The following is a 144,179-nucleotide window of genomic DNA, read 5'->3' on the forward strand; positions in this document are numbered from 1 at the left end:
CCTCAACAAGAAGCTGCAGAGGTATTGCACCAAGTCAAGAGACCCTCAGGCAGTAGCTGTAGATGCCCTAGTGACACCGTGGGTGTTCCAGTCGGTCTATGTATTTCCCCCTCTTCCTCTCATACCCAAGGTGTTGAGAATGGTAGGTGGGAGAGGAATGAGAACAATCCTCATTGTTCCAGATTGGCCATGAAGGACCTGGTATCTGGATCTGCAGGAAATGCTCACAGAAGATCCGTGGCCTCTTCCTCTAAGACAGGACCGGTTCCAACAGGGGCCATGTCTATTCCAAGACTTAACGCGGCTGCGTTGGACGGCATGGCGGTTGAACGCCGGATCCTAGCGGATAAGGGTATTCCGGATGAGGTCATTCCTACGCTAATAAAGGCTAGGAAGGACATGACATCTAAACATTATCACCGTATATGGCAAAAATATGTTTCTTGGTGTGAGGCCAGGAATGCTCCTACGGAAGAATTCCATCTGGGCCGTTTCCTTCACTTCCTGCAAACTGGAGTGAATTTCGGCCTAAAATTAGGATCTATTAAGGTGCAGATTTCGGCCTTATCCATTTTCTTTCAAAAGGAATTGACCTCTCTCCCTGAAGTACAAACTTTTGTGAAGGGAGTACTGCATATTCAGCCTCCTTTTGTACTTCCGGTGACGCCTTGGGACCTTAACGTGGTGTTAAGTTTCATTAAGTCACACTTAATTAATTAATTAATTAATTAAGAACCACTTAAAACGGTGGAGTTGAAAAATCTCACTTGGAAGGTGGTCATGTTAAAAGCCTTGGCTTCGGCTAGGCGAGTGTCGGAATTAGCGGCTTTATCACATAAAAGCCCCTATCTGGTTTTCCATATGGATAGAGCGGAATTGTGGACCCGTCCTCAATTCCTGCCAAAAGTGGTTTCATCCTTTCATATGAACTATTGGGGTGCCTGTGGTTACGCGTGACTTGGAGGATCCCGAGTCCCTTGATGTGGTCAAGGCTTTGAAAATTTACGTGGCCAGATCAGCTACAGTCAGAAAAAATAAGAATTTACTCACCGGTAATTCTATTTCTCGTAGTCCGTAGTGGATGCTGGGTACTCCGTAAGGACCATGGGGTATAGACGGGCTCCGCAGGAGACTGGGCACTCTTAAAAGAAAGATTAGGTACTATATCTGGTGTGCACTGGCTCCTCCCTCTATGCCCCTCCTCCAGACCTCAGTTAGGGAAACTGTGCCCGGAAGAGTTGACATTACTAGGAAAGGATTTGGAATCCAGGGTAAGACTCATACCAGCCACACCAATCACACCGTACAACTCGTGATAACTATACCCAGTTAACAGTATGAACAATAACTGAGCCTCTCTCAACAGATGGCTCATACAATAACCCTTTAGTTAAGCAATAACTATATACATGTATTGCAGAGAGTCCGCACTTGGGACGGGCTCCCAGCATCCACTACGGACTACGAGAAATAGAATTACCGGTGAGTAAATTCTTATTTTCTCTGACGTCCTAGTGGATGCTGGGTACTCCGTAAGGACCATGGAGATTATACCAAAGCTCCCAAACGGGCGGGAGAGTGCGGATGACTCTGCAGCACCGAATGAGCAAACTCAAGGTCCTCCTCAGCCAGGGTATCAAACTTGTAGAATTTTGCAAAAGTGTTTGAACCCGACCAAGTAGCAGCTCGGCAAAGTTGTAAAGCCGAGACCCCTCGGGCAGCCGCCCAAGAAGAGCCCACCTTCCTCGTGGAATGGGCTTTTACTAATTTAGGATGCGGCAGTCCAGCCACAGAATGTGCAAGCTGAATGGTGCTACAGATCCAGCGAGCAATAGTCTGCTTTGAAGCAGGAGCACTCAGCTTGTTGGGTGCATACAGGATAAATAGCGAGTCAGTTTTTCTGACTCAAGCTGTCCTGGAAACATAAAGTTTCAGGGCCCGGACTACGTCCAGCAACTTGGAATCCTCAAAGTCCCTAGTAGCCGCAGGCACCACAATAGGTTGGTTCAAATGAAACGATGATACCACCTTAGGGAGAAATTGGGGACGAGTCCTCCATTCTGCCCTTTCCATATGGAAGATCAGATATGGGCTTTTACCGGACAAAGCCTCCAATTCTGACACACGCCTAGTCCAAGCTAAGGCCAAAAGCATGACCACTTTCCACATGAAATATTTTAGCTCTACGGTCTTAAGTGGCTCAAACCAGTGGGATTTTAGGAATCCAACACAAGTTAAGATCCCAAGGTGCCACTGGAGGCACAAAAGGGGCTGAATATGCAGCACCCCTGTAACAACGTCCGAACTTCAGGCAGTGAAGCCAGTTCTTTTTGAGAGAAAAAGGGATAGGGCCGAAATCTTGGCCTTTATGGATCCTAATTTTAGGCCCATAGTCACTCCTGACTGTAGGTAGTGCAGGAATCGACCCCCCTGGAATTCCTCTGTAGGGCCTTCCCGGCCACACACCAAGCAACCTATTTTCGCCATATACAGTGAAAAAGTCTTGCTGTCACGTCTTTCCTAGCCTTTATCAGCGTAGGAATAACTGCATCCGGAATGCCCTTTTCCGCTAGGATCCGGCGTTCAACCGCCATGCCGTCCAACGCAGCGGCGGTAAGTCCTGGATCAGACAGGGTCCCTGTTGCAACATGTCCTGACTGAGAGGCAGAGGCCATGGGTCCTCTGAGAGCATTTCTTGCAGTTCCGGGTACCGAGTCCTTCTTGGCCAATCCGGAGCAAAGAAAAAATTGTTCACACTCCTCCGTTTATTACAATTCTCAGCCCTTGGGTCTGAGAGGAAGAGGAGGGAATATATAGACCGACTGGAACACCCACGGTGTTACTAGTGCGACCACAGCTATCGCCTGAGAGTCCCTTGACCCAGCGTAAAACCTATTTTATCTTTTTATTGAGGTGGGACGCCATGTAGTCCACCTGAGGCAGTTTCCATCAATTTCCAAAACTGCGTGAAGACTTCCTGATGAAGTCACCACTTTCCCGGGTGGAGGTCGTGTTCACTCCCGGAATGAACACTGCTGACAGTGCGCTTACTTGATTCTCCGCCCAGCTAAGAATTCTGGTGGCTTCTACCCTCGCCACCCTGCTCCTTGTGCCGCCCTGGCGGTTTACATGAGCCCCTGCGGTCTGACTGGATCAGAACCGGTTGGTCGCGAAGCAGGAACTCCGCTTGACTTAGGGCGTTGTATATGGCCCTTAGTTCCAGGATATGGATGTGAAGGCAAGTCTGTTGGCTTGACCACAAACCTTGGAATTTTCTTCCCTGTGTAACTGCCCCCCACCCTCGGAGGCTTGCATCCGTGGTCACCAGGACCCAGTCCTGAATGCCGAATCTGCGGCCCTCGAGAAGGTGAGCACTCCGCAGCCACCACAGGAGAGACACCCTGGCCCTGGGGGATAGGGTGATTAACCGATGCATCTGAAGATGTGATCCGGACCACTTGTCCAGTAAGTTCCATTGTCCTTGCATGGAACCAGCCGAAGGGGATGGCCTCATATGATGCCATCATCCTTCCTAGGACTGGAGTGCAGTGATGCACTGACACCTGTTTTGGTTTTCAATGGATTCCTGACCAGTGTCATGAGCTCCTGAGCTCTCTCTATCGGGAGATAAACCCTCTTCTGGTCTGTGTCTAGGATCATGCCTAGGCGAGGCAGATGAGCTGTAGGAACCAACTGCGACTTCGGAATATATAGAATCCAGTCGTGTTGCCGTTTCACTTCCACAGAAGGTGATACGCTGTCCAGCAACTGCTCTCTTGATCTCGCTTTTATGAGGAGATCATCCAAGTATGTGATAATAGTGACACCTTGCTTCCGCAGGAGCACCATCATATCCGCCATTACCTTGGTGAAATTGGTAATGACAATCCCGTACCGCAATTCTGAGGTACGCCTGATGAGGTGGATAAATGGGAACACGAAGGTATGCATCCCTTATGTCCCGATTCATTTCAGGCTTGCAATGACCGCTCTTAGCGATTCCATTTTGAACCTGAACCTTTTCAGGTATATGTTCAGGGATTTTAATACAATATGGGTCTAACCGAACCGTCTGGTTTCGGGATTATAACATGGTCGAATAATAACACCCTCTTGTTGATGGAGGGGACCCTTGACCACCACCTGTTGAAGATACAATTTATGAATTGCAGTTAACACTGGCTCCCTCTCTTGGGGGGAAGCCCGCCGGGTCCTCGGTGAGGGGGCATCTTCTCACAGTCCAGCCTGTATCCCTGCGATACAATTTCTATTGCCCAGGGATCTAACAGGGAGTGAACCCACTTGTGGCTGAACTTACAAAGGCGTGTCCCCACCGGGCCTAGCTCCGCCTGTGGAGCCCCAGCGACATGCGGTGGATTTTTGTAGAGGCCGGGGAGGACTTCTGTTGCTGGGGACTAGCTGTGTTGTACAGCTTCTTTCCTCTGCCCCCGGCTCTGACAAGAAAGGACGCACCTCAGACTTTCTTGTTTCTTTATTCGAAAAGCTGCATTTAATAATGTCGTGCTTTCCTAGGCTGTGTAGGAATATAAGGCAAAATATCAGAATTACCAGCCATAGCTGTGGAGACCAGGCCCGAGAACCTTTCTCCACACAATCCTCAGCCTTCCATATGCCTCTTAAGTCGGCATCATCTGTCCAATGTATATTCTACAGGACACGTCATACAGAAATCGACATAGCTTTTGTCTCTAGGACCCAGTATACTCATGTCCCTTTGGGCATGCTTTATAATTATATATCTATCACTTAAGACAGCATATTAAAATATTTATATGCATACTAGGGTCTCAATCTCTGCTGATAAGGTACCTGTCCACGCTGCCACAGCGCTATAAACCCATGCCGACACAATCGCCGGTCTGGGTAGTATACTAGAATGTGCACACTATCTGCAGGATCCCTGAGAATAGCTAGTGCAAACAGAACACCCAAGGGGAAGATTCTCAACACATCCTGGCCCTAGTGGGGAAAGGATACAGCCTGAGAATTCTCTTGTGGGAAGCTGCCGTCTCTTGTCTGGAGATTCCCGCTCTTTTTCCTCATGAGAGGAGGGAAATTTACCTCAGCATTCTTCCCCTTAACATGTGTACTCTCGTGTCAGGGACAGATGAGTCATCAGTGATATGCAAATCATCTTTTATTCCAATAATCATATATTGAATATCTTTTAGCCCTCTTGGCTGTAACTTTGCATTATCGTAGTCGACACTGGAGTTAAACTCCGTGTCGATACTTTGTTATTTTGGATAGTGAGCATAGAGAGACTCTGAAGGACTCTGTGACATTGGGACAGACTAGGGTAGATTTCCTTTCTGTTCCCTAACCTTTTGTGCAATAATTTTACCTCAGCACTTACACATATCCAAACAGGTGTCGGCGTTGTCGACGGAGACACCCTCCCACACACATATCCGCTCTATCACCTCCTTAGAGGAGCCTTTTATCTCAGACATGTCGACACACGCGTACCGACACACCACACACACAGGGGATGCTCTATTTGAAGACAGTTCCCCCACCAGGCCCTTTGGAGAGACAGAGAGTATGCCAGCACACACCACAGCGCTATATAATACAGGGATGTACACTATACTGAGTGATTTTTCCCCTATAGCAGCTTATATACACAGTTTTGCGCCTAAATTTATGTGCCCCCCCTCTCTTTTTTACCCTTTGTGTACCAAGATACTGCAGGGGAGAGCCTGGGGAACTTCCTTCCAGCTGAGCTGTGAAGAGAAAATGGCGCCGGTGTGCTGAGGAAGAAGGCCCGGCCCCCTCAGTGGCGGGCTTCTGTCCTTTTATGTACTTTAATGGCGGGGGTTAATGCACATACACAGTTTATCAGACTGTATTATGTGCTTTTCGCCAAGTAAGGTAATCTAATTGCTGCCCAGGGCGCCCCCCCCCCAGCGCCCTGCACCCATCAGTGACCGGAGTGTGTGGTGTGCTAAGGGAGCAATGGCGCACAGCTGCAGTGCTGTGCGCTACTTTAATGAAGACCGGAGTCTTCAGCCGCCGATTTTCAACTTCTCTTCGTTCTTCTGGCTCTGCAAGGGGGACGGCGGCGCGGCTCCGGGACCGGACGACCGAGGACTGGGCCTGTGTTCGATCCCTCTGGAGCTAATGGTGTCCAGTAGCCTTTGAAGCCCAAGCTAGCTGCAAGCAGGTAGGTTCGCTTCTCTCCCCTCAGTCCCACGTAGCAGTGAGTCTGTTGCCAGCAGATCTCACTGAAAATAAAAAAATATTTTCTAGGAAGCTCAGGAGAGCCCCTAGGGTGCATCCAGCTCTGGCCGGGCACAGATACTAACTGAGGTCTGGAGGAGGGGCATAGAGGGAGGAGCCAGTGCACACCAGATATAGTAACTAATCTTTCTTTTAAGAGTGCCCAGTCTCCTGCGGAGCCCGTCTATACCCCATGGTCCTTACGGAGTACCCAGCATCCACTAGGACGTCAGAGAAATAGAAGCACTGTTCGTCATGTATGCAACCAACAAGATTGGTGCCCCTGCTTCAAAGTAGACTATTGCTCGCTAGATCTGTAACACGATTCAGCAGGCGCATTCTACGGCGGGATTGCCGTTACCTAAATCGGTCAAGGCCCATTCCACTAGGATGGTGGGCTCTTCTTGGGCGGCTGCCAGAGGGGTCTCGGTGCTTCAGCTGTGCCGAGCTACTACTTGGTCGGGTTCAAACTCCTTTGCAAAGTTCTATAAGTTTGATACCCTGGCTGAGGAGGACCTCCTGTTTGCTCAATCGGTGCTGCAGAGTCATCCGCACTCTCCCGCCCGTTTGGGAGCTTTGGTATAATCCCCATGGTCCTTACGGAGTCCCCAGCATCCTCTAGGACGTAAGAGAAAATAAGATTTTAAACCTACCCGTAAATCTTTTTCTCGTAGTCCGTAGAGGATGCTGGGCGCCCGTCCCAAGTGCGGACTACTTCTGCAAGACTTGTATATAGTTATTGCTTAAATAAGGGTTATGTTATAGTCTCATCGGTCTTGGACTGATGCTATGTCGTTTTCATACTGTTAACTGGTTAGTATATCACAAGTTATACGGTGTGATTGGTGTGGGCTGGTATGAATCTTGCCCTTGGATTAACAAAAATCCTTTCCTCGTACTGTCCATCTCCTCTGGGCACAGTACCTCTAACTGAGGTCTGGAGGAGGGGCATAGAGGGAGGAGCCAGTGCACACCCAGATCTAAAGTCTTTCTTAAAGTGCCCATGTCTCCTGCGGAGCCCGTCTATCCCCATGGTCCTTACGGAGTCCCCGGCATCCTCTACGGACTACGAGAAAAAGATTTACCGGTAGGCCCCCACAGGTATAGTAATATAGGAATAGCACGCTGAGTGAAATACCCTGCAATAAGGCAGCCACACAGCAGCTATATGCACACACACATATAGTCACACACGTACCATGCAGAAATTATGTACCATAAACTGCACTGGACTAGCAATACAAAGTAATACTCAGTATGGCTATATGTGATAACTATAGATATAACAAACACAGTAAGCACTGGATGTATATCACAGGGTGTTTGTACCACACAACCCTGACAGTATGCACTCTTTCTGAACTAGCACAGTCCCAGTGACAGGTAGAATACTCAAGTGTCCTGTAGGAAGCACAGCACTGGCAGTCAGGTGGTTCCACAGAGGAGGATTTGCCCCAGCAAACAGCTCAGCTCAATCTGTAATGGCCACTGATCAGGAGTGAGGGAGAGATATGCAGCTCCAGGGCGGGAACATTGTAGAAATGGCGCCCTGGGGCGAGGGACCTCAAGTCCGGCCTGCATCCTCCTGCTGGCATCCCCACCGGGCGTGCGGCCAGTAAAGAATGCGGGGGGGTAATGGTACAACGTCCCCCCTGACCTGTGCCCATATAGAATCACCCTGGCAGCTAGTGGAACATCAGCCCAGTAATCTGCGTCCACGCAAGCGTGCGCTCGGCCCGCCTCATACAGCCGCGCGGGATCGCGGCGCAAAGTGCAGCACAGAAGCTCCTTACATCCCCCTTGTCAGCGGCCCCGTGATCCGGGAGACGGCGGAGTGTGACTCACGTGAGAACAGAGGAAGAAGCCGGTGCCTCCGCTGTAGTGACCCGGCAACCGCAGCGCAGGAGTATACAGCGCCGCTGGGGGTGATGGAGCTGCAGCAGAGACGACGACGATCAGTCACAGCCTGCTGCAGCCCTTTGTAAAGTCCTCTTCTGTTTCTTTAAAGTTTAAGCTAAGAATAGGCTGCTTTAGGCACCAACTACAAACTGAGCTCACTGGCATGGAGGCGGGGTTATAGAGGAGGCGGCGCTGTGCAACTTGGGAATAGTCTAAAGCTTTGAGCCTGTTGGTGCCTCGGATCAAGATCCTACTCTACACCCTGATGTTATTCCTTGTGGAGCCCTGTGTACCCCGCAGCAGAAATACCATTTATTATAGATAAAACCTGGGCATTCTGGGGCATTTACCCTGTTCTCTCCTCATCAAATTGTCTAAAGGGATCCATATTTTACTAATCAAATTGGCTGCTGCCGCAAAAAAAAAAAAAAACTATACTCTCCCAATGGATTTCTGGTGACCCTGTTTCTATTTCATTACTACACCCCAGAATCTCACATCTGTTTCACTTAGATTGGATCAACACCACATTACAAAAAGATAATGGAGAAGCATTTTCATATATGGCTCCCATATGTTCATACTCTATCCCCATTGATTAAAGAAGCTTTATGGAAATGTCCTCGACTCCGGTGCTCCTTTTTGAATTGCTTCTGGTCAGGGATATAGTCTTCCCTATTTAAGGCGGTGTTTTATTTAACCTATGTATTTTTCCTTAATGTACTACTGTTATCTTTACCTCTTCTTTTGACTGATGTAAGGTACAGATGGAACATTTTATTCTATCCTTGTCTTTGTACTGTATGCATATTCTGTTTGTTACTGATTCCTCCGGTCAATGAAAACTTTTTGAAAAAGAATCAGACCCAAAGTGACCATCTTGATCAGGACTTGGAAAATCATTCTAGATGGTTGTTTGGAAATGACTTTCTTCCAAACATGACTCTCCACGGGGCCACTCACTTCCACTCCATAGGACAGCTAGGAGGGGAAGCCCTCTCTGTGTGCTCATTGGTCAGGAATACTAGCTGGAACCTGGAACTTAGGTTGGTAGAACACATCTCATCCGGGGGGTGTCTGGACTTCCAGGTGTCTGGTTCCCCAGTCATAGTATCTTCTCTCCAGCCAGGAGCCCAGTGGTCTCTGATATCTGCAGGGACAGGGCGGCGCAGCAGAACATGTGGGTACTTGCTTGGGAGAAGATGAGGAGCAGTAGAGGAGTATTCTCCACTCACACAGTTCCCTGGTACTGGCAGCTACCAGACTGGCCGGACAGCTAAATACTGCTCTAACTGGCAGCCTCTACTAGTATGAAAGACCCATGTTCCCACAGCCATTCCCTTACCCCTGGTGCACTGCCCCATCTACTCACCACGCCAGGTATTGCCAAGCAAATCATTTATGGGTGCCATAGGTTGTGTGTGTAAGTCTCTGGAATGAAGTCCACCTGAACCCTAAACTCCCTCAGCGCTCATTAGAACCTTCCCAGAACTTGGATTTAGGATCACAACCCCAGAACATTGTACAAGACCAGTTTGAGATTCCTCTCCTTTTACAGAATGTCCCATATAAAGAAAAACCCATCACACCGGTATCAGGGGAACCCGTCTGCCCTCCCAGGATCATGCCCACCAAAACAATAAATAGAGACGGGACAAAGATGAAAGTGACTTTATTCACTTGAATAGGTGATTGCAATCATTACTGTGACGTCGAGGCAGAATATTCCCGTTTAGCACTAGTTGCTACAAATGGTTTATGTGCTTTGAATCTCAGTTGAGTGTTTTGTTGTTGTATTTCTTTAATTTGTTTCAATAAAAAAGTTATTTCTTCCTTCAAAGTTATCTGTTTAATAAAACATACCTATTTGGGTAGAAATACGTTTTGTAATTCCTCCATAAAGGAAAAGAAAATTAAATATAAATCAAGTTACAGCCGTTTGTTTTGCAAGTTAACCCTTTCACTACTAGAAATAGTTCTTGTAACATTGGTGGCAAAAGTGGGATAATACAGATATTAAGAGCTGAAGAGGATGGAAAGGGGGAAATTACAATTATAGGGTACTATCTGACAACCCACCAGTCATAATTACTGTATCCCTAAACTACATTTTACTGCAGTCTTACTCTAGTTCTCTCACTGAATCTCTACTGTTTGAGAAGCCAACTTGATGGCACGTCATTACACAAACGTTCCGTCATGTCACGATATGGGTCATGTGACCATCTGAACCCGCTATTTCTATCAGGTGTCCATTACGGGAGGACTAGTGTGACAAACTGGACACAGGGTATGCAGTGACACTGGGGTTATAGAACATACTATTGCATGTAATGATCTTCGAGCACATAAAACAGATCAGGTTTAATCTCAGATTGTCAGTGGCGTCATTAACATGAAGAGGATAACGTCTGGATATCGCAACGTTCCTGCAAGTTGTGATGCTTTCCGTAGAGACACAGATTTAGTGCTCGCAATGCAAGCAGGAGTCTAGCCGATCATTCTATCAACTTCCACCAGTTTTAGAAGGGGCTTCCGCATAAAGGACGCAATTTCTAACCCAGGCTTAGGGATCCAGCTGAAAAGCCACAAACTGCCCTTTAAGGGTCTCAATTAATTGCCGGGAGGGGGTAATTAGGGAAGTTGCCCTATAAATTTTAGGCTTGTGGCATTATTGCAGCCAGTCCTCGTGTATGTACATGAAAGGATCATAAGATGCAGGAATTCCTCCTGTAAATGAAAGCAGTACAAAGCAATTCTATTTCTCTTCAGCCGTCTATATGAGACACGTGGCCACAATATCTATCACCGGCAGCAGTAGTGTGACGAGGTCAGCAGCCAAAGGGTTAAAAGGTCGCACTGCGATACAGCGAGGGCTCTGCGCGGCCAAGATTTATGTACCACAGATTACAGCGTTAGCAGTGTAACTATGGAAGGTATATGTCCAAATAAACATCTGTCCCAAGTTGAAACAAACAAAAAATATATATATATATCAGTTTCCCAAAGAAAGGACACAAGTCCAGTCCAAAAAAAGAGCTTGAAAAGTGCAGTCAAGGTAAGCATTCCTGTGAGTTGTCCTTGGCTCTCCCCGTAGTGCAGTATTCTGGGCTCAGACCCTGACGGCTTCTTCTGCCCATTGTAATGCGCTTGGCCTTTATAGTTTGGCTCCTGATACAAGTCTGTTACTCAAGTTTAGCAGGTAAATGAGAATACATGGAAGGATGTGAAGTATCTGTGTTTCTAAGACACGAGCAAAGTCTGTGGCACAAATAAATAAATAGACGTTTCCTTGGCAGGGTGCGGGAATAGCAGCAGGATCCGAACACAATCTTGATGGGAGAAGATACCACGCCGGCTTATTGCTTGGGATGGATCCAGATCACAGTCTGCGCAGTCTGGTGCGAGGGGGGGTGGGGGGGTCAGAATCAATAATCTACACTACTGGTAAGAGAGCTGCAATAATACTTCTTGGAGGAACCAGGGATTTGGGGATTTACATTCAACATGAAACGGGTCACGTGTGACATTTTATTGCATGTTACGTGTCTACAGGGAGATGGCCGATGATAAGCTATCGGGCAAGAATCTGCTTTCAAATACAGCAACCTATAATTTGTTATTATTCACAGCTGATTGGTTTATAGGGGACGAGGACAATGTGTATTATAGAAGCCTGGTTAGTCACCACAGATGGAACAAGCACTGGCTGAGGAACCTCTCCACTAACCATAGTTGGTTCTTAGGATGTGTAGTGACCATTTCTAATTGCTGTTCTGTTGGCAGCAATTTACCCACTTTAATTTAGGTTCATTAGGAATGAAAGTTCAGGGGCAGAATTAAATAGGGGTCACAATGCTGGTGAAATAATGGTGTACAGTCTAATGAGGCACCAAAATGGTTATAAAACCAGGCAGAAGGGGTGCGACACAGCACCAGCTAAATTGCCGAAATTAAAAACTTAGATTTTTCCCTTGCTCCACAAGCGTTGGGGTACAGTGTTATTTGTCTTATCGTACTAACACGCCCATTATTTCCCCAGAATCCAGGTGGGGAGACTGCTCTGTACCTTACATGGTTAGCAGATACAGGGCACATGGACCAGTCTGCGTTAAATCAGAATGAAAGGGAGTCACCCCCCCCCTCCCCTGCTATTATGGACCGAAGATATAATAGTTTCCTAATTAAAGGATATTAGATTACGATACAGGTTTCACCTTCATCTGAAAGAACGTGTAAATAGCAGGTAGTAAGCAGTGGATATAGTCACATATGACTAATTTATTGCAGTGTACATGCTCTCCCAAAACTTTACTAGTTTTGTCTTTTTAGTTCCCTTCCTTTTCAGCCAAGTCATTATATCATCAGGCAGAGCCACTGCCCAAAGCTTCTCGCTGGATAAGTCTGATGCAAGGGGCAGAAGTACAGTTGTGTCGTATCCCAATAAAATTACATACACAACTTTTCTTGATGATATAAACACATTGCTGTAATGCACAGAAGGAAGTCAAGAAGACAAAAAAAAAGTATTTTGAAAAAGTTGCAGGCAGGCACAAAAGCCAATGGATTAAAGTGAACTCAAGGTGGAACACTCCTTGTGTCTTGTTCAGCCTAAGACAGCCTGGGAGAGGAGTCCACCAACTACATTGATGGTTTTAGCATTTAGACCTTTGGTGATCGTTCCAGCAAAAAAGACTAATACATAACTGAGTTGGGTGTACCCTACAGTGACATACCAACAAAGGATAGAGGCCAGAATGGACGTGCTTTGTGCTTTAATGTATTGATCACAGCGAGTAATCTTTTGATGGATGGGAGAGAAATTAACACATTTGACTTAATGTGGCAAATGCAGAAAAGCACGAGAACCCGGCTGGACGCTGCACGCACCCGATCAGGGAACTGCTATAAGGTCACCAGCCTCCGACCTATAAAAATGGCCTCGGGAACATACAACATGATTACATTAAAATAATGCAATAATTTACACAGCAAATAAAAATTGCTGCATTAACGAAAATAAAAATATATATTTATATATATACTCTAACCTACACTGGGTTCATTTTGTAAACCAGACAGATGAAGGGGAGAGGAGACGACTTTGCCCGCCAAGACCAAATTCAGGACGCAGTGACCTGAATCGGTTTCCGCGGAACACGGAGGAAGGTTCAGTCTGATCACATTTTCAGAGGTCACTTTGGAGGGACAGGAAGTTGGTTTCTTTTGTCTTTTTTTTTTTTGTACATTTTTTCTTGTTTTTGTTTTTTTAATTTAAAGAGTCACTAGAAAAGTCTCAACAAGTAATTCAAAGTCCGTCGTGTCTCTGGGGAGAGACGGAGTACAACAGTCCACAGTCTCACGGAGTCCGAGGGAAGAGAGACACAAAAAACGTAAAAAAGTAACACAACGAAAACTGAAGGCAGCCATTTAGACCATTGCGGCGGCTGGACCACCATGCCACGGATTAAGGTGGTCAGAATTAAAGTTGCTTAAATAAAGTCTTCGCGGAATCCACGGAAGGCTTTAGGTGAAGAACGGTTAAGCTCATCGGCGCCGTTTTTCTCTCGGTTTCCAAATCTTTGCCAATTATTTCCTCCCAGGGTTGCCCGTTTAGCTTAACACGGTCTTCCTCAGGAATTTCTGGTTCAATGGAAGCCAGGCAGCAGTATGAGGATGGGCGATTCTCCCCTCTTACGTATCATGTACAAGTCCTGGCACGAGGCTCCGGGTCCAGGACGTCGCCTGTCGGTACGGTCAATGTGTGCAATTGGTCTCGTCTTTTTCCTTTTGTCATTGGAGTCTCTTATCTGCGTCCTTGTAAAAGTACATTATTTGAGTCAGAGGTGAAATGGAGATATGTGAAAGCAATCCGGTGGGTACCACCATACGGTAAGGGTATTTGCAGAGGCTCAGTCCCTCTCTTGTAATGACCGCGTGGAGTGCCGGTTCCGCCAACAGCTCCGTACGTCAAAGAGGAAACCAGAAGAGGGTGCACAGTGGGAAGGATGGAAAAAATGAAAAAGATTTCAAAAAGTAAATTAAGGAAGTTTAAATAGCAGAAGGCTAGAAACTACTCCTACTGGACACAAACTGAAAAGGAAGCACCGCGAGAAATGGAGAGAGAGAGAGAGAGAGAGAGAGAGAGAGAGAGAGAGAGAGAGAGAGAGAGAGAGAGAGAGAGAGAGGAGGTCAGAAGAGCAAATAAAGACAGAGAAGAGAGAGAAAGAAACTGCGCACACAGCAAAACAGATGAACGAAGGTTAGGTAGGAGGACCAGGAGATCTAGCTCTGAGGCATGCTAAGCCCGCGGCCGCTGGAGTTAGAGCTGGAATCTCTCCATGGGGGCTTCTCGCTGCTGGAAGATATACTGTTGCTGCGTCAGGTCCACCTGTGGGGCGATGCTGCTATCTTCATCATCGGTGCCGAAGTAGTGCTCGAGAAGGTCAAACGCCTTCTGATAGATCTCCTGGTTCTCATGACTCTGAAGGAACTCGATTTTGTTTAGACCTAGACGTGAAAAAGACAAACAGATAAAGTCACCCGGGTTCTGGGAAGGTTCTCATTTTTTGGAGAAACGCTTAGCCTCACGTCTTACCATAGGCTTCCTCGATGAGAGCACAGTACGGATTTATGCCTGTACCGTTGCGTTTCGCCTCCTGCTCACCCAGCCTCAGGATATTCTCTAAGCCATTCAGAGCCACCTGCACGATCTTGGAGTCCATAACGGTGAGAAGGTCACAGAGAGGCTTGATGCAGCCCAGATCCACCAGGTACCTGGAATACAGAGAGGAGCAACCAACGGCCGGGTGAGGACACAGACCTGCACAAAACCGGAATATTCAACTTTGGAACATCCATCTGATTGCTGGGACTCCTGTCATACAGCACGCCTCCCTGTCTATTGGCTGTAATCCAGGGCTTGGGGGCTATGGGCGCTGCAACAAGGCCCTGCTCTCCAGTTAATCCACCAATATCGTTTTCCAAACTCTGTCTTCCATGCACCCTAACTGTCCAGGTTTTGAGGAAATCTATGGCTGAATTAAATGGACTGTGGTAATAATGGAAATGAATAATACCAGGACTGTAAAGGGTGCTTTGAGGACAGAGTTTGGGAACCTCTGAGTTAGACATTGATATGATAACTAATGAGACTTTGTATGCACCCCTAGTGTTTGAAAGAGGTGTATATCCCTTGAAGTGAAATGGATGAAACAGTAGATTTGTATGTATCAAACACCGCTCCAGGCGATAAGCTGGTGACCCGCAGCCATTAGCCCGGAGATAAACCGGTGACCCGCAGCCACTAGCCCGCATTGCAGAATGATGATTGCCCGTGTTATGTGTCAGTCCAGCTTCCACCAAGAGCCAATACACCTAGTGCTGCATTTCCTCCATTATCCTGTGATTACATTTATTATGCAAAGGAAAGAAAAACCATTATACAGAGACGCTGTGAAATGATCTAACGCCTCTCCGCAGCTGTGACTACTAATGCAATTATAACCTAATCCACGTGATGAAAGCACACCTGCACCCATAGTGAGACTCGTTACTAAGGTGCAGGCAATGAATACATTAATGGATTGTCAGACGACCTGGTGTGACCTCTACACTGGGGGCTGAGAGGAACCCTCTATCATTATCACCTAACAGACTCTTGTGCCTTTGTCAGGGCTCAGCAATGAGGGCATCTTCTTAATACAGATTGGAAAACCCTACTGTGCACTGCTGAGCCCAAATAAGGGCTGAACTGTCTGTAGGTGGAAATTATGTTATGTTCCCATTAGGTATAGATCTACCTACTTCTCTCAGAGTGGCTCTTAGCGCCCCCTAGCTGTCAGTAAAGGCTAGAACTGTCCTGAAACGGAGAACAAACTGTAGGCAGCTGCAAACCAATACAAACCCATAGCCGAATGTGTTCCCCCCGCTAGGTGACCGAAACCTTTACCCGATACACGTGTGCGTTACAAGCTGCCGTTTATTACACAAATCATTACTGAGGAATATGCAGCGCACAGAAACCGCGGACTGAGCGCGGACACATACTTGATCTGCTCAGCGGAGCCCCCGGATGTGGCGTTGGTGATGGCCCACGCTGCCTCCTTCCTGGTCCTGAACTCGGCCGTCTGCAAGATGCTGATGAGAGCTGGGAAGATCTCTGCGTCGATCACGGTCTGTGGAATCAATGAACAATACATCACCCGTAGGAAGGGCGAGCAGAGGATGCACGGGTCCCCAACGGTCGCCCGCTTTAAGCTTTAGTGATTGTTACACTAGAAATAACAAGGATATGAGGAGTCTACGGCTTAGTATAAATGCGGTGGCTGGCATGCAGCGTAATCATGTTACTGGCGTCTGGGGTGGAAATGACCACAGACTATGAATTTCCATCACAGTGTAATCCACCTGGACATATATGTAGCTCTAATAGTAACTGCTACATGTTAGTACTTTCATGGATGATGAAGATGTTATGAGCCAGCTGTATAGGTCTGTGGGGCTGATTCAGACCTGATCGGTGCTGTGCGTTTTCGCACAGCAGCGATTAGGTCTGAACTGCGCATGCACGGGTGCCACAGTGCGCCGGCGCATGCCACACAGCCGACGGTTGTCGTAGCCCTGCAATCACCTCTGCCTGATTGACAGGCAGAGGCGGTCGCTGGGTGGGAGGACTGGTGGCGATTGGCGGCCGTTTAGGGGGCGCGGGACGCGGCAGCTGCGTAACGTCACATGCAGCCGCTGCAACCCTCACAAGCGATAAGTAGCTACCTGCCTGGGCGCTGGAGCTGCGTTGGCTGGGAGCTGCTCTTCAAGTAAAAAAGCATTGCCGCTGTACGATGCTTTTGTAGTTGTGCGACGGGGCAGGGACTGACATGCGGGTCGGACTAGCCCTGTGCTGGGCGTCCCCCCGCATGTCTGTGTGACTGATCGTAGCTGTGCTACATTTAGCACATCCACGATCAGGTCTGAATTAGCCCCTTTGTGTGATCCCTACACGTGACTTCCTGAGCCCACTACACACTGCCCAGGAGAGTGTTGTTACCAGGATGGGAGGGCCGTCAAGCCTGCAGGGGCTGCATCAGAGAATGTCCCCTTCCCAGTCCTAAGCAGCCAGGATCACATGAGGCGGTCACAATGGGAGCGAGCGACGGAGGGCACCATATTGGACAAGGAGTTACAGTAGTTACCTGGATCTGGGCCCTGTTGCCAGCGGTGATGTTGGATATCGTCCAGCATGCCTCCTTCTTAATGGACTCCTTGGGGCTGCTCAGTAAGTGCAGTAAACTCTGCAGCGCTGAGCAGTTCAGAATGACCTGTGGGTTGGGGAGAGAGGTCTCTTAATACGAATCACAAGCTCCTCGTACGACAATGCACTCTCTCAGTCAATGCCATCAGCCTGCTACAACCACATCAAAACGTGCTACTGGAAACAGATAGAGAAACTAGATGCTGTTCAGATGTTTCACCACAAGAGGGCAGATTACTGCCAGTACTCAGCCTTGGGCTATTGTATGTATTGGTAATCTGAGGAAGTGTTGGGGACAGGGCTTGTTCTGCACATCAATCACCTGTGTCTGAACATCATCTCCGGTCACGATGTTGCCCACGGCTCGCAGAGCGGGTGACACCACTTTGTAGTCGGTGTGCCTGTGGACAGAGAAGCCAGCGCCGTCAGGAGGAGCCCGGGTTAGGTGGAAGCAGTCGCCGCTGTCTATCTATAACCCATATGTTTCATGCACCCAAAGAGCCGACACCGGGATCAATGCACAGTACAAACCACACACACGCCTTACTCCTTTATCTCTGACCTCATACACCCCGATTACACTATACGCGCTCTTACATCAGGAGCTCCACCAATCGCCTGCACACTCCGGCATCGATCACCGCCTGGATTTTATCATTTGGCCCATCAGATAGGTAGGAGAGGGCCCAGCAAGCATCAGCCAGGACATCGGTGTCACTAACGAACAGCAGCCAGGACAAGACGTTCAGACACGGGGAGACCTGCGGCACAGAGCACAGGAAGGTCAGGTACTGCGAGTGTCATGGGCAGAGGTCACACTAAGGTCAGGTACTGCGAGTGTCATGGGCAGAGGTCACACTAAGGTCAGGTACTGCGAGTGTCATGTGCAGAAGTCACACTAAGGTCAGGTAGTGCGAGTGTCATGTGCAGAGGTCACACTAAGGTCAGGTACTGCGAGTGTCATGGGCAGAGGTCACACTAAGGTCAGGTACTGCGAGTGTCATGGGCAGAGGTCACACTAAGGTCAGGTACTGCGAGTGTCATGTGCAGAAGTCACACTAAGGTCAGGTACTGCGAGTGTCATGTGCAGAGGTCACACTAAGGTCAGGTAGTGCGAGTGTCATGGGCAGAGGTCACACTAAGGTCAGGTACTGCGAGTGTCATGGGCAGAGGTCACACTAAGGTCAGGTACTGCGAGTGTCATGGGCAGAGGTCACACTAAGGTCAGGTACTGTGAGTGTCATGGGCAGAGGTCACACTAAGGTCAGGTACTGCGAGTGTCATGGGCAGAGGTCACACTAAGGTCAGGTACTGTGAGTGTCATGGGCAGAGGTCACACTGGGGCAGGTTCTGTGAGTGTCATGGGCAGAGGTGACACTGGGGCAGGTTCTGTGAGTGTCATGGGCAGAGGTCACACTGGGGCAGGTTCTGTGTCGGAAGTGGTCAACCAAGGAATTATCACAATAAGGATATTATGGAAAGGGAATGGTTCAGGCCTTCACATGCACAGGGGGCTGAGGATGCACAGGGGGCTGGAGGATGCACATGGGGCTGGAGGATGCACAGGGGCTGGAGGATGCACAGGGGGCTGGAGGATGCACAGGGGGCTGGAGGATGCACAGGGGGCTGGAGGATGCACATGGGGCTGGAGGATGCACATGGGGCTGGAGGATGCACAGGGGGCTGGAGGATGCACAGGGGCTGGAGGATGCACAGGGGCTGGAGGATGCACAGGGGGCTGAGGATGCACAGGGGGCTGAGGATGCACAGGGGCTGGAGGATGCACAGGGGCAGTACAGATAGAGATGTCACCGCTGTGAGACATTAGTATATCTAGCATATAAAGCTCCAGGAGCCTAAAGAACCAGAAATATAACGATAAATAATTCAGTAAACGATATGGGAAACTGGCAATCACAGCGGTGATGACAGGTGATACCCCTGTATACACACATACACTCACAGCAGTACTACCCCTGTATATACTGTATACACACACATACACTCACAGCGGTGATAATAGGTGTGATACCCCTGTATATACTGTATACACACTCACAGCGGTGATGACAAGTGTGATACCCCTGTATATACTGTACACACACATACACTCACAGCCGTGATAATAGGTGTGATACCCCTGTATATACTGTATACACACTCACAGCGGTGATGACAAGTGTGATACCCCTGTATATACTGTATACACACACATACACTCACAGCGGTGATAATAGGTGTGATACCCCTGTATATACTGTATACACACTCACAGCGGTGATGACAAGTGTGATACCCCTGTATATACTGTATACACACACATACACTCACAGCGGTGATGCTAGGTGTGATACCCCTGTATATACTGTACACACACACATACACTCACAGCGGTGATAATAGGTGTGATACCCCTGTATATACTGTATACACACTCACAGCGGTGATGACAAGTGTGATACCCCTGTATATACTGTATATACACACATACTCTCACAGCGGTGATGTTAAGTGTGATACCCCTGTATATACTATATACACATACACTCAGCAGTGATGATAGGTGCGATACCCCTGTATATACTGTACACACACATACACTCACAGCGGTGATGACAAGTGTGATACCCCTGTATATACTGTATATACACACATACTCTCACAGCGGTGATGTTAAGTGTGATACCCCTGTATATACTATATACACATACACTCAGCAGTGATGATAGGTGCGATACCCCTGTATATACTGTACACACACATACACTCACAGCTGTGATGACAAGTGTGACACCCCTGTATATACTGTATACACACATACACTCACAGCGGTGATGCTAGGTGTGATACCCCTGTATATACTGTATACACACACAGCGGTGATACCCCTGTATATACACACATACACTCACAGCGGTGATGACAGGTGTGATACCCCTGTATATACTGTATACACACACACTCACAGCGGTGATGACAGGTGTGATAGCCCTGTATATACTATATACACATACGCTCACAGCGGTGATAATAGGTGCGATACCCCTGTATATATTGTATACAAACACACTCACCTTAGCAAACTCTGGGGGAGGATTCTTTCCTCGGCACAGATTAGACAAGGCCCAGACCGCGTTCCGAGTCATCGTAAGACGGTTCTGTTTTGAGAGTAACCTGCAAATTAAAAAACACCCAAATCACTGCTGTATAATGTCACTTACATGTAACATATTCTATACACACGCAACCACTGGTAGCATGTCAGGATGAGACTGTAACAGGAAGGGAGTAAAGGGGATTAAGGGGCAACAGTTCTGTCTGGAACACAATGATGCTCTGTACTACAATACGTCCTACAGGGCGCAGGCTGAGGTGAAGGCTGGATGCAGTCGGAGACCACCGAGGGCTGATGATCCATGCGACCAGTTACTGCAAGGTTCATCCTGTGTCTGAGAACGCGGGCGTCCGTGAGGATCGTTGGAAGACATCTTTATAAACATCCAGTCGCACTTCAATAACGCCTGACTGGACATTTATAGGAGAGGCCACAGGAAAAGGCATACAACACATTAACGCCTGGAATACAGCCGCACTGGCGAAAGCTCTTCCTGCGGACATTGCGGTACCAGGGATTCTATTAACATGCACTCCTATAACACCAGTATACTGTGGCGCCCTCATACACTAGACTGGGGATCAGGCCTAGAACCTGCGATATAATGGAAGATCAGGGACACTAGGCATACAATACTCACTGTAAGAGAGGAGGCAGGATGTTACAGTCTAGCACATAGTCCCTGCACACGGTGCTGTCTCCAGCTATGTTCCCCAGGGCCCAGACTGCCTGTTAGAGGAACACACCAAATACAGAGTCATCTCCATGTAGCGCCAGGCAGTGCGCCATTATATATGGTGCCCGGTGTAGCAGAGCTATCAGGGGAGGCGACAGTGTAGTAGTGTAGGGATATAGTATAGCAGGTTCAAGTGGTGATGCAGCAACGTATCCACTGGTGTATTAGAAAAGGCATGGGAGCAGCAGAGAGGGTGCAGTGTAATGGGGAGGTGCAGGAGCAGCAGAGAGGGTGCAGTGTAATGGGGAGGTGCAGGAGCAGCAGAGAGGGCGCAGTGTAATGGGAGGTGAGGGAGCAGCAGAGAGGGTGCAGTGTAATGGGGAGGTGCAGGAGCAGCAGGGAGGGCGCAGTGTAATGGGGAGGTGCGGATGCAGCAGAGAGGGCGCAGTGTAATGGGGAGGTGCAGATGCAGCAGAGAGGGCGCAGTGTAATGGGGAGGTGAGGGAGCAGTGTAATGGGGAGGTGTGGGAGCAGCAGAGAGTGTGCAGTGTAATGGGGAGATGCGGATGCAGCTGAGAGGGCGCAGTGTAAAGGGGAGGTGCGGATGCAGCAGAGAGGGCGCAGTGTAATGGGAAGGTGCGGGAACAGCAGGGAGGGCGCAGTGTAATGGGGAGGTGTGGGAGCAGCAGAGAGGGTGCAGTGTAATGGGGAGGTGCGGAGGCAGCAGAGAGTGTGCAGTGTAATGGGGAGGTGCGGATGCAGCAGAGAGGGTGCAGTGTAATGGGGAGGTGCGGATGCAGCGGAGAGGGTGCAGTGTAATGGGGAGGTGCGGATGCAGTAGAGAGAGCACATAGTGTAATGGGGAGGTGTGGGAGCAGCAGAGAGGGCGCAGTGTAATGGGGAGGTGCGGGCGCTGCAGAGAGGGCGCAGTGTAATGGGGAGGTGCGGGAGCAGCAGAGAGGGTGCAGTGTAATGGGGAGGTGTGGGAGCAGCAGAGAGGGCGCAGTGTAATGGGGAGGTGTGGGAGCAGCAGAGAGGGCGCAGTGTAATGGGGAGGTGTGGGAGCAGCAGAGAGGGCGCAGTGTAATGGGGTGCGGATGCAGCAGAGAGGGTGCAGTGTAATGGGGAGGTGCGGATGCAGTAGAGAGGGCGCAGTGTAATGGGGAGGTGCGGATGCAGCAGAGAGGGCGAGTGTATTGGGGAGGTGTGGGAGCAGCAGAGAGGGTGCAGTGTAATGGGGAGGTGCGGATGCAGCAGAGAGGGCGCAGTGTAATGGGGAGGTGCGGATGCAGCAGAGAGGGCGCAGTGTAATGGGGAGGTGCAGATGCAGCAGAGAGGGCGCAGTGTAATGGGGAGGTGAGGGAGCAGTGTAATGGGGAGGTGTGGGAGCAGCAGTGAGGGTGTGGGAGCAGCAGAGAGGGTGCAGTGTAATGGGGAGATGCGGATGCAGCTGAGAGGGCGCAGTGTAATGGGGAGGTGCGGATGCAGCAGAGAGGGCGCAGTGTAATGGGAAGGTGCGGGAACAGCAGGGAGGGTGCAGTGTAATGGGGAGGTGTGGGAGCAGCAGAGAGGGTGCAGTGTAATGGGGAGGTGCGGAGGCAGCAGAGAGTGCAGTGTAATGGGGAGGTGCGGATGCAGCAGAGAGGGTGCAGTGTAATGGGGAGGTGCGGATGCAGCGGAGAGGGTGCAGTGTAATGGGGAGGTGCGGATGCAGTAGAGAGAGCACATAGTGTAATGGGGAGGTGTGGGAGCAGCAGAGAGGGTGCAGTGTAATGGGGAGGTGCGGAGGCAGCAGAGAGTGTGCAGTGTAATGGGGAGGTGCGGATGCAGCAGAGAGGGTGCAGTGTAATGGGGAGGTGCGGATGCAGCGGAGAGGGTGCAGTGTAATGGGGAGGTGCGGATGCAGTAGAGAGAGCACATAGTGTAATGGGGAGGTGTGGGAGCAGCAGAGAGGGCGCAGTGTAATGGGGAGGTGCGGGCGCTGCAGAGAGGGTGCAGTGTAATGGGGAGGTGCAGATGCAGCAGAGAGGGCGCAGTGTAATGGGGAGGTGAGGGAGCAGTGTAATGGGGAGGTGTGGGAGCAGCAGAGAGGGTGCAGTGTAATGGGGAGGTGCGGATGCAGCAGAGAGGGCGCAGTGTAATGGGGAGGTGCGGATGCAGCAGAGAGGGCGCAGTGTAATGGGGAGGTGCAGATGCAGCAGAGAGGGCGCAGTGTAATGGGGAGGTGAGGGAGCAGTGTAATGGGGAGGTGTGGGAGCAGCAGAGAGGGTGCAGTGTAATGGGGAGATGCGGATGCAGCTGAGAGGGCGCAGTGTAATGGGGAGGTGCAGATGCAGCAGAGAGGGCGCAGTGTAATGGGGAGGTGAGGGAGCAGTGTAATGGGGAGGTGTGGGAGCAGCAGAGAGGGTGCAGTGTAATGGGGAGGTGCGGATGCAGCAGAGAGGGCGCAGTGTAATGGGGAGGTGCGGATGCAGCAGAGAGGGCGCAGTGTAATGGGGAGGTGCAGATGCAGCAGAGAGGGCGCAGTGTAATGGGGAGGTGAGGGAGCAGTGTAATGGGGAGGTGTGGGAGCAGCAGAGAGGGTGCAGTGTAATGGGGAGGTGCGGAGGCAGCAGAGAGTGCAGTGTAATGGGGAGGTGCGGATGCAGCAGAGAGGGTGCAGTGTAATGGGGAGGTGCGGATGCAGCGGAGAGGGTGCAGTGTAATGGGGAGGTGCGGATGCAGTAGAGAGAGCACATAGTGTAATGGGGAGGTGTGGGAGCAGCAGAGAGGGTGCAGTGTAATGGGGAGGTGCGGAGGCAGCAAAGAGTGTGCAGTGTAATGGGGAGGTGCGGATGCAGCAGAGAGGGTGCAGTGTAATGGGGAGGTGCGGATGCAGCGGAGAGGGTGCAGTGTAATGGGGAGGTGCGGATGCAGTAGAGAGAGCACATAGTGTAATGGGGAGGTGTGGGAGCAGCAGAGAGGGCGCAGTGTAATGGGGAGGTGCGGGCGCTGCAGAGAGGGTGCAGTGTAATGGGGAGGTGCAGATGCAGCAGAGAGGGCGCAGTGTAATGGGGAGGTGAGGGAGCAGTGTAATGGGGAGGTGTGGGAGCAGCAGAGAGGGTGCAGTGTAATGGGGAGGTGCGGATGCAGCAGAGAGGGCGCAGTGTAATGGGGAGGTGCGGATGCAGCAGAGAGGGCGCAGTGTAATGGGGAGGTGCAGATGCAGCAGAGAGGGCGCAGTGTAATGGGGAGGTGAGGGAGCAGTGTAATGGGGAGGTGTGGGAGCAGCAGAGAGGGCGCAGTGTAATGGGGAGGTGTGGGAGCAGCAGAGAGGGCGCAGTGTAATGGGGTGCGGATGCAGCAGAGAGGGTGCAGTGTAATGGGGAGGTGCGGATGCAGTAGAGAGGGCGCAGTGTAATGGGGAGGTGCGGATGCAGCAGAGAGGGCGAGTGTATTGGGGAGGTGTGGGAGCAGCAGAGAGGGTGCAGTGTAATGGGGAAGTGCGGATGCAGCAGAGAGGGCGCAGTGTAATGGGGAGGTGCGGATGCAGCAGAGAGGGCGCAGTGTAATGGGGAGGTGCAGATGCAGCAGAGAGGGCGTAGTGTAATGGGGAGGTGAGGGAGCAGTGTAATGGGGAGGTGTGGGAGCAGCAGAGAGGGTGCAGTGTAATGGGGAGATGCGGATGCAGCTGAGAGGGCGCAGTGTAATGGGGAGGTGCGGATGCAGCAGAGAGGGCGCAGTGTAATGGGAAGGTGCGGGAACAGCAGGGAGGGTGCAGTGTAATGGGGAGGTGTGGGAGCAGCAGAGAGGGTGCAGTGTAATGGGGAGGTGCGGAGGCAGCAGAGAGTGCAGTGTAATGGGGAGGTGCGGATGCAGCAGAGAGGGTGCAGTGTAATGGGGAGGTGCGGATGCAGCGGAGAGGGTGCAGTGTAATGGGGAGGTGCGGATGCAGTAGAGAGAGCACATAGTGTAATGGGGAGGTGTGGGAGCAGCAGAGAGGGCGCAGTGTAATGGGGAGGTGTGGGAGCAGCAGAGAGGGCGCAGTTTAATGGGGAGGTGTGGGAGCAGCAGAGAGAGTGCAGTGTAATGGGGAGGTGTGGGAGCAGCAGAGAGGGTGCAGTGTAATGGGGAGGTGCGGGAGCAGCAGAGAGTGTGCAGTGTAATGGGGAGGTGCGGGAGCAGCAGAGAGGGTGCAGTGTAATGGGGAGGTGCGGGAGCAGCAGAGAGGGTGCAGTGTAATGGGGAGGTGCGGATGCAGCAGAGAGGGCGCCGTGTAATGGGGAGGTGTGGGAGCAGCAGAGAGGGTGCAGTGTAATGGGGAGGTGCGGATGCAGTAGAGACAGCACATAGTGTAATGGGGAGGTGTGGGAGCAGCAGAGGGTGTGCAGTGTAATGGGGAGGTGCGGAAGCAGCAGAGAGGGCGCAGTGTAATGGGGAGGTACAGAGCAGTAGTGAAGTGACGGGGGGAACAGAGCAGTACTGAGGTGACGGGGGGGAACAGAGCAGTAGTGAGGTGACGGGGGGGAACAGAGCAGTAGTGAGGTGACGGGGGGGAACAGAGCAGTAGTGAGGTGACGGGGGGGAACAGAGCAGTAGTGAGGTGACGGGGGGGAACAGAGCAGTAGTGAGGTGACGGGGGGGAACAGAGCAGTAGTGAGGTGACGGGGGGGAACAGAGCAGTAGTGAGGTGACGGGGGGGAACAGAGCAGTAGTGAGGTGACGGGGGGGAACAGAGCAGTAGTGAGGTGACGGGGGGAACAGAGCAGTAGTGAGGTGACGGGGGGGTACAGAGCAGTACCGAGGTGACGGGGGGAACAGAGCAGTACCGAGGTGACGGGGGGAACAGAGCAGTAGTGAGGTGACGGGGGGAACAGAGCAGTAGTGAGGTGACGGGGGGAGCGGAGCAGAGCATTAGTGAGGCGGCGGGGGGGAGCAGAAAAGTAGAGAGGTGCCATGGTGGTGCAGAGCAGTATGTAGGTGCCATGGTGGCGCAGAGCAGTAGTGAAGTGACCGGGGGTGGGAGGGGGTATGTTTGTGAATAGCAGTATTGAGGCATCGGGGTGGCGCAGAGCAGTAGTGAAGTGACCGGGGGCGGGAGGGAGTATGTGTGTGGATAGCAGTAGTGAGGCGACGGGGGGAGCAGAGCAGTAGTGAGGCAGCGGGGGGAGCCATGGTGATGCTGAGCAGTAGGGAGGTGGCATGGTGGCGCAGAGCAGTAGGGAGGTGCCATGGTGGCGCAGAGCAGTAGTGAAGCGACCAGGGACGGGAGGGGGTATGTGTGTGGATAGGAGTATTGAGGCATTGGGGTGGCGCAGAGCAGTAGTGAAGTGACCGGGGGCGGGAGGGGGTATGTGTGTGGATAGCAGTATTGAGGCATCGGGGGTGGCGCAGAGCAGTAGTGAAGTGACCGGGGGCGGGAGGGGGTATGTGTGTGGATAGCAGTATTGAGGCATCGGGGTGGCGCAGAGCAGTAGTGAAGTGACCGGGGGCGGGAGGGGGTATGTGTGTGGATAGCAGTATTGAGGCATCGGGGTGGCGCAGAGCAGTAGTGAAGTGACCGGGGGCGGGAGGGGGTATGTGTGTGGACAGCAGTATTGAGGCATCGGGGTGGAGCAGAGCAGTAGTGAAGTGACCGGGGGTGGGAGGGGGAATGTGTGTGGACAGCAGTATTGAGGCATCGGGGTGGAGCAGAGCAGTAGTGAAGTGACCGGGGGTGGGAGGGGGTATGTGTGTGGACAGCAGTATTGAGGCATCGGGGTGGAGCAGAGCAGTAGTGAAGTGACCGGGGGCGGGAGGGGGTGTGTGTGTGGATAGCAGTATTGAGGCATCGGGGTGGCGCAGAGCAGTAGTGAAGTGACCGGGGGCGGGAGGGGGTATGTGTGTGGATAGCAGTATTGAGGCATCGGGGTGGCGCAGAGCAGTAGTGAAGTGACCGGGGGCGGGAGGGGGTATGTGTGTGGATAGCAGTATTGAGGCATCGGGGTGGCGCAGAGCAGTAGTGAAGTGACCGGGGGCGGGAGGGGGTATGTGTGTGGACAGCAGTATTGAGGCATCGGGGTGGAGCAGAGCAGTAGTGAAGTGACCGGGGGTGGGAGGGGGAATGTGTGTGGACAGCAGTATTGAGGCATCGGGGTGGAGCAGAGCAGTAGTGAAGTGACCGGGGGCGGGAGGGGGTATGTGTGTGGACAGCAGTATTGAGGCATCGGGGTGGAGCAGAGCAGTAGTGAAGTGACCGGGGGCGGGAGGGGGTGTGTGTGTGGACAGCAGTATTGAGGCATCGGGGTGGAGCAGAGCAGTAGTGAAGTGACCGGGGGCGGGAGGGGGTATGTGTGTGGACAGCAGTATTGAGGCATCGGGGTGGAGCAGAGCAGTAGTGAAGTGACCGGGGGCGGGAGGGGGTGTGTGTGTGGATAGCAGTATTGAGGCATCGGGGTGGAGCAGAGCAGTAGTGAAGTGACCGGGGGCGGGAGGGGGGATGTGTGTGGATAGCAGTATTGAGGCATCGGGGTGGAGCAGAGCAGTAGTGAAGTGACCGGGGGTGGGAGGGGGAATGTGTGTGGACAGCAGTATTGAGGCATCGGGGTGGAGCAGAGCAGTAGTGAAGTGACCGGGGGTGGGAGGGGGTATGTGTGTGGACAGCAGTATTGAGGCATCGGGGTGGAGCAGAGCAGTAGTGAAGTGACCGGGGGCGGGAGGGGGTGTGTGTGTGGATAGCAGTATTGAGGCATCGGGGTGGCGCAGAGCAGTAGTGAAGTGACCGGGGGCGGGAGGGGGTATGTGTGTGGACAGCAGTATTGAGGCATCGGGGTGGCGCAGAGCAGTAGTGAAGTGACCGGGGGCGGGAGGGGGTATGTGTGTGGATAGCAGTATTGAGGCATCGGGGTGGCGCAGAGCAGTAGTGAAGTGACCGGGGGCGGGAGGGGGTATGTGTGTGGACAGCAGTATTGAGGCATCGGGGTGGAGCAGAGCAGTAGTGAAGTGACCGGGGGTGGGAGGGGGAATGTGTGTGGACAGCAGTATTGAGGCATCGGGGTGGAGCAGAGCAGTAGTGAAGTGACCGGGGGTGGGAGGGGGTATGTGTGTGGACAGCAGTGTTGAGGCATCGGGGTGGAGCAGAGCAGTAGTGAAGTGACCGGGGGCGGGAGGGGGGGTGTTTGTGGACAGCAGTATTGAGGCATCGGGGTGGAGCAGAGCAGTAGTGAAGTGACCGGGGGCGGGAGGGGGTATGTGTGTGGACAGCAGTATTGAGGCATCGGGGTGGAGCAGAGCAGTAGTGAAGTGACCGGGGGCGGGAGGGGGTGTGTGTGTGGACAGCAGTATTGAGGCATCGGGGTGGAGCAGAGCAGTAGTGAAGTGACCGGGGGCGGGAGGGGGTATGTGTGTGGACAGCAGTATTGAGGCATCGGGGTGGAGCAGAGCAGTAGTGAAGTGACCGGGGGCGGGAGGGGGGGTGTGTGTGGATAGCAGTATTGAGGCATCGGGGTGGAGCAGAGCAGTAGTGAAGTGACCGGGGGCGGGAGGGGGAATGTGTGTGGACAGCAGTATTGAGGTCATCGGGGTGGAGCAGAGCAGTAGTGAAGTGACCGGGGGCGGGAGGGGGAATGTGTGTGGATAGCAGTATTGAGGCATCGGGGTGGAGCAGAGCAGTAGTGAAGTGACCGGGGGCGGGAGGGGGTGTGTGTGTGGACAGCAGTATTGAGGCATCGGGGTGGAGCAGAGCAGTAATGAAGTGACCGGGGGCGGGAGGGGGTATGTGTGTGGACAGCAGTATTGAGGCATCGGGGTGGAGCAGAGCAGTAGTGAAGTGACCGGGGGCGGGAGGGGGGGTGTGTGTGGATAGCAGTATTGAGGCATCGGGGTGGAGCAGAGCAGTAGTGAAGTGACCGGGGGCGGGAGGGGGGGTGTGTGTGGATAGCAGTATTGAGGCATCGGGGTGGAGCAGAGCAGTAGTGAAGTGACCGGGGGCGGGAGGGGGTATGTGTGTGGACAGCAGTATTGAGGCATCGGGGTGGAGCAGAGCAGTAGTGAAGTGACCGGGGGCGGGAGGGGGTGTGTGTGTGGATAGCAGTATTGAGGCATCGGGGTGGAGCAGAGCAGTAGTGAAGTGACCGGGGGCGGGAGGGGGAATGTGTGTGGACAGCAGTATTGAGGTCATCGGGGTGGAGCAGAGCAGTAGTGAAGTGACCGGGGGCGGGAGGGGGAATGTGTGTGGATAGCAGTATTGAGGCATCGGGGTGGAGCAGAGCAGTAGTGAAGTGACCGGGGGCGGGAGGGGGAGGGGGTGTGTGTGTGGACAGCAGTATTGAGGCATCGGGGTGGAGCAGAGCAGTAGTTTAGTGACCGGGGGCGGGAGGGGGTGTGTGTGTGGATAGCAGTATTGAGGCATCGGGGTGGAGCAGAGCAGTAGTGAAGTGACCGGGGGCGGGAGGGGGAGGGGGTGTGTGTGTGGATAGCAGTATTGAGGCATCGGGGTGGAGCAGAGCAGCAGTAAGGGGGCGTGGTACCTGCTCCTGCACATCTTCAAACTCTGAGCTGAGTAGTTCTATAAAGATGGGCACGGCCCCCGCCTGGATCACTATCCGAGTCTGCAGGGAGTTCCCGGAGGCGATGTTCGTTAACACCCACGCTGCTTCAAACTGGGAAAGAGACAGAGGCGACAGTAAGAGGATGACATTGCCGGTCACTGCCAGACACGCTCGCCACGCACTCACACACACCTGTAATGTACAGTTCTCCTTCCTCTTCAGGAACTCCACAAATCTGGCCACCACCCCGGGCGCCCCAATGACTTCATCTATCGGGGGGTTGGGCTCTGTGAACAGAAATGGGGATATAGGGATAGAAGCAGGGTGTGCACGGCGAACATGGCCGTCAGAAGCAAATGAATGTCTCATGAACAGGAATCAGGGATTACCCTGGCCATTGTCGGGGGACTGGGGGAGCAGGGGAGACATCACACAATAACCCCCCCGCACCAGTTACCTTTAGAGAGGAGTTTGCGGAATTTCTGGGTCGCCGTCAGCTGCTGCTCTGGATTGTTAGAGAAGATCATATCTATCATATCCGCTGTAATCACCCCGCTCTGTGGAGAGACCCTGTGATAACAACATTCTGCTACTTTACCCATTATTCCATTCATCATGTAAGTGCTTTTATTCTATAAAGAGAATGTTCTGTCGCTCCTGGCAACAGTGACCTGCGCTACCAGGTGTCAGTTGTAACCATGGACAATTACCTGTGCTCGGCCACTGCGCTGTCCACAGTGGGTGGTAATGCCTTCTGTGAGGTACTCCTGGTGTACACGTGACTCCGTAGATTGGGGATTGTAGAATGTCCCATCTGTCGGGCACCCACCATCATGCCCCGTTCCAACTCTGACAACTCACATCTCCTTGCCATGAGCAGCCGGTGATAAAACTGACTCACGAGATGTCCGATTACAACTGAGGCAGGATTGGCCATTTCCAAGATGTCACATTTACATATTACTATCGCATGACTTTTGGCACCTCAGTGCATGTGTCACACATAGCTACATTTCTCACAACAATATTCTCTCATCAGCATACAGGACTCACTGCCTCTGTCCTCACTAACACATCACTCTTCTCCTGATATACTCTGTGCTGCTGCCTCCAGTCCCCTCCTCACATCATGTCACTGCCCCTGTCACATGCAGCCCTGTCCTCACTGACACATCTCATCTCCTGATATACTCTGTGCTGCTGGGGACCCTGCTCCTCCCACTATATAACTCTCAGTCTGTGGCTTCCTGCTGCCTCCATTCCCCTCCTCACATCATATCACTGGCCCTGTCACATGCAGCCCTGTCCTCACTAACACATCACTCTTCTCCTGATATACTCTGTGCTGCTGGGAAACCTGCTCCTCCCACTATATAACTCTCAGTCTGTGGCTTCCTGCTGCCTCCATTCCCCTCCTCACATCATGTCACTGCACCTGTCACATGCAGCCCTGTCCTCACTGACACATCACTCATCTCCTGATATACTCTGTGCTGCTGGGGAAACTGCTCCTCCCACTATATAACTCTCAGTCTGTGGCTTCCTGCTGCCTCCATTCCCCTCCTCACATCATGTCACTGCCCCTGTCACATGCAGCCCTGTCCTCACTGACACATCACTCATCTCCTGATATACTCTGTGCTGCTGGGGACACTGCTCCTCCCACTATATAACTCTCAGTCTGTGGCTTCCTGCTGCCTCCATTCCCCTCCTCACATCATGTCACTGCCCCTGTCACATGCAGCCCTGTCCTCACTAACACATCACTCTTCTCCTGATATACTCTGTGCTGCTGCCTCCAGTCCCCTCCTCACATGCAGCCCTGTCCTCACTAACACATCACTCTTCTCCTGATATACTCTGTGCTGCTGCCTCCAGTCCCCTCCTCACATCATGTCACTGCCCCTGTCACATTCAGCCCTGTCCTCACTGACACATCACTCATCTCCTGATACCCTCTGTGCTGCTGGGGACCATGCTCCTCCCACTATATAACTCTCAGTCTGTGGCTTCCTGCTGCCTCCATTCCCCTCCTCACATCATGTCACTGCCCCTGTCACATGCACCATGTCCTCACTGACACATCACTCTTCTCCTGATATACTCTGTGCCGCTGCCTCCAGTCCCCTCCTCACATCATGTCACTGCCGGTCACATGCAGCCCTGTCCTGACTAACACATCACTCATCTCCTGATATACTCTGTGCTGCTGCATCCAGTCCCCTCCTCACATCATGTCACTGCCCCTGTCACATGCAGCCCTGTCCTGACTAACACATCACTCATCTCCTGATATACTCTGTGCTGCTGCCTCCAGTCCCCTCCTCACATCATGTCACTGCCCCTGTCACATGCAGCCCTGTCCTGACTAACACATCACTCATCTCCTGATATACTCTGTGCTGCTGCATCCAGTCCCCTCCTCACATCATGTCACTGCCCCTGTCACATGCAGCCCTGTCCTGACTAACACATCACTCATCTCCTGATATACTCTGTGCTGCTGGAGACCCTGCTCCTCCCACTATATAACTCTCAGTCTGTGGCATCCTGCTGCCTCCATTCCCCTCTTCACATCATGTCACTGCCCCTGTCACATGCAGCCCTGTCCTCACTGACACATCACTCATCTCCTGATATACTCTGTGCTGCTGGAGACCCTGCTCCTCCCACTATATAACTCTCAGTCTGTGGCATCCTGCTGCCTCCATTCCCCTCTTCACATCATGTCACTGCCCCTGTCACATGCAGCCCTGTCCTCACTGACACATCACTCATCTCCTGATATACTCTGTGCTGCTGAGGACCCTACTCCTTCCACTATATAACTCTCAGTCTGTGGCATCCTGCTGCCTCCATTCCCCTCTTCACATCATGTCACTGCCCCTGTCACATGCAGCCCTGTCCTCACTGACACATCATTCATCTCCTGATATACTCTGTGCTGCTGAGGACCCTACTCCTTCCACTATATAACTCTCAGTCTGTGGCTTCCTGCTGCCTCCATTCCCCTCCTCACATAATGTCACTGCCCCTGTCACATGCAGCCCTGTCCTCACTGACACATCACTCATCTCCTGATATACTCTGTGCTGCTGCATCCAGTCCCCTCCTCACATCATGTCACTGCCGGTCACATGCAGCCCTGTCCTGACTAACACATCACTCTTCTCCTGATATACTCTGTGCTGCTGCATCCAGTCCCCTCCTCACATCATGTCACTGCCTCGTTAACAAGGATGCCGTTTCTGTAGTAAAACCCAGTATGCTGGGTGGAAGGTATTACTTATCATGTGACATCACAGAACAGATCCCACACTCACCGACGCCATCTCCATGTTATTTATCTGCACATCATGGAGGTTTCCGTCAGCCATCCCTTCATCCTCTGGCGTTTCTTCTGCGGTTGCAACATTCCTTCGTTTGAATAACTAAGAGGGAGAGACAGAGAGCATCAGATTATCTTCTGGAATCATCAAACATGGCGATCCCTCCCCCTGGAGTGGCACAGACAGCACCCCTAGGGGCCGACGTTGCCCTTACACAGGCCGTTTGCAGGTGAAACCACAATCACCTGCTAATTCACCTCCAGCACACACACAATTCTGGCAGCGTCTGTCACTCACCTGCTCTTCCCGCTTCTGTTTGCGCAGCTGTAGCCCCTCCTCCTCTCTCCTCCGCCGCATCTCATCTGGGTTCAGAGACTTGTTCTTGTAGCTCTTCATCCGAACGTTCTCTTTTCCTGCGCCTGACATGTTTGCTGCAGAAGACAACATTACATCTTATTAGAGAAGAGCTCACAGGCCAGGAGAAGGACCAGTCATCCCGAGTTACATAGCACACAGTCACCAGTGGGGCCCGGTGGACAATGGATGAGCCACCAGTGGGGCCCGGTGGACAATGGATGAGCCACCAGTGGGGCCCGGTGGACAATGGATGAGCCACCAGTGGGGCCCGGTGGACAATGGATGAGCCACCAGTGGGGCCCGGTGGACAATGGATGAGCCACCAGTGGGGCCCGGTGGACAATGGATGAGCCACCAGTGGGGCCCGGTGGACAATGGATGAGCCACCAGTGGGGCCCGGTGGACACTGGATGAGCCACCAGTGGGGCCCGGTGGACACTGGATGAGCCACCAGTGGGGCCCGGTGGACACTGGATGAGCCACCAGTGGGGCCCGGTGGACACTGGATGAGCCACCAGTGGGGCCCGGTGGACACTGGATGAGCCACCAGTGGGGCCCGGTGGACACTGGATGAGCCACCAGTGGGGCCCGGTGGACACTGGATGAGCCACCAGTGGGGCCCGGTGGACACTGGATGAGCCACCAGTGGGGCCCGGTGGACAATGGATGAGCCACCAGTGGGGCCCGGTGGACACTGGATGAGCCACCAGTGGGGCCCGGTGGACAATGGATGAGCCACCAGTGGGGCCTGGTGGACAATGGGTGAGCCACCACTGCGGTAACCACCCCTGCCGCCTACAGGGGGAGTGTATTTTCGCTGTGCAAGTGTGTGATTGCATGTGTAGCAGATGCATGTGCAGCCCATGACTTACTCAGCCGCTGCGATCACATCAGGCTGATCGGGGCCGGAGCTGACGTCAGACACCAAACGCTTGGACACGCCTGCGTTTTTCCAAACACTCCCTGAAAACGGTCAGTTGCCGCCCACAAACGACCTCTTCCTGTCAATCTGCTTGCGAATGGATCCTTCGCACAATCCTGGCGCTGACAGTCGATCCCCGTTGCTGCGTTCCGCCGCCCCTGCCCATTGCGACTCAGACGGTTGAGATCTGATCGCAAGCTGTGTGAAATGCGTAGCAGCGATCAGGTCTGAATTACCCCTACAGTTCCAGAGGGAGCTCCCGTTGTCGCATGGATACTTAAGATTTACATATTCAGAAACGTTATAGTGCATGCAGTCAAGGAGTCTCTGGTTCTAGAGGGTGTATCCTAAACCTAAGGTTCACAACTGCCCTGCAAATCCTGGGGTTGGACTGGTATGATCCCCTTGAAATGATGACAATAGCAATGGCATATAAAAGGATTACTGGAGCTGCCGCCACATCTTGCAGTGTAGGGGACAGAGCGGAGCTGCTACACAGTGGTGGCAGCTTCTTCTACTAAGTTTACTGTGTGTTTGGATGTGAGCACTCAGGTGGTGCACTAGACCAGAGAGGAGCTGCCAGGAAGAAGAGACAGGAGCCTTACCATGAGGTGGGAGAATGTGTTTAGAAAGTGGAGTACTGGTTCTATTGTGTATTTATTATAGGGTGTTTAACCTTTTCCTGACCACTTATCTTAATTGAATATGATTGATACAGCCTATACTATATACAATCTATAGTGTTAAATATTAATGCTGTATGCCATGTTCCGCAGAGTGGGAGATTCTGGACTGCATTTGGGACCCTCCCTCTAGAAAACCTGCATTTGTCACTGATGAAGGGGTAGGGGGGTTAGCTTGCCCCCAGCTATCTCAGTACCTTTTGCAGTATAGTGTAAATCCAGCAAACACTGTCACTTAAGTGCACAGTTGAAGGGTACGAGTCCGTATGACGGACAGCTGCAGCTCAGGGAGTTTCACTGTAATCCGAGATTCAAACAGGTATTTATGGAACTCACAAGTGCAGACCCCTGGCCTGCCGGGGACTCTGCAATTTGGGTTGTTCCACAGGCTTGGGCCTCTCTGTGCGGCACCCGTCAGGCTGCCTCTCCTTCATGCGCAGATCACCCAGCACTTACTCATCCAGCGCTGTCTAACGGTCACTACCTGTCCTGTCTCTCTCTCTCAGCATCAGGGTGTGTGTTTATTAAAAGAAGGAAACCATTGGAATAACTACATCAATTTATTTCTAAGTTATATACATCTCAGGTTGTGGCTTTCTCTGATGTGTTTTTGGGGGGGGGGGGGGGGGGGGGTTTAGCATAGGAGAAATGGAAACGACCAACATTTTACTTCTGCAAGGCCCCCTCTCTGCTGGGAATACGTTCCTTTCCCCTGTTCCCAAAGGCCGATGACTGGGTGTTACCCATGAACCTGCCCCTGTGGAATGCTATAATTTCTATCCCTGCGACACTCCTAAGACCAGATCACTACTCACCCTGTAAGCCAAGGGCATAGTAAGAGAGGTGGGGACCAGGTGAAATCTGCATGGTCCTCCCCCATTCTCTCGCCGGTGCAGTTACAGAGTACACTCTGGCACTGTTGCCCAAATTCCCAGCAATTCCTCTACGACACATGCGCAGATCTTTAGGAACATGGTGTGGATTACAGGAGTATAAAGTATGAGGGCCCGGTGTGGACCCATTTGCTCCACAAACACTACACCCATTTCAGATACCCCTATGTCCCTAAAACCCTCAGCCACACCTTTACCTCTTGCATAGATTACTGTAATATGCTCGTCACCAGCCTACAACCTCCCACCTCATCCGTCTTTCTTTCTATTCTACGCTAGTGTTCCTCTCGCAGTTTCCTCCTCCCTCTCAGGCACTGTGAGAGAGGGGTTTGCTACCACTCTCTCACAATGCCTCATCAGGGTCTCTTCCGACCAAACTCGCATCTTTACCAAAGTTTAGCCCCTCCGATACCACCAATTCTGCTGCCAAATCCCTTTGTGTCCACCCACAGCCGCTCTAGAATGTAAGCTCTTGCGAGCAGGGCTCTCTCCTCTCTTTCTGGGGTCTCTATGTAATCTGCACATTATAAATGTATATTCATATATTTGTACAGTTACGCACCTGTCGATAAGTGTCCTTTGTGATCTCCCATGTGCTATGCAATTTTGCTGTATTTTCCCATCAGCTATGTACAGTGCTCCGGACCGCTTGTTGAGCTTTATAAGATAATAATAGGAACAAATATAGGACTAGACTCAATTAGGGGGATTGTTTCACCCAGCAGCCGCCACTAGGGGGCGCCCAAAGGAGCAGTTTAATTGTTGCTCTGTTCGGGAGCATGTAGTTGTTGTGTCTGCAGTCACTGTTTCTTCCTCTCGTATTGCTTAACCAGTCTAGGGAAGAGGGTATTCAATTGTTTGAAAAGTCAGTTGTGTGTCTGTTTTTTCTGATCTAATAGACAGGACAGACATCCATCCGACTTTTCAAACAATTGAATTCCATTTATTTTATCACTTACCTCACTACATTTACTGCCTTAATACAGCAACTATATTACCCATTTCTCCAGGATGGCATGGTGCAAGATTCATAAGAAAAACTAAATGGCCCTGTCTGATCATGAATATAAAGGAAGGATTGGCACTCAACAGCAACAGATGAAGATGGCATAAGTAAATAGCCCAATATCAGTTTCACTATTCATTCTCATAATAAGATTTTACTTACCGGTAAATCTATTTCTCGTAGTCCGTAGTGGATGCTGGGGACTCCGTAAGAACCATGGGGAATAGACGGGCTCCGCAGGAGACAGGGCACTTTAAGAAAGAATTTGTATTCTGGTGTGTTCTGGCTCCTCCCTCTATGTCCCTCCTCCAGACCTCAGTTAGAGAAACTGTGCCCGGAAGAGTTGACAGTACAAGGAAAGGATTTTGGAATCCAGGGCAAGACTCATACCAGTCACACCAATCACACCGTATAACTTGTGATAAACGTACCCAGTTAACAGTATGAACAACAACGGAGCATCAGATCAACCCTGATGCAACCATAACATAACCCTTATTTAAGCAATAACTATATACAAGTATTGCAGAAGAAGTCCGCACTTGAGACGGGCGCCCAGCATCCACTATGGACTACGAGAAATGGATTTACCGGTAAGCAAAATCTTATTTTCTCTAACGTCCTAGTGGATGCTGGGGACTCCGTAAGGACCATGGGGATTATACCAAAGCTCTTAAACGGGCGGGAGAGTGCGGATGACTCTGCAGCACCGAATGAGCAAACACAAGGTCCTCCTCAGCCAGGGTATCAAACTTGTAGAACTTTGCAAAAGTGTTCGAACCTGACCAAGTAGCTGCTCGGCAAAGCCGCCCAAGAAGAGCCCACCTTCCTTGTGGAATGGGCTTTTACTGATTTTGGCAGCGGCAATCCAGCCGCAGAATGAGCCTGCTGAATCGTGTTACAGATCCAGCGAGCAATAGTTTGCTTTGAAGCAGGAGCACCCAGCTTGTTGGATGCATACAGGATAAACAGCGACTCAGTTTTCCTGACTCTAGCCGTTCTGGCTACATAAACCTTCAAAGCCCTGACCACATCTAGTAACTCGGAATCCTCCAAGTCACGAGTAGCCACAGGCACCACAATAGGTTGGTTCATATGAAAAGAAGACACCACTTTTGGCAGAAATTGTGGACGGGTCCGCAATTCTGCCCTGTCCATATGGAAAACCAGATAGGGGCTTTTATGTGACAAAGCCGCTAATTCTGACACACGCCTAGCCGAAGCCAAGGCTAATAGCATGACCACCTTCCACGTGAGATATTTTAGCTCCACGGTCTTAAGTGGCTCAAACCAGTGTGACTTCAGGAAACTCAACACCACGTTAAGATCCCAAGGTGCCACTGGAGGCACAAAAGGGGGCTGAATATGCAGCACTCCCTTTACAAACGTCTGAACTTCAGGCAGAGAAGCCAGTTCTTTTTGAAAGAAAATAGACAGGGCCGAAATCTGGACCTTAATGAAACCCAATTTTAGGCCCAGAGTCACTCCCACCTGTAGGAAGTGAAGGGAACGGCCCAGCTGGAATTCCTCCGTGGGGGCATTCCTGGCCTCACACCAAGCAACATATTTTCGCCATATACGGTGATGATTAGCCGTCACGTCCTTCCTAGACTTTATCAGCGTAGGAATAACCTCATCCGGAATGCCTTTTTCTGCTACGATCCGGCGTTCAACCGCCATGCCGTCAAACGCGGCCGCGGTAAGTCTTGGAACAGACAGGGCCCCTGTTGCAACAAGTCCTGTCTTAGAGGCAGAGGCCATGGGTCCTCTGTGAGCATTTCTTGCAGATCTGGATATCAAGTCCTTCTTGGCCAATCCAGAACAATGAGTATTGTTCTCACTCCTCTTTTTCTTATGATTCTCAGCACCTTGGGTATGAGAGGAAGAGGAGAGGAAATACATAAACCGACTGGAACACCCACGGTGTCACTAGTGCGTCTACAGCTATCGCCTGAGGGTCTCTTGACCTGGCGCAATACCTCTGTAGCTTTTTGTTGAGGCGGGATGCCATCATGTCCACCTGTGGCAGTTCCCACCGACTTGCAATCTGCGTGAAGACTTCTTGATGAAGTCCCCATTCTCCCGGGTGGAGGTCGTGCCTGCTGAGGAAGTCTGCTTCCCAGTTGTCCACTCCCGGAATGAACACTGCTAACAGTGCGCTTACGTGATTCTCCGCCCAGCGAAGAATTCTGGTGGCTTCCGCCATCGCCACCCTGCTCCTTGTGCCGCCTTGGCGGTTTACATGAGCCACTGCGGTGATGTTGTCTGACTGAATCAGAACCGATTGGTCGCGAAGCAGGGTCTCCGCTTGACGTAGGGCGTTGTATATGGCCCTTAGTTCCAGGATATTGATGTGAAGGCAAGTCTCCTGACTTGACCACAGACCTTGGAAATTTCTTCCCTGTGTGACTGCCCCCCACCCTCGGAGGCTTGCATCCATGGTCACCAGGACCCAGTCCTGAATGCCGAATCTGCGGCCCTCGAGAAGGTGAGCACTCTGCAGCCACCACAGGAGAGACACCCTGGCCCTGGGGGATAGGGTGATCAGCCGATGCATCTGAAGATGTGATCCGGACCACTTGTCCAACAGATCCCATTGAAAGGTCCTCGCATGAAACCTGCCGAAGGGAATGGCCTCGTATGATGCCACCATCTTTCCCAGGACTCGCGTGCAGTGATGCACCGACACCTGTTTTGGTTTTAATAGGTCTCTGACCAGTGTCATGAGCTCCTGAGCCTTCTCCATCGGGAGATAAACCCTCTTCTGGTCTGTGTCCAGAATCATGCCCAGGAAGGGCAGACGAGTCGTAGGAATCAACTGCGACTTTGGAATATTTAGAATCCAGCCGTGCTGTTGTAACACTTCCCGAGAGCGTGCTACGCTGATCAGCAACTGCTCTCTGGACCTCGCCTTTATGAGGAGATCGTCCAAGTATGGGATAATTGTGACCCCTTGCTTTCGCAGGAGCACCATCATTTCCGCCATTACCTTGGTAAATATTCTCGGTGCCGTGGAGAGACCAAACGGCAACGTCTGGAATTGGTAATGACAATCCTGTACCACAAATCTGAGGTACGCCTGATGAGGTGGATAAATGGGGACATGCAGGTAAGCATCCTTTATGTCCAGAGACACCATAAAATCCCCCCCCCCTTCCAGGCTTGCGATGACCGCTCTGAGCGATTCCATCTTGAACTTGAACCTTTTCAGGTATATGTTCAGGGATTTTAAGTTCAATATGGGTCTGACCGAACCGTCCGGTTTCGGTACCACAAACATGGTTTGCAGCTAACACTAGTTCCCTCTCTAAGGGGGAAGCTGGCAGGGCCGATTTGAGGTATCTGTGAGGGGGCATCTCTTCGAATTCCAGCTTGTATCCCTGAGACACAATCTCTATTGCCCAGGGATCCACCTGGGAGTGAACCCACTTGTGGCTGAAATTTCGGAGACGCGCCCCCACCGGGCCTAGCTCCGCCTGTGGAGCCCCAGCGTCATGCGGTGGATTTAGTGGAAGCCGGGGAGGACTTCTGTTCCTGGGAACTAGCTGCGTTGTGCAGCTTCCTTCCTCTGCCCCTGCCTCTGGCAAGAAAGGACGCACCTCGGACTTTCTTGCCTTTTTGTGATCGAAAGGACTGCATTTGGTAATACGGTGCTTTCTTAGGTTGTGAGGGAACATATGGCAAAAAATTTGACTTTCCAGCAGTAGCTGTGGAGACCAGGTCCGAGAGACCCTCCCCAAACAATTCCTCACCCTTGTAAGGTAAATCCTCCATGTGCCTTTTTGAGTCGGCATCACCTGTCCATTGCAGAGTCCACAGGACCCTTCTGGCAGAAATCGACATTGCATTTATTCTAGAGCCCAGTAGGCTAATGTCTCTTTGAGCATCTCTCATATATAGGACAGCATCTTTTATATGCCCCAGGGTCATTAATATAGTATCCTTGTCTAAGGTATCAAGTTCCTCAGATAAGGTATCCGTCCATGCTGCTACAGCACTACACACCCAGGCCGACGCAATTGCCGGCCTTAGTAAGGTACCTGAATGTGTATAAATGGACTTCAGGGTACCCTCTTGCTTCTATCCGCAGCATCTTTTAGGGTGACGGCAGGGCTACCCTCTTGGATAAGCGTGTTAAAGCTTTGTCCACCCTAGGGGAGGATTCCCAGCGTAACCTGTCCGTTGGCGGGAAAGGATACGCCATAAGCATCCGTTTGGAAATCTGCAGTTTTTTATCTGGAGATTCCCAAGCCTTTTCACATAACTCATTTAGCTCATGTGAAGGGGGAAAGGTCACCACCTGCCTTTTTTCCCCATACATATGAACCCTCTTGTCAGGGACTGGGGTTTCCTCTGTGATGTGCAACACCTCCTTCATTGGCTTCAGCCAATTTAGGCTGTAACTTTGCATCATCGTAATCGACACTGGAGTCAGAATCCGTGTCGGTATCTGTGTCAACAATTTGGGATAGTGGGCACTTCTGAGACCCTGACGGCCTCTGCGACATAGGATCAGGCATGGGCTGAGACCCCGACTGTCCTAAGGTTTCAGCTTTATCCAACCTTTTATGCAAGGAATTAACATTCTCATTTAAAACCTTCCACATATCCATCCAATCAGGTGTCGGCGCCGTCGGCGGAGACACCACATTCATTTGCTCCCGCTCTGCTTCCACATAGCCTTCCTCGTCAAACATGTCGACACAAGCGTACCGACACACCACACACACAGGGGATGCTCTCTTTGAAGACAGTTCCCCCACAAGGCCCTTTGGAGAGACAGAGAGAGAGTATGCCAGCACACACCCCAGCGCTATATGTCCCAGGAATCACACAGTAACTTAGTATTAACCCAGTAGCTGCTGTATATTATGTTTTTGCGCCTAATTTATGTGCCCCCCCTCTCTTTTTACCCTCTTCTACGGTGAATCTGCAGGGGAGAGCCTGGGGAGCTTCCTCTCAGCGGAGCTGTGGAGAAAAAATGGCGCTGGTGAGTGCTGAGGAAGAAGCCCCGCCCCCTCAACGGCGGGCTTCTGTACAATATTATGGCGGGGGCTCATACATATATACAGTGCCCAACTGTATATATGTCCAACTTTTGCCAAGAGGTCCTAATTGCTGCCCAGGGCGCCGCCGCCCCCCCACCCCCCCCCCCCCCGCTGCGCCCTGCACCCTACAGTGACCGGAGTATGTGGGTGTAGTGTGGGAGCAATGGTGCACGGCTGCAGTGCTGTGCGCTACCTCAGTGAAGACTGGAGTATTCTGCCGCCGATTTTGAAGTCTTCTTGCTTCTTTCACCCGGCTTCTGTCTTCCGGCTCTGCGAGGGGGACGGCGGCGCGGCTCCGGGATCGGACGACAAAGGGTGAGATCCTGTGTACGATCCCTCTGGAGCTAATGGTGTCCAGTAGCCTAAGAAGCAGGACCTATCTGCAGAGTAGGGCTGCTTCTCTCCCCTCAGTCCCACGATGCAGGGAGTCTGTTGCCAGCAGGTCTCCCTGAAAATAAAAAACCTAACAAAATACTTTCTTATAGCAAGCTCAGGAGAGCTCACTGAACAGCACCCAGCTCGTCCGGGCACAGATTCAAACTGAGGTCTGGAGGAGGGACATAGAGGGAGGAGCCAGAGCACACCAGAATCTAAATTCTTTCTTAAAGTGCCCATGTCTCCTGCGGAGCCCGTCTATTCCCCATGGTCCTTACGGAGTCCCCAGCATCCACTAAGACGTTAGAGAAAAAATAAAAATAAAAAAATAAAAATTATATATATATATATATATATATATATATATATATATATATATATATATATATATATATATATATATTCATTCAGCCCGGCACTCTGTAATGTAAGATCTGCCCCGGTGCCTCCAGTAACGGAATCAATAGTAAATTAAAGAAGGCTGCGGCACTCGAGGTCTTGTCAAAAAGTTAGTTATAATTGAAACATCAAAGTGAATACATCGACGTTTCGGGGATTTTAACCCCTTTTTCAAGATGCTTCTACACATCTTGAAAAAGGGGTTAAAATCCCCGAAACGTCGATGTATTGACTTTGATGTTTCAATTATAACTAACTTTTTGACAAGACCTCGAGTGCCGCAGCCTTCTTTAATTTACTATATATATATATATATATATTTCTCATAGTCCGTAGTGGATGCTGGGGACTCCGAAAGGACCATGGGGAATAGCGGCTCCGCAGGAGACTGGGCACAAAGTAAAAGCTTTAGGACTAGCTGGTGTGCACTGGCTCCTCCCCCTATGACCCTCCTCCAAGCCTCAGTTAGGATACTGTGCCCGGACGAGCGTACACAATAAGGAAGGATTTTGAATCCCGGGTAAGACTCATACCAGCCACACCAATCACACCGTACAACTTGTGATCTGAACCCAGTTAACAGCATGATAACAGAAGGAGCCTCTGAAAAGATGGCTCACAACAACAATAACCCGATTTTTGTAACAATAACTATGTACAAGTAATGCAGACAATCCGCACTTGGGATGGGCGCCCAGCATCCACTACGGACTATGAGAAATAGAATTATCGGTAAGTAAATTCTTATTTTCTCTAACGTCCTAGTGGATGCTGGGGACTCCGAAAGGACCATGGGGATTATACCAAAGCTCCCAAACGGGCGGGAGAGTGCGGATGACTCTGCAGCACCGAATGAGAGAACTCCAGGTCCTCCTCAGCCAGGGTATCAAATTTGTAGAATTTAGCAAACGTGTTTGCCCCTGACCAAGTAGCTGCTCTGCAAAGTTGTAAAGCCGAGACCCCTCGGGCAGCCGCCCAAGATGAGCCCACTGTCCGTGTGGAATGGGCTTTTACAGATTTTGGCTGTGGCAGGCCTGCCACAGAATGTGCAAGCTGAATTGTACTACAAATCCAACGAGCAATCGTCTGCTTAGAAGCAGGAGCACCCAGCTTGTTGGGTGCATACAGGATAAACAGCGAATCAGATTTTCTGACTCCAGCCGTCCTGGAAACATATTTTCAGGGCCCTGACTACGTCCAGCAACTTGGAATCCTCCAAGTCCCTAGTAGCCGCAGGCACCACAATAGGCTGGTTTAAGTGAAATGCTGAAACCACCTTAGGAAGAAATTGAGGACGAGTCCTCAATTCTGCCCTGTTCGTATGAAAAATTAGGTAATGGCTTTTATAGGATAAAGCCGCCAATTCTGAGACACGCCTGGCTGAAGCCAGGGCTAACAGCATTACCACTTTCCATGTGAGATATTTTAAGTCCACAGTGGTGAGTGGTTCAAACCAATGTGATTTTAGGAATCCCAAAACTACATTGAGATCCCAAGGTGCCACTGGAGGCACAAAAGGAGGCTGTATATGCAGTACTCCCTTGACAAACGTCTGAACTTCAGGAACAGAAGCCAGTTCTTTTTGGAAGAATATTGACAGGGCCGAAATTTGAACCTTAATGGACCCTAATTTGAGGCCCATAGACAGTCCTGTTTGCAGGAAATGCAGGAAACGACCCAGTTGAAATTCCTCTGTAGGGGCCTTCCTGGCCTCGCACCACGCAACATATTAACGCCAAATACGGTGATAATGTTGTATGGTTACATCCTTCCTGGCTTTGATCAGGGTAGGGATGACTTCATCCGGAATGCCTTTTTCCTTCAGGATCCGGCGTTCAACCGCCATGCCGTCAAACGCAGCCGCGGTAAGTCTTGGAACAGACATGGTCCCTGCTGGAGCAGGTCCTTTCTTAGAGGTAGAGGCCACGGGTCTTCCGTGAGCATCTCTTAAATTTCCGGGTACCAAGTCCTTCTTGGCCAATCCGGAGCCACGAGTATAGTCTTTACTCCTCTCCTTCTTATGATTCTCAGTACTTTTGGTATGAGAGGAAGAGGAGGGAACACATACACTGACTGGTACACCCACGGTGTTACCAGAGCGTCCACAGCTATTGCCTGAGGGTCCCTTGACCTGGCGCAATATCTGTCCAGTTTTTTTTTGAGGCGGGACTCCATCATGTCCACTTTTGGTTTTTCCCAACGGTTCACAATCATGTGGAAGACTTCTGGGTGAAGTCCCCACTCCCCCGGGTGAAGATCGTGTCTGCTGAGGAAGTCTGCTTCCCAGTTATCCACTCCCGGAATGAACACTGCTGACAGTGCTATCACATGATTTTCCGCCCAGCGAAGAATCCTTGCCACTTCCATCATTGCCCTCCTGCTTCTTGTGCCGCCCTGTCTGTTTACGTGGGCGACTGCCGTGATGTTGTCCGACTGGATCAACACCGGCTGACCTTGAAGCAGAGGTCTTGCCTGACTTAGGGCATTGTAAATGGCCCTTAGTTCCAGGATATGTATGTGAAGTGACGTTTCCATGCTTGACCACAAGCCCTGGAAATTTCTTCCCTGTGTGACTGCTCCCCAGCCTCTCAGGCTGGCATCCGTGGTCACCAAGACCCAATCCTGAATGCCGAATCTGCGGCCCTCTAGGAGATGAGCACTCTGTAACCACCACAGGAGAGACACCCTTGTCCTTGGAGACAGGGTTATCCGCTGATGCATTTGAAGATGCGATCCGGACCATTTGTCCAGCAGATCCCACTGAAAAGTTCTTGCGTGGAATCTGCCGAATGGAATCGCTTCGTAAGAAGCCACCATCTTTCCCAGGACCCTTGTGCATTGATGTACTGACACTTGGCCTGGTCTTAGGAGGTTCCTGACTAGGTCGGATAACTCCTTGGCTTTCTCCTCCGGGAGAAACACCTTTTTCTGTACTGTGTCCAGAATCATCCCTAGGAACAGCAGACGTGTCGTCGGAATCAGCCGTTGCCGTGGCCACCAGGTCCGATAGACCGACCCCAAATAACTGCTCCCCTTTATACGGCAATACTTCCATATGCCGTTTGGAATCCGCATCCCCTGACCACTGTCGCGTCCATAATCCTCTTCTGGCAGAAATGGACATCGCACTTACTCTTGATGCCAGAGTGCAAATATCCCTCTGTGCATCTCGCATATATAGAAATGCATCCTTTAAATGCTCTATAGTCAATAATATATTGTCCCTGTCCAGGGTATCAATATTTTCAGTCAGGGAATCCGACCAAGCCACCCCAGCACTGCACATCCAGGCTGAGGCTATTGCTGGTCGCAGTATAATACCAGTATGTGTGTATATACTTTTAAGGATATTTTCCAGCTTCCTATCAGCTGGTTCCTTGAGGGCGGCCGTATCAGGGGACGGTAACGCCACTTGTTTTGATAAGCGTGTGAGCGCCTTATCTACGCTAGGGGGTGTTTCCCAACGCGCCCTAACCTCTGGCGGGAAAGGGTATAATGCCAATAATTTTTTAGAAATTAGCAGTTTTTTATCGGGGGAAACCCACGCTTCATCACACACCTCATTTAATTCATCTGATTCAGGAAAAACTACGGGTAGTTTTTTCACACCCCACATAATACCCTTTTTTGTGGTACTTATAGTATCAGAAATGTTCAAAACCTCCTTCATTGCCGTGATCATGTAACGTGTGGCCCTACTGGAAAATACGTTTGTTTCCTCACCGTCGACACTGTATAGCCCCTGACGGTGTTTGAGACGCCTGTACAGGTATTAACAGATTTGCCGGCTGTCTCATGTCGTCAACAGTCTTTTGTAAAGTGCCGACACTATCACGTAATTCTTTCCATAAGACCATCCAGTCAGGTGTCGACTCCCTAGGGGGTGACATCACTAACACAGGCAATTGCTCCGCCTCCACACCATTTTCCTCCTCATACATGTCGACACAGCGTACCGACACACAGCACACACACAGGGAATGCTCTGATAGAGGACAGGACCCCACTAGCCCTTTGGGGAGACAGAGGGAGAGTTTGCCAGCACACACCAGAGCGCTATATATATATATAATAAGAATTTACTTACCGATAATTCTATTTCTCGGAGTCCGTAGTGGATGCTGGGGTTCCTGAAAGGACCATGGGGAATAGCGGCTCCGCAGGAGACAGGGCACAAAAGTAAAGCTTTTACAGGTCAGGTGGTGTGTACTGGCTCCTCCCCCTATGACCCTCCTCCAGACTCCAGTTAGGTACTGTGCCCGGACGAGCGTACACAATAAGGGAGGATTTTGAATCCCGGGTAAGACTCATACCAGCCACACCAATCACACCGTACAACTTGTGATCTAAACCCAGTTAACAGTATGATAACAGAGGAGCCTCTGAAAGATGGCTTCCTAAACAATAACCCGAATTAGTTAACAATAACTATGTACAAGTATTGCAGATAATCCGCACTTGGGATGGGCGCCCAGCATCCACTACGGACTCCGAGAAATAGAATTATCGGTAAGTAAATTCTTATTTTCTCTATCGTCCTAAGTGGATGCTGGGGTTCCTGAAAGGACCATGGGGATTATACCAAAGCTCCCAAACGGGCGGGAGAGTGCGGATGACTCTGCAGCACCGAATGAGAGAACTCCAGGTCCTCCTTTGCCAGGGTATCAAATTTGTAAAAATTTACAAACGTGTTCTCCCCTGACCACGTAGCTGCTCGGCAGAGTTGTAATGCCGAGACCCCTCGGGCAGCCGCCCAAGATGAGCCCACCTTCCTTGCGGAATGGGCCTTAACAGATTTAGGCTGTGGCAGGCCTGCCACAGAATGTACAAGTTGAATTTTGTTACAAATCCAACGAGCAATCGACTGCTTAGAAGCAGGTGCACCCAACTTGTTGGGTGCATACAGTATAAACAGCGAGTCAGATTTTCTGACTCCAGCCGTCCTTTAAATGTATATTTTTAAGGCTCTGACAACGTCCAACAACTTGGAGTCCTTCAAGTCGTCTGTAGCCGCAGGCACTACAATAGGCTGGTTCAGGTGAAACGCTGATACCACCTTAGGGAGAAAATGCGGACGCGTCCGCAGCTCTGCCCTATGTCGAATGGAAAATTAAATAAGGGCTTTTATAAAACAAAGCCGCCAGTTCAGATACTCTCCCGGCCGAAGCCAGGGCCAGTAACATAGTCACTTTCCATGTGAGATATTTCAAATCCACATTCTTTAGTGGTTCAAACCAATTGGATTTGAGGAAATCTAAAACTACATTTAGATCCCACGGTGCCACCTTAGGCACCACAGGAGGCTGTATATGCAGTACTCCTTTGATAAAAATCTGGACCTCAGGGACTGAGGCCAATTCTTTTTGGAAGAATATTGATAGGGCCGAAATTTGAACCTTAATAGATCCCAATTTGAGACCCATAGACAATCCTGATTGCAGGAAATGTAGGAAAACGACCCAGTTGAAATTCCTCCATCGGAGCACTCCGCTGCTCGCACCACGCAACATATTTTCGCCAAATACGGCGATAATGCTTCGCGGTGACTTCCTTCCTTGCCTTTATCAAGGTAGGAATAACTTCTTCTGGAATGCCTTTTCCTTTTAGGATCTGGCATTCAAACGCCATGCCGTCAAACGCAGCCGCGGTAAGTCTTGAAAAAGACAAGTACCCTGCTGAAGCAGGTCCCTTCTCAGAAGTAGAGGCCACGGATCGTCCGTGACCATCTCTTGAAGTTCCGGGTACCAAGTCCTTCTTGGCCAATCCGGAGCCACTAGTCTTACTCCTCTTTGCCGTATAATCCTCAATACCTTTGGTATGAGAGGCAGAGGAGGAAACACATATACCGACTGGTACACCCAAGGTGTTACCAGCGCGTCCACAGCTATTGCCTGCGGATCTCTTGACCTGGCGCAATACCTGTCCAGTGTTTTGTTGAGGCGAGACGCCATCATGTCCACCATTGGTTTTACCCAACGGTTTAATAGCATGTGGAAAACTTCTGGATGAAGTCCCCACTCTCCCGGGTGAAGGTCGTGTCTGCTGAGGAAGTCTGCTTCCCAGTTGTCCACGCCCGGGATGAATACTGCTGACAGTGCTATCACGTGATTCTCCGCCCAGCGAAGGATCCTGGCAGCTTCTGCCATTGCCCTCCTGCTTCTTGTGCCGCCCTGTCTGTTTACATGGGCGACTGCCGTGATGTTGTCCGACTGGATCAACACCGGTCTTCCTTGAAGCAGAGGTTCCGCCTGGCTTAGAGCATTGTAGATTGCTCTTAGTTCCAGAATGCTTATGTGAAGAGACTTTTTCAGGCTCGACCACACTCCCTGGAAATTTCTTCCCTGTGTGACTGCTCCCCAGCCTCTCAGGCTGGTATCCGTGGTCACCAGGATCCAATCCTGCATGCCGAATCTGCGGCCCTCCAATAGATGAGCCTCCTGCAACCACCACAGAAGGGATACCCTTGTCCTCGGCGACAGGGTTATCCGCAGGTGCATCTGAAGATGCGACCCTGACCATTTGTCCAACAGATCCCTTTGCATGGAATCTGCCGAAAGGGATTGCTTCGTAAGAAGCTACCATTTTTTCCCAGGACTCTTGTGCATTGATGTACAGACACCTTTCCTGGTTTTAGGAGGTTCCTGACCAGGTCAGATAACTCCTTGGCTTTTTCTTCGGGAAGAAAAACCTTTTTCTGAACTGTGTCCAGAATCATCCCCAGGAACAGCAGACGAGTTGTCGGCATTAATTGGGATTTTGGAATATTCAGAATCCATCCGTGCTGCTTTAGCACCTCTTGAGATAGTGCTAAACCCATCTCTAGCTGTTCTCTGGACCTTGCCCTTATTAGGAGATCGTCCAAGTATGGGATAATTAATACGCCTTTTCTTCGAAGAAGAAATATTATCTCGGCCATTACCTTTGTAAAGACCCGAGGTGCCGTGGACAAACCAAACGGCAGCGTCTGAAACTGATAGTGACAGTTTTGTACAACGAACCTGAGGTACCCCTGGTGTGAGGGGTAATTGGAACGTGGAGATACGCATCCTTGATGTCCAAGGATACCATAAAGTCCCCTTCTTCCAGGTTCGCTATCACTGCTCTGAGTGACTCCATCTTGAACTTGAACTTCTTTATGTACAGGTTCAAGGACTTCAGATTTAGAATAGGCCTTACCGAGCCATCCGGCTTCGGTACCACAAAAAGAGTGGAATAATACCCCTTCCCTTGTTGTAGAAGAGGTACCTTGACTATCACCTGCTGAGAATACAGCTTGTGAATGGCTTCCAAAACCGTCTCCCTTTCTGAGGGGGACGTTGGTAAAGCAGACTTCAGGAAACGGCGAGGTGGCTCTGTCTCTAATTTCAACCTGTACCCCTGAGATATTATCTGCAGGATCCAGGGATTTACCTGCGAGTGAGCCCACTGCGCGCTGTAATTCTTGAGACGACCGCCTACCGCCCCCGAGTCCGCTTGCGAAGCCCCAGCGTCATGCTGAGGCTTTTGTAGAAGCCGGGGAGGGCTTCTGTTCCTGGGAAGGAGCTGCCTGTTGCTGTCTCTTCCCTCGTCCTCTGCCTCGTGGCAGATATGAATAGCCCTTTGCTCTCTTATTTTTAAAGGAACGAAAGGGCTGCGGTTGAAAGGTCGGTGCCTTTTTCTGTTGGGGAGTGACTTGAGGTAGAAAGGTGGATTTCCCGGCCGTAGCCGTGGCCACCAAATCCGATAGACCGACCCCAAATAACTCCTCTACGCATCGCCTGTCCACTGTCGTGTCCATAAAGCTCTTCTGGCCGAAATGGACATAGCACTTACCCGTGATGCCAGTGTGCAGATATCTCTCTGTGCATCACGCATATAAAGAAATGCATCCTTTATTCGTTCTAACGACAGTAAAATATTGTCCCTGTCCAGGGTATCAATATTTTCGATCAGGGACTCTGACCAAACTATCCCAGCACTGCACATCCAGGCAGTCGCAATAGCTGGTCGTAGTATAACACCTGCATGTGTGTATATACCTTTTTGGATATATTCCATCCTCCTATCTGATGGATCTTTAAGTGCGGCCGTCTCAGGAGAGGGTAACGCCACTTGTTTTGATAAGCGTGTTAGCGCTTTGTCCACCCTAGGAGGTGTTTCCCAGCGCTCCCTAACCTCTGGCGGGAAAGGGTATAAAGCCAATAACTTCTTTGAAATTAGCAGTTTTTTATCGGGGCACCCCACGCTTCATCACACACGTCATTTAATTCTTCTGATTCGGTAAAAACTACTGGTAGTTTTTTCACACCCCACATAATACCCTGTTTAGTGGTACCTGTAGTATCAGCTAAATGTAACATCTCCTTTATTGCCAAAATCATATAACGTGTGGCCCTACTGGAAAATACGGTTGATTCGTCACCTTCACCACCGGAATCAGTGCCTGTGTCTGGGTCTGTGTCGACCGACTGAGGCAAGGGGCGTTTTACAGCCCCTGACGGTGTTTGAGGCGCCTGGACAGGCACTAATTGAGTGTCCGGCCGCCTCATGTCGGCAAACGACTGCTTAAGCGATTTGACGCTATCCCGTAATTCCACAAATAAAGGCATCCATTCTGGTGTCGACCCCCTAGAAGGTGACATCCTCATATTTGGCAATTGCTCCGCCTCCACACCAATAACGTCCTCATACATGTCGACACACACGTACCGACACACAGCAGACACACAGGGAATGCTCTATACGAAGACAGGACCCACTAGCCCTTTGGGGAGACAGAGGGAGAGTCTGCCAGCACACACCAAAAAGCGCTATATATGACAGGGATAGCCTTATGATTAAGTGCTCCCTTATAGCTGCTTTTATATTAATATATTGCCATTTATTTTGCCCCCCCTCTCTGTTATACCCTGTTTCTGTAGTGCAGTGCAGGGGAGAGACCTGGGAGCCTTCCTGACCAGCGGAGCTGTGACAGAAAATGGCGCCGTGTGCTGAGGAGATAGGCCCCGCCCCTTTTCCGGCGGGCTCGTCTCCCGCTATTTAGTACATTTAGGCAGGGGTAAATATCTCCATATAGCCTCTGGGGCTATATGTGAGGTATTTTTAGCCTTTTTAAAGGTTTTCATTTGCCTCCCAGGGCGCCCCCCCCCCCAGCGCCCTGCACCCTCAGTGACTGCCGTGTGAAGTGTGCTGAGAGGAAAATGGCGCACAGCTGCAGTGCTGTGCGCTACCTTAAGAAGACTGCAGGAGTCTTCAGCCGCCGATTCTGGACCTCTTCTTGCTTCAGCATCTGTGAGGGGGCCGGCGGCGTGGCTCCGGTGACCATCCAGGCTGTACCTGTGATCGTCCCTCTGGAGCTTCATGTCCAGTAGCCAAGAAGCCAATCCATCCTGCACGCAGGTGAGTTCACTTCTTCTCCCCTCTGTCCCTCGTTGCAGTGATCCTGTTGCCAGCAGGAATCACTGTAAAATAAAAAACCTAAGCTAAACTCTCTAAGCAGCTCTTTATGAGAGCCACCTAGAATTGCACCCTTCTCGGCCGGGCACAAAAATCTAACTGGAGTCTGGAGGAGGGTCATAGGGGGAGGAGCCAGTACACACCACCTGACCTGTAAAAGCTTTACTTTTGTGCCCTGTCTCCTGCGGAGCCGCTATTCCCCATGGTCCTTTCAGGAACCCCAGCATCCACTTAGGACGATAGAGAAATATATATATATATATATATATACAGGGATAACCTTATATAAGTGTTTTTCCCTAATATAGCTGCTGTATATATTAATATGCCAATTTTAGTGCCCCCCCTCTCTTGTTTTACCCTGTTTCTGTTGTGCAGGACTGCAGGGGAGAGTCAGGGAGCCTTCCTCCAACGGAGCTGTGAGGAAAAAATGGCGCTTGTGTGCTGAGGAGATAGGCTCCGCCCCTTTTTCGGCGGCCTTTCTCACGCTTTTTTGTGGAAAACTGGCAGGGGTTAAATACATCCATATAGCCCAGGAGCTATATGTGATGTATTTTTAGCCATTTAAGGTATTTTCATTGCGTCCCAGGGCGCCCCCCCCCCAGCGCCCTGCACCCTCAGTGACCGGAGTGTGAAGTGTGCTGAGAGCAATGGCGCACAGCTGCGGTGCTGTGCGCTACCTTATTGAAGACAGGACGTCTTCTGCCGCCGATTTTCCGGACCTCTTCACTCTTCTGGCTCTGTAAGGGGGGCGGCGGCGCGGCTCCGGGACCCATCCATGGCTGGGCCTGTGATCGTCCCTCTGGAGCTAATGTCCAGTAGCCTAAGAAGCCCAATCCACTCTGCACGCAGGTGAGTTCGCTTCTTCTCCCCTTAGTCCCTCGGTGCAGTGAGCCTGTTGCCAGCAGGTCTCACTGAAAATAAAAAAACCTATTTAAACTTTTACTCTAAGCAGCTCAGGAGAGCCACCTAGATTGCACCCTTCTCGTTCGGGCACAAAATCTTAACAGAGGCTTGGAGGAGGGTCATAGGGGGAGGAGCCAGTGCACACCAGCTAGTCCTAAAGCTTTTACTTTGTGCCCAGTCTCCTGCGGAGCCGCTATTCCCCATGGTCCTTTCGGAGTCCCCAGCATCCACTAGGACGTTAGAGAAATATATATATATATATATATATATATATATATATATATATATATATATATATATACACACACACACATACATACATACACACAAACTACCTAGATTGTCTCATTGTGCCTCTCCTCTCTAGTGCCCCCCCTTCTCCCCCCCCCCTTACTCCATCTCTTTCTTTCCCCTCATCTGTTTCTCTTATCAGCGCATGATGTTATTATATAGATTACTTGACGTTACCATTTTTCTTTTCATCTTTACTACTGTACCATTGTGGCCTTTTCCTTTTCTCTATATCAGAGGTTCTCAAACTATCTTATATTTTATGTCCATCACCCCCTTTACCATCACCTTCCTTATAGATTTTTTACACCCATCACCCTATATTTCTTCTTGCGCGGTGGCGGGCCGCTCAGGTAACCCCATGCGGAGATGGTTGTGAACCGCAGTTTGAGAACCACCGCTCTATGCGGTTATATATGCTGGGCTGTGTATAATGCTGTGATGTTGCTATTGGTGATTATCAGGATTGTCTGTGGAGGCAGCGTGAGGTGGTGCGTGATGAGTCAGTATGGGGAAATAACAACGTGAGCGGAGACTGGCGATGTGTTTAATGCCGGAGCTCTCCGTAAATGACATCACTGGCATAGGTCACAGGTCACGCCAACAGTCGTTAAGTTCCAACATGATGACATTTTTAACATATTTTTATATAAATATTTTGGTATTTATTCCAATTATTACTTATTCCATATTGGGGGTCATTCCGAGTTGATCGCTTGCTAGCTAGTTGTAGCAGCTGTGCAAACGTTATGCCGCCGCCCACTGGGGAGTGTATTTTTGCCTAGCAGAAGTGAGGACGCATGTGCAGCCGAGTTCTGCAAAAACAGTTTGTGCCGTTTCTGAGTAGCTCTGAACCTGCTCAGCGCTTACGATCACTTCAGCCTATTCCTGTCCGGATTTGACGTCATACCCTCGCCCAGCGAACACCCAGCCACGCCTGCGTTTTTTCAGACACGCCTGCGTTTCTGCAAACACTCCCTGAAAACGGTAATTTGACACCTAGAAACGACCCCTTCCTGCTAGAACCGGTGCACAACCACAACGGGCTTCGCACACGTACGTCGCGCGTGCGCACTGCAGGGCATACGCTTGCGCAGAAATGCAGATTTTTAGCCTGATCGCTGCGCTGCGAACAGCGGCAGCTAGCAATCAACTCGGGATGACCCCCCATTATCCATATAAACCAACTCAACGCATTATGACCTTTCTTGACCTGCTCCTATATTCACCTACGTGGAACCGATGTCCTGCACAAAGGCCAATGGAATTAATGGAGAGAACGCCGGCTGCGAATAGTCACAGCCCAGCGCGCCACGCAGAACGCTGCATCGCAGCAATAATGAACATGGCTACATCTGTATAACAGTGGATAGGAACAGATACAGACAGCGCAGGCTCTCACGATGTATATACTGTGGTGTGTAACGCACAGACAGCTGTAATCAGTTACAGATAACAAGTTATTGGCGATATAAACGTCTGAGATAGAGGCGGACAGAGATGAGCGTGAATGGCACTACAACACACTGGATAATAGTTATAGAGATAACGCATGTAAAATACAGGAAGCTGTAGCTTTGGGGCTCAATGCGACTAGGGGTGGATTGTGGGCACTGAAGTTGTTTCTAGACAAACGCTCTATGCGCAATGCACTGCTGCCAGCTTACATAAACTCACACGAGGTATCCTTCACCCCTCACCAACGTGACACAATCCAAAGAAAAAAATTGGAGAAAATGACTTAACCAGCGCTGTCAGAATGTGGTTCTCATCCGCTTCCTAGTTTAGGACTGGCAGATGGCGTTCCGCCCACTGAAGAATCCTTGATACTTCTCTCATTGCCAAGCGGCTTCGAGTGCCGCCTTGATGACTGATGTACGTCCCCGTGGTAGCGTTGTCCAATTGTACTTAAACAGGTCTGTTCTGTATTAAATGCTGGGCCAAGTACAATGAGTTGAACACCGCCCGCAATTCCAGAATATTTATCGGGAGGAGAGACTCCTCCTTGGTCCACAGACCCTGAAGGGAGTGTTGCTCCAACATCGCGCTCCAACCTGTCAGACTGGCATCCGTCGTAAAAACCCAGTTGGAGATCCAGAAGGGATGACCCTTGCTCAATCGTTGGTCCTGAAGCCACCAGCTCAGTGACAGACGGACCTCCGGAGACAAGGAGATCATTTGAGACCTGATCGGGTGAGGCAGGCCGTTCCACTTGGCAAGAATCAGCTTCTGCAGAGGGCGGGAATGGAATTGAACGTACTCCACCATGTCGAAAGCAGACACCATGAAAACTAGCACTTGCATTGCCGAATGTATCGACACTTGCGGACGAGATAGGAAGCATCGAATCCTGTCCTGAAGCTTCAGGACTTTCTCCTGAGACAAGAACAACCGCTAGTGTCCAACACCGCCCCCAGGTGCACCATGCTCTGAGCAGTGACCAGGGAAGATTTCTTCCAGTTGATGAGCCACCCGTGGGCTTGCAGAAACTGGATAGTCAGATCCAGATGGCGTAGGAGAATTTCTGGGGAATTCGTCAGGATCAACAAGTCGTCTAGATACGGTAGGATCCTGACCCCTTGATGTCGGAGCACAGCCGTCATTACCGCCATGACCTTGGTGAAGACTCGCGGAGCCGTGGTCAAACCAAAAGGTAACACCCGAAATTGGTAATGGAGGTTGCCAACCGCAAACCTTAGGTACTGCTGATGCGACACTGCAATGGGAATATGCAGGTAAGCATCCTGTATGTCCAGGGAGACCATATAATCCCCCAGGTTCCAAGGCTAGAACAATAGAGCAAAGAGTTTCCTTACGAAACTTGGAGACCCTCACAAATTTGTTCAAGAACTTGAGGTTGAGAATGGGCCGAGCGGACCCATTCGGTTTCAGGACTAGGAACAGCGGTGAATAGTACCCCTTGCCTCTCTGAGCCAGAGGCACTTGTACTACCACTCCTGTGTCTAGGAGGGACTGTACCACCGAATGAAGAGTCTTTGCCTTCACCTGATCCGAAGGGACGTCTGTCAGGCAAAATCGATGAGGGGGACGATTCTTGAAGGATACAGCGTAACCTCGAGTGACGACTTCCCATATCCAGGCATCGGAAGTGGTCTTAAACCATTCCTGGGTATACCCTAGAAGTCGGCCCCCCACCCTGGGATCCCCCAGAGCGAGGCCCGCCCGTCATGCTGCGGGCTTGTCAGTTTTGGAAGCAGGCTGACGGGCAGCCCAGGCCCGTTTGGGTTTGGGCTTATTGGGTTTGGAAGTGACAACCTGTTTTGGGTACGCCTGACCTTTTGCTTTCCCTGAAGGACGAAAGGAGTGAAATGAAGTACTCTTAGCCTTCGGCAACGAAGGAGCAGAACTAGGTAGACATGCTGTTTTAGCAGAAGCTAAGTCAGCCACTATATTGTTGAGGTCTTCTCCGAAAAGATTATCTCCCTAAAAATGGAGTACCTCCAGGGTTTTCTTAGTGTCCATGTCCACAGACCAGGACCGTAACCAGAGATTAGGCGAGCCAAAATGACGTAGTAGAAGCCTTGGCCGTCAGAATACCGGCATCAGAAGCCGCCTCCTTAATGTAATGAGACGCTGTGACAATATACGACAGGCATTGTCTAGCATGATCAGAAGCGTTGGAAGGCAACTCTGCCTCCAGCTCCTGAGCCCACGCTTCAACAGCTTCTGCAGCCTATGTCTCTGCAATGGCGGGCCTATGCGCAGCACCGGTTAGGGTGTAAATTGCCTTTAAAGAACCCTCCACATGCTTATCCGTCGGCTCTCTCAGGGACGTGACAGAAGTTACAGGCAGAGCTGAGGATACCACCAGCTGCGAATCCACTGGCGGGGGGGGGTTTCCCAATTTTTACTTAGCTCCGCAGCGAGGGGGTAGCGAGCCAGCATCTTCTTGTGAGGCGTGAATTTCTTTCCTGGATTTCCCCAGGACTCCTGATGTATGTCGACTAAATGGTCAGAGTGAGGTAAAACTTGTTTGAACACTTTCTGACGTTTAAACCTGTCCGGTTTCTTAGGGGCAGCATCAGGTTCCGGGTCATCATCAACTTGAAGAATGAGCCTGATTGCCTCCAACAAGTCAGGAACATCCACCTGTTAAACAGCTTACCCATCAGAATTATCGGGATCCGAATCTGTGGGGTCAGTATGCACGCCATCCTTTCAGACGAGGTGTCTGAGACGTTGGTGGATTGTGAGGAAGTAATTGCCCGCTTAGAGGACCCCTTGGTCTTAGGCGGGCGAGGGTTAGACTTTTGGAGCAGGCAGTGATTGGTTCAATTGCTGTAACTGATTGGACAGTTGATCTGCACACGGCGGGTTAACCGAGGGGACCATAAGCGGTTGTACCGGCACAGGAGGTTCCAAAGGGAGCATCTAGTTACCAGCGTATTCAATAGCATGGAGCAGGTAGCCCAAGGTGGGTCATTTTGAACCCCCGTTGCTACAGTACCACTGGGGAGCAAATAACCCCCAGAACCTGAACCCTAAACTGCTATGTTATCCTCAAATGTGTCTGCAGCGTCAACACCACGCAGTGTGGGATCAGCCCCAGCACCGTTGCCCTTTGTAGCCGACATAGTTCAAAGCTAAATGCAGGGCAACACAGTACAATATCAGCAGCACAATACCTGACAAGAACCCCCTGTGCAGTGTATTTCAGCACAAACAGGGAATTCTAGAGCTATATGGTGACTAAAAATCACAGAGAAAAAATAAGATTTTACTCACCGGTAAATCTATTTCTCGTAGTCCGTAGTGGATGCTGGGGACTCCGTAAGGACCATGGGGAATAGACAGGCTCCGCAGGAGACTGGGCACTCTAAGAAATATTTAGTACTACTGGTGTGCACTGGCTCCTCCCTCTATGCCCCTCCTCCAGACCTCAGTTAAGGAAACTGTGCCCGGAAGAGCTGACATTACAAGGAAAGGATTTTGGAATCCAGGGTAAGACTCATACCAGCCACACCAATCACACCGTATAACTTGTGATAACATACCCAGACAACAGTATGAACAACAACAGAGCATCAGACAAACCTGATGCAACTATAACATAACCCTTATTTAAGCAATAACTATATACAAGTATTGCAGAAGCCCGCACTTGGGACGGGCGCCCAGCATCCACTACGGACTACGAGAAATAGAATTACCGGTGAGTAAAATCTTATTTTCTCTAACGTCCTAGTGGATGCTGGGGACTCCGTAAGGACCATGGGGATTATACCAAAGCTCCCAAACGGGCGGGAGAGTGCGGATGACTCTGCAGCACCGAATGAGCAAACACAAGGTCCTCCTCAGCCAGGGTATCAAACTTGTAGAACTTTGCAAAAGTGTTTGAACCCGACCAAGTAGCTGCTCGGCAAAGCTGTAATGCCGAGACCCCTCGGGCAGCCGCCCAAGAAGAGCCCACCTTCCTTGTGGAATGGGCTTTTACTGATTTTGGATGCGGCAAGCCAGCCGCAGAATGAGCCTGCTGAATCGTGTTACAGATCCAGCGAGCAATAGTTTGCTTTGAAGCAGGAGCACCCAGCTTGTTGGATGCATACAGGATAAACAGCGAGTCAGTTTTCCTGACTCCAGCCGTTCTGGCTACATAAATCTTCAAAGCCCTGACTACATCTAGTAACTTGGAATCCTCCAAGTCACGAGTAGCCGCAGGCACCACAATAGGTTGGTTCAAATGAAAAGATGACCCCACCTTTGGCAGAAATTGCGGACGAGTCCGTAATTCTGCCCTGTTCATATGGAAAACCAGATAGGGGCTTTTACATGACAAAGCCGCCAATTCTGAACACGCCTAGCCGAAGCTAAGGCCAATAGCATGACCACTTTCCACGTGAGATATTTTAACTCCACGGTCTTAAGCGGCTTAAACCAGTGAGATTTCAGGAAACTCAACACCACGTTAAGATCCCAAGGTGCCACTGGTGGCACAAAAGGGGGCTGAATATGCAGCACTCCCTTTACAAACGTCTGAACTTCAGGTAGAGAAGCTAGTTTTTTATGAAAGAAAATGGATAGGGCCGAAATCTGGACCTTAATGGACCCCAATTCTAGGCCCAAAGTCACTCCCGACTGTAGGAAGTGAAGGAAACGGCCCAGCTGGAATTCCTCTGTAGAGGCATTCCTGGCCTCACATCCAGCAACATATTTTCGCCGTATACGGTGATAATGTTTAGCCGTCACGTCCTTCCTAGCCTTTATCAGTGTAGGAATAACCTCATCCGGAATCCCTTTTTTCTACTAGGATCTGGCGTTCAACCGCCATGCCGTCAAACGCAGCTGCGGTAAGTCTTGGAAAATACAAGGTCCCTGCTGCAACAGATCCTGCCCTAGAGGCAGAGGCCATGGGTCCTCTGTGAGCATTTCTTGCAGCTCTGGATACCAAGTCCTTCTTGGCCAATCCGGAACAATGAGTACTGTTCTCACTCCTCTTTTCCTTATGATTCTCAGCACTTTGGGTAAGAGAGGAAAAGGAGGAAACGCATAAACCGACTGGAACATCCACGGTTTATGAGATTCTCTTGACCTGGCGCAATACCTCTGTAGCTTTTTGTTGAGGCGGGATGCCATCATGTCCACCTGTAGCAGTTCCCACCGACCTACAATCTGCGCGAAGACTTCTTGATGAAGTCCCCCCTCTCCCAAGTGGAGGTCGTGCCTGCTGAGGAAGTCTGCTTCCCAGTTGTCCACTCCCGGAATGAACACTGCTGACAGTGCTCGTACGTGATTCTCCGCCCATCGAAGAATTCTGGTGGCTTCTCGCCACCCTGCTCCTTGTGCCGCCTTGGCGGTTTACATGAGCCACTGCGGTGATGTTGTCTGATTGGATCAGCACCGATTGGTTGCGAAGCAGGGTCTCCGCTTGACTTAGGGCGTTGTATATGGCCCTTAGTTCCAGGATACTGATGTGAAGGCAAGTCTCCTAACTTGACCACAGCCCTTGGAAACTTCTTCCCTGAGTGACTGCCCCCCACCCTCGGAGGCTTGCATCCGTGGTCACCAGGACCCAGTCCTGAATGCCGAACCTGCGGCCCTCGAGAAGGTGAGTACTCTGCAGCCACCACCGGAGAGACACCCTGGCCCCGGGGGATAGGGTGATTAACCGTTGCATCTAAAGATGTGATCCGGACCACTTTGTCCAGTAAGTCCCATTAGAAGGTCCTCTCATGGAACCTGCCGAAAGGAATGGCCTCGTATGATGCCACCATCCTTCCCAGGACTCAAGTGCAGTGATGCACTGACACCTGTTTTGGTTTTAATAGATTCCTGACCAGTGTCACGAGCTCCTGAGCTCTCTCTATCGGGAGATAAACCCTTTTCTGGTCTGTGTCAAGGATCATGCCTAGGATCTCAATTTCTGCTGATAAGGTACCTGTCCACGCCGCCCCAGCGCTATAAACCCATGCCGACACAATCGCCGGTCTGAGTAGTGTACCAGAATGTGCACGCTATCTGCAGGATCCCTGAGAATAGCTAGGGCTACCTTCTGGGCAAACGTGACACCCTAGGGGAAGATTCCCATCACATCCTGGCCCTAGTGGGGAAAGGATACTGCCTGAGAATTCTTTGTGGGAAGCTGCAGTCTCTTGTCTGGAGATTCCCGCTCTTTTTCCTCATGAGAGGAGGGAAATAAACCTCAGCTTTCTTCCCCTTAAACATGTGTACCCTTGTGTCAGGGACAAATGAGTCATCAGTGATATGCAAATCATCTTTTATTACAATAATCATATATTGAATACTTTTCTGCCATTTTGGCTGTAACTTTGCATTATCGTAGTCGACACTGGAGTCAAACTCCGTGTCGATATCAGTGTTTATTATTATGGATAGTGAGCATTGTGAGACTCTGAAGGTCTCTGCGCCATAGGGACAGACATGGGTAGATTTCCTGTCTGTTCTCTAATCTTTTGTGCAATAAATTCACCTTAGCACTTACACATATCCAAACAGGTGTCGGCGTTGTCGACGGAGACACCCTCTCACACACATATTTGCGCTATCTCCTCCTTAGGGGAGCCTTTTACCTCAGACATGTCGACACACACGTACCGACACACCACACACACAGGGGATGCTCTATTTGAAGACAGTTCCCCCACAAGGCCCTTTGGAGTGATAGAGAGAGAGTATGCCAGCACACACCCCAGCGCTATATGACCCAGGAATCACACAGTAACTTAGTGTTAACCCAGTAGCTGCTGTATATAATAAGAATTTACTTACCGATAATTCTATTTCTCGGAGTCCGTAGTGGATGCTGGGGTTCCTGAAAGGACCATGGGGGAATAGCGGCTCCGCAGGAGACAGGGCACAAAAAAGTAAAGCTTTACTAGGTCAGGTGGTGTGCACTGGCTCCTCCCCCTATGACCCTCCTCCAGACTCCAGTTAGGTACTGTGCCCGGACGAGCATACACAATAAGGGAGGCATTTTGAATCCCGGGTAAGACTCATACCAGCCACACCAATCACACCGTACAACTTGTGATCTAAACCCAGTTAACAGTATGACAACAGAAAGGGCCTCTTAAAGATGGCTCCTTAACAATAACCCGAATTAGTTAACAATAACTATGTACAAGTATTGCAGATAATCCGCACTTGGGATGGGCGCCCAGCATCCACTACGGACTCCGAGAAATAGAATTATCGGTAAGTAAATTCTTATTTTCTCTATCGTCCTAAGTGGATGCTGGGGTTCCTGAAAGGACCATGGGGATTATACCAAAGCTCCCAAACGGGCGGGAGAGTGCGGATGACTCTGCAGCACCGAATGAGAGAACTCCAGGTCCTCCTTTGCCAGGGTATCAAATTTGTAAAATTTTACAAACGTGTTCTCCCCCGACCACGTAGCTGCTCGGCAGAGTTGTAATGCCGAGACCCCTCGGGCAGCCGCCCAAGATGAGCCCACCTTCCTTGTGGAGTGGGCTTTTACAGTTTTAGGCTGTGGCAGGCCTGCCACAGAATGTGCAAGTTGAATTGTGTTACAAATCCAACGAGCAATCGACTGCTTAGAAGCAGGTGCGCCCAACTTGTTGGGTGCATACAATATAAACAGCGAGTCAGATTTTCTGACTCCAGCCGTCCTTGCAATGTATATTTTTAAGGCTCTGACAACGTCCAACAACTTGGAGTCCTCCAAGTCGCTAGTGGCCGCAGGCACCACAATAGGTTGGTTCAGATGAAATGCTGATACCACTTTAGGGAGAAAATGCGGACGAGTCCGCAGTTCTGCCCTATCCGAATGGAAGATTAGATAAGGACTTTTATAAGATAAAGCCGCCAATTCAGATACTCTCCTGGCAGAGGCCAGGGCTAGTAACATAGTCACTTTCAATGTGAGATATTTCAAATCCACCTTTTTCAATGGTTCAAACCAATGGGATTTGAGGAAATCTAAAACTACATTTAGATCCCACGGTGCCACCGGAGGCACCACAGGAGGCTGTATATGCAGTACTCCCTTGACAAAAGTCTGGACCTCAGGGACAGAGGCCAATTCTTTTTGGAAGAATATTGACAGGGCCGAAATTTGAACCTTAATGGATCCCAATTTGAGACCCATAGATAATCCTGATTGCAGGAAATGTAGGAAACGACCCAGTTGGAATTCCTCCGTCGGAACCCTCCGATCCTCGCACCACGCTACATATTTTCGCCAAATGCGGTGATAATGTTTCACGGTGACTTCCTTCCGTGCCTTAATCAAGGTAGGAATGACTTCTTCTGGAATGCCTTTCCCTTTTAGGATCTGGCGTTCAACCGCCATGCCGTCAAACGCAGCCGCGGTAAGTCTTGAAAAAGACAGGGACCCTGCTGTAGCAGGTCCCTTCTCAGAGGTAGAGGCCATGGTTCGTCCGTGAGCATCTCTTGAAGTTCCGGATACCAAGTCCTTCTCGGCCAATCCGGAACCACTAGTATTGTTCTTACTCTTCTTTGCCGTATGATCTTCAATACCTTTGGTATGAGCGGCAGAGGAGGAAACACATACACTGACTGGTACACCCAAGGAGTTACCAGTGCGTCCACAGCTATTGCCTGTGGATCTCTTGACCTGGCGCAATATTTGTCCAGTTTCTTGTTGAGGCGAGACGCCATCATGTCTACAATTGGTCTTTCCCAACGGTCTATTAACATGTTGAAGACTTCTGGATGTAGACCCCACTCTCCCGGATGAAGATCGTGTCTGCTGAGGAAGTCTGCTTCCCAGTTGTCCACGCCCGGGATGAACACTGCTGACAGTGCTATCACGTGATTCTCCGCCCAGCGAAGAATCTTGGCAGCTTCTGCCATTGCACTCCTGCTTCTTGTGCCGCCCTGCCTGTTTACATGGGCGACCGCCGTGATGTTGTCCGACTGAATCAACACCGGCTTTCCTTGCAGGAGAAGTTCCGCCTGGCTTAGAGCATTGTAGATTGCTCTTAGTTCCAGAATGTTTATGTGAAGAGACTTTTCCAGACTCGTCCATACTCCCTGGAAGTTTCTTCCTTGTGTGACTGCTCCCCAGCCTCTCAGGCTGGCGTCCGTGGTCACCAGGATCCAATCCTGAATGCCGAATCTGCGGCCTTCTAATAGGTGAGCCTTCTGCAACCACCACAGAAGTGACACCCTTGTCTTTGGTGACAGGGTTATTCGCAGGTGCATCTGCAGATGCGACCCTGACCATTTGTCCAACAGATCCCTTTGGAATATTCTTGCATGGAATCTGCCGAATGGAATTGCTTCGTAAGAAGCCACCATTTTTCCCAGGACTCTTGTGCATTGATGTACTGACACTTTTCCTGGTTTTAGGAGGTTCCTGACCAGATCGGATAACTCCTTGGCTTTTTCCTCTGGAAGGAAAACCTTTTTCTGAACCGTGTCCAGAATCATTCCTAGGAACAGCAGACGAGTTGTCGGGATTAAATGGGATTTTGGAATATTCAGAATCCACCCGTGTTGTCTTAGCACCTCTTGAGATAGTGCTAAAGCTGTCTCCAGCTGTTCTCTGGACCTTGCCCTTATTAGGAGATCGTCCAAGTATGGGATAACTAATACGCCTTTTCTTCGAAGAAGAATCATCATCTCGGCCATTACCTTGGTAAAGACCCGAGGCGCCGTGGACAATCCGAACGGCAGCGTCTGAAACTGATAGTGACAGTTTTGAACAATGAACCTGAGGTACCCCTGGTGTGCGGGGTAAATCGGAACGTGTAGATACGCATCCTTGATGTCCAAGGATACCATAAAGTCCCCTTCTTCCAGGTTCGCTATCACTGCTCTGAGTGACTCCATCTTGAACTTGAACTTTTTTATGTAGAGGTTCAAGGACTTCAGATTTAGAATAGGCCTTACCGAGCCATCCGGCTTCGGTACCACAAATAGAGTGGAATAATACCCCTTTCCTTGTTGTAATAGGGGTACTTTGACTATCACCTGCTGAGCGTACAGCTTGTGAATGGCTTCCAACACCCTCTCCCTTTCGGAAGAGACGGTTGGTAAGGCAGACTTCAGGAAACGATGAGGAGGATCCGTCTCTAATTCCAACCTGTACCCCTGAGATATTATCTGCAGGATCCAGGGGTCTACCTGCGAGTGAGCCCACTGCGCGCTGTAATTTTTGAGACGGCCCCCCACTGTCCCCGAGTCCGCTTGAGAGGCCCCAGCGTCATGCTGAGGTTTTTGCAGGAGCCGGGGAGGGCTTCTGTTCCTGGGAAGGAGCTGCCTGTTGGTGTCTCTTCCCTCTTCCTCTGCCTCGTGGCAGGTACGACAAGCCCTTTGCTCTCTTATTTTTGTAGGAGCGAAAAGGCTGCGGTTGAAAGGTCGGTGCCTTTCTCTGTTGGGGAGTGACTTGAGGTAAAAAAGTGGATTTCCCGGCAGTAGCCGTGGCCACCAAGTCTGATAGACCAACTCCAAATAACTCCTCCCCTTTATACGGCAAAACCTCCATGTGACGTTTTGAATCCGCATCGCCTGTCCACTGTCGTGTCCATAAGGCTCTTCTGGCTGAAATGGACATAGCACTCACCCGAGATGCCAGTGTGCAAATATCCCTCTGTGCATCACGCATATAGATAAATGCATCCTTTATTTGTTCTAACGACAGTAAAACATTGTCCCTATCTAGGGTATCAATATTTTCAATCAGGGATTCTGACCAAACTACTCCAGCACTGCACATCCAGGCAGTTGCTATAGCTGGTCGTAGTATAACACCTGCATGTGTGTATATATTCTTTTGAATAACTTCCATCTTTCTATCTGATGGATCCTTAAGTGCGGCCGTCTCAGGAGAGGGTAACGCCACTTGTTTGGATAAGCATGTGAGCGCCTTGTCCACCTTAGGGGGTGTTTCCCAGCGCGCCCTAACCTCTGGCGGGAAAGGGTATAATGCCAATAACTTTTTTGAAATTATCAACTTTTTATCAGGAGCAACCCACGCTTCATCACACACGTCATTTAATTCTTCTGATTCAGGAAAAACTGTTTGTAGTTTTTTCACACCATACATAATACCCTGTTTTACGGTATCTGTAGTATCAGCTAAATGTAACGTCTCCTTCATTGCCAAAATCATATAACGTGTGGCCCTACTGGAAAATACGTTTGAATTTCTACCGTCGTCACTGGAATCAGTGCCCGTGTCTGGGTCTGTGTCGACCGACTGAGGCAAAGGGCGTTTTACAGCCCCTGACGGTGTTTGAGGCGCCTGGACAGGCATTAATTGATTGTCCGGCCGCCTCATGTCCTCAACTGACTGTTTAAGGGAAGATAAACCATCACGTAATTCCACAAATAAAGGCATCCATTCTGGTGTCGACCCCCTGGGGGGTGACATCTGCATATTTGGCAATTGCTCCGCCTCCACACCAATATCGTCCTCATACATGTCGACACCACGTACCGACACACACCGCAAACTCACAGGGAATGCTCTAATGAAGACAGGACCCACTAGCCCTTTTGGGGAGACAGAGGGAGAGTCTGCCAGCACACACCACAAAGCGCTATATATACAAGGGATATCCTTATATTAAGTGCTCCCTTATAGCTGCTTTAATATATATATATATATAGCCATTAATGTGCCCCCCCTCTCTGTTTTACCCTGTTTCTGTAGTGCAGTGCAGGGGAGAGACCTGGGAGCCGTTCTGACCAGCGGAGCTGTGACAGAAAATGGCGCCGTGTGCTGAGGAGATAGGCCCCGCCCCTTTTCCGGCGGGTTCTTCTCCCGCTATTTTTCCAGTCAGGCAGGGGTTAAATATCTCCATATAGCCCCTATGGGCTATATGTGAGGTATTTTTAGCCTTGTATAAGGTTTATATTTGCCTCTCAGAGCGCCCCCCCCCAGCGCTCTGCACCCTCAGTGACTGCCCAGTGAAGTGTGCTGAGAGGAAAATGGCGCACAGCTGCAGTGCTGTGCGCTACCTTATGAAGACTGAGGAGTCTTCAGCCGCCGGTTTCCGGACCTCTTCACGCTTCAGCATCTGCAAGGGGGTCGGCGGCGCGGCTCCGGGACCGGACTCCACGGCTGGGCCTGTGTTCGATCCCTCTGGAGCTAATGGTGTCCAGTAGCCAAGCAGCAAATCCACTCTGCATGCAGGTGAGTTTACTACTTTCCCCCTAAGTCCCACGTTGCAGTGATCCTGTTGCCAGCAGGACTCACTGTAAAGAAAAAAAAAAAACCTAAACTAAACTTTCTCTAAGCAGCTCTTTAGGAGAGCCACCTAGATTGCACCCTTCTCGTTCGGGCACAAAATCTAACTGGAGTCTGGAGGAGGGTCATAGGGGGAGGAGCCAGTGCACACCACCTGACCTAGTAAAGCTTTACTTTTTTGTGCCCTGTCTCCTGCGGAGCCGCTATTCCCCCATGGTCCTTTCAGGAACCCCAGCATCCACTTAGGACGATAGAGAAATTGTTTTTACGCCAAATTTATGTGCCCCCCCTCTCTTTTTCACCCTCTTCTATCGTGCTTCTGCAGGGGAGAGCCTGGGGAGCTTCCTCTCAGCTGTGGAGAGAAAATGACGCTGGTGAGTGCTGAGGAAGAAGCCCCGCCCCCTCAGCGGCGGGCTTCTGTCCCGCGATTTTGTGTAAAAATAATGGCGGGGGCTCATGCATATTACAGTGCCCAGCTGTATATATGCTGCTTTTTGCCAGGAGGTACTCAATTGCTGCCCAGGGCGCCCCCCCCTGCGCCCTGCACCCTACAGTGACCGGAGTGTGTGGGTTAGTGTGGGAGCAATGGCGCACAGCTGCAGTGCTGTGCGCTACCTCATATGAAGACAGGAGTCTTCTGCCGCCGATTTTTACGTTCTTGCTTCAACCCGCCGGCTTCTGTCTTCTGGCTCTGCGAGGGGGAGGGGGACGGCGGCGCGGCTCCGGGAACGGACGACCAAGGTTAAGTTCCTGTGTTCGATCCCTCTGGAGCTAATGGTGTCCAGTAGCCTAAGAACCTAGCCGCAGTTAGTAGGTTTGCTTCTCTCCCCTCAGTCCCACGTAGCAGAGAGTCTGTTGCCAGCAGAAGCTCTCTGAAAATAAAAAACCTAACTAAAATACTTTCTTAATAGCAAGCTCAGGAGAGCTCACTAAAATGCACCCAGCTCCTTCCGGGCACAGATTCTAACTGAGGTCTGGAGGAGGAGCATAGAGGGAGGAGCCAGTGCACACCAGTAGTACTAAATTTTTCTTAGAGTGCCCAGGCTCCTGCGGAGCCCGTCTATTCTCCATGGTCCTTACGGAGTCACCAGCATCCACTAGGACGTTAGAGAAAATAAGATTTTACTTACCGATAAATCTATTTCTCGTAGTCCGTAGTGGATGCTGGGACTCCGTAAGGACCATGGGGAATAGCGGCTCCGCAGGAGACAGGGCACAAAATAAAAGCATGAGATATCAGGTGGTGTGCACTGGCTCCTCCCCCTATGACCCTCCTCCAAGCCAGTTAGGATACTGTGCCCGGACGAGCGTACATAATAAGGAAGGATATTGAATCCCGGGTAAGACTCATACCAGCCACACCAATCACACCGTACAACTCGTGATCTGAACCCAGTTAACAGTATGATAAATTTAAAGGAGCCTCTGAAAAGATGGCTCAACAATAATAACCCAAATTTTTTGTAACAATAACTATATACAAGTATTGCAGACAATCCGCACTAGGGATGGGCGCCCAGCATCCACTACGGACTACGAGAAATAGATTTATCGGTAAGTAAAATCTTATTTTCTCTAACGTCCTAAGTGGATGCTGGGACTCCGTAAGGACCATGGGGATTATACCAAAGCTCCCAAACGGGCGGGAGAGTGCGGATGACTCTGCAGCACCGAATGAGAGAACTCCAGGTCCTCCTCAGCCAGGGTATCAAATTTGTAGAATTTAGCAAACGTGTTTGCCCCTGACCAAGTAGCTGCTCGGCAAAGTTGTAAAGCCGAGACCCCTCGGGCAGCCGCCCAAGATGAGCCCACTTTCCTTGTGGAATGGGCTTTTACTGATTTTGGCTGTGGCAATCCTGCCACGGAATGTGCAAGCTGAATTGTACTACAAATCCAACGAGCAATCGTCTGCTTTGAAGCAGGAGCACCCAGCTTGTTGGGTGCATACAGGATAAACAGCGAGTCAGTTTTCCTGACTCCAGCCGTCCTGGAAACATATATTTTCAAGGCCCTGACAACGTCCAGCAACTTAGAGTCCTCTAAGTCCCTAGTAGCCGCAGGTACCACAATAGGTTGGTTCATGTGAAATGCAGAAACCACCTTAGGTAGAAATTGAGGACGAGTCCTCAATTCCGCCCTGTCAGAATGAAAATTTAGGTAAGGGCTTTTACATGATAAAGCCGCCAATTCTGACACACGCCTAGCTGAAGCCAAGGCCAACAGCATCGACACCTTCCACGTGAGATATTTTAAATCTACCGTAGACAATGGTTCAAACCAGTGTGATTTTAGAAATCTCAACACAACATTGAGATCCCAAGGTGCCACTGGAGGCACAAAAGGAGGCTGTATGTGCAGCACCCCTTTCACAAATGTCTGAACTTCAGGTACTGAAGCCAGTTCTTTCTGGAAGAATATCGACAGGGCCGAAATTTGAACCTTAAATGGACCCTAATTTTAGGCCCATAGACAGTCCTGTTTGCAGGAAATGCAAGAAACGACCCAGTTGAAATTCCTGTGTAGGGGCCTTCTTGGCCTCACACCACGCAACATATTTACGCCAAATGCGGTGATAATGTTTTGCGGTTACTTCCTTTCTGGCTTTTACCAGAGTAGGGATGACTTCTTCTGGAATGCCCTTGTCCTTCAGGATCCGGCGTTCAACCGCCATGCCGTCAAACGCAGCCGCGGTAAGTCTTGGAACAGACAAGGCCCCTGCAGTAGCAGGTCCTGTCTTAGAGGTAGAGGCCACGGTTCGTCCGTGAGCATCTCTTGAAGTTCCGGGTACCAAGACCTTCTTGGCCAATCCGGAACCACGAGTATAGTTCTTACTCCTCTCCTTCTTATGATTCTCAATACTTTCGGTATGAGGGGCAGAGGAGGGAATACATACACTGACTGGTACACCCACGGCGTTACCAGAGCGTCCACTGCTATTGCCTGAGGGTCCCTTGACCTGGCGCAATATCTGTCCAGTTTTTTGTTTAGACGTGACGCCATCATGTCCACCTTTGGTCTTTCCCAACGGTTTACAATTTGGTGGAAGACTTCTGGGTGAAGTCCCCACTCTCCCGGGTGAAGGTCGTGTCTGCTGAGGAAGTCTGCTTCCCAGTTGTCCACTCCCGGAATGAACACTGCTGACAGTGCTATCACATGATTTTCCGCCCAGCGAAGAATCCTTGCAGTTTCTGCCATTGCCCTCCTGCTTCTCGTGCCGCCCTGTCTGTTTATGTGGGCGACTGACGTGATGTTGTCCGACTGGATCAACACCGCCTGACCCTGAAGCAGAGGTTTTGCTTGAATTAAGGCATTGTAAATGGCCCTTAGTTCTAGAATGTTTATATGAAGAGATGTTTCCATGCTTGACCACAAGCCCTGGAAATTCCTTCCCTGTGTGACTGCTCCCCAGCCTCTCAGGCTGGCATCCGTGGTTACCAGGATCCAATCCTGAATGCCAAATCTGCGGCCCTCTAGTAGATGAGCCCTCTGAAGCCACCACAGGAGAGACACCCTTGTCCTTGGCGACAGGGTTATCCGTTGATGCATCTGAAGATGCGATCCGGACCATTTTCCCAGTAGATCCCACTGAAAAGTTCTTGCATGGAATCTTCCGAATGGAATCGCTTCGTAAGAAGCCACCATTTTTCCCAGGACCCTTGTGCACTGATGCACTGAGACCTGTCCTGGTTTTAGGAGGTTCCTGACTAGCTCGGATAACTCCCTGGCCTTCTCCTCCGGGAGAAACACCTTCTTCTGGACTGTGTCCAGAATCATTCCTAAGAACAGTAGACGTGTCGTTGGAATCAGCTGCGATTTTGGAATATTTAGAATCCATCCGTGCTGACTTAGCACTACCTGAGATAGTGCCACTCCGACTTCTAACTGTTCCTTGGTTCTTGCGCTTATCAGGAGATCGTCCAAGTAAGGGATAATTAAGATGCCTTTTCTTCGTAGAAGAATCATCATTTCGGCCATTACCTTGGTAAAGACCCGAGGCGCCGTGGACAATCCAAACGGCAGCGTCTGAAACTGATAATGACAGTTTTGTACTACAAACCTGAGGTACCCTTGGTGAGAAGGATATATTGGGACGTGGAGATAAGCATCCTTGATGTCCAGCGACACCATATAGTCCCCCTCTTCCAGGTTCGCTATCACCGCTCTGAGTGACTCCATCTTGAATTTGAACCTTTTTATGTAAGTGTTCAAAGATTTTAGATTTAATATTGGTCTCACCGAGCCGTCCGGCTTCGGTACCACAAATAGTGTGGAATAATACCCCTTCCCCTGTTGCAAGAGGGGTACCTTGATTATCACCTGCTGGGAGTACAGCTTGTGAATGGCTTCCAGAACTGCCTCCCTGTCGGAGGGAGACTTTGGTAAAGCAGACTTCAGGAACCGATGAGGAGGAAACGCCTCGAATTCCAGTTTGTACCCCTGTGATACTACCTGTAGAATCCAGGGATCCACTTGCGAGTGAGCCCACTGCGCGTTGAAATTCTTGAGACGGGCCCCCACCGTGTCTGAGTCTGCTTGTAAAGCCCCAGCGTCATGCTGAAGACTTGGCAGAAGCAGGGGAGGGCTTCTGCTCCTGGGAAGCGGCTGCATGGTGCTGCCTTTTTCCTCTTCCTCTGCCCTTGGGCAGAAAAGAGTGACCTTTTGCTCGCTTGTACTTATGGGAACGAAAGGACTGAGTTTGAAAAGACTGTCTTTTTCTGTTGATGTGAAGTAACCTGGGGTAAAAAGGTGGATTTTCCAGCCGTTGCCGTGGCCACCAGGTCTGTTAGACCAGCCCCAAATAACTCCTCCCCCTTATACGGCAATACTTCCATGTGCCGTTTGGAATCTGCGTCCCCTGACCACTGTCTGGTCCATAATGCTCTTCTGGCAGAGATGGACATTGCGCTTACTCTTGATGCCAGGGTACAAATATCCCTCTGCGCATCACGCATATATAGCAATGCATCCTTTAAATGTTCTATAGTTAACAGAATATTGTCCCTATCCAGGGTATCAATATTCTCAGTCAGGGAATCCGCCCATGCGACTCCAGCACTGCACATCCAGGCTGATGCGATTGCTGGTCGCAGTATAACACCAGTATGTGTGTATATACTTTTCAGGATATTTTCCAGCCTCCTATCAGCTGGTTCTTTGAGGGTGGCCGTATCAGGGGACGGTAACGCTACTTGTTTAGATAAACGTGTGAGCGCCTTATCTACCCTAGGGGGTGTTTCCCACCGTGCCCTAACCTCTGGCGGGAAAGGGTATAGTGCTAATAATTTATTAGAAATTAGCTGTTTTTTATCGGGGGAAACCCACTCTTTATCACACACCTCATTTATTTCCTCAGACTCAGGAAAAACTATTGGCAGTTTTTTCACACCCCACATAATACCCGCCTTTGAGGTATTTGTAGTGTCAGAAAGGTTCAATGCCGCTTTCATTGCCGTGATCATGTAACGTGTGGCCCTACTGGACATTACGTTTGTCTCGTCACCGTCGACACTAGATTCAGTATCTGTATCTGGATCCGTGTCGACCCACTGAGGTAGCGGCCGTTTTAGGGCCCCTGAGGGTGTCTGAGACGCCTGAACAGGCACTAATTGATTTGCCGGCTTTCTCATGTCGTCAACAGTTTTTTGTAAATTGCTGACATTATCACTTAATTGCTTAAACACAATCATCCAGTCAGGTGTCGACTCCCTAGGGGGTGACATCACTAACACAGGCAACTGCTCCGCCTCCACCTCATTTTCCTCCTCATACATGTCGACACACGCGTACCGACACACAGCACACACACCGGGAATGCTCTGATAGAGGACAGGACCCCACTTAGCCCTTTGGAGAGACAGAGGGAGAGTCTGCCAGCACACACCCAGCGCTATATATATACAGGGATAACCTTATATAAGTGTTAATCCCTTATAGCTGCTGTTAATCTAGTTATTTGCTGCCAAAATGCCCCCCCTTCTCTTTTTTACCCTGAATCAGATGCAGTACTGCAGGGGAGAATCAGGGAGCCGTCCTTCCAGCGGAGCTGTGAGGGAATAATGGCGCCAGTGTGCTGAGGAGATAGGCCCCGCCCCTTCACGACGTCCTTAACTCCCGCTTTTTTGTGTAAAATGGCAGGGGAAAAAATACATCCATATAGCCCTGGAGCTATATGTGATGTATTCCTTTTGCCAGCTAAGGTATATGTGTGTTATATTGCGTCTCAGGGCGCTCCCCCCCAGCGCCCTGCACCCTCAGTGACCGGAGTGTGAAGTGTGCTGAGAGCAATGGCGCACAGCTGCGGTGCTGTGCGCTACCTTAGTCTTGAAGACAGGATGTCTTCTGCCGCCGCTTTCACCGGACCTTCGTCTCTTCTGGCTCTGTAAGGGGGACGGCGGCGCGGCTCCGGTGACCCATCCAGGCTGAACCTGTGATCGTCCCTCTGGAGCTAACGTCCAGTAGCCTAAGAAGCCCAATCCACTCTGCACTCAGGTGAGTTCGCTTCTTCTCCCCTTAGTCCCACGATGCAGTGAGCCTGTTGCCAGCAGGACTCACTGAAAATAAAAAAACCTAACTAAACTTTTATTCTAAGCAGCTCTGGAGAGCTACCTAGTTTGCACCCTTCTCGGCCGGGCACAAAAATCTAACTGGCTTGGAGGAGGGTCATAGGGGGAGGAGCCAGTGCACACCACCTGATATCTCAAGCTTTTATTTTGTGCCCTGTCTCCTGCGGAGCCGCTATTCCCCATGGTCCTTACGGAGTCCCAGCATCCACTTAGGACGTTAGAGAAAAATAAGAATTTACTTACCGATAATTCTATTTCTCGGAGTCCGTAGTGGATGCTGGGGTTCCTGAAAGGACCATGGGGAATAGCGGCTCCGCAGGAGACAGGGCACAAAAAGTAAAGCTTTAGGATCAGGTGGTGTGCACTGGCTCCTCCCCCTATGACCCTCCTCCAAGCCTCAGTTAGATACTGTGCCCGGACGAGCGTACACAATAAGGAAGGATTTATGAATCCCGGGTAAGACTCATACCAGCCACACCAATCACACTGTACAACCTGTGATCTGAACCCAGTTAACAGTATGATAACAGCGGAGCCTCTGAAAAGATGGCTCACAACAATAATAACCCGATTTTTGTAACTATGTACAAGTAATGCAGATAATCCGCACTTGGGATGGGCGCCCAGCATCCACTACGGACTCCGAGAAATAGAATTATCGGTAAGTAAATTCTTATTTTCTCTATCGTCCTAGTGGATGCTGGGGTTCCTGAAAGGACCATGGGGATTATACCAAAGCTCCCAAACGGGCGGGAGAGTGCGGATGACTCTGCAGCACCGAATGAGAGAACTCCAGGTCCTCCTTAGCCAGGGTATCAAATTTGTAGGATTTTACAAACGTGTTTGCCCCTGACTAAATAGCCGCTCGGCAAAGTTGTAAAGCCGAGACCCCTCGGGCAGCCGCCCAAGATGAGCCCACCTTCCTTGTGGAATGGGCATTTACCTATTTTGGCTGTGGCAGGCCTGCCACAGAATGTGCAAGCTGAATTGTATTACACATCCAACTAGCAAAAGTCTGCTTAAAAGCAAGAGCACCCAGTTTGTTGGGTGCATACAGGATAACAGCAAGTCAGTTTTCCTGACTCCAGCCGTCCTGGAACCTATGTTTTCAGGGCCCTGACCACATCTAGCAACTTGGAGTCCTCCAAGTCCCTAGTAGGCGCAAGACACCACAATAAGCTGGTTCAGGTGAAACACTGACACCACCTTAGGGAGAGAACTGGGGACGAGTCCGCAGCTCTGCCCTGTCCGAATGGACAAACAGATATGGGCTTTTTTGAGAAAAAAACCACCAATTTTACACTCGCCTGGTCCAGGCCAGGTCCAAGAGCATGTTCACTTTTCATGTGAGATGCTTCAAATCCACAGATTTGACTGGTTTTAAACCAATGTGTTTTGAGGAATCCCAGAACTACGTTGAGATCCCACAGTGCCACTGGAGGCACAAAAGGGGGTTGTATATGCAATACTCCCTTGACAAACTTCTGGACTTCAGGAACTGAAGCCAATTCTTTCTGGAAGAAAAATCGACAGGGCCGAAATTTGAACCTTAATGGACCCCAATTTGAGGCCCATAGACACTCCTGTTTGCAAGAAATGCAGGAATCGACCGAGTTGAAATTTCTTCGTGGGGCCTTCCTGGCCTCACACCACGCAACATATTTTCGCCACATGTGGTGATAATGTTGTGCGGTCACCTCCTTTCTGGCTTTGACCAGGGTAGGAATGACCTCTTCCTGAATGCCTTTTCCCTTAGGATCCGGCGTTCCACCGCCATGCCGTCAAACGCAGCTGCGGTAAGTCTTGGAACAGACATGGTACTTGCTGAAACAAGTCCCTTCTTAGCGGCAGAGGCCATAAGTCCTCTGTGAGCATCTCTTGAAGTTCCGGGTACCAAGTCCTTCTTGGCCAATCCGGAGCCATGAGTATAGTTCTTACTCCTCTACGTCTTATAATTCTCAGTACCTTAGGTATGAAAAGCAGAGGATGGAACACATACACCGACTGGTACACCCACGGTGTTACCAGAACGTCCACAGCTATTGCCTGAGGGTCTCTTAACCTGGCGCAATACCTGTCCCGTTTTTTGTTCAGACGGGACGCCATCATGTCCACCTTTGGTAATTCCCAACGGTTTACAATTATGTGGAAAACTTCCCCATGAAGTTCACACTCTGCCGGGTGGAGGTCGTGCCTACTGAGGAAGTCTGCTTCCCAGTTTCCATTCCCGGAATGAAACACTGCTGACAGTGCTATCACATGATTTTCCGCCCAGCGAAAAGTCCTTGCAGTTTTTGCCACTGCCCTCCTGCTTCTTGTGCCGCCCTGTCTATTTACGTGGGCGACTGCCGTGATGTTTTATCCCACTGGATCAATACCGGCTGACCTTGAAGCAGAGGTCTTGCTAAGCTTAGAGCATTATAAATTTACCCTTAGCTATATTTATGTGGAGAAAAATCTCCAGACTTGATCACACTCCCTGGAAATTTTTTTCTTGTGTGACTGCTCCCCAGCCTCTCGGGCTGGCCTCCGTGGTCACCAACATCCAAAACTGAATGCCGAATCTGCGGCCCTCTAGAAGATGAGCACTCTGTAACCACCACAGGAGAGACACCCTTGTCCTTGGATATAGGGTTATCCGCTGATGCATCTGAAGATGCGATCCGGACCATTTGTCCAGCAGATCCCACTGAAAAGTTCTTGCATGAAATCTGCCGACTGGAATTGCTTCGAAGGAAGTCACCATTTTTTTTTACCATGGCCCTTGTGCAATGATGCACTGATTTTAGGAGGTTCCTGACTAGCTCGGATAACTCCCTGGCTTTCTCTTCCGGGAGAAACACCTTTTTCTGGACTGTGTCCAGAATCATCCCTAAGCACAGGAGACTTGTTGTCGGGATCAGCTGCGATTTTGGAATCTTTAGAATCCACCCCTGCTGTTGTAACAGTATCCGAGATAGTGCTACTCCGACCTCCAACTGTTCCCTGGACTTTGCCCTTATCAGGAGATCGTCCAAGTAAGGGATAATTAAGACGCCTTTTCTTCGAAGAAGAACCATCATTTCGGCCATTACCTTGGTAAAGACCCGGGGTGCCGTAGACAATCCAAACGGCAGCGTCTGAAACTGATAGTGACAGTTCTGTACCACGAACCTGAGGTACCCTTAGTGATAAGGGCAAATTTGGGACATGGAGGTAAGCATCCCTGATGTCTCGGGACACCAGATAGTCCCCTTCTTCCCGGTTCGTTATCACTGCTCTGAGTGACTCCATCTTGATTTGAACCTTTGTAAGTGTTCAAATTTTTTTAGATTTAGAATAGGTCTCACCTAGCCTTCTGGCTTCAGTACCACAATATAGTGTGGAATAATACCCCTTTTCTTGTTGTAGGAGGGGTAATTTAATTATCACCTGCTGGGAATACAGCTCGTGAATTTTTTCCCATACTGCCTCCTTGTCGGAGGGAGACCTTGGTAAAGCAGCCTTCAGGAGCCTGCGCAGGAGAAACGTCTCGACATTCCAAACTGTACCCCTGGGATACTACTTGTAGGATCCAGGGGTCCTGTACGGTCTCAGCGTCATGCTGAGAGCTTGTCAGAAGCGGTGGAACGCTTCTGTTCCTGGGAATGGGCTGCCTGCTGCAGTCTTCTTCCCTTTCCTCTATCCCTGGGCAGATATGACTCTTATAGGGACGAAAGGACTGAAGCTGAAAAGACGGTGTCTTTTTCTGCAGAGATGTGACTTAGGGTAAAAACGGTGGATTTTCCAGCAGTTGCCGTGGCCACCAGGTCCGATGGACCGACCCCAAATAACTCCTCTTCCTTTATACGGCAATACACCTTTGTGCCGTTTGGAATCTGCATCACCTGACCACTGTCGTGTCCATAAACATCTTCTGGCAGATATGGACATCGCACTTACTCTTGATGCCAGAGTGCAAATATCCCTCTGTGCATCTCGCATATATAGAAATACATCCTTTAAATGCTCTATAGTCAATAAAATACTGTCCCTGTCAAGGGTATCAATATTTTTAGTCAGGGAATCCGACCAAGCCACCCCAGCTCTGCACATCCAGGCTGAGGCGATCGCTGGTCGCAGTATAACACCAGTATGTGTGTATATACTTTTTATGATATTTTTCCAGCCTCCTGTCAGCTGGTCCTTGAGGACGGCCCTATCTATAGACGGTACCGCCACTTGTTCTGATAAGCGTGTGAGCGCCTTATCCACCCTAAGGGGTGTTTCCCAACTCGCCCTAACTTCTGGCGGGAAAGGGTATACCGCCCATATTTTCTATCGGGGGGAACCCACGCATCATCACACACTTCATTTAATTTATCTGATTCAGGAAAAACTACGGTAGTTTTTTCACATCCCACATAATACCCTCTTTTGTGGTACTTGTAGTATCAGAAATATGTAACACCTCCTTCATTGCCCTTAACGTGTGGCCCTAATAAGGAATACGTTTGTTTATTCACCGTCGACACTGGATTCAGTGTCCCTGTCTGTGTCTGTGTCGACCGACTAAAGTAAACGGGCGTTTTAAAACCCCTGACGGTGTTTTTGAGACGTCTGGACCGGTACTAATTGTTTGTCGGCCGTCTCATGTCGTCAACCGACCTTGGCGCGTGTTGACATTATCACGTAATTCCCTAAATAAGCCATCCATTTCGGTGTCGACTCCCTAGAGAGTGACATCACCATTACAGGCAATTGCTCCGCCTCCTCACCAACATCGTCCTCATACATGTCGACACACACGTACCGACACACAGCACACACACAGGGAATGCTCTGATAGAGGACAGGACCCACTAGCCCTTTGGAGAGACAGAGGGAGAGTTTGCCAGCACACACCAAAAACGCTATAATTATACAGGGACAACCTTATATAAGTGTTTTCCCTTATAGCATCTTTTTTATATATTTCTAACGCCAAATTAGTGCCCCCCCTCTCTGTTTTAACCCTGTTTCTGTAGTGCAGTGCAGGGGAGAGCCTGGGAGCCTTCCCTCCAGCCTTTCTGTGAGGGAAAATGGCGCTGTGTGCTGAGGAGATAGGCCCCGCCCCTTTTTCGGCGGCCTCGTCTCCCGCTCTTAACGGATTCTGGCAGGGGTTAAATATCTCCATATAGCCCCCGGAGGCTATATGTGAGGTATTTTTAGCCAAAAAAGGTTTTCATTTGCCTCCCAGGGCGCCCCCCTCCCAGCGCCCTGCACCCTCAGTGACTGCCGTGTGAAGTGTGCTGAGAGGAAAATGGCGCACAGCTGCAGTGCTGTGCGCTACCTTAAGAAGACTGAGGAGTCTTCTGCCGCCGATTCTGGACCTCTTCTCGTTTCAGCATCTGCAAGGGGGCCGGCGGCGAGGCTCCGGTGACCATCCAGGCTGTACCTGTGATCGTCCCTCTGGAGCTAATGTCCAGTAGCCAAGAAGCCAATCCATCCTGCACGCAGGTGAGTTCACTTCTTCTCCCCTAAGTCCCTCGTTGCAGTGATCCTGTTGCCAGCAGGACTCACTGTAAAATAAAAAACCTAAGCTAAACTTTTCTAAGCAGCTCTTTAGGAGAGCCACCTAGATTGCACCCTTCTCGGCCGGGCACAAAAATCTAACTGAGGCTTGGAGGAGGGTCATAGGGGGAGGAGCCAGTGCACACCACCTGATCCTAAAGCTTTACTTTTTGTGCCCTGTCTCCTGCGGAGCCGCTATTCCCCATGGTCCTTTCAGGAACCCCAGCATCCACTAGGACGATAGAGAAATAAGATTTTACTCACCGGTAAATCTATTTCTCGTAGTCCGCAGTGGATGCTGGGACTCCGTAAGGACCATGGGGAATAGCGGCTCCGCAGGAGACTGGGCACAACTAATGAAAGCTTTAGGACTACCTGGTGTGCACTGGCTCCTCCCACTATGACCCTCCTCCAGACTTCAGTTAGGATACTGTGCCCGGAAGAGCTGACACAATAAGGAAGGATTTTGAATCCCGGGTAAGACTCATACCAGCCACACCAATCACACCGTATAACTCGTGATACTATACCCAGTTAACAGTATGAAATATAACCGAGCCTCTCAACAGATGGCTCAACAATAACCCTTTAGTTAAGCAATAACTATAAACAAGTATTGCAGACAATCCGCACTTGGGATGGGCGCCCAGCATCCACTACGGACTACGAGAAATAGATTTACCGGTGAGTAAAATCTTATTTTCTCTGACGTCCTAAGTGGATGCTGGGACTCCGTAAGGACCATGGGGATTATACCAAAGCTCCCAAACGGGCGGGAGAGTGCGGATGACTCTGCAGCACCGAATGAGCAACCTCTAGGTCCTCCTCAGCCAGGGTATCAAACTTGTAGACTCTTGCAAAAATGTTTGAACCCGACCAAGTAACAGCTCGGCAAAGTTGTAAAGCCGAGACCCCTCGAGCAGCCGCCCAAGAAGAGCCCACCTTCCTCGTGGAATGGGCTTTTACTGATTTAGGATGCGGCAGTCCAGCCGCAGAATGTGCAAGTTGAATCGTGCTACAGATCCAGCGAGCAATAGTCTGCTTAGAAGCAGGAGCACCCAGCTTGTTGGGTGCATACAGGATAAACAGCGAGTCAGTTTTCCTGACTCCAGCCGTCCTGGAAACATACTTTTCAGGGCCCTGACTACGTCCAGTAACTTGGAATCCTCCAAGTCCCAAGTAGCCGCAGGCACCACAACAGGTTGGTTCACATGAAAAACTGATACCACCTTAGGAAAGAATTGGGAACGAGTCCTCAATTCCGCCTTATCCATATAAAATACAGATAAGGGTTTTTGTATGACAAAGCCGCCAATTCTGATACACGCCTGGCCGACGCCAAGGCCCACAGCATGACCACTTTCCACGTGAGGTATTGTAGCTCCACGGATTTAAGTGGCTCAACCCAATGCGACTTCAGGAAATCCAACACCACGTTGAGATCCCACGGTGCCACTTGAGGCACAAACGGGGGCTGACTATGCAGCACTCCCTTAACAAAAGTCTGAACTTCAGGCAGTGAAGCCAGTTCTATTTTGGAAGAAAATCGATAGAGCCGAAATCTGGACCTTAATGGAACCCAATTTTAGGCCCATAGTCACCTCTGACTGTAGGAAGTGCAGAAATCGACCTAGCTGAAATTTCTCCTTTGGGACCTTCCTGGCCTCACAGCACGCAACATATTTCCGCCATATGCGGTGATAATGGTTTGCGTTCACTTCTGTCCTAGCTTTAAATAGCGTAGGGATAACTTCCTCCGGAATGCCCTTTTCCTTCAGGATCCGGCGTTCAACCGCCAGGCCGTCAAACGCAGCCGCGGTACGTCTTGGAACAGACAGGCCCCCTGCTGCAGCAGGTCCTGTCTGAGCGGCAGAGGCCATGGGTCCTCTGAGATCATTTCTTGGAGTTCTGGGTACCAAGCTCTTCTTGGCCAACCCGGAACAATGAGTATAGTTCTTACTCCTCTCCTTCTTATTATTCTCCTTACCCTGGGTAAGAGAGGCAGAGAAGGGAACACATACACCGACTGGTACACCCACGGTGTTACCAGAGCATCCACAGCTATCGCCTGAGGGTCCCTTGACCTGGCGCAATATCTTTGTAGCTGTTTGTTGAGGCGGGATGCCATTATGTCCACCTGTGGCCTTTTCCCACGGTGTACAATCATTTGGAAGACTTCTGGATGAAGTCCCCACTCTCCCGGGTGGAGGTCGTGTCTTCTGAGAAAGTCAGCTTCTCAGTTGTCCACTCCGGGAATGAACACTGCTGACAGTGCTAACACATGATTTTCCGCCTATCGGAGAATCCTTGTGGCTTCTGCCATCGCCACCATGCTTCTTGTGCCGCCCTGTCGGTTTACATGAGCGACCGCCGTGATGTTGTCTGACTGGATCAGCACCGGCCGGTGTTGAAGCAGGGGTCTAGCCTGACTTAGGGCATTGTAAATGGCCCTTAGTTCCAGAATATTTATGTGTAGGGAAGTTTCCTGACTTTTCCATAGCCTTGGAAGTTTCTTCCCTGTGTGACTGCCCCCCAGCCTCGAAGGCTGGCATCCGTGGCCACCAGGACCCAGTCCTGTATGCCGAATCTGTGGCCCCCTAGAAGATGAGCACTCTGCAGCCACCACAACAGCGACACCCTGGCCCTTGGAGACAAGGGTTATCCGCCGATGCATCTGAAGATGCGACCCGGACCACTTGTCCCATAGATCCCACTGGAAGATCCTTGCATGGGACCTGGCGAATGGAATTTCTTCGTAAGAAGCTACCATCTTTTCCAGGGCTCGCGTGCATTGATGCACCGACACCTGTATTTGTATTAGGAGGTCTCTGTCTAGAGACAACAACTCCTTGGACTTCTCCTCCGGGAGAAACCCTTTTTATCCTGTTCTGTGTCCAGAACCATACCCAGGAACAGTAGACGCGTCGTAGGAACCAGCTGCGACTTTGGAATATTCAGAAACCAGCCGTGCTGTTGTAGCACTTCCCGAGATAGTGCTACTCCGACGAACAACTGCTCCCTGGACCTCGCCTTTATAAGGAGATCGTCCAAGTACGGGATAATTATTTCGGCCATTACCTTGGTAAATACCTCGGTGCCGGGGACAGACCAACGGCAACGTCTGGAAATGGTAATGACAATCCTGTACCACAATTTTGAGGTACTCCTGGTGAAGAGGGTAAATAGGGACATGCAGGTAAGCATCCTTGATGTCCAGTGATACCATGAAATTCTCCAGGCTTGCAATAATTGCCCTGAGCGATTCCATTTTGAACTTGAACCTTCGTATATAAAAGTGTTCAAGGATTTCAATTTTAGAATGGGTCTCACCGAACCGTCTGGTTTCGGTACCACAACATTTTGGAATAGTAACCCCGGCCTTGTTGAAGGAGGGGTACCTTGATTTCACCTGCTGGAAGTGCAGCTTGTGAATTGCCGCCAGTACTACCTCCCTTTCTCCGAGGGCAGCAGGCAAGACTGATGTGAGGTAACGGCGAGGGGGAGTCGCCTCGAACTCCAGTCTGGGTCCCTGTGATACTACTTGCAGACCCTAGGGATCCACCTGTGGGCAAGCCCACTGGTCCCTGAAGTTCCCGAGACGCGCCCCCACCGCACCTGTCTCCACCTGTGGAGCCCCAGCGTCATGCGGTGGACTCAGAGGAAGCGGGGGAAGATTTTTGATCCTGGGAACTGGCTGTCTGGTACAGCTTTTTCCTTCTTCCCTTGCCTCTGTGCAGAAAGGAAGCGCCTTTGACCCGCTTGCTTTTCTGAAGCCGAAAGGACTGTACCTGAAAATACGGTGCTTTCTTAGGCTGTGAGGAAACCTGAGGTAAAAAAATTTCTTACCAGCTGTTGCTGTGGATACGAGGTCCCAGAGACCCTCTCCAAACAATTCCTCACCCTTATAAGGCAGAATCTCCATGTGCCTTTTAAAGGCAGCATCACCTGTCCACTGCCGGGTTTCTAATACCCTCCTGGCAGAATGGACATTGCATTAATTCTGGATGCCTGCCGGCAAATATCCCTCTGTGCATCCTTCATATATAAGACGACGTCTTTAATATGCTCTATGTTAGCAAAATATTATCCCTGTCTAGGGTATTAATATTATCTGACAGGGTATCAGACCACGCTGCAGCAGCACTATTTATGCTGAGGCAATTGCAGGTCTCGGTATATAACCTGAGTGTGTATATACAGACTTCAGGATAGCCTCCTGCTTTTTATCAGCAGGCTCCTTCAAGGTGGCCGTATCCTAAGACGGCAGTGCCACCTTTTTTGACAAACGTGTGAGCGCCTTATCCACCCTAGGGGATATCTCCCAACGTGACCTATCCTCTGGCGGGAAAGGGTACGCCATCAGTAACTTTTTTTAGAAATTACCAGTTCTTATCGGGGGAACCCATGCTTCTTTACACACTTCATTCATTCATCTGATGGGGGAACAAAACACTGGCTGCTTTTTCTCCCCAAAAATAAAACCCCTTTTATGTGGTACTTGGTTCATGTCAGAAATGTGTAACACATTTTTCATAGCCGAGATCATGTAACGGATGTTCCTAGTGGATTGTGTATATATCTCAACCTCGTCGACACTGGAGTCAGACTCCGTGTCGACATCTGTGTCTGCCATCTGAGGTAACGGGCGTTTTTTGAGCCCCTGATGGCCTTTGAGACGCCTGGGCAGGCGCGGGCTGAGAAGCCGGCTGTCCCACAGCTGTTACGTCATCCAGCCTTTTATGTAAGGAGTTGACATTGTCGGTTAATACCTTCCACCTATCCATCCACTCTGGTGTCGGCCCCACAGGGGGCGACATCCCATTTATCGGCCTCTGCTCCGCCTCCACGTAACCTTCCTCATCCAACATGTCGACACAGCCGTACCGACACACCGCACACACACAGGGAATGCTCTGACTGAGGACAGGACCCCACAAAGTCCTTTGGGGAGACAGAGAGAGAGTATGCCAGCACACACCAGAGCGCTATATAATGCAGGGATTAACACTATAACTGAGTGATTCTCCCCCCAATAGCTGCTTGTATACATATATTGCGCCTAAATTTAATGCCCCCCCTCTCTTTTTAACCCTTTGAGCCTGAAAACTACAGGGGAGAGCCTGGGGAGCTGTCTTCCAGCTGCACTGTGAAGAGAAAATGGCGCCAGTGTGCTGAGGGAGATAGCCCCGCCCCTTTTTCGGCTGACTTTTCTCCCGCTTTTTTATGGATTCTGGCAGGGGTAATTTATCACATATATAGCCCTGGGACTATATATTGTGATGATTTGCCAGCCAAGGTGTCTTATATTGCCCTCAGGGCGCCCCCCCCCCAGCGCCCTGCACCCATCAGTGACCAGAGTGTGAGGTGTGCATGAGGAGCAATGGCGCACAGCTGCAGTGCTGTGCGCTACCTTGTTGAAGACAGAAGTCTTCTGCCGCCGATTTTCCGGAACATGCTTCTGGCTCTGTAAGGGGGCCGGCGGCGCGGCTCCGGGAACGAACACCAAGGTCGGGTCCTGCGGTCGATCCCTCTGGAGCTAATGGTGTCCAGTAGCCTAAGAAGCCCAAACTACCACCTGTTAGGTAGGTTCGCTTCTTCTCCCCTTAGTCCCTCGCTGCAGTGAGTCTGTTGCCAGCAGATCTCACTGTAAAATAAAAAACCTAAATATACTTTCTTTCTAGGAGCTCAGGAGAGCCCCTAGTGTGCATCCAGCTCAGCCGGGCACAAGATTCTAACTGAGGTCTGGAGGAGGGTCATAGTGGGAGGAGCCAGTGCACACCAGGTAGTCCTAAAGCTTTCTTTAGTTGTGCCCAGTCTCCTGCGGAGCCGCTATTCCCCATGGTCCTTACGGAGTCCCAGCATCCACTTAGGACGTCAGAGAAATACACACTGAGTAAATCCTGTGAACTACCTATATTAAATGATAAACCTGACACACTTAGCCCCCTCAGGTTATAGAATATAGGGATAGCAATATGAGTGAGATACACGAAATGGAGGTCACACAGCAGCTATATGCACACACAGAGTCACAGTTTGTACAATGCAGAAATTATGACATGCAATAAAACTGCACTGGACTAGCAATACATAGTAGTACTAAGTATGCACAGTAAAGACTAGATGTATATCACAAAGTACTTGTACTAAATAACCCTGACTAAATGCACTTTTTCTTAACTAACACTGTCAGCAGACATGTAGAATACTTAAGTGTCCTGTAAAATGCACAGCGCTGACATGCAGGCAGCTTTACAGAGGAAGATTTGCCCAAACAGTCCCAGGATCAGCTCAGCTTGTCCTAATGGCGCCTAAACGCTGACAGGGAGTGAGGGAGAGATATGCAGCTCCAGGGCGGGAACATTTACTCTAAATGGCGCCCTGGGGCTGGGGGAGGGGCTACAGGTCAAAGCCTCATCCCCCTGCTGGACTTCACCACCGGGTACTGGGGGCTTAAATAAACGGATTTATGAGAGAAAACCGACCTGTGCCCATGCCCTGGTGGTCTAGTGGGGTCCCTGTACTGCCACAATGTTCAGTGTACAGAGGCCGCGCAGGATCACGATTTACAGCGGGTCCCACCGGGTGGACACACTTACTTCCTCCCTGAGTGCGGCCACGCGATCCAGGAGAACAGCAGTCGTGTGTGTGACTAATTTGGAAGAAAACCGGAGCCTCCGCTGTAGGTACCTGGCAACCAGGGCACGGGAGTGTACAGCGCCGCTGGGGGAGGTGATGGAGCTGCAGCAGGAGATGTCTGACTGACATCTAACACAGTGTCTCTGCTGCAGCCCTTGAAGTCTTCAATTTTCTTTAAAAGCTTCTTCTCAGGGCTGCTAGAGCAGCCCCCCTGTTGTATGCCTGCTTACTGCATGGCACCAACTACAAAACTGAGCTCCTGTGCACGGAGGCGCGGTTTGAGGAGGCGGCGCTATGCATTCTGGGAAGTCAAAGCTTTGAACCTGTTGGTGCCTCATATCAAGATCCTACTCTACACCCCAATGTCATTCCCTGTGGAGCCCAGTGTACCCAGCAGCAGAAATTATTTTTTCCCCTCAAAATTCTACACACAATACCCCATAATCACAACGTGAAAAAGTTTTATTGAGATTTTTGCCAATTTATTAAAAATAAAAAACTAAGAAACCACATGTACATAAGTATTCACAGCCTTTGCCATGAAGCTCAAAATTGAGCTCAGGAGCATCCTGTTTCCCCTGATCATCCTTGAGATGTTCCTACAGCTTAATTGGAGCCCACCTGTGGTAAATTCAGTTGATTGGACATGATTTGGAAAGGTACACACCTGTCTATACAAGGTCCCACACTTGACAGTGCATGACATAGCACAAACTAAGCATGAAGCCAAAAGGAATTGTTTGTAGACCTCAGAGACAGGATTGTCTCGAGGCACAAATCTAAGGAAGGGTACAGAAAAATATCTGCTGCTTTGAACGTCCCAATGAGCACATTGGCCTCCATCATCCGTAAATGGAAAAAGTTCGGAACCACCAGGACTCTTCCTAGAGCTGGCCGGCCGTCTAAACTGAGCAATCGGGGGAGAAGGGCCCTAGTCAGGGAGGTGATCAAGGACCCGATGGTCACTCTGTCAGATCTACAGCATTCCTCTGTGGAGAGAGGAAAACCTTCCAGAAGGACAACCATCTCTGCAGCAATCCACCAATCAGGCCTGTATGGTAGAGCGGCCAGGGAGAAGACACTCCTTAGTAAAAAGCACATGGTAGCCCGCCTGGAGTTCGCCAAAATGCACCTGAAGGACTCTCAGACCATGAGAAACAAAATTCTCTGGTCTGATGAGACAAAGATTGAACTCTTGGGCATGAATGCCAGGCGTCATGTTTGGAAGAAACCAGGCACCGCTCATCACCAGGCCAATACCATCCCTACAGTGAAGCATGGTGGTGGCAGCATCATGCTGTGGGGATGTTTTTCAGCGGCCGGAACTGGGAGACTAGTCAGGATAGAGGGAAAGATGAATGCAGCAATGTACAGAGACATCCTGGATGAAAACCAGCTCCAGAGCGCTCTTGACCTCAGACTGGGGTGACGGTTCATCTTTCAGCAGGACAACGACCCTAAGCACACAGCCAAGATATCAAAGGAGTGGTTTCAGGACAACCCTGTGAATGTCCTTGAGTGGCCCAGCCAGAGCCCAGACTTGAATCCGATTGAACATCTCTGGAGAGATCTGAAAATGGCTGTGCACCGACGCTTCCCATCCAACCTGATGGTGCTTGAGAGGTGCTGCAAAGAGGAATGGGCGAAACTGCCCAAAGATAGATGTGCCACGCTTGTGGCACAATATTCAAATAGACTTGAGGCTGTAATTGCTGCCAAAGGTGCATCAACAGAGTATTGAGCAAAGGCAGTGAATACTTATGTACATGTGATTTCTTAGTTTTTTTTTAATTTGCAAAAATCATAAAACATTTTTTTTCACATTGTCATTATGGGGTATTGTGTGTAGAATTGCCACTCCAGGGTTCACTTGGAAACAGTTTACTCCTTTCACTTTGAAGCAGTCGAGGTGTGTTTATTTATGCTGAATCAAGGCCTTTGTGTTTTTAATATATTGTTGTGTTTGTAAGTTTTAAATATTATTCTGTTTTGATATAAAAATCGTTTTTAATTGTCAGCGCGCTCTTACCCCTATTTGTGGGTGTGGAAAAATAATATTTGTTTTAAGGTGTACCAGGTACAGTATCTTATTGGGAGCTGCTATTTAAAGTGACCAACACAGTTAATTAGGTATAATATATACTTCTAGTTGTCAAATTATATAGTTGATAGTAAACGACTAAATTGCGCCCAAGCCCTTTTCTGTAAATTAGTGTTATATATTTTGCATGAAGCATACCAGGACACTTCCTATATAATTACGGTTGTGTCTATGTTACCTTCGTGCTCAGGACCTGGAAGTGACAAAACGAGAGGGCAGGAGAGAACTTCCCTCCTTACAGCACCTAAATGTTTTCTCCGTTCTCCGTTAGTTTGGGGTAATTTTTTCTATGCAGCATTGGACGCTCACCACGCTTCAGGCTCGGTGTCTCGCTCCGCATCGCTTGCCACACTTTTACTATTCCAAATAGATTGTGACATGGACCCAGCGGGTTGTGGGAAAGGTCATCTCCACGAAGGTAAACTAGACGCTACCATATAATTACACAGAACAGTCACATGACCTGTCAGGTGTTATTATAAGCTAGTAAGACAACGGTCATGATTTCCTGGAAATAATGGATATAGACAAGAATGTGCAGGGTTTCTGAATGTAGCTGCGAGGCTAATCTTCCTCACTAGACGTTCATCATCTGCAGATCCGCTCCGTCAGTCCCTCCACTGGTTACCATTAATTCTACCGTATTCAATATAAAATACTGTTACTCATACACAAGGCTATTAACCAAACTGCACCAACATACATCTCTTCACTCATCTCATAATATCTCCCTACCAGACCTCTCCGTTCTGCACAAGATCTACTTCTCTCATCCACACTCATTACTCGCTCCCATGCACGATTACAGGACTTTCTTCGGGCTGCACCCACTCTGTGGAATGCCCTCCCATGCACAATAAGACTCTCCTCTAGTCTCCAAACCTTCAAGCGTTCCCTGAAAACTCATCTCTTCAGGCAGCTTATCATATTCCAGAACCACCCACATACCCTTCATAAGCTTTCCTATCCGATTATATCCCCACAGTACAGTCCGCATATATCCTCCACTTATTTAATTCTTCACTCTCCCTTCCTCCTGACCCTGGTTCATCACTGCTGTGATGTGATATCATACAGCCCACCATGAACCTTAACATCTGGTGGACAATCATGCAATAGACAGGCATTTATACACAAGTATAGGTGCTATTTCCCCATAGAGTGTAAGCTTGCGAGCAGGGCCCTCCTACCTCCTATGACTGTTTGTTTTTACCCAGTTTTGTCTTCCAATTGTGTCCAGTAGTAAAGCGCAACGGAATTTGCTGCGCTATATAAGAAACTGTTAATAATAAGATTTTACTTACCGATAAATCTATTTCTCGTAGTCCGTAGTGGATGCTGGGGACTCCGTAAGGACCATGGGGATATAGCGGCTCCGCAGGAGACAGGGCACAATAATAAAAGCTTTAGGATCAGGTGGTGTGCACTGGCTCCTCCCCCTATGACCCTCCTCCAAGCCTCAGTTAGGATACTGTGCCCGGACGAGCGTGCATAATAAGGAAGGATATTGAATCCCGGGTAAGACTCATACCAGCCACACCAATTACACCGTACAACCTGTGATCTGAACCCAGTTAACAGTATAACAACGAAGGAGCCTCTGACAAGATGGCTCACAACAAGAATAACCCGATTTTTGTAACAATAACTATGTACAAGTATTGCAGACAATCCGCACTTGGGATGGGCGCCCAGCATCCACTACGGACTACGAGAAATAGATTTATCGGTAAGTAAAATCTTATTTTCTCTGACGTCCTAGTGGATGCTGGGGACTCCGTAAGGACCATGGGGATTATACCAAAGCTCCCAAACGGGCGGGAGAGTGCGGATGACCCTGCAGCACCGAATGAGAGACTCCATGTCCTCCTCAGCCAGGGTATCAAATGTGTAGAATTTAGCAAACGTGTTTGCCCCTGACCAAGTAACTGCTCGGCAAAGTTGTAAAGCCGAGACCCCTCGGGCAGTCGCCCAAGATGAGCCCCCTTCCTTTTGGAATGGGCTTTTACAGATTTTGGCTGTGGCAGGCCTGCCACAGAATGTGTAAACTGAATTGTATTACAAATCCAGCGAGCAATCGTCTGCTTAGAAGCAGGAGCACCCATCTTGTTGGGTGCATACAGGCTAAACAGCGAGTCAGATTTTCTGACTCCAGCCGTCCTGGAAACATATTTTTCAGGGCCCTGACAACGTCAAGTAACTTGGAGTCCTCCAAGTCCCTAGTACCCGCAGGTACCACAATAGGTTGGTTCATGTGAAAAACAGAAAACACCTTAAGGAGAAATTGAGGACGAGTCCTCAATTCTGCCCTGTCAGAATGAAAAATTAAGTAAGGGCTTTATATATGATAAAGCCGCCAATTCTGACACACGCCTGGCTGAAGCCAGGGCTAATAGCATCGTCACCTTCCATGTGAGATATTTTAAGTCCACAGACCAATGTGACTTTAGGAAACGCAAAACAACATTGAGATCCCAAGGTGCCACTGGGGCACAAAATGAGGCTGTATATGCAGTACCCCTTTTACAAACATCTGAACGTCAGGCACTGAAGCCAGTTCTTTCTGGAAGAAATTCGACAGGGCCGAAATTTGAACCTTAATGGACCCTAATTTTAGGCCCATAGACAGTCCTGTTTTCAGGAAATGTAGGAAACGACCCAGTTGGAATTCCTCTGTAGGGGCCTTCTTGGCCTCACACCACGCAACATATCTTCACCAAATGCGGTGAAAATGTTTTGCGGTTACATCCTTCCTGTCTTCGACCAGGGTAGGGATGACTTCATCTGGAATGCCCTTTCAGGATCCGGCGTTCAACCGCCATGCCGTCAAACGCGGCAAGTCTTGGAACAGACAAGGCCCCTGCTGGAGCAGTTCCTTTCTTAAAGGTAGAGGCCACGGGTCTTCCGTGAACATCTCTTGAAGTTTCGGGTACCAAGTCCTTCTTGGCCAATCCGGAACCACGAGTATCGTTCTTACTCATCTCCCTCTTATGATTCTCAGTACTTTTGGTATGAGAGGCATAGGAGGGAACACATACTCTGACTGGTACACCCACAGTGTTACCAGAGCGTCCACCGCTATTGCCTGAGGGTCCCTTGACCTGGCGCAATATCTGTCTAGTTTTTTGTTCAGGCGGGACGCCATCATGTCCACCTTTGGTTTTTCCCAACGGTTTACAATCATGTGGAAGACTTCCCGATGAAGTCCCCACTCTCCCGGGTAGAGGTCATGCCTGCTGAGGAAGTCTGCTTCCCAGTTTTCCACTCCCGGAATGAACACTGCTGAGAGTGTTATCACATGATTTTTCGCCCAGCGAAGAATCCTTGTAGTTTCTGCCATTTCCCTCCTGCTTCTTGTGCCGCCCTGTTTACGTGGGCGACTGCCGTGATGTTGTCCCACTGGATCAATACCGGCTGACCTTGAAGCAGAGGTCTTGCTAAGCTTAGAGCATTGTAAATTGCCCTTAGCTCCAGTATATTTATGTGGAGAGAAGTCTCCAGACTTGATCACACTCTCTGGAAATTTTTTCCTTGTGTGACTGCTCCCCAGCCACTCAGGCTGGCATCCGTGGTCACCAGGACCCAGTCCTGAATGCCGAATCTGCGGCCCTTTCATAGATGAGCACTCTGCAGCCACCGCAGAAGAAACACCCTTGTCCTTGGAGACAGGGTTATCTGCTGATGCATCTGAAGATGCGATCCGGACCATTTTTCCAGCAGATCCCACGGAAAGGTTCTTGCGTGAAATCTACCGAATGGGATCGCTTTGTAAGAAACCACCATTTTTCACAGGATCCTTGTGCAATGATGCACTGATACTTTTCCTGGTTTTAGGAGGTTCCTGACTAGCTCGGATAACTCCCTGGCTTTCTTCTCCGGGAGAAAACATCCTTTTCTGGACTGTGTCCAGAATCATCCCTAGGAACAGTAGACGTGTCGTCGGAAAAAACTGCAATTTTGGAATATTTAGAATCCACTCGTGCTGTCGTAGAACTACTTAAGATAGTGCTACTCCGACCTCCAACTGTTCTCTGGACCTTGCCTTTATCAGGAAAGCGTCCATATTTCTTTTAAGAAGAATCATCATTTCGGCCATTACCTGGGTAAAGACCCGGGGTGCCGTGGACAATCCAAACGGCAGCGTCTGAACTGATAGTGACAGTTCTGTACCACGAACCTGAGGTACCCTTGGTGAGAAGGCAAATTTGGACATGTAGGTAAGCGTCCCTGATATCCAGTGACATCATATCGTCCCCTTCTTCCTGGTTCGCTATCACTACTCTGAGTGACTCCATCTTGATTTGAACGCTTGTATGTAAGTGTTCAAATATTTCAGATCTCACCGAGCCGTCTGGCTTCAGTACCACAATATAGTGTGGAATAATACCCCTTCCCTTGTTGTAGAAGGGGTACTTTGATTATCACCTGCTGGGAATACAGCCTGTGAATTGTTCCCAATACTGCCTCCCTGTCGGAGGGAGACGTTGGTAAAGTAGACTTCAGGAACTTGTGAGGGGGAGACGTCTCGAATTTCCAATGTACACCTGGGATACTACGTGTAGGATCCAGGAGTCCACTTGTGAGTGAGCCCCCTGCGTGCTGAAACTCTTGAGATGACCCCCTACTGCACCTGAGTCCGCTTGTACTGCCCCAGCGTCATGCTGCGGACTTGGCAGAAGCTGTGGAGGGCTTCTGTTCCTGGGAATGGGCTGCCTGCTGCAGTCTTCTTCCCTTTCCTCTACCCCTGGGCAGATATGACTGGCCCTTTTGCCCACCTGCCCTTATGGGGACGAAAGGACTGAGACTGAAAAGACTGTGTCCTTTTCTGCTGAGATGTGACTTGGGGTAACAAAAGGTGGATTTTTCAGCTGTTGCCATGGCCACCAGGTCCGATGGACCGCCCCTTTATACGGCAATACTTCCATGTGCCGTCTGGAATCTGCATCACCTGACCACTGTCGTGTCTTCGTCTGGCAGATATGGACATCACATTTACTCTTGATGCCAGAATGCAAATATCCCTCTGCGCATCTCGCATATATAGAAATGCATCTATAGTCAATAAAATCTTGTCCCTGTCAAGGGTATCAATATTTTCAGTCAGGAAATCCGACCAAGCCCCCTCAGCGCTGCACATCCAGGCTGAGGCGATTGCTGGTCGTAGTATAACACCAGTATGTGTGTATATACTTTTAGGATATTTTTCAGCTTCCTATCAGCTAGCTCCTTGAGGGCTGCCGTATCTGGAGACGGTAACGCCCCTTGTTTTTATAAGCGTGTGAGCGCCTTATCCACCCTAAGGTGTGTTTCCCAACTCGCCCTAACTTCTGGCGGGAAAGGGTATACCGCCAATAATTTTCTATCGGAGGAAACCCACGTATGATCACACACTTCATTTAATTTATCTGATTCAGGAAAAACTACAAGTAGTTTATTCACACCCTACATAATACCCTTATTTGTGGTACTTGTAGTATCAGAAATATGTAACACCTCCTTCATTGCCCTTAACATGAAACGTGTGGCCCTAAAGGAAAATACGTTTGTTTATTCACCGTCGACACTGGAGTCAGTGTCCGTGTCTGACTGAGGTAAATGGGCGTTTTTACAAGCCCCTGACGGTGTCTGAGACGCCTGGACAGGTACTAATTTGTTTGCCGGCCGTCTCATGTCGTCAACCGACCTTGCAGCGTGTTGACATTATCACGTAATTCCTAAATAAGCCATCCATTCCAGTGTCGACTCCCTAGAGAGTGACATCACCAATACAGGCAATTTTCTCCGCCTCCTCACCAACATCGTCCTCCTACATGTCGACACACACGTACCGACACACAGCACACACACAGGGAATGCTCTGATAGAGGACAGGACCCCACTAGCCCTTTGGGGAGACAGAGGGAGAGTTTGCCAGCACACACCAAAAACGCTATAATTATACAGGGACAACCCCTTATACAAGTGTTTTCCCTTATAGCATTTTTATATATGTAATCATATCGCCAAATAAGTGCCCCCCCTCTCTGTTTTAACCCTGTTTCTGTAGTGCAGTGCAGGGGAGAGCCTGGGAGCCTTCCTCACAGCAGAGCTGAGCAGGAAAATGGCGCCGTGTGCTGAGGAGAATAGGCCCCGCCCCCTTTTCGGCGGGCTCTTCTCCCGGAGTTTGTGAGATCTGGCAGGGGTTAAATACATCCATATAGCCTCAAGGGCTATATGTGATGTATTTTAGCCATAAAAAGGTATTATACATTGCTGCCCAGGGCGCCCCCCCCAGCGCCCTGCACCCTCAGTGACAGTTGGTGACTGTTGGTGAAGTGTGCTGACAACAATGGCGCACAGCTGCAGTGCTGTGCGCTACCTTTTTTTTTTTTTTAAATAGAGTAATTTTTATTCAACAGCGATTTTATATATACAGACATTACAGTGTACACTGGGAGGCACATTGGGATTACACGTTGTTCAAAGCATTGTTGTCACCATGGATATACGTATACTTATACTAATACGAATGACATTTCCCCGTTTTACAGTTCCCGTGCATATTTCCCACCATATACATATTTTCTGAAGTCTGTAACCAGGTCGCGTTTCACATACTTAACATTTTGTATTTCCTCCCGCCCCCCCAACCAGGACCTGTATTAAAAATTACCCCGTCTGTCAGGCCCTTGATAGCCCCCAACCCCTCTACCCCCAAACAAACCCTTTAACTAACTTAAGCCTAGTTACCTAACATGCGTGATGTGGTGTGGCGACCAGATATGTAAACAGCTATAATAGATGAGAGATGGAGGTCCGGCTCTGCGCCCCGAGGCCCAGATATCACACCGCGGCGAGGGTCGGTGCCTCTAAGTCCGAAGGGCAAGGGATGAGTATGTGGAAGTGATCCAAGGAGACCATATCTTCTCGTATTTGGTAAGGGCATTATACTTCATGTATACATAACGTTCTTTTGTTAGAGTATCATTTATCAAACCTTTGAAAGCATGTATCGTGGGAGGTCGCGGGGCCATCCACGTCCGCGCGATGCACACCTTTGCAAGGGCGCACATGTTGCGGGCGTACAAGTCTTCCCAGCGGGACCCAGAATCGGGGTCTCCCACCCCCAGAATGCAGAATTTCGGAGTCAGCAAGCTCCTCTGTATCCCCGTATGTTCCAGAATCGACCCGACCCCGGCCCAGAACACCTGCAGCAGCGGGCATTCCCATGTGAGGTGCCAGAATGTACCTCCGGCAGCCCCGCACTTGGGGCAACCGCCAGCACTATCTGTCCTAAATCTGGCCAGCCTGCTCGGTGTCATGTATGATCTATGTAGAATAAAAAACTGTATCTGTTGAAACCGCAGCGATTTGGTGACCTGGCTCGGGTTACCCAGAGCGCCCTCCCAGTCTTCCCCGTCCATGGGACCTACGTCACTCTCCCATCTCTCCCTAAGACTTGAGAGCGGGTCTGCATGTGTCGTTTGAAGGAGATACGAGTAAGTGAAGGAGATCACCTTAACTCGGCCCAGTGAATGTAGGAATGCTTTCATGGGGAAGGGGGAAAGCGTTGGGGCAGAATCTGCGAATTGCGCTTGCAGGGCATGTCTCAGTTGTAAGAATCTATAGAAGTGTGAGTTCGGGAGTCCAAACTCCTCTTTCAATTGCTGAAATGATTTTAACGTGCCATTGCTATATAGCTGGGACACCGAAACTATCAAGTACGGAGCCCATACCTCCTCGCCCCCCAGGGACCCCAGTTCACTAAGCAATCTGGAGTGCCACAGGGAAGTGTCCGGGTCCATTCCCTCGTACCCAAGTAGGGCCTTCAATGCCAACCATATCTTCATAGCCTGGAAGACAATAGGAGGTGATAGTCTGGAAGGGTTACCCCCCGCCAAAACCTGTGCCGGGGAAAGACTTGGGTAATAGCATCTAAGGAACGCCCGGCCTAGTCCATCTTCCTCCCCTCCTCGGAGCCACATGCCAATGTGTGATAGCTGAGCAGCATAATAATACAGTTGGAAGTGGGGTAATGCCAAGCCGCCGTCCCTTTTTTGTCTGGTAAGAGTGGATAATTTTATTCTGGACCTTCTATTGGCCCATATCAAGGACGTCAGGACACTATTTAATTTTCTGAAGAACGCTGGAAATATGTAAACAGGGGACTGCAATAGAACATACAAAAGTTTAGGCAGCACTACCATTTTAATGAGGCCGACTCTACCCGTCATTGTCAGTGGCAGCTTGCACCAAGCTCTCGATTTGCGCACAATCATCTGTACCACAGGGTCAAGGTTTAGGGGCACAAAGTCCGATGGGTCATTGGTAACCAGGATCCCAAGGTACTTAAACTGGGCTGTCCAACACAGCGGTAGGGATATTTTCGGGGACTGGGGGGGGGGAGCCCATAACGGGCATGATAAACGATTTGGTCCAGTTTATGCGGAGACCCGAGTACCTACCGAAGGTCTCTATGACCCGCAACACAATGGGCATATCCACCGCGTAGTCTCGAAGGAATAACAACAGGTCATCCGCATAAAGGGCCAATTTGTCAGTGCAGGGACCCGTACTGATTCCCTTAATGTCCGGGTGTGACCTAATCAAACAGGCCAGGGGCTCCATGGCAATGGCAAACAGGGCAGGAGAGAGGGGGCATCCCTGTCTGGTGCCCCGTGTCAAAGGGAATGAGGAGGAAATGTATCCATTCACCAGGACCCTGGCGCGTGGATTCTGGTATAGCAGTTTGACCCATTGTATAAAGTTGGGGCCAAAGCCCATGCTCCTCATAACTCCCCACAGGTATGGCCACTCAACACTATCAAAAGCCTTGGCCGCGTCCAATGAGACCACGACCTCGTCAGAAGGGAAATCATGAGGAGCCTGCAAAATAGTGTACAGCCTGCGCAAGTTAATGGACGTGGATTTCCCAGGCATGAAGCCGGTTTGATCGGGATGGATTATGGATTCAATCACCGTGTTTACACGGACCGCAAGAATTTTCGCTAAGATCTTAGCGTCTGTGGGGATAAGGGAGATCGGCCTGTATGACTCCAAGAGTTTAGGGTCCTTACCAGGTTTTGGAAGCATTATTAGAATAGCCTCGGACATTGAGGGAGGAAGGCAGTCAGCGGCATATATGTTGACATACATGTCTAGTAGTTGAGGTCCAAAAAACTTAATGTACTGTTTATATAGTTCCGTGGGAATACCGTCACTACCCGGGGATTTGCCACTAGGAGCCGCCTCAACCGCCGACACCACCTCCTCCAAGGTCAGAGGCGCATCCAGAGCGTCCCTATCCTCAGGGGAAAGTTTAGAAAGGGGGATGTTTGTCAGGTAGAGGTCTAGCTCCTCCCCGGAACATGTCAGTCGACTGTTGTATACCTCCCTAAAATAACAAAGGAGTAGCTGTGCAATGTCGGGGGTGTTATCTGTAATGGAGCCGTCGGCGCCGAGCAGCTGTACTATTGTGGTCCCAGGCCTGTCGTAATGCACTAGGTGGGCCAACAAGCTACCTGGTCTGTCCGCCTGCATGTATATATTATTGGCCCTAAACAAGAGGGAGCGTGCATTTTTGTCTGAGAGGTGAGCCAGCCAGGCCCCCTGAGCCGTCTGCCATCGGGCCTTCAGCGCAGGGGTGCCCTCAGTCAGGTAGCGTGTCTCCAGGTCCCTGCACTCTGTCTCAAGCTGTCTTTCTGTCGCCCTGCGAGCCACCTTGCAGGCAGCAATTTTGCCAATTAAGGTACCTCGCATATACGCCTTGAATGCATCCCAAACTACCGGAGCCGGGGCCGTGTCTGCGTTATCCGCGAAAAATCCCTCCCATGTGGGCGCTAATTCTGGGCATTCGCCCAGCTGGGCAAGCCAGGATGGATGCAATCTCCAGTATGACTGTCCCCTCTGACATTCCCCTGCCAGTGACAGCACCAGGGGTGAATGATCGGATACCCCCCGTGCCTCGTAATGAGCGTCCGTCACGCCGGGCACAAGCTCCGGTGAGACCAGGGCCAGGTCGATTCTGGAAAAGGAGCCATGTGTACTCGAGTAACAGGAGTATTGCTGAAGGGTAGGATTACGAACCCTCCAGACATCTACCCACTGCATACTGTCTAGGAACTCTGCAAATTTAGATTTGGGAGGAATCAAGTCGCCCCCCGCTCCCTGTCTCGAAGGAGTCCTCCATCTGTCCAAAGAGGCATCCAACACAGCGTTGAAGTCTCCCAGGCAGATGACAGGAGTGTGGGGGGAGGAGGCCACGAATGAGGCAGCCTTTTGCAGGACATCGTATGAGAATGGGGGGGGAACATACACAGACAATAGGAAAAAATTACGTGAAAACAGTTTGCACTCTAGAAATACGTATCTACCATAAGGATCTGTGTTTACCCTAATCATCTCGAACTGTACAGTCCTCCTTATCATCACCGACACCCCTCGGGAATAAGAGGAGTGTGAGGAATGATACGCCCACCCCACCCAGGGCCTGCGGAGCGATAACAGCCTATTCCCCTCCAAGTGAGTTTCACTCAAGCAAATAATATCCGGGCCATATTTCTTGATCATTTTAAATACTAGGGAACGTTTAACTTTGTTGTTGATGCCCCGGACATTCCACGCCAGAAATTTCAAGGGAGGCATGTCAGTCTAAGTATCAGCAGGGGCGCAGCTCTATTAGCAACCACCCGTCCAACCGATGTTTCGCACCTATAATCATATCGCCCGCAGGCCCCGAGCCCCAAACCGGACCCCATAAAGCAATACAGGCCCACCACACCCTCCAATTGACAAACAAATAGGCTTCTTAAATTCAAAATGAGCAACATAATAACTACTGAGAGGCCAACGGCGGCCCCCAAACTTCCCCCCACCCCGTATACCTCCCCGAACTGTGGTATACCCATATCCCTAACTAAACTCTAACCTTGGAGATCCCAAGGCCTACGGCAACACTGTACCAGGTGTACAGATCAATCAACCCCAATACAAAAACCCTTTTGTACGTTAATGTCACTTCTCAGCAAAGTCCAGAACTATTAAGCTAGAGGAAGCTCCCTGGACTTATACTTGCGGAGTGTTGGCCCATATAGGAGGGCGACCCGGTGTCAGTCTGGAGCCAGCTGGCGGTCCCCCGGAGCATACCTGTCCAGCCAGGACGCCGCCTCCCTCGGCGAGCCGAAGAACTTTGTCTCCCCGTCCGCCACTACGCGGAGCCTGGAGGGGAACAGCATCGAGTAGGGCAGATTCAAGTCTCGAAGACGTCTTTTGATGGGAAGGAACTGGGCCCGGTCTTTTTGAACGTCCGCTGCAAAGTCCGGAAATGCCGACACCCTGATTCCATTCCGGAGTAGGGGGCCCTTCACACGGCCCAGGCGCAGGACAGAGTCCCGATCCTTGTAGTGCAGGAACTTTGCAATAAAAGTTCGTGGCGGGGCGCCTGGGGGCAGAGGCCGGAAGGGCACACGGTGAGCCCGCTCCACTGCAAACTGGGAGGTGAAGGATTCCGCACCATATGCCTCTTTTAGCCAGGACTCCAGGAAATCTTCAGGGTTTGCCCCCTCCTCCTTTTCGGGGAGGCCCACGAATCTCACATTGTTTCTGCGGAGTCTGCCCTCCATGTCCAGGAGTTTAGTTTGCATTGTCGCGACTTGCTGTGTGACTGCAGACACCGATCTCTGAAGAGGGCCGCTGAGGTCCTCCAGGTTGGAGACCCTTGTTTCGGTTTCGCCCACTCTCTCCCGTATTCGCTGGACGTCCTGCCGCATCAGTGATAGATCACACTGTACCTTCTCCATTTTGTCCGACAGACGTTGTTCGCTGGCCGCTATAGCCTCCAGGACCTGCTGGATAGAGGGAGCGGGTGGTTGTGTATTCGCCCCCGAGTCGGCCCCGGCCGAGGGATCCATTCTGGCAGGGGGGGAGGCCTTAGGTGATGGCTGCGTCGACTGGGTTGCAGGCTGTCGTGCGAACTTCTCCAATTTAGCAGCGGCAGCGCTCTGACCACCCCTCACCATCGTATCAATGCCCAGGACAGCTCAGAGTCTCGCTATTCAGTGTCAAGAGGTATAGCAGGAGGGTGAATGCAGTATCAGCAGCTGCCAGGCACTGGGAAAGCCGGCTGCCAGGCCAGTGGGAGAAGGGGGGAACCAGGTGAATTCAGTAGTATGTAAATGTAAATCCAATATGTGATGTTCCAAGGGTAAAGGCAGAGGAAGGCAGCTGGGGCCAGTCCAAGCTCCTCCAGCCCAGCACAATCACACACTCACTGCACTCTGCTGTAAGGAAGAAGGGAGGAAGCTGCAGGCAAGATGGCCGCCCAGCACCTTTATTATTCACTCCTCTCACCCTGCTCCAGGCCTCAGGGGAGCTGATTTGATCCTGTGTGAAGCCCTGGGGGTGCAGGAGTGAGGTGTCGCTGTCCCCAAGAGCCGCCAGCCGCCGTGTCCGCCTCCGGCGCGGGATCGCGCGCGCGCGCGCACACGCGCCCGGCAGAGCTCCAAAACTGAGGCCGGGGATTGAATTGCGGCCTAGGCCCGAGGTCCGGGCGGCCGCTGGCGCGAGCCGGAAGCGCTCGTTTCAGGCAGTGACCGTGCCCGCTGCCTCCCCAGTACTAATAGGCAGGAGATGGGACCAGGGGAGACCGCAATATAGAGCCCCAGGATGGTTTCAGGATTTTTATTCCAGGGAGCTCCTCGGTCCTGCTGCCTAGTCGCTTGCTGCCGTGGCCACGCCCCCGCTGTGCGCTACCTTATGAAGACTGAAAGTCTTCTGCCGCCTGTTTCTGGACCTCTTCAACTTCGGCATCTGCAAGGGGGGTCGGCGGCACGGCTCCGGGACGAACCCAGGGTGAGACCTGTGTTCCGACTCCCTCTGGAGCTAATGGTGTCCAGTAGCCTAAGAAGCAAATCCATCCTGCACGCAGGTGAGTTTACTTCTCTCCCCTAAGTCCCTCGTAGCAGTGAGCCTGTTGCCAGCAGGTCTCACTGAAAGAAAAAAACCTAACTTAAACTTTTATTCTAAGCAGCTCAGGAGAGCCACCTAGATTGCACCCTTCTCGGCCGGGCACAAAAATCTAACTGAGGCTTGGAGGAGGGTCATAGGGGGAGGAGCCAGTGCACACCACCTGATCCTAAAGCTTTTATTATTGTGCCCTGTCTCCTGCGGAGCCGCTATATCCCCATGGTCCTTACGGAGTCCCCAGCATCCACTAGGACGTCAGAGAAAATAAGAATTTACTTACCGATAATTCTATTTCTCGGAGTCCGTAGTGGATGCTGGGGTTCCTGAAAGGACCATGGGGAATAGCGGCTCCGCAGGAGACAGGGCACAAAAAAGTAAAGCTTTACTAGGTCAGGTGGTGTGCACTGGCTCCTCCCCCTATGACCCTCCTCCAGACTCCAGTTAGGTACTGTGCCCGGACGAGCATACACAATAAGGGAGGCATTTTGAATCCCGGGTAAGACTCATACCAGCCACACCAATCACACCGTACAACTTGTGATCTAAACCCAGTTAACAGTATGACAACAGAAAGGGCCTCTTAAAGATGGCTCCTTAACAATAACCCGAATTAGTTAACAATAACTATGTACAAGTATTGCAGATAATCCGCACTTGGGATGGGCGCCCAGCATCCACTACGGACTCCGAGAAATAGAATTATCGGTAAGTAAATTCTTATTTTCTCTATCGTCCTAAGTGGATGCTGGGGTTCCTGAAAGGACCATGGGGATTATACCAAAGCTCCCAAACGGGCGGGAGAGTGCGGATGACTCTGCAGCACCGAATGAGAGAACTCCAGGTCCTCCTTTGCCAGGGTATCAAATTTGTAAAATTTTACAAACGTGTTCTCCCCCGACCACGTAGCTGCTCGGCAGAGTTGTAATGCCGAGACCCCTCGGGCAGCCGCCCAAGATGAGCCCACCTTCCTTGTGGAGTGGGCTTTTACAGTTTTAGGCTGTGGCAGGCCTGCCACAGAATGTGCAAGTTGAATTGTGTTACAAATCCAACGAGCAATCGACTGCTTAGAAGCAGGTGCGCCCAACTTGTTGGGTGCATACAATATAAACAGCGAGTCAGATTTTCTGACTCCAGCCGTCCTTGCAATGTATATTTTTAAGGCTCTGACAACGTCCAACAACTTGGAGTCCTCCAAGTCGCTAGTGGCCGCAGGCACCACAATAGGTTGGTTCAGATGAAATGCTGATACCACTTTAGGGAGAAAATGCGGACGAGTCCGCAGTTCTGCCCTATCCGAATGGAAGATTAGATAAGGACTTTTATAAGATAAAGCCGCCAATTCAGATACTCTCCTGGCAGAGGCCAGGGCTAGTAACATAGTCACTTTCAATGTGAGATATTTCAAATCCACCTTTTTCAATGGTTCAAACCAATGGGATTTGAGGAAATCTAAAACTACATTTAGATCCCACGGTGCCACCGGAGGCACCACAGGAGGCTGTATATGCAGTACTCCCTTGACAAAAGTCTGGACCTCAGGGACAGAGGCCAATTCTTTTTGGAAGAATATTGACAGGGCCGAAATTTGAACCTTAATGGATCCCAATTTGAGACCCATAGATAATCCTGATTGCAGGAAATGTAGGAAACGACCCAGTTGGAATTCCTCCGTCGGAACCCTCCGATCCTCGCACCACGCTACATATTTTCGCCAAATGCGGTGATAATGTTTCACGGTGACTTCCTTCCGTGCCTTAATCAAGGTAGGAATGACTTCTTCTGGAATGCCTTTCCCTTTTAGGATCTGGCGTTCAACCGCCATGCCGTCAAACGCAGCCGCGGTAAGTCTTGAAAAAGACAGGGACCCTGCTGTAGCAGGTCCCTTCTCAGAGGTAGAGGCCACGGTTCGTCCGTGAGCATCTCTTGAAGTTCCGGATACCAAGTCCTTCTCGGCCAATCCGGAACCACTAGTATTGTTCTTACTCTTCTTTGCCGTATGATCTTCAATACCTTTGGTATGAGCGGCAGAGGAGGAAACACATACACTGACTGGTACACCCAAGGAGTTACCAGTGCGTCCACAGCTATTGCCTGTGGATCTCTTGACCTGGCGCAATATTTGTCCAGTTTCTTGTTGAGGCGAGACGCCATCATGTCTACAATTGGTCTTTCCCAACGGTCTATTAACATGTTGAAGACTTCTGGATGTAGACCCCACTCTCCCGGATGAAGATCGTGTCTGCTGAGGAAGTCTGCTTCCCAGTTGTCCACGCCCGGGATGAACACTGCTGACAGTGCTATCACGTGATTCTCCGCCCAGCGAAGAATCTTGGCAGCTTCTGCCATTGCACTCCTGCTTCTTGTGCCGCCCTGCCTGTTTACATGGGCGACCGCCGTGATGTTGTCCGACTGAATCAACACCGGCTTTCCTTGCAGGAGAAGTTCCGCCTGGCTTAGAGCATTGTAGATTGCTCTTAGTTCCAGAATGTTTATGTGAAGAGACTTTTCCAGACTCGTCCATACTCCCTGGAAGTTTCTTCCTTGTGTGACTGCTCCCCAGCCTCTCAGGCTGGCGTCCGTGGTCACCAGGATCCAATCCTGAATGCCGAATCTGCGGCCTTCTAATAGGTGAGCCTTCTGCAACCACCACAGAAGTGACACCCTTGTCTTTGGTGACAGGGTTATTCGCAGGTGCATCTGCAGATGCGACCCTGACCATTTGTCCAACAGATCCCTTTGGAATATTCTTGCATGGAATCTGCCGAATGGAATTGCTTCGTAAGAAGCCACCATTTTTCCCAGGACTCTTGTGCATTGATGTACTGACACTTTTCCTGGTTTTAGGAGGTTCCTGACCAGATCGGATAACTCCTTGGCTTTTTCCTCTGGAAGGAAAACCTTTTTCTGAACCGTGTCCAGAATCATTCCTAGGAACAGCAGACGAGTTGTCAGGATTAAATGGGATTTTGGAATATTCAGAATCCACCCGTGTTGTCTTAGCACCTCTTGAGATAGTGCTAAAGCTGTCTCCAGCTGTTCTCTGGACCTTGCCCTTATTAGGAGATCGTCCAAGTATGGGATAACTAATACGCCTTTTCTTCGAAGAAGAATCATCATCTCGGCCATTACCTTGGTAAAGACCCGAGGCGCCGTGGACAATCCGAACGGCAGCGTCTGAAACTGATAGTGACAGTTTTGAACAATGAACCTGAGGTACCCCTGGTGTGCGGGGTAAATCGGAACGTGTAGATACGCATCCTTGATGTCCAAGGATACCATAAAGTCCCCTTCTTCCAGGTTCGCTATCACTGCTCTGAGTGACTCCATCTTGAACTTGAACTTTTTTATGTAGAGGTTCAAGGACTTCAGATTTAGAATAGGCCTTACCGAGCCATCCGGCTTCGGTACCACAAATAGAGTGGAATAATACCCCTTTCCTTGTTGTAATAGGGGTACTTTGACTATCACCTGCTGAGCGTACAGCTTGTGAATGGCTTCCAACACCCTCTCCCTTTCGGAAGAGACGGTTGGTAAGGCAGACTTCAGGAAACGATGAGGAGGATCCGTCTCTAATTCCAACCTGTACCCCTGAGATATTATCTGCAGGATCCAGGGGTCTACCTGCGAGTGAGCCCACTGCGCGCTGTAATTTTTGAGACGGCCCCCCACTGTCCCCGATTCCGCTTGAGAGGCCCCAGCGTCATGCTGAGGTTTTTGCAGGAGCCGGGGAGGGCTTCTGTTCCTGGGAAGGAGCTGCCTGTTGGTGTCTCTTCCCTCTTCCTCTGCCTCGTGGCAGGTACGACAAGCCCTTTGCTCTCTTATTTTTGTAGGAGCGAAAAGGCTGCGGTTGAAAGGTCGGTGCCTTTCTCTGTTGGGGAGTGACTTGAGGTAAAAAAGTGGATTTCCCGGCAGTAGCCGTGGCCACCAAGTCTGATAGACCAACTCCAAATAACTCCTCCCCTTTATACGGCAAAAACTCCATGTGACGTTTTGAATCCGCATCGCCTGTCCACTGTCGTGTCCATAAGGCTCTTCTGGCTGAAATGGACATAGCACTCATCCGAGATGCCAGTGTGCAAATATCCCTCTGTGCATCACGCATATAGATAAATGCATCCTTTATTTGTTCTAACGACAGTAAAACATTGTCCCTATCTAGGGTATCAATATTTTCAATCAGGGATTCTGACCAAACTACTCCAGCACTGCACATCCAGGCAGTTGCTATAGCTGGTCGTAGTATAACACCTGCATGTGTGTATATATTCTTTTGAATAACTTCCATCTTTCTATCTGATGGATCCTTAAGTGCGGCCGTCTCAGGAGAGGGTAACGCCACTTGTTTGGATAAGCGTGTGAGCGCCTTGTCCACCTTAGGGGGTGTTTCCCAGCGCGCCCTAACCTCTGGCGGGAAAGGGTATAATGCCAATAACTTTTTTGAAATTATCAACTTTTTATCAGGAGCAACCCACGCTTCATCACACACGTCATTTAATTCTTCTGATTCAGGAAAAACTGTTTGTAGTTTTTTCACACCATACATAATACCCTGTTTTACGGTATCTGTAGTATCAGCTAAATGTAACGTCTCCTTCATTGCCAAAATCATATAACGTGTGGCCCTACTGGAAAATACGTTTGAATTTCTACCGTCGTCACTGGAATCAGTGCCCGTGTCTGGGTCTGTGTCGACCGACTGAGGCAAAGGGCGTTTTACAGCCCCTGACGGTGTTTGAGGCGCCTGTACAGGCATTAATTGATTGTCCGGCCGCCTCATGTCCTCAACTGACTGTTTAAGGGAAGATAAACCATCACGTAATTCCACAAATAAAGGCATCCATTCTGGTGTCGACCCCCTGGGGGGTGACATCTGCATATTTGGCAATTGCTCCGCCTCCACACCAATATCGTCCTCATACATGTCGACACCACGTACCGACACACACCGCAAACTCACAGGGAATGCTCTAATGAAGACAGGACCCACTAGCCCTTTTGGGGAGACAGAGGGAGAGTCTGCCAGCACACACCACAAAGCGCTATATATACAAGGGATATCCTTATATTAAGTGCTCCCTTATAGCTGCTTTAATATATATATATATAGCCATTAATGTGCCCCCCCTCTCTGTTTTACCCTGTTTCTGTAGTGCAGTGCAGGGGAGAGACCTGGGAGCCGTTCTGACCAGCGGAGCTGTGACAGAAAATGGCGCCGTGTGCTGAGGAGATAGGCCCCGCCCCTTTTTCGGCGGGTTCTTCTCCCGCTATTTTTCCAGTCAGGCAGGGGTTAAATATCTCCATATAGCCCCTATGGGCTATATGTGAGGTATTTTTAGCCTTGTATAAGGTTTATATTTGCCTCTCAGAGCGCCCCCCCCCAGCGCTCTGCACCCTCAGTGACTGCCCAGTGAAGTGTGCTGAGAGGAAAATGGCGCACAGCTGCAGTGCTGTGCGCTACCTTATGAAGACTGAGGAGTCTTCAGCCGCCGGTTTCCGGACCTCTTCACGCTTCAGCATCTGCAAGGGGGTCGGCGGCGCGGCTCCGGGACCGGACTCCACGGCTGGGCCTGTGTTCGATCCCTCTGGAGCTAATGGTGTCCAGTAGCCAAGCAGCAAATCCACTCTGCATGCAGGTGAGTTTACTACTTTCCCCCTAAGTCCCACGTTGCAGTGATCCTGTTGCCAGCAGGACTCACTGTAAAGAAAAAAACCTAAACTAAACTTTCTCTAAGCAGCTCTTTAGGAGAGCCACCTAGATTGCACCCTTCTCGTTCGGGCACAAAATCTAACTGGAGTCTGGAGGAGGGTCATAGGGGGAGGAGCCAGTGCACACCACCTGACCTAGTAAAGCTTTACTTTTTTGTGCCCTGTCTCCTGCGGAGCCGCTATTCCCCATGGTCCTTTCAGGAACCCCAGCATCCACTTAGGACGATAGAGAAAAATAATAATAAAATTAATAAATGGCAGTGGAGGTTACACTATTACTGCCCAGCTATATGCAGTAATACAATGCTGGCCATAGAACATCCGCGTAATTGCAATACGCACCAGCAATTTGGCCGCACAGAGGACACGACGGCACAAACACATTACAGGGATGGTACGGATGTTTTCCCCGTGAACAGCGGCTATAAGAGTGACTAATTATCAGGCCAAAATCCTGATAATAAATGGGTCCAATAAACTGATCAGGTAATAATATACTACAGTGCAGGGGTTCTCACATGGGGTGCCCCACAGCACTGCGCTGGTGGTCCAGGATTACTTCAAATGATTTATGGTCAATGTACAGTAATAGGCAAAACCAGCGCTGGCGGCTGCCTGTCATAACATATGGGGACACACAGGAACAGATCCTGCCCCTCCCCACACACCTGACCCTAAGGATGACATGTAACACAATTTACTTCTATTCTATATAGAACGTCTCATTAGGAAATGTTTGGCCTAGGGGAGACGTGATAAACATTCTCACACTTTATGGCGCCGTGATTCGCTATAGTGACTTATAAAATCACAACTGCCACAAATACAACTATCAGGCATAGAGTAACAGTAGCGGTATACAACATGTAAGATATAAAGGGGCAGGTATCGGCTACAGAGCGTGGAATGTGAGATATATACGATCTGGTTACCAGAACTAAGATAATGTTACGTATACGCAGCTCCCACACACAGACGGTATCAGTATGATATCCCGCGGACAGGAGACCGTAGGGATGGACATCGATGGTCGATGTTTCTCAACCATCGATGTTTTCATTTCGATGGTAGTGTTTTTAGCATTTAATGGTGCCCCCCCCCCCCCCCCCCCGATGTTTTTCACCATCGAATGATAGTCATTCGATGGTCTTCCGATGGTGGCTTGTTTTTTTTCTAATTCCAAATAGCTATGCCTCCCCTTGCTGCTGGGTCTATCAGGGAAACTTCCTAAGTCAGTTGGAGGCTGTCTGTTTCAGACATGAGCCTGCTCAGCCAGTCCCTTCACCCCCTCCCCTCTCTAGACTGCTGCTAGGCAACAGGGCCCACTGCAAGCTCTGATTGGCTCTCACTGACTCAGAGAGCCAATCAGATCCCAGACCTTACCCTGCAGCAGCAGAAGCCACAGACACTCGGAGCTCAGGAGGATTCAGAGGAGACAGAGTGACATCACTGATCTTTATATCACTCCAGCTATACACCACCACTGATCAGGGGGAATAATTTAGGAGGGCTATGGACAAAGTCCTTGCTTGAGTATGTTTTGGACTGTGAGAAAAACCAAGAGAAAACACAAAAACCATGGAAAGAACATACAAACTCCACACCATAATCATCGGAATTGGTCCCATGTGAGACAGCAAAGCAAACCGCGCACTGAGCAAGTTGCCATCCACATTATTGTAGGAAATTTCCAGCCGGTACGCCGTACCGCTGGGTCGTCCACAATACTGCATTCCGCTGGCTTGGTTCTGTGTGAGGGGAGGAGAGCGCAGCGCAGTGCCTCTCCTGCCCCTCAATTCTCTTGGATGCCCAGTCTCACTCTCCATCGGCGGCGGCGCGGTCAATCTGAATAAGGCACCGGTTTACTAGCCAATCAGAGCTCATGGACCGGCAGCCGTGGCTCCTGATTGGCTGCCGGTCCGCGAGCTCTGATTGGCTAACGAACCGGCGCATCATTTCAGATTGACCCCGCCGCCGTTTGAGAGTAAGACCGGGCATCAAAGAGAATTGAGGGGCAAGAGAGACGCCATGCTACGCTCTCCTCCCCTCACATAGAAGAATCAGAGCCAGCGGTAAGGGGTGGGGGGCAATGAGCGCACAGTGGGACAATGTATATCTGCCACAGGGGGGCATTGTATATCTGACACAGTGGGGGCATTGTATATCTGGCACTGTGGGGGAATTGTATATCTGGCACTGTCAGGCATTGTATATCTGGCACAGTGGGGGCAATGTATATCTGGCACAGTGGGGGCAATGCATATCTGGCACAGTGGGGGCATTGCATATCTGGCACTGTGGGGGCATTGCATATCTGGCACTGTGGGGGCATTGCATATCTGGCACTGTGGGGGCATTGCATATCTGGCACTGTGGGGGCATTGCATATCTGGCACAGTGGGGGCATTGCATATCTGACACAGTGGGGGCAATGCATATCTGGCACTGTGGGGGCATTGCATATCTGGCACTGTGGGGGCATTGCATATCTGGCACTGTGGGGGCATTGCATATCTGGCACAGTGGGGGCAATGTATCTCGGGCACTGTGGGGGCAATGTATCTCTGGCACTGTGGGGGCATTGTATATCTGACACAGTGGGGGCATTGTATATTTGGCACTGAGGGGGCAATGTTACTTCATCATTGGGCATTGTGTGTGTATATTATATATGTATATTATACACACAATGTCCAGTGATAAAGTAATATGTTGCTCAGAGTCTGGCCCTGCCCCCGATCCTAATTACCACATTGCAAACGAAAATGCAGGCTTTTGCGCATGAACTAGTCATATAAATAGTTTTCACCATCGAATACTTTTGATGTGATGGTTAGTAACCATTGCATCGAAAGTTTCAATGGTGGAACATTGCCATCATATGATGGTTTGCTTTCGATGTCCATCCCTAGGAGACCGACGCCGGACTGCCGGCGGCCAGTGCAGCGTGTCCCTTTGCGGGCTTGCTGCGCTCGTCGCGCTCCAGGCCCAGCGGCAACCTTCGCTAGTTTCTCTCTCTCTATAGTATATGTATGTACACACAGAGCTCACAGTACTGTACCCCGGCAGTAATAACAATGGGGCAGATGTATTAAGCCTGGACAAGTGATAAAGCAGTGATAACGCACAGGCCAATCAGCTCCTGTCATTTTACATATTGGAGCTGATTGTTGGTGTGTTATCACATTGCACTGATCACTGCTTTATCACTTCTCCAGGCTTAGTACATCTGCCCCACTGTTACATGCACACTAGTATCACCTATGTGTAGTCAGGTAACCGCCAGGCTAATGTGTATAGTGCAGCGGTTCTGACACGTGGTCCTCAGGACACCCCAACGGGCCAGGTTTTATGTACACAGTACTTTGACTGAGGTACTAATGAAGTTACCTGTGTCCATGTGATTTAACCATCTGTGCCGAGCTATGGATATACCTAGAACCTGGCCCACCACACTCAGAGACCGGAGTGTGGTGAAGAGGGTGTACCGGGGAAACCGGGGTCTGGGAAAGAGGGTGTACCGGGGAAACCGGGATCTGGCGAACACGGTGTACCGGGAAACTGGGATCTGGGGAAGGCGGTTACCGGGGAAACGGGGATCTGGCGAACACGGTGTACCAGGGAAACCGGGATCTGGCGAACACGGTGTACCAGGGAAACCGGGATCTGGTGAAGATGGTGTACTGGGGCCTGTCATAGAGAATGTAATGGCGAAACCAGGGCCTGGCGTAGAGGGTGTATCGGGGAACCAGGGTCTGGCGCAGAGGATATATCGGGGAAACCAAGCCCTGGCGCAGAGGGTGCACTGGGGATAACGGGGCCTGATGTAGTGGTGTATCATGGAGACCAGGTTCTGGAAAAGAGGGTGTACCAAGAAACTGGGGCCTGACATAGAGGGTGTATCAGGGACCCAGGGTCTGGCGAAGAGGGTGTACCGGGAAAACCCGAGCTCAACGTACACAGTGTACCGGTGCCTGTACTGGGGAAACCGGGACTGGCACAGTGGGTGCATCAGGGAGACCTGGGCCTAATGTAGAGGGTGTATCAGGGAAACCGAGGCCTGGCGCAGACGGTGCATTGTGGCCCCTGAGCATGGTGCAGATGGCGCATTGTGGCCCTGGGCCTGGCGCAATGGGTGCATTGTGGCCCCAGGGCCTGGCACAGAGGTTGCATTGTGGCCCCTGGACCACGAGCAGTGGGTGCATTGTGGCCCCTGGGCCTGGCGCAGTGGGTGCATTGTGGCCCCTGGGCCTGGCGCAGTGGGTGTATTGTGACCTTCGGGCCTGACGCAGAGAGTACTGATCTCCCAGGCCTGACGCAGACAGCGTATTGGACCCCCGGGCCTGAAGCTGAGAGAGTACCCAACCCCCGGGCCTGACGCAGACAGAGTACTAGGCTCCGCAGCTGACGCAGGGTGTGTAGTGGGGCCCCGGGCCTGACGCAGCGGGTACTTGGGCCCCGGCCCTGACGTAAGGGAAGTAATGCGCCTCCGGGCCTGACGCGGTGATTGCCTCCTGGGACCCGGGCCCTGCTGCCCCCGCCGGCGGCCTCTCACCTGCTCCCTGTCCTGTAGATGGCGCAGTGGTGTCCGTGCTCCGCTCTCTGGCCGGTATCGGGCCCTCGCCGTCGCCGGTATAACAGCTCCTGCGTGTGAGAGAACTGCGCATGCGCACTGGGGGGCCGCTGCTGCTGCTACAGGGACGCTTCTGGTACTGAGGGCTCGGCCAGTGACAGCGACGTAACGCGTCCTCCGCGGCAGGGCTCCCTGCGGCTTCCGTACCGGCGGCCATTTTACTACACCCCGGCTTCACTCACTCAGTCTTGTGTATGTGTGTGTGAGCCTAGGAGGAGTCAGTGTGTTACACAGAGTAATAATGTGTCAGCGCATACGTGCCTACCTGACCCTCCCCATGAGGGAGAAAATGCTCTGTTCCTGGACTTTCCTGGTAATGTATGATTGCCATCACCTGTGGTGAGCTAGTTAATTGATAAGAAAGGTGTTTCACCACAGGTGATGGCAATCATACATTACCAGGAAAGACCAGGAACAGAGCATTTTCTCTGACGTCCTAGTGGATGCTGGGAACTCCGTAAGGACCATGGGGAATAGACGGGCTCCGCAGGAGACTGGGCACTCTATAAGAAAGATATGGTACTATCTGGTGTGCACTGGCTCCTCCCTCTATGCCCCTCCTCCAGACCTCAGTTAGATTTCTGTGCCCGGCTGAGCTGGATGCACACTAGGGGCTCTCCTGAGCTTCTAGAAAGAAAGTTTAAATTAGGTTTTTTATTTTACAGTGAGACCTGCTGGCAACAGGCTCACTGCAACGAGGGACTAAGGGGAGAAGAAGCGAACCTACCTGCTTGTAGCTAGCTTGGGCTTCTTAGGCTACTGGACACCATTAGCTCCAGAGGGATCGACCGCAGGACCCGTCCTTGGTGTTCGTTCCCGGAGCCGCGCCGCCGTCCCCCTTACAGAGCCAGAAGCATGAAGATGGTCCGGAAAATCGGCGGCAGAAGACTTCAGTCTTCACCAAGGTAGCGCACAGCACTGCAGCTGTGCGCCATTGCTCCTCATACACACTTCACACACCGGTCACTGAGGGTGCAGGGCGCTTGGGGGGGGCGCCCTGAGCAGCAATAAAAACACTTTGGCTGGCAAAATAACCACAATATATAGCCCCAAAGGCTATATATGTGGTAATTACCCCTGCCAGAATACAGAAAAATGCGGGAGAAAAGTCAGCCGAAAAAGGGGCGGAGCCATCTCCCTCAGCACACCGGCGCCATTTTCTCTTCACAGTGTAGCTGGAAGACAGCTCCCCAGGCTCTCCCCTGTAGTTTTCAGGCTCAAAGGGTTAAAAAGAGAGGGGGGGGGGGGGCCACTAAATTTAGGCGCAATATTGTTTATACAAGCAGCTATTGGGGAAAATTCACTCAGTGATAGTGTTTATCCCTACATTATATAGCGCTCTGGTGTGTGCTGGCATACTCTCTCTCTGTCTCCCCAAAGGGCTGTGTGGGGTCCTGTCCTCAGTCAGAGCATTCCCTGTGTGTGTGCGGTGTGTCGGTGCGGCTGTGTCGACATGTTTGATGAGGAAGGTTACGTGGAGGCGGAGCAGAGGCCGATAAATGTGATGTCGTCCCCTGTGGGGCCGACACCAGAGTGGATGGATAGGTGAAAGGTATTAACCGACAGTGTCAACTCCTTACATAAAAGGCTGGATGACGTAACAGCTATGGGACAGCCGGCTTCTCAGCCCGCGCCTGCCCAGGCGTCTCAAAGGCCATCAGGGGCTTAAAAACGCCCGCTCCCTCAGATGGCAGACACAGATGTCGACACGGAGTCTGACTCCAGTGTCGACGAGGTTGAGACATATACACAATCCACTAGGAACATCCGTTACATGATCCCGGCAATAAAAAATGTGTTACACATTTCTGACATTAACCCAAGTACCACTAAAAACAAAAAAGGGTTTTATGTGTGGGGAGAAAAAGCAGGCAGTGTTTTGTTCCCCCATCAAATGAGTGAATGAAGTGTGAAAAAGCGTGGGTTCCCCCGATAAGAAACTGGTAATTTCTAACAAGTTACTGATGGCGTACCCTTTCCCGCCAGAGGATAAGTTACGCTGGGAGATATCCCCTAGGGTGGATAAGGCGCTCACACGTTTGTCAAAAAAGGTGGCACTGCCGTCTTAGGATACGGCCACTTTGAAGGTACCTGCTGATAAATAGCAGGAGGCTGGAGCTTCCGGGTACGGCGCCGATGCGTGCAGCAGCAGCAGTGTGAGCTCCGTGTGCCGCCCCAGCCCGCGCTAACTCTCACGCTGCACTTAGCGACACAGCCCGCTCCCAGACCCCTCACTTGCCTGTGAGAATACCTCTGGCACCTGATGGAACGCTTTCTGGCCGCCCCAGAAGCGGCTAAACCCCTTAAACAACGTTCTGCAAAAACGAAAGGGGATTCCAAGATGGCCGCCGGACAGCAGACACAGCCGCAGCAGCAGCCAGTACACACAGAACGTGAGTTACATACCTTATCTGACTCCTCTGTGAACACAGTTCTCTCTGCACATGCTGTCCCCTCAACACAGAAGTCTAATAAGACCACAGAACAGACTGAAGGCCCCATTACATACTCTGACATGGTAAAGGCAATTCAGGACTCCATTAACCCTATCATGGAATCTCATGCTGCAAAAGTCACGCAGGCAGTACATGACATCAAATCACAGTTTAAACAGCTTTCCAAACGGGTGCAAGCTAACGAACAACGCCTTGGGGAAACTTTTCATGACGTCGCTGATTTAAAGGAACAGTGCGCCTTTCTCCAGAAATCCCATTACCAGCTTCTTAATAAGGTCGACGATCTCGAGAACAGATCACGTCGAAATAACCTAAGAGTGGTTGGGCTGCCTGAGACACTTAAAGGGCCAGCACTCTTTTCCTTCATACAAGACACGCTGCCTGATCTGCTTGACATTCAAGATTCCTGCGCAGGTATGATTGTGGAGAGGGCCCATCGTATTGGTCCGGCAAGGTCTACACAGGATTCCCGACCCCGGGCCGTTATATTCCGTTGTTTGAACTACATCCATAAAGACACTATCTGGTCTGCGTCTCGACGTAAGCGGAATTTACAATGGAACGACGTGAGGATTTTTATCTTCCAAGATTATTCGGCAGAGGTGGCCAGGGCACGGCGTGAATTCACCCCACTTTGTTCCCGCCTAGTCAAAGCAAATAGAAAATTTGCCCTCATATACCCGGCCCGATTGCGTCTGTTCAAAGGATCTTCATTTACCGACTTCTCCACCGTGGCTGATGCGGAAGCATATATGTTGGAAGAGGAGAACGGCCGTTCTTCACTACACCTGCCTTCAACGGACTCGACTTCTGATTGTTAACCACGGTTGCGGAGTTCCTTGGCGTGGTTCTATCCTACTTTAATGGCGATTACTTTATTGCTTTAATAAGCCTGTTTATGTTATAGCCGTTACTCACTAGAGGTTCTTGAAATTGATTGTAGGAGGAGGCGCCTCTCTTACCGATTTAATTGCTAGGTCGGGTGCCATTTCACCGTTTAATCCCATTCTAAGTGGGATGCTTACTTTAAGGCGCCTTGCAACCTAAAATTCTCCGTATGTTGTTTTTAGTTATGTTTTGTTTATGCCATATATAAGCTATGCTTACTGTTTCACAGTACCAGGGCTGGGGCAAGCCTGGAGCTCTTATCTGGTTCCCCATTTGGCGAACTATAGGTTTATTTAAATTATTTTTGTGCCCGAAGTGCACTTTTGATGTTCACCTCTTGATCCACTTTTTCTGGATCCTCTGCTTTACTTCTCCCCACCCTCTCCACCCATTGTTCTCTCCTCTATGTGTCTTGTCCTGTTGCTTCTATTTGTCCAAGCTAGCAATGTATTTGGTAGATATGACAGTATTGGTTTTACTTATTGCCATAACTCGTACCTCTTTTCAACAGTATTATGACCAGTTTAAAAATTGGCACATATAATGTAGGTGGTTTCCACTCCCCCATAAAGAGGAAGAAAATCCTACTTTACTTGTCTAAACTGCATGTAGACGTTGCATTCCTCCAGGAGTCTCATCTCCTTCCCCCTGAGATTGACAAACTCAATTGCCTGGGCTGGAGAGTCTTGGCGTCCGCCCCATTTACTGCCAAGGCCCGTGGGGTTCTCATATTGATTAGGCGCTCAGTCCAGGTAGACCTTCATTCCTCCCAATCTGATCCCGAAGGCAGATTCCTCATTGTAGACGTCACTCTAGAGGACTCACGTTTTCTCTTGTGTAATGTATACGCCCCCAACATCGATCCCCAACCCTTCTTTCTGTCCATTGCCGCTAAACTGCACCCACACTCACACAAACAGGTGGTACTAGCGGGTGACTTTAACTCCACTGTATCCAACGCTCTTGATAGAAATACCAAATCCAGATCTACCCGGTACACCCCCAAATATGGTTTACCATATTTAATGTCACAGCTGCATCTGGTGGATGTGTGGCGGGCCTGTCATCCAGTTGACCGTGAATACACATGTTTATCGGCTGCTCATGGTACACTGTCGAGAATCGATTATTTACTCATCTCGACTTCTATGTTCACCAGGGTGCAGACATCTGAAATAGAACCGGTGTCCTTGTCGGACCATGCGGTCTGCTGGATGACTCTCGCCACCTTCCCCAATAGAGGCCCTGTCAGACAGTGGCGCTTTCCAACCCACTTGACCAATTCCATTCAATTTAGAAACATGCTGGAGGCATCATGGGCTGACTTTAAACATTGTAATGTAACCGCAGAGAATGAATCACCGCTCCTGTTCTGGCAAACGTCTAAGTCAGTACTAAGGGGCTCTATTATCTCCTTCACCTCCAAACATAAGAAAGACACACAAACTCTGTATCTTGATGCCCAATCAAAACTCACTGACGCCTACCACGCATTCATACAGTCCCCCACCCCAAGCTCTAGAAAACTCTACTATGAACAAAAATCCCTTTTTGACAAACTCTTATCTCAAACTGAATCTAAATTAACGTTTATGTCCCAATGTAGATTCCATAAATTTGGCAATCGATCTAGTCGATTGCTTTCAAATCTCTTGAAAGGTCAACATCCCCCAACACTTATACATGCTTTAACCAAGGCAGACGGCACGGTGGTACATGATTGTAGCCAGGTGTCTGAGGTTCTGCAGTCTTTTTATTCCTCATTATACTCTGAACCCTCTGTTGATCACCAACAGCAACACTCTTTCTGGTCTTCCCTTACGCTCCCCTCTCTACCCACTACCTCATCCCAACCCCTACTGAACCCCATTACTGAGGAGGAGGTACTCCATGCTATTCAAGGTTTGAAACCAAACAAAACCCCTGGACCGGATGGTCTAACCAATGAATACTATAAAATATTGGCCCCTCAACTGGTCAAACCCCTTTGTGAACTATTCAACTTGTTGTTGTCTGGAACACCCCCTCCCCTATACTTCAATGCAGCGATCCTGAAAATTCTCCATAAACCAGGGAGAAACCCCCTGCTTCCCAATTCATATAGACCTATATCCTTATTGAATACGGACTACAAGATATACACCAAGATCTTGGCAGACCGGGTAAAGCTTCTCTTGCCCTCTCTGATACAGGAGGACCAGACGGGATTTATCTGGGGACGCCACTCCACGGTAAATGTGCGTAAGATACTGACTGTCATGCAGTGGTTGAAGACTTCGGGAGACCAGAACCCCTATGCCCTTCTCTCCCTTGATGCTGAGAAGGCTTTTGACCTAGTTACATGGGACCACCTTTTTGACACCATGCACAGGTTTGGGTTCCCGGAGGCATTCATCCATGCAATACGCCTTCTCTACCATGATTCTTCCTCTCAAATCCTCTCTAACAATTATATGTCCTCTCCCATTCCCCTCCATAGAGGGACCAGACAAGGATGCCCTCTTTCACCCCTCCTATTCGCTATAGCGATAGAACCTCTAGCCACTGCACTGCGCATGTCCCTAGAATACACGGGTATTAGTGTTGGGTCGACTGAAGTGAAACTTAGTCTATTTGCCGATGACATGCTTTTATTTATCTCTAAACCCCAATCCTCCATCACTGCTATAAAGTGCATAATAGACCATTTTAGCTCCTTCTCGGGATTCCGTGTGAACTATGACAAGTCACACCTCCTCCCTCTAGGATCTGGGCATTCTGCAAACCTTCTATCCCCTACACTGACACAATTCACAATCTGCCGCTCTCCACTTAAATACCTAGGCATCATGATCCCCCATAGTCTAGACGCCCTATACTCTGCTAACTTCCACCAGATATACTCCTCGGCAGAGAAAATACTGAACGGATGGATGGATTTACCTCTGTCATTGTCTGGAAGGGTAGTGGTTATTAAAAGCTTCGTTTTTCCCAAATTATCCTATCTCCTCCAGATGCTTCCCCTGCAACTCTCCAAGTCTGATATCCAACGATTTGACTCCCTGTTTACAAGATTCATCTGGGCAAAAAAGAAATCTAGAGTATCACGCCAAGTTTTACGACTGCCGAGACAGGAAGGTGGCTTTGGGATGCCGGACATCTCTGCTTTCTCAAATGCAGCCATGTATCGCTACATAGTAGATTGGTTCTCTGGTGGCTCCGTATATACCCTCCCCAACATAGAGGAACACCTCTTCCACCCTTTCTCCCCAGCTGCTCTCCTTCATGCACCTACCTCACTGATCCCTTCACATATAAAATCTAACATACTCTTTCAAGACACTTATAAAGCCTGGAAATCTATCAATAAGCGATTACACAGAAACTCCTCTAACTCCCCATACACCACCTTTTGGGGCAACCCACAGTTTCCCCCGGGTTTGGACGGATGTGCTTATCTGACGTGGAAAGAGAAGGGCATCTCGTGCATCCGAGATATCTTTGACCCTGGGGGTAGGATCCACTCTTTCTCTGCATTATCAGATAGATATGGTATACCCAACTCTCAATTTTACATGTACCTCCAGTCCAGTCATTTTGCACAGTCGTTACCACCTGGAATGGCCCTTGATACGGCCATTGACCCTCTTACCCCTCTCCTACGTCTCAATCTGACCATAGGTTATAGGCTGCGTAATTTATATTCCATCCTCATAGACTCAGGGAAAACACCCTTGCAAAGTGTTCTTCATTCACGCTGGCAGCGTGACATACCTGATTTCCCGGATATGTCGGTACTTATGTCTACACTGTCCCCCACATTTAAATATTTAAAGTCTGCAGCTTTGCAAGAGACTCACCTCAAATTCTTAAATAGAGCCTACATTTCCCCAAAACAGCACTCCTATTTCACCTTGGCCTCTACAGGTCGATGCTTTAAATGTGGGATGGCTGAGGCCACCTACTATCATAATTTCTGGGACTGCAGGAAAATAAGAAATTTCTGGAACAAGCTGATAAACCATATTAATGATATTTTTTCAATTCGAATTAACAAGCTCCCTACTGCATGTCTATTCTACTGCTTTTCAGATTGGGACTTGGGACCACACAAACAGAAGATTATACCTGCCCTGACCGTTATCCTTACCATCGCTAAAAAATTAATCCTCACCCATTGGTTGCACAGACAATCTCCGACCATTGCAGAAATGAGAACCTCCCTACTAAATAACATATTCTATGAGCGACAGGCCCTAATACCGGACATAGAATCAGGGGCCCCTAGATTCTATGGGAAATGGGAAACTGTTATTCAAAGTTTTGATAACGCCACGCAACTCAGAATTCAGAAAATCTTTGAACCCACTACCTGGTATTTATATAGACAGCTTGATTAATGCCCTTAACATTGCTAAGGTAGAAATGTGTTTAACCGGTAAATAAATACCTACTTCTCGCTGTCGACTGGACACATATCCAACCTATCAGTCTTATGGTATAAATATTTCTTTAGAGAACAATGAAGATATATATTGTCCTGTTTTATGTCTTGTCCACCCCCCCCCTCTCCCCTTTCTTCCCCCCCCCCCCTCCTCTCTCTTTTTTCCCTTTTTCCTTTCCCTCTATAATTTGAACGATTTCAAATTTTTATTTACCCAAACTTCTTTACAAAATAGAAAATTATTTGAAGAAGGGCTATTCTCTCTTTGTTTTATGCATTCTTTCTCCTTGTCTGTAATGAGTCCCAGATGCTAAGGGGCTAACTGGTCAGATACTAAGATTTATTTCATGTCTCTACTCTCGTTGAACTCCTTCGTGCTTGTTGAATACCAAATTTTACACTTCACTAAGCAGGATGGTAACCCTAACCAATAGGAGAGAAATATATCCCATGAATATCACCTATTACCAATCTCTTATATGTACTATATGTAACTCTGCATGTATATTACTCATACCGAGACATTATTGTATGAACATGACCTACCTCGCCCTTTGATATTTGTACCTTCCCATTATGATTCCAGACTTGGAAGTTTGTATATCTTTTGCTAACCTTCTTTAATAAACATTGTTTTGAAAAAAAAAAAAAAATAGCAGGCGGCTATCCTGAAGTCTGTATTTACACATTCAGGTACTAGACTGAGACCTGCAGATAGTGCTGCTGCAGCGTGGTCTGTACCCCTTTCAAACAGGGATACTATTTTGCGAACATAAGACGTCGTCTTATATATGAGGGATGCACAGAGGGATATTTTGCCGGCTGGCATCCAGAATTATTGCAATGTCCATTCTGTCAGGAGGGTATTAGAGACCCGACACTGGACAGGTGATGCTGACTTTAAAAGGCACATAGAGCCTTATAAGGGTGAGGAATTGTTTGGGGATGGTCTCTGGGACCTCGTATCCACAGCAACAGCTGGGATAAAAAATTTTTACCTCAGGTTTCCTCACAGCCTAAGAAAAGCACTGTATTATCAGGTACAGTCCTTTCGGCTTCAGAAAAGCAAGCGGGTCAAAGGCGCTTCCTTTCTGCACAGAGACGAGGGAAGAGGGAAAAAGCTGCACCAGCAGCCAGTTCCCAGAATCAAAGTTCTTCCCCTGCTTCCTCTGAGTCCACCGCATGACGCGGGGGCTCCACAGGCGTAGCCAGGTACGGTGGGGGGCCGCCTCAAAAATTTCAGCGATCAGTGGGCTCGCTCACAGGTGGATCCCTGGATCCTTCAAGTAGTATCTCAGGGGTACAAGCTGGAATTCGAGGCGTCTCCCCCCCGCCGTTTCCTCAAATCTGCCTTGCCGACAACTCCCTCAGGCAGGGAGGCTGTGCTAGAGGCAATTCACAAGCTGTATTCCCAGCAGGTGATAGTCAAGGTGCCCCTACTTCAACAAGGACGGGGTTACTATTCCACACTGGTTGTGGTACCGAAACCGGACGGTTCGGTGAGACCCATTTTAAATTTGAAATCCTTGAACACATACATTAAAAAATTCAAGTTCAAGATGGAATCGCTCAGGGCGGTTATTGCAAGCCTGGAGGAGGGGGATTACATGGTATCCCTGGACATCAAGGATGCTTACCTACATGTCCCCATTTACCATCCTCATCAGGAGTACCTCAGATTTGTGTACAGGATTGCCATAACCAATTCCAAACACTGCCGTTTGGACTGTCCACGGCACCGAGGGTCTTTACCAAGGTAATGGTAGAAATGATGATACTCCTTCGAAAAAAGGGAGTTTTAATTATCCCGTACTTGGACGATCTCCTTATAAAGGCGAGGTCCAAGGAGCAGTTGTTGGTCGGAGTAGCACTATCTCGGGAAGTGCTACAACAGCACGGATGGATTCTATACATTCCAAAGTCACAGCTGGTTCCTACCACACGCCTACTGTTCCTGGGGATGGTTCTGGACACAGAACAGGAAAAAGTGTTTCTCCTGCAGGAGAAAGCCAAGGAGCTGTCATCTCTAGTCAGAGACCTCCTGAAACCAAAACAGGTATCGGTGCATCACTGCACACGAGTCCTGGGGAAAATGGTAGCTTCTTGCGAAGCAAAATTCCATTCGGCAGGTTCCATACAAGAACCTTTTAGTGGGACCTCTTGAACAAGTGGTCGGGATCGCATCTTCAGATGCATCGGCTGATAACCCTGTCTCCAAGGACCAGGGTATCGCTACTGTGGTGGCTGCAGAGTGCTCATCTTCAAGATGGCCGCAGATTCGGCATACAGGACTGGGTCCTGGTAACCATGGATGCCAGCCTTCGAGGCTGGGGGGCAGTCACACAGGGAAGAAACTTCCAGGGACTTTGGTCAAGTCAGGAGTCGTCCCTACACATAAATATTCTGGAACTGAGGGACATTTACAATGCCCTAAGTCTGGCAAGGCCTCTGCTTCAAAACCAGCCGGTACTGATCCAATCAGACATCAAGGCAGTCGCCCATGTAAACCGACAGGGCGGCACAAGAAGCAGGATGGCGATGGCAGAAGCCACAAGGATTCTCCGATGGGCGGAAAATCACGTCTTAGCGCTGTCAGCAGTGTTCATTCCGGGAGTGGACAACTGGGAAGCAGACTTCCTCAGCAGTCACGACCGACACCCGGGAGAGTGGGGACTTCATCCAGAAGTCTTCCAACTGTTGGTAAACCGTTGGGAAAGGCCACAGGTGGACATGATGGCGTCCCGCCTATACAAAAAACTAGATATTGCGCCAGGTCAAGGGACCCTCAGGCAATAGCTGTGGACGCTCTAGTGACACCGTGGGTGTACCAGTCGGTTTATGTATTCCCTCCTCTGCCTCTCATACCAAAGGTACTGAGAATAATAAGAAAACGAGGAGGAAGAACGATACTCGTGGTTCCGGATGGGCCAAGAAGAGCTTGGTACCCAGAACTTACAGAAATAATATCAGAGGACCCATGGCCTCTACCGCTCAGACAGGATCTACTACAGCAGGGGCCCTGTCTGTTCCAAGACTTACCGCGGCTGCGTTGGACGGCATGGCGGTTGAATTCCGGATCCTAAAGCATAAGGGCATTCCGGAGGAAGTCATTCCTACGCTGATAAAAGCCAGGAAAGAAGTAACCGCAAACCATTATCACCGTATTTGGCGAAAATAGGTTGCGTGGTGTGAAGCCAGGAAGGCCCCAACAGAGGAATTTCAGCTGGGTCGTTTTCTGCATTTCCTACAGTCGGGAGTGACTATGGGCCTAAAATTGGGTTCCATTAAAGTCCAGATTTCGGCTCTGTCGATTTTCTTCCAGAAAGAACTGGCTTCACTGCCTGAAGTTCAGACTTTTGTAAAGGGAGTGCTACATATTCAGCCCCCTTTTGTGCCTCCTGTGGCACCGTGGGATCTCAACGTGGTGTTGAGTTTCCTGAAATCACATTGGTTTGAGCCACTTAAAACTGTGGATTTGAAATATCTCACGTGGAAAGTGGTCATGTTATTGGCCTTGGCTTCGGCCAGGCGTGTGTCAGAATTGGCGGCTTTGTCATGTAAAAGCCCTTATCTGATTTTCCATATGGATAGGGCAGAATTGAGGACTCGTCCCCAGTTTCTCCCTAAGGTGGTATCAGCTTTTCACTTGAACCAACCTATTGTAGTGCCTGCGGCTACTAGGGACTTGGAAGATTCCAAGTTACTGGACGTAGTCAGGGCCTTAAAAAATTATATTTCCAGGACGGCTGGAGTCAGGAAAACTGACTCGATTCTTATCCTGTAGGCACCCAACAAAATAGGTGCTCCTGCTTCTAAGCAGACTATTGCTCGCTGAATTTGTAGCACAATTCAGCTGGAGCATTCTGCGGCTGGATTGCCGCATCCTAAATCAGTGAAAGCCCATTCCACGAGGAAGGTGGGCTCATCTTGGGCAGCTGCCCGAGGGGTCTCGGCTTTACAACTTTGCCGAGCTGCAACTTGGTCAGGGGCAAACACGTTTGCTAAATTCTACAAATTTGATACCCTGGCTGAGGAGGACCTTGAGTTCTCTCATTCGGTGCTGCAGAGTCATCCGCACTCTCCCGCCCGTTTGGGAGCTTTGGTATAATCCCCATGGTCCTTACGGAGTTCCCAGCATCCACTAGGACGTCAGAGAAAATAAGATTTTACTCACCGGTAAATCTATTTCTCGTAGTCCGTAGTGGATGCTGGGCGCCCATCCCAAGTGCGGATTGTCTGCAATACTTGTATATAGTTATTGCCTAACTAAAGGGTTATTGTTGAGCCATCTGTTGAGAGGCTCTGTTATATTTCATACTGTTAACTGGGTATAGTATCACGAGTTATACGGTGTGATTGGTGTGGCTGGTATGAGTCTTACCCGGGATTCAAAATCCTTCCTTATTGTGTCAGCTCTTCCGGGCACAGTATCCTAACTGAGGTCTGGAGGAGGGGCATAGAGGGAGGAGCCAGTGCACACCAGATAGTACCAAATCTTTCTTCTAGAGTGCCCAGTCTCCTGCGGAGCCCGTCTATTCCCCATGGTCCTTACGGAGTTCCCAGCATCCACTACGGACTACGAGAAATAGATTTACCGGTGAGTAAAATCTTATTTTCTCCCTCATGGAGAGGGTCAGGTAGGCAAGTATGTGTCAGTGTCTGAGGAGGAGTCAGTGTGTCACACAGAGTTATAATGTGTCAGTGTGGAAGGAGGAGTCAGTGTGTTACACAGCGTAATAATGTGTCAATGTGTGAGGAGTCAGTGTGTCACACAGAGTTATAATGTGTCAGTGTGGGAGGAGGAGTCAATGTGTTACACAGAGTAATAATGTGTCAGTGTGTGAGGAGGAGTCAGCGTGTTACACAGAGTAATAATGTGTCAGTGTGGGAGGAGGAGTCAGCGTGTTACACAGAGTAATAATGTGTCAGTGTGGGAGGAGGAGTCAATGTGTTACACAGAGTAATAATGTGTCAGTGTGTGAGGAGGAGTCAGCGTGTTACACAGAGTAATAATGTGTCAGTGTGGGAGGAGGAGTCAATGTGTTACACAGAGTAATAATGTGTCAGCGTGTTACACAGAGTAATAATGTGTCAGTGTGGGAGGAGGAGTCAATGTGTCACACAGAGTAATAATGTGTCAGTGTGTGAGGAGGAGTCAGCGTATTACACAGAGTAATAATGGTGGTCATTCCGAGTTGATCGCTAGCTGCTTTCGTTCGCAGCGCAGCGGTCAGGCAAAAAAACTGCAGTTCTGCGCAAGCGCGTCGTAGTTTTACAACGAATGATGTAGTTTCACACAAGGTCTAGCGAAGCTTTTCAGTCGCACTGCTGACCGCAGAGTGATTGACAGGAAGTGGGTGTTTATGGGTGTCAACTGACCGTTTTCAGGGAGTGAGTGAAAAAACGCAGGTGTGCCAGATAACGCAGGCGTGGCTGGTGAAACGTAGGCGTGGCTAGCTGAACGCAGGGCATGTTCGTGACGTCAAAATAGAAACTAAATAGTCTGCAGTGATCGCAAGCTAGGAGTAGGTCTGGAGCTACTCTGAAGCTGCACAAAATTATTTTGTAGCCACTCAGCGATCCTTTCGTTCACACTTCTGCTAAGCTAAGATACACTCCCAGTGGGCGGCGGCTTAGCGTTTGCACGGCTGCTAAAAGCAGCTAGCGAGCGAAAAACTCGGAATGAGGGGCAATGTGTCAGTGTATGAGGAGGAGTCAGCGTGATACACAGAGTAATAATGTGTCAGTGTGTGAGGAGGAGTCAGCGTGATACACAGAGTAATAATGTGTCAGTGTGTGAGGAGGAGACAGTGTGTCACACAGAGTAATAATGTGTAAGTGTGTGAGGAGGAGTCAGCGTGTTACACAGAGTAATAATGTGTAAGTGTGTGAGGAGTCAGTGTGTCACACAGAGTAATAATGTGTAAGTGTGTGAGGAGGAGTCAGCGTGTTACACAGAGTAATAATGTGTAAGTGTGTGAGGAGTCAGTGTGTCACACAGAGTAATAATGTGTCAGTGTGTGAGGAGGAGTCAGTGTTACACAGAGTAATAATGTGTCAGTGTGTGAGCAGTCAGTGTTACACAGAGTAATAATGTGTCAGCGTGTAAGGAGGAATCAGTGTATTACACAGAGTAATGTGTCAGCATGTGAGGAGGAGTCAGTGTGTTACACAGAGTAATAATAAGAATTTACTCACCGGTAATTCTATTTCTCGTAGTCCGTAGTGGATGCTGGGGACTCCGTAAGGACCATGGGGAATAGCGTGCTCCGCAGGAGACTGGGCACTCTAAAGAAAGATTTAGTACTATCTGGTGTGCACTGGCTCCTCCCTCTATGCCCCTCCTCCAGACCTCAGTTAAGGAAACTGTGCCCGGAAGAGCTGACATTACAAGGAAAGGATTTTGGAATCTCGGGTAAGACTCATACCAGCCACACCAATCACACCGTATAACTTGTGATAAACTTACCCAGTTAACAGTATGAACAAACAACAGAGCATCAACCAATGGATGCCAACATAACATAACCCTTTATCAAGCAATAACTATCTACACGTATTGCAGAAAGTCCGCACTAGGGACGGGCGCCCAGCATCCACTACGGACTACGAGAAATAGAATTACCGGTGAGTAAATTCTTATTTTTCTCTAACGTCCTAGTGGATGCTGGGGACTCCGTAAGGACCATGGGGATTATACCAAAGCTCCCAAACGGGCGGGAGAGTGCGGATGACTCTGCAGCACAGAATGGGTAAAACACCAGGTCCTCCTCAGCCAGGGTATCAAACTTGTAGAACTTTGCAAATGTGTTTGAACCCGACCGAGTAGCAGCTCGGCAAAACTGTAATGCCGAGACCCCTCGGGCAGCCGCCCAAGAAGAGCCCACCTTCCTTGTGGAATGGGCTTTTACTGATTTTGGATGCGGCAATCCAGCCGCAGAATGAGCCTGCTGAATCGTGTTACAGATCCAGCGAGCAATGGTTTGCTTTGAAGCAGGAGCACCCAGCTTGTTGGATGCATACAGGATAAACAGCGAGTCAGTTTTCCTGACTCCAGCCGTTCGGGCTACATAAATCTTCAAAGCCCTGACCACATCTAGTAACCTGGAATCCTCCAAGTCACGAGTAGCCGCAGGCACCACAATAGGTTGGTTCAGATGAAAAGCTGACACCACCTTTGGCAGAAACTGCGGACGAGTTCGCAATTCTGCCCTGTCCATATGGAAAACCAGATAGGGGCTTTTACATGACAAAGCCGCCAATTCTGACACACGCCTAGCTGAGGCTAGGGCCAACAGCATGACCACTTTCCACGTGAGATACTTTAGTTCCACCGTCTTAAGTGGCTCAAACCAGTGGGATTTCAGGAAACTCAACACCACGTTAAGATCCCAAGGTGCCACTGGTGGCACAAAAGGAGGCTGAATATGCAGCACTCCCTTAACAAACGTCTGAACCTCAGGCAGTGAAGCCAGTTCTTTTTGAAAGAAAATGGATAGGGCCGAAATCTGGACCTTTATGGACCCTAATTTCAGGCCCAAAGTCACACCCGACTGTAGGAAGTGCAGGAATCGACCCAGTTGGAATTCCTCTGTAGGGGCCTTCCTGGCCTCACACCAAGCAACATATTTTCGCCATATACGGTGATAATGTTTTGCTGTCACGTCCTTCCTAGCCTTTATCAGCGTAGGAATGACTGCTTCCGGAATGCCCTTTTCTGCTAGGATCCGGTGTTCAACCGCCATGCCGTCAAACGCAGCCGCGGTAAGTCTTGGAACAGACAGGGCCCTTGTTGTAACAGGTCCTGTCTGCGAGGCAGAGGCCACGGGTCCTCTGTGAGCATTTCTTGCAATTCCGGGGACCAAGTCCTTCTTGGCCAATCCGGAACAATGAGTATTGTTTTCACTCCTCTTTTTCTTACAATTCTCAGCACCTTTGGTATGAGAGGAAGAGGAGGAAATACATAGACCGACTGGAACACCCACGGTGTTACTAGTGCGTCCACAGCTATCGCCTGAGGGTCCCTTGACCTGGCGCAATATCTTTTTAGCTATTTGTTGAGACGGGACACCATCATGTCCACCTGTGGCAGTTCCCATCGATTTGCAATCTGCGTGAAGACTTCCTGATGAAGGCCCCACTCTCCCGGGTGGAGGTCGTGTCTGCTGAGGAAGTCTGCTTCCCAGTTGTCCACTCCCGGAATGAACACTGCTGACAGTGCTAGTACGTGATTCTCCGCCCACCGAAGAATCCTGGTGGCTTCTGCCATTGCCACCCTGCTTCTTGTGCCGCCCTGGCGGTTCACATGGGCCACTGCCGTGATGTTGTCTGACTGAATCAGCACTGGTTGGTTTCGAAGCAGAGGCTCCGCTTGACTCAGTGCGTTGTATATGGCCCTTAGCTCCAGGATATTGATGTGCAGACAAGTCTCCTGACTTGACCACAACCCTTGGTAGTTTCTTCCTTGAGTGACTGCCCCCCACTGTCACGATCCGGGTATCTGGACGCCATTTCTTACCCATCAGATGCCTCCTAAGGCTGGCTCAGCGCTCCAGGACCGGATCCCATCTGTTATCCTAATGTTCACATTCCTGCATCCTCTCCTGTCTCTCTGAGACGCTGTCACAGTAACGCCTTATTACATCTGGCATGGCGTCTCCCGCGGCCTCCGCCGCCGTCCCTGAGCTTCTGCATGCAGAGTGTCAGAGTGGCGATTACGTCAGCCGCGGCCTCCGCTGTGTCCGCGTGGTTGGATGTGCACTTGTCAGCCTGGCGTCTCCTGTCTCCAGTGGCCGGCGCCGCCATTACTGTTTTCATTACCACATGGATTACAAACCAAACTTCCCTCCAAGTGTCTGCATGGGCGCAGCCATCTTGGATTCTGTCAGCTGATCATTTCCTCCAATCTGTTGTCAGTATTGTTAATCTGCATAATTGCCTAGCCAATCCCTTCCTTGCTGCAGGTATAAATACACTGTGCCTGAGCAAGGAAGGCGTCAGTGCTTTGGTTGTCAAACCTAGTTCCTGTTTGTCTCTCTCCTGTGATTGTCTTCCAGGTTCCAGCTCCTGTCTCAAGACTTCCACCATAGAGACCCGCACCAGCATTCCACCTGCGGTGTAGCCTGACTCTCCAATCCATTGTGGATTCATCTGTTTCCAGCTACAACATTACCTGCTTCCAGCTCAGCTTCCAGCAGAGTACAGCTTCCCTTAAAGGGCCGGTGTCCTTTCTACACTTTACCACTCTCCACCGGTATTATTATTTCTCCGCTCTCAAGTTCTACATTTCAGTTCATATTTCATCGCTCCCAAGTTCATTTATTATTTAACTGGTTCCAGCCAGTATCCACTCCGTGCTAACAACAGTCTGGTTCCAGCCAGTATCCACAGCAGCTGTTTTATCTTCAGCAACCCAGCTTTTCCTGGAACACCAGCTGGCACAATCCTGGGTTATCTCCATTGCTACAGTCGGGCCTGGTAAGGACTTTCCATCTAGAAGATCATAAGAACTATCTCACACTACCAGTGCCCTGTGGCTCCTGCCATCCTGTAGTACCCAGGAACTGTATTTATTCTTTGCTGACTTTTACGTTTTCTTTTACTGCTGCTGTGTTGCGGAGTTGTCATAATAAACATCATTGACTTTTATCCAAGTTGTCGTGGTCACGCCTTCGGGCAGTTATTATTCATGTTACTTACATGTCCAGGGGTCTGATACAACCTCCCAGGTTCCGGTACATCTCAGCCCCTACAACTGAGGCTGCCTCCCGTCAGCTCAGGCCCTCAGTTGTGACAGTAAGCACTGACCTAATGAATCCAGCCGGAGACCAGGATCAAGCGGCCAGGCCGATGCAAGAACTGGCAGCCCGACTAGAACATCAGGAGGCTGCACAGGGCCACATCATCCGCTGTCTCCAGGATCTCTCTACTCGGCTGGATGGGATTCAGACAACTCTCCGTGGATCAGGCGCGTCTGGTGCGTCAACCACAGTGACTCCAGCTATAACCCCACCCACCTTACCCATTTCTGCTCCACGTCTTCATCTTCCAACGCCAGCAAAATTTGATGGATCTCCAAGATTCTGCAGGGGATTTCTCAACCAGTGTGAGATTCAGTTTGAGCTACAACCTGGCAATTTTCCCAGTGACCGTACAAAAATTGCCTACATTATTTCTCTTCTCAGTGGCTCAGCCCTTGATTGGGCATCACCGTTATGGGAGAGGTCCGACACCCTGCTATCTTCCTACACTGCCTTCGTGTCAACATTCAGGCGCATCTTCGACGAGCCAGGCCGGGTAACCTCAGCTTCATCCGAGATTCTCCGTTTACGCCAGGGGTCACGTACTGTAGGACAATATCTGATACAGTTCCAGATCCTGGCATCCGAACTGGCATGGAACGACGAGGCCCTGTATGCTGCATTCTGGCATGGCTTATCTGAGCGTATTAAAGATGAGTTAGCTACCAGAGACTTACCTTCTAAGTTAGATGAGCTAATCTCACTCTGCACGAAAGTTGATTTACGTTTCAGAGAGAGAGCAACTGAGCGTGGAAGATCATCTGCTCCAAAATCTTCTGCTCCTCCTCCTCGTCAACTGTCACCATCTAAAGATGAGCCCATGCAACTTGGCCGTTCCCGTTTAACTCCTGCTGAGCGCCGAAGACGTCTCTCCGAGTTTCTCTGTCTCTATTGTGCAGCTCCGTCTCACACCATTAATGCCTGTCCCAAACGTCTGGGAAACTCCAAATCCTAGCTCGCCAAGGAGAGGGCCGGCTAGGAGTAATGATCTCCTCTCCATCTCCTCAAGATTGTAATCTCCCAGTCTCGCTTCAAGTTGCTCAACGTTATCGGAACGTCATTGCCCTCCTTGATTCCGGAGCAGCTGGGAACTTTATTACCGAAGCCTATGTTAAACGGTGGTCCCTACCCACCGAGAGACTTCCTTCGTCCATTTCTTTAACTGCCGTGGATGGCAGCAAAATTTTTGATGCAGTCATTTCTTTAAGGACTCTACCAGTTCGTCTGAGAGTGGGAGTTCTTCATTCCGAACTTATTTCTTTTTTAGTGATTCCAAGAGCCACACATCCTGTGGTCCTGGGCCTTCCATGGCTCCGTCTTCACAATCCTACAATTGATTGGACGACTACGCAAATCCTGGCATGGGGTTCCTCCTGTGCTGAGACATGTTTGTTTAAAGTATTGCCTGTCTGTTCTTCCTCCCCCAGGTCGTCTGATGTTCCACCTCCTCCATATCAAGATTTCACGGATGTGTTCAGTAAAGCTTCTGCTGATATCCTTCCACCTCATAGAGAATGGGACTGTCCGATTGATCTCGTTCCAGGGAAGGTTCCACCTCGAGGCCGAACTTATCCGTTGTCTCTGCCTGAGACGCATTCTATGGAGGAATATATTAAAGAGAACCTAGCAAAGGGGTTCATTCGACCTTCTTCTTCTCCAGCCGGCGCAGGCTTCTTTTTTGTAAAAAAGAAAGATGGTGGTCTGCGGCCGTGCATCCACTACAGAGGTTTGAACGACATTACCATCAAGAACCGTTATCCTTTACCCCTGATTACTGAGCTCTTTGACAGAGTTAGCGGAGCTACCATCTTTACAAAGCTGGACTTGCGAGGTGCATACAATCTCATCCGGATCCGTGAGGGTGACGAGTGGAAGACCGCCTTTAACACCCGTGACGGACATTATGAGTACCTCGTCATGCCCTTCGGATTGAGCAATGCTCCAGCTGTCTTCCAGCATTTTGTCAATGAGATCTTCAGAGACATTCTATACCGTCATGTCGTGGTCTATCTAGACGATATCCTCATTTTTGCCAACGATTTAGAGGAACATCGTTTTTGGGTTAAAGAGGTTCTGTCCCGTCTCCGTGTCAATCATCTCTATTGCAAATTAGAAAAATGCGTCTTTGAAGTGTCAAAGTCAGAAAAATGTTTCTATGCACGTTGCCATATTTGCACCGCACACTGGTCTGCGCTGCGCATGCGTACGCTCTCCCGTGAAGGCGCATACCCGCAATAGCGTGCACCCGTGGGCGCACGGTATGCGTATTTACGGTAGAGTTTATGTAATCGTAGCGTGCGACTCATTCGTTACATATTTTCACAATTAATGTAGTTTATAGATCATGATCCCTTTGATAGTTTCTGAAAGTTTGGTTAATATAGAAAGTCCCGGAATGGAGGAATTCCTCTTTGTATTGTACGAAGGGTCTGACAAGAGTCATACAGCAGTGTTTGGTACCCATCGGAAGAGTATTTAATTAGCAATATTCCGGTGTTGGTTTGGAGCGTATAAATCGCTCGTGCGGATAGTTATGGACATAAGAAGTTTATGTCCATTTCTATTATTTACTCATACTCAGGTATGCCGCGGGAAACCCAGTTTCCCACCCACCTGAGCTGTTGGAAATCGTCACAGCCCACCTGTATGAATCAACCTATGACCTTTTGTTATGATGCAGGGCCGAATTCCTTCGTCCAATGGACAATGGGATTGTAGGGACTATGAGATTGCATTGTGTGTGGGGCATAAATAGGCAGGCCGACCATATCCAACTTCACTCTCATCAACGGTTTTCTGCTGATAATCGGGAGCTGGATATCGAGGCGCATGCGATCATACCCTTTGTGCGTAAGTTTCTCTCCGTAATCATATTGTCTTACTGTGAGCCAATCTCTCTCTCTCCGTCTCTCTCTCTCTCTCTTCTCTTTCTCTCGTATCTCCCATTGACTAGTATTGTATTGTATTAGATCAGCATAGTATTGTAGTGTATTTCTTGTATAGTTATTTGGTTAGGAAGTCTCTGTTATATTGTAGTGTATCATTTGTACTGTGATTCTTTTTGCAAGTATAATAGTTATAATACAGATAATAGGCTTTGGACCCTAAACAGGTATCTGTGTATTTTCTCATAGTGTTGTGTTCACTTGAGCGTCGGTGACGCTCAAGCAGCTTTGTAGTTAGTCAGGTTACACAAGGTTGCACTTACACCCTGTATTCACATTAAGGTATTCTGTGTATTACATTGATAAAGGTTTAGTCATAAAGGTATAGCGTTGTGAGCGTCTGCGCCGCTGGTGATCTCCTCGTGGTCTCGAGCGTCCGCTACGCCGTAGCGAATCATTACTCTAATCATAGCCAATAACGTGCTGTCCTGTGATCTCTGGGCCGTGAGCGAACGTGACGCTTGAGCGTCTCGCCTACGGCTGAGCGATCGTTACGCAACTAGCGTACCCTTACGGTACTTCTTAAGTAAACAGCGTACTGTGTTCTTAGACTTCATTAAGGGTTGTTTATACGACAAAGGAATTTAACATTGTCAATTGGGGACTCGTCCTGTCCTTCTCATATCTGCACTAGGTGGATCAGCAGACATTATCCCCCAGCAAAGGGTGGGAGGTTGTCTCGCAGTGCTGACGGGATAAGCGTCTGCTTCGCTTAGATAAAGAGTGCTGAAGGAATCCGGGAACCGGAAGTAAGAACAAAACGCTTGTGTCTTTTAAAACTGTATTTCTCTTCTGTCTTGCGTATACACGCACGCATACATATATATCTGCATTTCTTTTTCAAATTTCGTATATCACTATTCCTGTTTGCCAATTTTTATAGTTGATAGAAAGTGCTAAAAGAGATTTGCTGTTATTTCATAGTAGAGGTAATAGTTAAAATATAGACCAACACACGGCTTGTCTGGGAGATAAGGCAGTCAGTGTGGTGTGCGGTAGATGATCAGGGATCATCTACATTGATAAAGGTAGAAATTGTGTTACGGTGGATCTTTGTTTTGCGTACACGTGTCTCTAACAAAGACTAGCGTACGCAATCCAGAGGCAGACGCACGCAGCGTACATTACGCAACGTAGCGTCCGGTTACGCCCACGTAGCTCAAGTCACGAAAAGTTGGATTTTAGCGCAAAGCGATAATTAACGCAAAGGCGATAAATAACGCACAGCGGTAGATAACGCGACGCGGTAAATAACGCAAATCTATTTTTGGAAAAATCTGAAATTTAGTTTAACAGATCCTGCTCCTAATTGGTAACACAGCTGGGCTGAAGACAATTTCTGCGCAGAAATAGATATAGAAACAAAGTGTACATGTGTTGAGTGAGTGTGTTTTTATCACATAAGTTTATATAACTTAGAGGTTGAACCAAAAGGAAAGTCGGGTACTCGTCAAGGAACATACGTGTAAGTGACATATACGGTGGCTAGGGAGGCATCCCTGGTTAAATAATATTTGAGCATTAGAGTATAGCGGACCATAAGGTAACAGACCAGGAGGTCATAAGGTAACAGACCAGGAGGTCATAAGGTAACAGGTAAAATAGACAAAGAGGTCCGCTATAAAGGTACAAGAGGCACAACGCCAGGGGTGTTGGTGCAGAACCCATATAGGCCATACAAGCTCATGCTGAAGGAATTCGCAGCCGAAATTTTCGATTCCATTGATCTTTCAGTACAATAACAAGTAGTGCTTATGTACTGAACGATTATACCGCACGTAATTGTGTGCAGTAGTTAGTAATCTGACCTAATACCATTAGAGTAAAGTGGTCACAAACGCTATTTGTACATTCTGACGTGATTTGTGTAATTTTTTATTTTTGGAAGGGAAGTTCGCTGGTCACTCAGGAACTATCTAACAACCCCACCTTTACTGGAAAGAGTAAGTGTCCTGCGGGTAACCCTCATATGTTCCAGTAAACAGAAGGTTCCATAGGGGCCCTGTATCGAGTACGCCAGCACCATATCGGTGTGATCAGGTCGTATTGGTCGAGGTGGGCGAGTGAGTGGGGTACTCGGTAAACCGCCACCGCCGGCCTATTGTGAATAATTTGGTTTGCTGTAAGGGTTCGCTGAAGACCGTGATATAAAGATCACAGGAGTAGTAAGCAACACCTGCAGATTATGGGGGCCAATTGTTCAGGTAGGGGGCGATCAACCTCGGTTCGGGTTGATTCAGAGAACCGACCAGTTGGGTCGGCAAGGTACATCATGTGTGAAAAATACGGAAGTCACACAGAATCTTTATGTGATGAATGGGAGAGAATGACTGTACAAGACAGGGAGAAATTCCCAAGAATAGGTAGCTTCAGTCCAGAAGTGTTACAAAATTTAAGGAGGAGGATATGTCTCATAAAATCAACAAAGAGACGAATTCAGCATCATGATTATTTACAGTTGTGGCAGCAGGAAGGTGAGATACAGAGAGGTTTGGCTCTGGCGGCGGGATCTGGGGCAGTCAGGAAGCTGATAGCCACAGCCCCTCCTCCACCATACATTGCAGGAGAGAAGTTGATTGCGGAGAGAAACGCACTGGGTTGTAAAACACAAACTCTTAGTAACCCTGTAAATGTCAATGATGTTAACCAAGTAACCCAGGCAATTATTAACCCGTGCAAGTTGTACCCTGTTTTGAACTTTCCTCAGGAGTGTGATCAAGAAGACGATTCGACAACAATTTCAGCTCTCTCTCTAGCGGCCACCATATCAGAAACCACAGTAGGAACTGCACCTCTCACGAGATTAGTGAAGGCCCCTAGCGGAGGGATAGGTGAGGTCGTGTCAACGGGTAAGTATGGCACCATGCATTACACTGAAACAATTTCACCACAAGCTGTAGAATCTACACAGAATGAAGTTGTTAGAGTTAATCCAGTTAAGGTGATAGTAGTTCCCAATGGGAAAACAGATGCATCAGGAGCCACACCCGTTAGGAACATTGCCATGTATTGCCCGTTTACTAGAATGGAATTGAGGACTATAGTGTCTGAATTCCCAGACCCCAGAAAAGATTTAGTGGCAAGCCAAAAATACATCAGGGATCTAGGAAACACTTTAGAGCCCAATAATAAGGATTGGCAGATAGTGCTAAGAGCTTGCTTACCTTCCAATGTCGACTCAGTTCAATTCTTGACTGATTGTGGACTAGATAAAGATGTACCGCTTACAGATGTGTACGACAAGGATAATGTAAAAAGGATAAATTTGCAGCTAAAAGAGTATTTCCCAGCCGTGGTTAAATGGAATAAAATATTTTCCATTAAGCAAAAGGAGTCCGAAACGGCAACAGAATATTTTCACCGGGCACTATTAGAAATGGCAAAATACACTGGTATAGAAGACATTAGGACCAACCCAAACCATCAAGAAGTAGCAGTATCAGTACTGATGGATGGTTTAAAGGAAACATTAAAAGCTAGGGTACAGACCACGCAACCATGTTGGCGAGGTCTGTCGGTGTCCACTTTGAGAGAGGCTGCTATTGATCACGACAGAAACATCACCAGGCACAGAGAGTCGCAAAGTGATAAGTTGATGTCAGTAAGTATACAGGCGCTGACCACAAAGCAGCCTGCGTATGTACCATCGAATCCTGTAAGTAAGTCAACTGTAATAACTTGTTATTCCTGTAACAGACCGGGACACTATGCACGAGAATGTAGAGTAAGAAATGTACCAAAATCTTTTCAACCCCCTAGACAACGACACGACACACGACATTGGGAGCAGGGTCCACAAAGGCGGAGTTTTGAGCCACATACAGGGGAAACAAAAAGATATCCCCCGAACAGAGACTGGCATGCCTCTGGTAGTTCCCAGTTAACTCCCTCACAAGTAGTCGCTGCCAGCGGGGTACAGGCAGGTCACCATACCCAATAGGGGTGTGGCCATACCTGTAATCTGCAGCCAGTTAAGTTGATTGCCAGTCTTGGAAGCGAACCAGAGATTGCAATCAATGTAGCTGGTAAAACTTTAAACTTTCTTGTAGACACAGGGGCGGCCAAGTCAGTGATAAATTCGACAGTGGGCATGAGAACCACTGGTAGGACAATTCCAGCCATGGGAGTAACAGGAGTAGTCCAGCACTACCCTGTTAGCAAACCAGCCGAGATTACAATAGGGCCTTTGCATACCAAGCATTCCTTTTTGCTGGCTGCATCTGCACCAACTAATCTCCTGGGTAGAGACTTACTATGTAAAATGGGTTGCGTCATTTATTGTACGCCTGAAGGTGTATTCTTGGACATTCCTGAGAATCACGCTCAGGAAGTACGAGACATGTTAGACTCCCCATCAAAATTAATGTCACATTCCATTATGACAAATAGGAATCCATCCCAAGTAGAAGAGATGACATCTCAGATACCAGAGTCACTTTGGACAAAAGATGGACAGGACACTGGATTAATGGCAAATGTAGCTCCAGTAGTTGTACAAGTAAAAGATGGTAGGATAGCTCCAAAAATCCCACAGTATCCTCTGAAGCCAGAGGTGGAGTTAGGAGTTTTCCCAGTAATAGAACGCTTGCTGCAACAGGGCATTCTGGTAAGAACGTCCAGCACAGCCAATAGTCCCATCTTCCCTGTTAAAAAGAGTGGGGGGAGGGGTTACAGGCTAGTGCAGGATCTAAGGGGGATTAACAAAATAGTTGAGAGTCAGTTCCCCGTAGTGCCTAATCCAGCTGTCATCCTAATGCAAATTCCTCCCACTGCCAAATTTTTCACTGTTATTGACCTCTGCTCCGCTTTCTTTTCGGTACCTCTGCACCCTGACAGCCAGTTTGCTTTTACATACAGAGGAGTCCAATACACATGGACTCGGTTACCCCAAGGTTTCATAGATAGTCCAAGTATATTTTCTCAGGCTTTGCATGATTGTTTACAGTCTTTCCAACCAGAGAGTGGATCAGTATTGATACAGTACGTGGACGATTTACTGCTGTGTTCAGATTCACTGGAAGCCTCTCTGAAGGATACGAAACAACTCCTGTTTCATCTTTCAGACACAGGTCACAAGGTTTCCAAAGACAAGTTACAATTATGCGAAACTAAGGTAAAATATTTGGGACACTGTCTAACACAAGGACTGAGACACCTGACCGCTGATAGAATCCAAGCCATTAGAGACATGACACTGCCACAAACCCAGCAACAGATCAGGACGTTTTTAGGAATGTGTGGGTATTGCCGTAATTGGATCCCAGGGTTTTCCATATTGGCGTTACCTTTGCAGGAAATGGTCTCTTCAAACAAACCTGATCGGATTTCGCATACAGACGAATCCGAAACAGCATTTGAGAGACTTAAGCAATGCCTAACGCAGGCACCAGCACTAGGTATGCCAGACTATGGGAAACCCTTTGAACTATACGGAACAGAAAGTGCTGGGTGCGCAGCAGGTGTACTAACCCAAAAACACGGTGATGCCAGCAGGCCAGTTGCATACTACAGCGCTCAGCTAGATACGGTAGCGCGATCCCTCCCCACATGCTTGCGAAGCGTTGCTGCGATAGCATTGCTAGTGACAAAAAGCGAAGATGTCGTGCTAGGCCACAACCTCACAATCCATACACCACATGCGGTATCTGCCTTATTGAATTCTGCCCAAACCAGACACGTCTCATCAGCAAGGTTCACAAGATGGGAATTGGCATTAATGGCCCCAGTAAACATCACCATAAGGAGATGCAGCGCATTAAATCCTGCAACATTTCTCCCAGGTGTGTCTGGTCAGACACAAAGGGTGGAAGGTGAGAGTGATGGGGAAGGAGGATTTAATGCAAAGGAAGATACACATGAGTGTATGGAATATTTGACCCAAAATTTTACCGCAAGGCCTGACATCAGTGACAATCCACTGGAAGATGCAGAACTCACGTTCTACACTGACGGTAGTTGTCATAGACAGTCAGACTCGGGAGACTTGTGTACTGGATACGCAGTCGTCGATGACCAAGACACCATAGAAGCGGAACCGCTAGGCCCACCTCACTCAGCCCAGGTTGCTGAACTGGTCGCCCTAACCAGAGCATGTGAATTGGCTAAGGGCAAGTCAGCCAATATCTACACCGATTCTAGATACGCCTTCGGGGTAGTACATGATTTCGGAGCCCTATGGCGCCTCAGAAATTTCATGACGGCAGCTGGTACACCGATAGCGCATGCAGCTCACATAAAAAGGCTTCTAACAGCGATACAGGAACCCGACAGAGTGGCTGTTATCAAATGTAAAGCACATACATATAGTCAAGACCCAGTGTCACTTGGTAACAGCCGAGCAGACGAAGCCGCAAAGCTTGCAGCTGCTACCCCCATACAGACAGACACCACACAACTGATGGTATTTAATACCATCAACACACAGAAGTTGTGTGAGATGCAGAATTTGTGTTCCACACAGGAAAGAGCAGTCTGGAAGGCAAAGGGATATGGCCAGGAGTCCTCAGGGCTCTGGACGGATGGACATGGTAAACCAGTGGCCCCCAGAGCATATCTTCCATGTCTGGCTGAAGCAGCTCATGGGTTGACTCATCTAGGCAAGGAGGGAATGTGCAAATTGGTAAGAGCATACTGGTGCGCCCCAGGATTCTCCTCTCATGCGAGTAAAAGAGCAATGTCATGCCTTACCTGTCTGAGAAAGAATATTGGAAAGGCAATACCTACAGAACCATCCCATATCCCACCTGCCGGCGGCCCTTTCCAGGTAATACAAATCGACTTCATTCAATTACCCCCATGTCGAAATTTGAAATATGTACTTGTTTGTATAGATGTTTTCTCGAATTGGGTCGAAGCATTTCCAGCAGCTACAAATACCGCTATGTTTACAGCTAAGAAAATTGTACAGGAATTTGTATGTAGATATGGTATCCCTAGAATCATTGAAAGTGATAGGGGTACCCATTTTACCGGTGATGTCTTTCAAGGAATGTGTAAATTAATGGGTATTGATAGCAAGCTGCACACTCCGTACCGTCCACAGGCGAGTGCGAAGGTCGAAAGAGTGAACAGCACTATTAAAAAATAAATTGAGTAAAGTAATGGCAGAGACAGGATTGACGTGGCCAGAAGCTTTACCCATTGTTTTGTATAGCATCAGAACCACTCCCAGGTCCCCTCTTAATCTGTCTCCTTTTAAAATCTTGTTTGGTCGACAACCGCATGTCATGATTAACCCTCAGGATGATTTGAAATGTAACAATGAAGTAACTGTAAAATACTTGATTAACATGAGTAAACAGTTGAGGAATCAAAATGATAATCTGAAATTGGTGATTCCTGATTTACCAGATAGTAATTGTCATGACATTGAACCTGGGGATTATGTAATGATACGAAATTTTCTACGCTCAGGTTGTCTTATTGATAGATGGGAAGGACCATACCAGGTCTTATTGACTAGCACCACAGCATTGAAGGTTGCTGAGAGAGAGACTTGGGTCCATTCATCCCACTGCAAAAAGGTTGCTGACCCAGAGGGGTCCCGTGATAAGGAACAGACGGTAGAGGTTGTATCACTGGAGTGTCTGTTCCAGGAGGACTGAGGCGGCACCTGAGCCTTGAAGACCGAAAGCAGCTGTCGACTCCCCACTCCCTTTTATTGTTTTCCTCCACTTCCCATCCCCTCTCCCTTAAAATTTCTTTTTCCCCCTTCTCATTCTTCTCCATTTCCTCCTCAAAGATGGACTTGCCCCAAGAGACTGTGATCCGGATTTTGATGTTAACTATGATGTTGACCAGAGCAGTCTGTTCCGGCGAGAGTACCATGGAGGTCGAGAGAGGTTCTGGAATGGGTTCCGATTATGATGATGGAGGCGTAGTTTTCCAAGATCAACCAAACCAACAAGCAAAGGCGAGTATCAGAAAACGATCCGATAGAAGAAATTGTGATGGATTGTTAGCTGAAGAAAACTGTATCTGTAGGCTTTGTGACAATTTGGTTGAAGATGGATGCATAAAGAAATGCCAATCCAGTTTTAATATCCATATGGACCGGCATCCATTGAGTGACTATCACTCCTTAGTGGGTAACGTGTTAAACCAAACAGATTGTTGGGTATGCTCTCAAGTACCTCAGGGTCATAGCAAATCAGGGCTAGTACCATTTCCTTTAACGTTAGGGGAGGTACTTGAGCTAAGTGGTGGGAGACCGGTGGACCGGAGGTTTAATATCTCCAGCCCTCCTAGTTTGAAGCTCCACCAATACCATGTGGATAGGTCCCTCTTATGTTTTAATATCTCCAATCCCCGTAAGCCGGGAAATTGGGAAGTGTCATGGAGCAACCTTACCATGACCTTTTCACACAGAGCAGATAGAATGCCTACAGATACAGAGCTTGTACGCCACATAGCCAGTAGAGGAAAATCTTTCCGGTATAGATACACCTTAGGAAATAGAATTACTAGAGTTGGAGAAGTATCACCAGGATACTGTGCACATATCGTACAAACTGATACGTGCCTTAAACAGATGGAAGAATTAGGGTCAGGAGATTTCACCTGGAAGGTTTGTAACATGGTCATGTCCTTCTCCGTCCCATATGTTCTCCCCGATGATGCATATTTCATATGCGGGAGAAAGGCGTACAAGTGGCTTGCCCCAAACTCTGAAGGATTGTGTTATATTGGAAAAGTATTGCCTGAAGTGATGACTGTTACACATGACAAAATGAAGGACATACACCGTGGTGCCTAAGCTCCTTATACTCACACTCATTACGAGCACCGAGTTAAAAGACAACTGTCAGAAAGGTTAGAGCATCCGGCCTCTGATCTAATCCATGAATCCACCGGGATTCAGGTTCTGGTAGCGTTAGATTTCACTCGCACCGCTCGAGGAGTGATGAATTATAGATACATTTCCGCACTCGCCAATTTGTTAGATAATATCACTGAAATGTATGATGACACGTTTAGATACACTGGAAGAGAACTTCAAGCTTATAAAACAGAACTAGTTCAGCATAGGATGGTTCTTAATTATCTTACAGCAGTAACAGGCGGATATTGTGTTACATTGGCAACACAGTACGGCATAAAGTGTTGCACGTATATCACAAATAGCACCGAGGATCCGGTAGAGGTCATAGACCAAAAGATGGACGATATTCTCCAATTGAAGTGGGAATTTCGTCGAAAACACAATCTCACCCTTGCTGCTGTAGGTAATGAGCTGACTGGTTGGGTGTCATGGTTGAACCCGCGAAATTGGTTCTCCGGTTTAGGAGACTGGGCTCAAGGAGTCATAATGGATGTTGGAAAGTTTCTACTATGTATTTTGGGTGTCGTTATATCGATTGGATTGATATTTAGATGCGGGCAGGCTTTAATGAGGTGCAAACAAAGTACAAAAGTGATGAGCTTGAGGAGTGAGGAAACCGTAATTAACCTGGATTTGATTTATGACCCAATGATAGAAACCAGAATGTGATGAAAATGCGATTATACGGTCCGTTTCTTTCACCTGTTTTTCTGCTTTTCTCCAAGATACAAAGACCCCCTTGGACGAGGAAGTTGACGAGACGCTATACAGACAACAGACAAGCACCAAAGATGAAGTTTTGACAACCTATGATATGGACACTTGATGAACTTTGCCATGGATCCCCAGTTTCCCTAGTATTTTTAAACTCACGCTAGCCCAACATTTTTGTAAATCTGATGGCACTGACAAAGCTATTTGCTCATGCCCAAGGAGCAATACAGCGCAAAGAAGACGACTCTCAACAGATACCGAACAAAACTTCAACAACAGATGTACATTTCCCTGACATAGAATACCACCGCATTTACCGTAATTATGTCTTTTCTTCATTTCTACAACCCTCAGGTAATGACACACATAGTCGATAGGGAATACAGGCACAGATATCAGCAACCACATACTTCCCCCATTCATGTATCATCAACTAAAATGTGCATCCCCATTTTGTTACAACTGAAAGCCGAAATGAGCTCGGTAAAGTTTGACAGCCCATCCACAGACCTGTACCACGGGATAAGAAGGAATTCAAATGTATACTTCGCAATACCTCGAAGCTTGATTTACCACACGTACGGCACGATGATACATGACCCTCCAAACATGGACTCATACACACATGCTTCTGCTTTCTCACTAGGTCATACCCTCTTCACACCTACTCCTCTCTTCTTCCTTACCCCACCATGGAAATCAATTAACCCCTGACTTACATTTTTTCTCCTTTTGAAATGTTTTAGAAAGTGGCAGTTATTATTGACTGCCAAAGGGTGGACTGTCAAAGTCAGAAAAATGTTTCTATGCACGTTGCCATATTTGCACCGCACACTGGTCTGCGCTGCGCATGCGTACGCTCTCCCGTGAAGGCGCATACCCGCAATAGCGTGCACCCGCGGGCGCACGGTATGCGTATTTACGGTAGAGTTTATGTAATCGTAGCGTGCGACTCATTCGTTACATATTTTCACAATTAATGTAGTTTATAGATCATGATCCCTTTGATAGTTTCTGAAAGTTTGGTTAATATAGAAAGTCCCGGAATGGAGGAATTCCTCTTTGTATTGTACGAAGGGTCTGACAAGAGTCATACAGCAGTGTTTGGTACCCATCGGAAGAGTATTTAATTAGCAATATTCCGGTGTTGGTTTGGAGCGTATAAATCGCTCGTGCGGATAGTTATGGACATAAGAAGTTTATGTCCATTTCTATTATTTACTCATACTCAGGTATGCCGCGGGAAACCCAGTTTCCCACCCACCTGAGCTGTTGGAAATCGTCACAGCCCACCTGTATGAATCAACCTATGACCTTTTGTTATGATGCAGGGCCGAATTCCTTCGTCCAATGGACAATGGGATTGTAGGGACTATGAGATTGCATTGTGTGTGGGGCATAAATAGGCAGGCCGACCATATCCAACTTCACTCTCATCAACGGTTTTCTGCTGATAATCGGGAGCTGGATATCGAGGCGCATGCGATCATACCCTTTGTGCGTAAGTTTCTCTCCGTAATCATATTGTCTTACTGTGAGCCAATCTCTCTCTCTCCGTCTCTCTCTCTCTCTCTCTCTTCTCTTTCTCTCGTATCTCCCATTGACTAGTATTGTATTGTATTAGATCAGCATAGTATTGTAGTGTATTTCTTGTATAGTTATTTGGTTAGGAAGTCTCTGTTATATTGTAGTGTATCATTTGTACTGTGATTCTTTTTGCAAGTATAATAGTTATAATACAGATAATAGGCTTTGGACCCTAAACAGGTATCTGTGTATTTTCTCATAGTGTTGTGTTCACTTGAGCGTCGGTGACGCTCAAGCAGCTTTGTAGTTAGTCAGGTTACACAAGGTTGCACTTACACCCTGTATTCACATTAAGGTATTCTGTGTATTACATTGATAAAGGTTTAGTCATAAAGGTATAGCGTTGTGAGCGTCTGCGCCGCTGGTGATCTCCTCGTGGTCTCGAGCGTCCGCTACGCCGTAGCGAATCATTACTCTAATCATAGCCAATAACGTGCTGTCCTGTGATCTCTGGGCCGTGAGCGAACGTGACGCTTGAGCGTCTCGCCTACGGCTGAGCGATCGTTACGCAACTAGCGTACCCTTACGGTACTTCTTAAGTAAACAGCGTACTGTGTTCTTAGACTTCATTAAGGGTTGTTTATACGACAAAGGAATTTAACATTGTCAGAAGTCAAGTCCATTCCGTTTCTAGGGTACATTGTGTCCGGTTCCGGACTAGAGATGGATCCTGAGAAACTACAAGCAATCCAAAATTGTCCGGTACCCTTAACCCTCAAAGGGGTCCAGAGGTTCTTAGGGTTCGCCAACTATTACCGAAAGTTTATACGAGACTTTTCCACCATTGTGGCGCCTATTACTGCTTTCACTAAGAAGGGTGCTAACCCGTCCAAGTGGTCTGAAGAAGCCATGCAAGCATTTCATCTTTTAAAACAAAGGTTCATCTCTGCGCCTGTTCTGAAACAGCCTGACATCGACTCTCCTTTCATCTTAGAGGTGGATGCCTCCTCCGTTGGAGTAGGAGCGGTGTTATCTCAGAGGGCTAAAGATGGCCATTTACACCCTTGCAGTTTCTTCTCCCGGAAGTTCTCCCCAGCTGAGCGCAACTATGCCATTGGCGACCAGGAGTTGCTAGCCATCAAGCTCGCTCTAGAAGAGTGGAGGTATCTGTTGGAGGGAGCTTCTCATTCAATCACCATACTTACAGACCACAAGAACCTTTTATACCTGAAGGGCGCACAATGTCTCAACCCTCGTCAGGCCAGATGGGCACTTTTCTTTTCCAGGTTCGACTTTAAACTCCAGTTCTGTCCGGGCTCTCAGAATCGCAAGGCCGATGCCCTTTCCCGCTCATGGGAGCAAGAAAATGAGTCAGAGTCTTCAGACAAGCATCCTATTATAAATCCGTTGGCATTCTCCACGGTAGGGATGGACTCTACGCCCCCATCAGGGAAAAGTTTTGTGAAGCCGATGCTAAGGAAGAAGCTCATGCATTGGGCCCATGCTTCCCGTTTTGCCG

At 49.5% G+C, this 144,179-nt stretch overlaps 1 protein-coding gene across 1 annotated transcript; it reads right to left on the minus strand.

The window, feature by feature from the left end:
- Positions 1–9,798: 9,798 nt before the first annotated feature.
- Positions 9,799–111,236, minus strand: KPNA1 (karyopherin subunit alpha 1). Its single transcript, XM_063956832.1, has 14 exons — positions 111,009–111,236; positions 33,317–33,450; positions 33,014–33,121; positions 30,148–30,247; positions 29,883–29,977; positions 29,670–29,801; positions 21,148–21,236; positions 20,467–20,566; positions 17,990–18,153; positions 17,715–17,793; positions 17,334–17,459; positions 16,192–16,319; positions 14,741–14,919; positions 9,799–14,652 (listed from the first exon to the last, which is right to left on the minus strand). Exons 1-14 carry the CDS (start codon positions 111,118–111,120, stop codon positions 14,465–14,467), a joined length of 1,734 nt encoding a protein of 577 aa, XP_063812902.1. The 5' UTR covers positions 111,121–111,236; the 3' UTR covers positions 9,799–14,464.
- Between the last annotated feature and the right edge of the window lie 32,943 nt (positions 111,237–144,179).

Source organism: Pseudophryne corroboree, chromosome 2 (assembly GCF_028390025.1).
Source record: "Pseudophryne corroboree isolate aPseCor3 chromosome 2, aPseCor3.hap2, whole genome shotgun sequence".
Lineage (NCBI taxonomy): Eukaryota > Metazoa > Chordata > Amphibia > Anura > Myobatrachidae > Pseudophryne > Pseudophryne corroboree.

Coding starts and splice junctions, on each gene's coding strand:
- KPNA1 (XM_063956832.1), bottom strand. CDS start 111,120: ATGCGCAGTTCTCTCACACGCAGGAGCTGTTATACCGGCGACGGCGAG. Junction 18,154..20,466: donor CTCCCCCAGAGTTTGCTAAG/GTGAGTGTGTTT, acceptor TCTGTGCCGCAG/GTCTCCCCGTGTCTGAACGT. Junction 17,460..17,714: donor GAGATGATGTTCAGACACAG/GTGATTGATGTG, acceptor CCCAACCCACAG/GTCATTCTGAACTGCTCAGC.